Here is a 144,179-nt window from a genome sequence, read left to right on the forward strand (position 1 = left end):
GTTGTCATAGCTAGGTTACACACGTAAACAGGTTAGTTTTGAAACTGAACCTCTTCACTGGCAATATAAGACCTGTGAGACAACGATTCCTGAAAAAGAAATCCCATAAGCTAATTACCAATCAATCAATCAATCATCAAAAATCTATATTACATTTCATAGTTAATTACACTTCTTCTGTGGTCTCTCATACCTATAGTGCTACCACAGATCAGATATTTTGAATTAGGCTTTTGATATTAAGCAAAGAGAACAAATGGCAAAACCCTCCAAAAAACAAAACAAAAACCTCACCAAAACAAACAACAAAAGAATTCTTCACTTATGAATTTGTTTTTCTAGAAATATTTGCCAAGGCATTAAGGACATCTTCAAATATCATGCTCGTATATAGAGAAATTTGGACACCCAATGGCTTTCCTTCATGAAAGGATGAACTGCACAGGTCTGCAATCACACACATAACCTATTAGAGTCACAAAAGCTCGTCTCTCACAGTCTCACAGCACGTGTTCAGATGGAGCAGGTGCTCTACAAAGTAGTGGTGGCAGGCTTGAAGAAAAAACTGGAGAGTCACAGATCTGTTTTAATCTGAAGAGTGAGAGAGCACCATCTCTCACTCAATAGTAAGGCTGTTCTGTGCTTCTCTTTGGAGTGAGGTAGACACCGACCAAAGCATTTAAATCAACTAGATGCATGGTAACATTTTACAAGGACTAAGCTGCAGCATCTTAAAGATATTTTTTCCTAGAACAGGTCACAATCTTACAATCTCTACAAATAATGAGCTGAAACTGTGCAGGAGAGAGAGCAAAAAAGGGAAATGTGTACAAACAAAACTTTTAGAGTAAGCTAAGAAACAATTTCTCACAGAGATATCCTTATAGAAATCAGATTCCTGAAGAAGGAGGCTATCAGCTTGAGCTTTTTTCACTGTTATTTAGGAGAAACATTGTTTTTAAGGAAACAGGGTTCTACAAGAGACTATACCCAGTTGTCTCAAGAGTTTCTTTCTAAAGAAAACCAAAACCATCAGGACCCTAAATGCTGGCTATATGCTGCACCCCAAAGAAGAATCATGCTCAGGGAGTAAAACAGCTGAACTGTTTTATAGTTTTCTGCTTATTGACAGTATTCCTTGCATGGTGGATCCCCATCTTAGTTATGTTAGTGAGAATTTGGAGCAAGTTCATTCAGGCAATTTTCATAAAATCTGTAATAATTATAAGAAAAAAAATTGCCAAGAGTTGGTGCTATTGTATATTTTGATCCAGCTGAAAATATTATCGAGTGATACATCTTCATCCTGCATAAGCATGAGAAAGAGCAGTAAGAGTTAAATGAGCAACTAGTTCTGGTATTTCTCAGTTTAAACACCTAACCCTGAAGCCGAAGCAAATCACACTTTCTCAGTAAAAAGTGAAGTAGCGATGCACTAAGCCTCTCTGTTATCCATCTGCCCAGTGCAAAAGTCTGGGAAGATCACAGCTCTGTCAGCACTCTGCCTGGATAGGATGATGCTGATTCCACCTCACAGCATGGTTACCCAAACAACTTTAGACGCAAACCCTTTCCTGTTCAGTTCTGTGCATGGTCTTCCCCTTCCTTTCAGCTGTCAAGTTCGTGCCATGGAAATAGGCATCAATAATAATTTCTTGCATCTTCTCTTTCACAGTCTCTCCAAGGGGTAGCAGGGATGCCACAATCTGAGCTTTAAGACCTCAACAAAACAAAATGAAAGTAAAATCACATGCACAAATAACTAAGCTGTGCTCGACAGTTCTCATTCACTTACATGACTCTACCCCTAGCCCTCTCCAAACAAAAAATTCTGATCCTTTCTAATTGCTCCTGATCAGCTAGCACAGACAGGCATACACATTATTATCTTTTCCTTCATGAGGAAGAGGGCAGTGTTAAACAGAAAATTTTACTCAAAGCATTACTTGTCGCATCTCTCTTTCCTTTAACCTTTACAAACAAATCTTGCATTCTCGCAGGAAGCACCTGAGCCACCACCACACATCAGCAAGACAACGCATGACTTCCCATTGTGATTAAAGCCCTCCTTCTAAAGAAGGACACACACATTGCTATCACAACAGTTCACAATACACATTCCTGATCTCTTTCATCCTTCCCAACTCATGTCTGTGGTAGCATAACCACAGCAACAGCAAACTCAGAGCAAGTAACTAGAGGGCTGAGTAACTCCTAACTTTCTTGAGGGCTGAGTAAACACTTTTCGGACTGCTGAGCTCGACAAAGCTGAGCTGTACCTAGTTGGCACCATGGTCACAGTGGAGGAAAGAGGAGAGGAACTAACCCCATGAACTTATCACACAATTGTTTGGGCTGTTATTGAGCTGTTATTGCCTCCTTTTGGGGACTTTACTGGCCTGGCTTTATTACTGCCCCACAGAAAAAAATGCTGCACACCTCTTTGCAGGCCAACATAGATGCATTTTCTTTGCCATACTATCCTTGAGTTTCCAGGCAGTTATGAGAGTGTCTTTTAAGCAGATAGTACTAACAAGCAGCACTACTGCTGATACAGATGTGACATGCTTACAGAGGTGAGCTAAGTAATCTTATTTTTTTACAAATAAAGGAATAATACAATAAAGGAATTCCTTTATTACTACTCACCATAAATGTCACCTGCAACAGTTCAGAACAATGCATTTTCACAGATAAAGATGTCTTCTTTATGTGTTTAAAGGAGGGCAGCAGAGCTATCAGTGAGGCTCCAGGCAAGGCTTAAAGATATTAATAGTAACATGACGAAAAAAACATTTTATCTTGGAGAATCTACAGTGAAGCCTAAAATGGTCTGTGAAGGACTCTAAGGCCAGCCTGGAAGGAAGGTGGGGAAAAACCCACCAAACTGGTGAAACTTTTAGCCTCAATTCAATGAAGCAGATGGTTTCTTCCAAAAAAGATCACTATCTTCCTATTCTAGCTGAGAAATCAGACTCATCAAACTGAGAAATCAGTGTCAGTGAGACACTTTAAATGCTACAGGGTATGTCATTGCTACAGGGTATGTCCTGGGCTGATATTCCCACTGAGGGCACTCTCCCAGGCAGAGTCCTGTCATCTTCAACAGCTGCATCTGGGGACATGTTAGACAACTGCATGAAACAACATTATGTCTTACAATGCACTTCATAGTAGGTGCTGTCATTCCTTCTCTAGTCCTGCTATTTCTTTACTGTGGGGATGAGAATTTAAATAGGTCAGGAGTAAAACATGGAAGTGGGAATGTGGCTTCATATCAGACAGCAGAGCATTATTTGACGTTTAGGTGTAGGTGGGAGCTGAGAAAAAATCCTTTTAAGTGTACTTGTTTTCATACCTCCACCCATTTTTACATGCCTTTACACTCACTCTAGAGTAGCCACTGGCAAAGTAATGAGTTACAAGAACAGCTCAAACAGAGGTTGGCTGAGATTAATGCAACTCTTGACAGCATGTTGAGTCTCATTTAAAAATCCCAACGTTTCAGAAAAGCACTTACACTTCCTTAGTTGTTACCATTCAATGAATTGTTACTTACATACTAGTCTACAGCATATTACTATGAAATAATACACAGTCTGATGTTCTCGAGCTGAAGAAATTTTTGTGGCTAAATCTTCAGTGAAGTTTGCAAGACCTACATTCATAGAACAGTTTTTCATCTGAAGTTTTGTCTGTGCATGTGACAGTCACAAACACATAAAACCATGATTTTTAGACAGAGCGTAGGAAGAACTCTGTATTCTCAGAAGACAACAGTCTCTCTTCAAAGCTTAATCACTGGATAGTAGAAAACTGTTAACTGATGCTACTGGTCTTTTTCTGTGATTCTAATATGGCTTCTCAAGTGTTTCTAAAGAATACTCTGAAGCTTTCTTTCCACTCTTTTTCCTCCCTGACAACTACTGTCTTATACAGAGACTTCATGTCTTAGGTTCACCTTTTCTACTGAGAGATGGAGTAAGAGGACAGAATGGAACTTTTAAACTTATGTCAAGGTTTCCAGATATTTCAGTCTTTTGTCTTCCAGGCTGCTTTTGGCTTGATCTTGGTCTTTATAGTTTATAATGAGTTCTGTGTACACAAAAAAATCTCAAAGGCTACACAAGCTTATACATACGAATGCAGCTGAAATCTCTCTTGGCAGATATAATGTCATTGTGTAAAAATGAAGGATTAAATTACTTACTATCAGTTACTATTTTCTCCTACCATTTTTAAGGCAGCTTGTCTCTTTGTCATGAACTGAAGATGAGGAAATAGAAATTAACTCCAAATATCTTTGTTTTGTGGCAGTGTTTTCATATATGAAATCATACAAGAATTAGTGTTATTTGTCAGGACATGCCCCCTAATATTTCTGGTCTAAGATTCTGCAAATTGCAGAATATACTGAAGTAAATCATCCTACATATTACCAGTTAATGTAATAATAGCAACAACAAAAACACAACTAAAAATAAATAATTGGGAGAAGTCAACATCATTCCCTTTCTCCCACTCTATTTTTTTTTTGTTGTCAGTTGGGTTAGTTCTTGTCCTAGGATTTTTGGTCTTTGATTCTGCTAGAGGATCTAGATGCTTCCAAATCACAAATTAATTTATAATAGAACTAATTACTTCTATTTTTAAGGCAGAAATTGAAAAACCATTTGAAATTTCACTGAAGTTTCTAAACCAAAGAAATTTCACAATCTGGTCTGCCTGCCTGTGATTTTATGGTGAGGTAGAAACAAATATTTCAATATCCCTAAAAAGGGACCAAGCAAAATGCTGTGTAGGAAATCTCTCACTGACACTGGAAATGGCTTTTGATCACCTTGTGTAAAGGAAAGGTCAAAATACCTATTAATCTAATAGGGAAATCCAGGTAAAGTTGTCAAGTTTTGAGCATTTAGACCATGTTTGTCCCCCAAATTCAACATTAATGTAGATACCTTTTAGAAAACTCCTACACATGCCATAGCATTCAGTTTTTCTTATCTGAAGCATATTGTGTGCTCTGAAATAGTAATTTCAGAACTTTGCTTTTTCCAGCTGCATGTGCACATCATCTTCTTTAAAAAGCCCCCCCCCTTTTTTTTTTTTTAATGTCCCCCACTTGGGCCTGATTTGCTGCATTCATTCTTTTTCCCCTGTCTACAGGCATGTGTGCAACCCTCCTCTCTCCCTCTCAAAATACCCAAGCCACTGTCATAAAACTTGCTAGAAAGCTTCATCAGAATCAAAATCTCCAACAAACTGTGCCGCTGAAAGACAGATTCTTACACCTGCTTGCTCACAGTTAGAGACATTTGTGGTTCCCCACCCAGGCATATGATACTAGCTTTCATTTGTGTATTTTCTATGTATGATCTGAGCTTGCCTTCCTATCAACCTGTTAAGCATAAAGAAGCTATTGAAGCATTACTAATAGCTGAGTTTTAGTATGCAGCAGGCTGGAGTCAAGTGTCAGGGAAATGTATGCTTTCCCACAGATGCTTTAATAGTTAATCTTTAACAGTTAAAAGGCTTTTAAGTTAGAGTTCCTAAAAGTTCCTAACAAAAGGCCTTATTTTTCCGAACAGGCTACAGAGAAATGTGGGGAGGCCAAGAATGGTCCAAGTAATATAAAAGGGAAATGGATGAGACAGAAAAATAGGAGAGAAATAACCCAAGTAAACAAAGCAGTGGAGTGAGTTTCCCTACAGTCCCTTCCATTATGCTGGATTTGTTTTTGAGACTCTGCCAAGACATAGCAGTATTTTCCTGCATGGAAAGTAAGAAGCAATCCAGTTCTGCACTAGAGCTTTCATTCTTGCCACCTGAGAGGTGAGGCAAAGTTAATTTTAACCATTTTGAACTCTCTCACCCAATTGCCAAGGGCGTTGCTGTGCCTGTTTGGCCTGTCTTTAACTTAACAGCCCTGAGGGGCTCACATGCTGCAGACTGGTGGCTGCTGTGCTGCAGGCCAGGCAGGCAGAGATGGCGAAGACATAAAGAGGGCTGTTTCTGCTGACCGTCCCTGATTTTGTCATCTCTGGACACGCCTTTGTCTTCTTAATAACGTGATAGCTCTGAGTGAGATAACATTGAGTGGATTTGGTATAATGCAGAATATCTACTTACTTGCAGATTTCTGAAGAGTCCAGTCACAGAAATAGGCTCTGCTTTGTGCAGCATGAGCTCAGATTTTATAAGATTCAGAGAACTATTAATTTCCTCAAAGCTGTTTTGACAACAGCCTTTAACAGAGTTAAGCATCTCTGTCAAGGCACTGTAATTTAATGTACCTTAGATATCCGCTCTATTTCTTGGTTAATTATCCTGTAATAAATTAGAATACACCTGTGGATGTAACAAAACACTGTTTTGTTTTTCTGCTACTGTTAGATGGTTTACCTCCTATATTAAATAATTCATACATTTAATATACCTGTGTTACAGGATTGAGTGATGTGAGTCCTGGTACAATGAAGGGGTTAAAGCTTTAGGACAGCAGAAAGGAAGAAGAGTGGATGATGTGATAATCCTGCAAAAGAAGCAAGATCTAATGCTTGTCACCTATGGTCAGTTGTCAGTTTTCTGGGTTAATGATGTCCTGGGACACCCACGATACTGGGACACCATGAGATACAGCTGAAAGCAGAATGCAGAAACATCTCATGAATATTTAAGAGGTAACCATAAATAAATGTCTAACTCATTTTCTGAAAATAGTGACAGGAGTGAATCTTGACACATGGTAAGAGTGAAAAGTTACAGCCTAGGTAAACCAGCTCAGAGTAAGGTAGTAAAAAGAGTGTAGGTAGTTGCGGAAAGAGTAAATGAATAAAGTTTATGTAGGCAGGCTAGGTAAGAATTATGAAATGTACTGGAGAGAAAGAAAAGTGATTTAAAGTAGAGGTGATATGTTCGGAGAATAAAAGTAAAGGTAAAAATAAGCCAAAAAAGGGAAGGTAAAAATGAAATAGCTGCATCTTAGCACACGAGCCATCTTAAAATTTGTGGCACCTTTCATTAAATAGGTGGCAGACTGGCAATGTGGGAGTAGGTGATGAGGAAGCCAGTAAGATGGGAGGTGAGGGAATGAAAGTTAGTGGACTTTGTACACAAAAAAAAAAAAAAAAAAAAAAAAGAAGAAGTTAGGCCAGACTTTCTGAATAGTTATACACGAAAAAGTGATAAAATCTCAACACTGGGTGGAGCGCAGTTTGCAGCTCTGTATCATGGAAGCTGCTGGTCTTAATTATGGTGACAGGAGACAAGGCAGTGAGAATACTTTGGGATGAATTAAGTAATTCAGTTTGGACTATTGAAATGGCATTTAAGAAATTATGGAGAGAAAGGCAGAAATGGGAACTTGGGTAAAAAAATTTAATGGAGAAGCAGCATCCACTAATGAGGATAAGCAACAAAGCTGGCAGCAGTTCTGTATTGCACAAAGTTATAAAATGGAGAAATATTTTAATATGGCAGTTAGTGCTACTGATTTTGCAATATTTCACCTAAATTTTTATTTAACTGTCTCTTTTTAGATAAACCAGACCTTGAACATTTATATGGTCACTTTTGTTAATCACTGTAAGATTTTAGGAAGCTGCAGATGACAGAGGAAAATAATGATGAACATAGGTCAATTATAAAATGAAAATAATATTGAAATGCCAGGTTTTCAAGGCAGCTCTTTTCTACTGACTTTAATGAACAAATGCTGCAACGCTGAGATCTTATAAGCTGCTTCTTCATAGAAAAAAATTGCATTGGTTCCAAATGAGTTAACAAGCAGCTAATGTTCTTCCAGAAACTGCATGTATGTGTTAACATAGAACTCTGAAAAAGTTAATAAAACCTTCTTTCCATTTTTCTTATTCTGTGAGTACAGTTCTGCTCTAACATAACCAAATGGCTTTCAGATCAAAGGTCTCATATTCTTCTACTCAAAACTCTATTTGAACTGACAAACCACTGTAAGCATGTAGCCATGCCAGCCAAATGGAAACAGAGAAAAAAAGGAGGACAAGCCTAAGGATTGTCCAGAGAGGCTGGGTGATATTTCAAAAGCGCACAGAACTACCAGTTTTAAGCAGAATAACTTGTTGAATAATACTTGATGACTAAAAGGATGAGACTTCAGTGTAGAGACAGGGCAGGGTTAAGTTCTGGCTTGGAGAGCTGTTGTGTGGGCATGGCTCTGTGCAGCAGAGCAAGGGGATGCAAATTAACAGCAACTATTATGAACAGCCTGCTGTGGAGAGAAGGAGAGGAGGCAGGAGTTGGGGACCATGAAAGATCTGTATTCAATTGACCCTAGGTAAAACAGTAGAGAGAGAGGGAAGACAGAGCAGTGTGAAAGCCATTGATTTCACAGCTCCTGTGTACTGACCCAGGTGGAGCAGGACCCTCACCTCAGGCTGCGGGAGGTCAGGGTGCCACACAAGTGAGCACTGGCCTTGCTGATACACCACTGCAGCATGGAGGATTGTCAAACATGCATACCCTATGTGTCTTGGGGCACAAGCAGGGCTCTCTTATAAACTAGAATGGCTCCTTCATTTCTCTATGTGCTGGTTTTGGCTGGGGTAGAATGAATTTTCTTCACAGTAACTAGAATGGGGCTGTGTTTTGGATTCGTGCTGGAAGCAGTGTTGGTAACGAAGGTATGTTTTCATTATTGCTGAGCAGTAGCTACACAGAACCAAGACCTTTTCTGCTCCTCACACCACACCACCAGCGAGTAGGCTAGGGGTGCACAAGAAGTTGTGAGGGGACACAGCCAGGACAGCTGACCCCAACTGACCACAGGGATATTCCATACCATATGGCCTTGTGCTCAGCAATAAAACTAGGGGGAAGGTTGGTGGTGGGCTGCTGCTCAGGGATTGGCTGGGCATTTGTTTGGCTGGTAGTGAGAAATTATTTCCATTTGCATCACTTGTCCTTCTTGGGTTTTATTTCTCTAACTTTGTTATTTTCCTTTTCATTAAATTTATTACTATTTTTAAAATTTTTATTTGGATTTTTAAAAAATTTCAATTATTAAACTGTTCTTATCTCAACCTCTGAGTTTTCTCACTTTTACCCTTCCAATTCTCTTCCCCTCATCCCACCGCAGGGGTGTATGAACTAGCAAGCGGCTCTGTGGTGCTTGGTTGGCAGCTGCAGTTGAACCAAGACATTCTATCTTCATTTTTGTTGTGCCTGTCAAGCTTAATTGTTGAGCAATCTTGGGAACTATTGGACCCCTTTCCACTCTTGGACTTGCATCTCTTTTCTTCTCTCTGGTGGGGAAAAAGCTCTGCTGGCACAGTTTTCAAGGTCACTGGAATATATAACAAGACTTCCTACTGATACGAGGTGTAACAGTGAGATGTGTTCAGGGCACACAGAGCCAGCCTCCTGAAGCACTAAAACCTATAATGCAACACAGGGGAATTCTGCTAAGCAGTGATATAATCATTATATCCCAGAGTTCTGCATGTCTCACAGGTATCTACATTTAATATAGTAGCCTATCACTAAGTGTTACTTAAATTACTTTGATATACCTCATTAGTCAACCTAAACTTTATTAGTTATCCATAGTGGTAGAACAGGATGAAGGAGCTGTTTCAAACATTCATTTAGGCCCTCAGGTACATTAGCTGTCTGCAAAACAATTAAATGTTCTCGAAACTTTCTTTATAAACAACAATGAATAGCATTCAGATGGCAATGTTCCATGCAACTCTAGAGATGTATTTTTTTTCCTTGGGAAACAATTTATGCACTACGCTGAGAATGTGCAATACAGTCCAAGTAAGTGCCAAATGTGATTGTTTCCCACAGAAGATGTGCAGAAGAACTGCTCAGCACAAGGCTCCTGTTGCACTAGTGGCAGTGCAAAACCATAGAACTGCATCAGACCCTTTGGATATATAAGATGGTTAGCTTCAACTCACATATGCCCTAATGCATGCTTCAGGTACAAAAATATGTTCTCTGGACTATATATTCCACCTGGAAGTACTAGTGATGAGCAAAAGAGCTTCATTCCTACTATTTTATAAAGTCCTAAAACATTTTTTTTTGTTGTTTGCTAGCATGAGAATCACAAGCAGCTGATTTCCTGAGGTGTTCCAGAGTGTAGGAGGTGATAGTAATAGTAATTAACTGTTGAGCAACATGAGACACTCCCTACTGACTGCCACAAAACATGAGAACTTGATATTCTCACCATACACCTCCTATATGGTATATCTTTTATCACAGCAACTATGGGCTCCCCGAACTGCTGCATTCATTGTGCCATGCTGACACAGCATATATACAGAAGATAGGAAAGAAACATATTATCACAGTAACAAAGTAGTCTAGCCGTGTCGGTATTAAGCTCCATATAGGTGAATTGATGCAGCATTCAGCACAGTACATTAGCTTGTAGTGGGGTTGATCATGTAAGCCAGACATCTCTGTGTTATGTTGCTGCCTGAAGAACAGACATACCCTAAGTTAGAGGTAAAGATTCTCTTTTTTATCTTTTTTCCAGGCTACACCCCTTTCTTAAAATTTCACTAACAGATTAAACATCCACCATACAGACCAGGATATATTTGTGGGGATCAAAGTAAAATATTGCAGGTAGGCATTAATAGCTATGGTTCCTTCAGAGACCATCCTGAATCACTAAAGAGAGGATTAAGAAAATTTTAAATACAAACGGAACTGGCTGGATACCAAATATAAGTTTATTCTTGCAATGATCTCCAGCAAGAGTGTAATATATTTTCTCATTTATTGTGAATATATTTTTTGAGCTAACTTTCCTAAAAATATGATTCCAAATTTTCTTAGAACGTTTTAATAATTCTGTTGAAGGCTAAGACCTGTAACTAATATAAAGCATGTTAAAAAAATACTTTTCAGTCAATAGAGAAGAAAAATGCTTGGTATCTTTCAAATGTGGCTGTTGAGAAGAGTGAAAAAAGATTTTAATAACTCCCCTTTTCTCTGTTCACATCCCCCCCCCCCGTTAATCTATTTTGTATTAAATGAAGGCATATTATTTTTGTTGCTGAATAAATTACCCCATTCTTGCTTAGACACGTTACTTTAGATTACAAACATATGGCTGCAAAAATAACTGGTTGGACTGATTTAAACTGCTGATTTTAATCTCTGATTTGGCATGAGGAAATTTACTGTAAAACCTGTTCAGGATTGCAGATGCATCTCTGTCCCACATCTGCAAGAAAATGGTGGATTTGTAATCTCCCAAGCGAACAGACATCTGTGACTGAAAGTCTCCTTCTTAGCCCAAAGCTAAAATGCATAACTAAAAATATCCTGTTTTTTTCTGCCTTAATTTGAAAGCAAATGGTGACAAAATTAAAATTAAGAACAAAGCTGCATGCCTATGCAATTAAAACATTCTTTCATATGTAAATAGAAAACTACATTAATAGCCCCAAATACTTTTTTCCAGTCTCTTGGGCTTGGTGGAATTTGGCAGGACTGGGCGTGGTTAAGGGTTGCCAATGTGGTGGATGACGTCAGTTAGCTGTCATCTGGGCAGGACGTGTGGGCTGGTGGGTAAAGCTGACTACACAGCACACAGATACGATTAGAAAGGATGAAGCTGTGGGGAGTAGTTATGCACCTGCCTGAATTCCTGGCTGCTCAGTCATCTCCTTTTATCCTTCATTCCCACTGTTTTTATAAAAAAGACAAAAAGAAAACAAAAGGGGAGGATGGAAGAAGGCACGTCCATTTCATAACTCAGCTTTAACCACACAAAAGAACTTTATTGATACATTTTACATACTTTTGTTAAGTTGGGTATTGTAAGCATTAACTGCTGTCCACTGAAACCAATATACTGCCTCCAAGAACATCTCTCAGGTGTCAAAAGATCAGCACGCACCTTGGTGGCTAAACACATGGCCATACTCAAGTTCTCGTTCTTCACAGTCTTTAAGCACGTTAGTTCCCATGTTCTACATGCCAAAATATGTATCTGGACAGTTCCCATGGTTTAATTAATATGCCCATAACTTGACCATGTATTGTATCACGAACTTTAGTTGTACTAAGGTAACAGTAGGTTTACCCGTTCATTGTGGCAGATCCTGGGCCAATGTTCACTGAAGAGCTTACAATTCTCAACTGTATGCACTAGACCTTTACCTGCATTAAAAAATGAGGGAAGAAGAAAACTGAGAACTATCCTCCAATGGTGCCAGAACAGTGGTAAATATATTGTGTACATATATATGTGTGTGTGCATACACATATATGTCTATGTCTCCATTCAAGGTACGATAAAGACTAAAACACAAGTGTAAAAAAGAAAAAAGTAACAGTCAGTTCTATTGATGTTCTCAAATCTAAGAACTTTTCAGCTTTTCAATGACAGCAGTCTTAAATTCTGAGCCCTAAGCTGACTGAGCATATGAGGAACTCATTCTTGATTAGATAACCCAGATGTCTTGTGTAGTGAGAAGCCTGGCTGGACTACAAATCCAAACAATGCAAAAAAAAGGTGGCAAACAAATCCCCACATTTTTAGTCTTGTCAGCTTGTGTGTAAGAGTGAGCATACTGGGGACAAAGAAAAGGGCAAAGGGAGGTAAGCACATTGGGTTAACTTGTTCTCCCTAATACTTGGGAGTTAACCACATTTAAATTCTCATGTGCTAATGTTTTTTTCCAGGTCTGTGTACAGGAAGAAAAAAAGAACCAGGTTTTTGCTTGGATGTCTCTGTACCAGATTCTTTCTGAGCATCATAATCTAGACATAAATAATCAGAGTCCTATCTTACTGTCTCTACAGAACTCAACTTTCACTTAAGCTGACAGAGGTTTGTCTTAGGCTCTCCGGACTTCTTTAGCTTGGCTGGCTCAGACTGACTCTGATCTCCATTGTTTCCTTAGGCTAGAAGGGAAAGGATTTTTTGTTAGAACAAATAAATTCTTTTTCCTCTTTTTGTACGTGCTGCATCAATCTCAAATAAAAATCTCTGCCTTGGCAGGCAAAGCCTAAGCAACAGTCAATTCCCAGAACAGCCTGGAAAGATGAAAGCACTTCTCTACATATTCTGATACAGAGTATGACTACTAAATCCCAGTACCACTGCTGCAATAAGAGTACAGTCCATTCCAGTTTAAGCTCTCTCTTTAAACTCTTAACTTTCTGTTTTTAACATGAATTTAGAATCTAGCTATCAGCTAGTTGCCTCTCAAGTGAATAACTTTATTTCAACATGAATACAGCACCTCTTTTGACACCTGACTGGATTTTCAAATATGTTCTTTTTTTTCTGACTGACATAAAGATGGGAAGAGCAATTAAGCCTGTATTACTCCCCCTGTTGCATTTCTGGTTCTGAAAGAGCTCTGATACTATAAAAATACATGCTGTAAGCTTAGAAGCAGAATAGGCATAAATGAAGGGGAAGACTCTGGTTTAATTATCACATTTAACTTACAGCAAGACATGCACAGTTGCAACTGACACCATTGGCTTAGTACTTGCTTCTTTTTGGTGAAAAATAATATACAGCATACCTTCACTGTCCTTGATTTTTTTTCATTTTGAAGATACCAACACTTGGCAATTTAGTACAGCCACCATAAGAATTCAGCAGAAATATTTTTTTCTAGAAATCATTTTTTTCCTCTAGAAAAAAGTTTACCACAACTGCAGAAAGAGGGAAAAAATTATAATATATATGCCATTATTCAAAGTAGGATTTTCACAAAAATTGGTGTTTGAGATGTTGGCTAGTACCAAGAGGTTTCAAACCTTGCAAACTACACATCACCTATCAGCTACTGCCATTATATGGAAGGTTTGCAGGTGCTGGATTGTAGAACATGCCTGGATTCTTGCCTAGAGGAGACACAAATGTTTTCAATTTCCCTCACCAGAAATGCCTCTCCTTCCAGCAGAGGACAACAGGAAAGAGGGAGAATAATGACATCATCAACTGATACCAGAAGATAAATCGGAAAGGTTCCTGTGTAGCAGATACTAGCTGTTAGTAGGAGCAATAAGCCCCCAAGGCAACTAATTTGTATATTCAAGTGTTTGAGATAGCTTCAGATACTAAACCAAAAGCTGACTGGATGGATAGATACTTGGGCAAATTCTTCCTGAGCTGAATCCCACACTGAATTCATGGTGCAACTTACACAAAACTAATATGCAAAAAGTTATTCAGAAACAGTATGAAAATGAGCCCCATAAAATTATAGGGGAAAGTTTCCACATTTCCAGATAAATACCTATTCAGGGTTCTCTCTAGAAGAATTCCATGGGATATAGCCCTGATGAGAAGGATGGTCCAGGAAAGCTGGTTGATTTTTGAGGATGGTCCATTCCCACATGCAGGAAAGCAAAGCACAGGTGGAAAGATATCTGCATGCATGAAGAGGGAGCTCCTGACAAACTCAAGGTGCATAAAGGAAGCATACAAGAGGTGGGGGCAGGGAAGAATATAGAGAAAATGTCTAACATGCACAGATAGGGCTAGGAAAGCCAAAACCCACATGGAGTTAAATAAAGAATATGAAAAGCAAAACTAAAGCCTACAGCACAGAAGGAAGACTAGGGAAAATGTGGGCCCACTGCCAAACAGGACAGGGGAACTGAAGACAAAGAACACATAAAAGGCTGAGGTACTCCATGCTTCTTCACCATGGTCTTTAGTGGCAAGACTGGACTTTAGCAACCCCAGGTCCCTGAGACCACTAGACAGTCTGGAGCAAGGAAGGCATACCCTTGGTGGAAGGGGATCAGTTAGGGCAACACTTACACAAACTGGACATATTCAAGTCCACAGTGCATGACTGGATGTACCCACAACTGGCTGATATCATTGTAAGACCACTTTCAGTTACTTTGGAAAGGTCCTGCTGAGCAAGAGAGGATTCTGAGGATTGTAAGAAAGCCAAGGTCACCCACGATTTTAAGAAGGAAGATGCAGAAAACACAGGTCAATCCCTTACCCATATCCCTGTGAAGGTAATAGAGCAGATAATCACAGAAACCACTCCCAGACATATAAAGAACAAGAAATTAGCAGTCAGCATAGATTTATGAAAGGAAGATCATGCCTGACCAATCTGATAGCCTTCTACAACATGGTGGCTAGCTTGGTGGATGAGTGGAGAACAGTGGATGATGCCTACCTTGACATTAGCAAGGCTTCTGGCAGTTTCCTAAAACACCCTTATGGATAAACTGACCAAGTAGAGACCAGGTAAGTGAACAGTGAGGCTGAAAAACAGATGAAAGGCCAGAGGGTTGGGATCACTGACAAAGGCCAGTTGGAAGCCAGTCACTAGTGGCGCAGCCCAGGGGTCAATACTTGATCCCATCCTATTTAACACCTTCACTGATGACAGAACAGAACATACCTTCAACAAGTCTGTAGATGATACAGTACCGGGAAGAGTGCTTGATAGACCAGATAGTTGTGCTGCCACCATTCTGAGGTACCTCAACAGATGGGAGAAACAGGCAAACAGGAATCTCATGATGTTCAGTAAAGGCAAATGCCAAATTCTGCACGGAGTGAGGAAAAAGCCCAGGGACCAATCTGCTGGAGAGCAGCTTTGTGAAAAAGGACCCAGCACTCCTCGTGGACACTAAAGTGACCACAAGCCAGTAATGTGTGCTAGCAAAGAAGGCCAACAGCATCCTGGGTTGCATTAGGAAGAGTGCTGTCAGTAGGCTGAGGAAGGTGATTCTTCCTGTGGGTTGATGCTGAAAGAGCTGGGACTATTCTGCCTGGAGAAAAGGCTCAGGGGGATCTCACTGTTGTATAAAAATACCTGATGGAGCCAGGGAAAGGGACAGCAAAAAGGACTAAGTCAGATTCTTCTCAGTGGTATCCAACAATGGGTCAAGATGTAATGGTTACAAACTGAAGTACAGAAAACTCCATTTAAATCTAAGAAGAAACTTTTACTCTAAGAATGCTCAAACAGTAGAACAAGCTTGCAGGTTGTAGAGATACTCAGCCCAACCAGACACAAGCCTGAGCAACCCTATTTAGGTGACCATGTTTAAATCAGGAAAGTTGGACTAGATTGTCTTCAGTGATCCCTTCTAATCTCAATAATTGTGTACTCAAAGCACAGGAACAGGAACTCATTGGAGAAGGGCCATTCCAAAAAAACCCAGGAGAATTAATGCAACATTCTTATATATGGATTTAATTTATGATTTTTCATAATTTTTAAATGTATTTTTTCCTACCACTTCCATTTTATATACCATTCCCAGTCTACCATAGAGCTGGTATTTGACAGATTTTTGTTTGTTTTAAAATCAAAACCATTTGTAGTCACATTACAGATAACTGAAAATTGACTGAAAAATGCATTTATTCTTCAATAACTGACATACTGAGCACATTTTTAGAAATTCAAATACAAAATACATGCACTGCAGTTGCCATATACAAATGATATGCACAATTATAACATGCAAAAAACCCATTACAGATAACTGAAAGCTGATTAGAAAAGCATTTATTCTTTGATAACTCTACGGCATACTGAGCACATTTTAAAAAATTAATATATAAACTGTAATTGGCATATACAAATGATATGCACAGTTTCAACACACAAAAAAGTTATCCTCTTCAAGACAAAAATCAAAATGTGTAATACCTTTCCTCAGATTTGTTCCTCAGTTTTTCCAGCTTTAGAGGGAACAGTCACCATTGGTAATGAAAACTATCATTTTAAAAAAAAAATTTCTCTACTCCTGTAAAGTGACAGTGTCAGGCTGGTTCTTAAGTTCAGCTGAAACTTCTGTAAGTCTTCTACCCTGCAGCTATCCACTTCACAGTGTATCTCTCCCAGCAGATACACAGTACATATGAAGCTTGTTTAATTACAACATTCCCTTGATATGCCTACTCTTCACTTCACATCATTTTACAATGATAGACTAGATTGATACAGAAACTGGCAGCCTATATCTTTTATAGATATTAAAATAGAGAACCACAGTGAATTAATCCTACAATGCATACAAATCATAGAACTCATACAGACTATACAAAGATTATTTTCTTTGATTTATACAAGATTTTTTTCCTGTTGTCTGAATGTGTGGTCCTAATATCTGCTCTGAAAGGAATTTTTTATCTATAGAGCTGTATCTATATCTGATGGGATCCTCTAACTCAGCTCTCAGCTTAGTGACTACACTATGTCTGAAGCACAAACTAGTGATTGAGATTAGACAATAACCCCATAAAGCTCCTCCCTTGCAAAACACAGCAGGCATTAAGACCACAAATTCATATGAAAACAGTTTTGAAAGACTACATTGGATATTTCTAACTTGAAATGTGATCCACTCTGCCTTGCACTGTACCTCAACTCAGTTTCTGTCCAGGAATTCTTCATCTGGCTAAGGAAGTGAGAGATTCATACATAGAAGACTGATCTTAAAAACCTGCTAACAGGAACAACACTATTTGAACTAGTTCCTATTCTTAACTTTCTGGGACAGATTCAGACACTGGTTGATGGGGTAACCATATGAATACATGAATAGATGAACCCAGCTATATTTCTTTCTGAACTGAATACTGGATTTAATGGAAAAACACAGAACTGAAAACACAAAATAGGCACAAAATCATGTGGGGTCCCACAACACACAAACAATTGAAAATAGACACAGACTGCTCCATCTAGACATCAATAAAAATAAACTGGAGTTATCCCTGAACTAGTCCACCTTCAGGTGAAATCCTCTGTATCATGTCTCTTGGAAATAAAGCGATTACCTCTTTAGGCATTAGTGATACCAGAAAAAAATGCAGTATTAAAGGAAAAATGAAAGCCCTTGGGACCAGTTATCAGCTGTTCAATGCTGAATGAAGTACACCAATGCATAAGGGTAAGTACAAAAATAAATAAGTATGCAAAAGTAATCCTTTAGATTTAGTGAAGAAAGAACAGAGAACAGTGGAAACTTGTTTCTGAAAGACCTTGCTGTAATAGAACTGTAATAAAAATCCAGTTGTAGCAAATCCAACAATATTGAATTCTGTAGATAAAGTCTGTGAATGCAGTTCCTGAACATCAATTTTATATCAGCACATAACTGAAAATCAGTCTTCACTATCACTGCTGCTCCATGCCTCTTCATAAGCTGTACTGGAATTCTGATGACCTAGAGACTAAAGAAAATAAAAATTCTCTCAGTGGTTTACTCAATTAACAATACTAGAATCCAGTAAGGGCAATGCTAAAGGCATTTCCTAATTACTGTATGTAGACAAACTATTGTGTCTCTTATGGGTACAGGATGTTTTTAACCACTTTTGGCCACTCCACTGACTAGAGACAGCATAAATTATGAAATAGTACTCTTATTATAATTTCAACAAAAAAACATCTGAAGCCCTAACTGGAAGTTTCACAAATGTCTGGTATAAAATATAACAGATAGATTGTCTGGTTGTTTTCTGTCATTGGCTTTAAGTAGTAACTTCTTTGGCCCAGTGTAACAGCACTACTGTCTCAAGAAGTAGTCCTGGCCTCTTACCCACATCCAACAACTATTTATCACCTCAGCCCTGTAGGGTCAAGCTAAAGGGTTTGTGCAGCTATGCAGTGTGCTGAATCACAGTGACTTGGGGTAAAGTTTTTCTTGTTTATTTCTGTCCTGGGTTCAGTTTCTGATCATACAGGTGCTCAAACAGCTGCTCTAGCACATGAGAGGGTGCAGGAACTAGTGGTCTGTAGGTAGAAGAACTGCTTCTTTCTGAGGCAGTGATCATGGACAATATTTGCAAAAGCATCTGTAGCTTAACAGATTTCAGAACAATGGCACATATTACATACATCCATCATGCCAAATTTAAAGGGACAATTCTAATCAGAGCTGGGTAAATGATCTTGTTGATGTGGGTTTGTTTTTCAGACTAAGAAAAAGCAATTCACACATGTCAAAATTTCAGTTACAGCAAAAGTGTTTATTTCAGCTGAACACATTTTGGGCTTAAGCTATTCTAACCTTTGAAACTACTATTTCCTTCTTTGCTTAAGTGTAGGATAGTTCTGAAATGTTGTCTTATAAAGCAAAGCAACTGTTACAGAAAATTTATGCTTATTTCCCAGTCCAAAACGGAACATTTCAGAAATTTAAAAGTGCAATTTTTGTATGCTATGAGCCAAAACACTAATATAACTTGTCTATTTAACACTAGTACAGTTTTCCAGACTGATACTGTGAATGGATTCAGCTTCTTGAAGTCTACAAGTTTTCACCTCAGACTACTCACTGAAATTTTTATTGCCCAGCTCTAATACTAAGAGAGGGAAAGTACCCCCTCGGAAAACAGTGTTACATCTGATCTTCCCTGCAACACCTGGAAATGTCTCGCCTCAGGCACTAAAGTAAGCTCTCCTAAAATCTTCTTTATTACATTTCTACATCAAAAATATTTAGGTATTAAGTGTGGCATCTCTAATCTTCCTGTTTAATACACAGTATATACTTAAAGCAATTTAAAATAGAATCTTTGGAATCTTTCCAATTCCAAAATTGCACAAGTTACAGAAAACAGTTTGAAAATTAAAGAAACTAAAGAAGTTGAAAAACTGATAGCCAAATGACAAGTACTACCGTTAAATACATAAGCTAGAAGTCTGCAAAATATTTAACTATCATATTAAAGAAAATGTCTTCTCAGAACCCCACAACAATCAAAAAAATTAACAAACAATAGGTGACTCTCCCCTTAATTAGGAATTTTTACAAATTTTGATGTTAAAACACTGACTCAATACTCCAAGTGTAACAGCCATAAAATTACAGTTCAAACTCACAAACTCGTTACCTTTGCAGAAATGTCATCAAGAGGTGACTCTTGAGAAGCTGGTATCCATGCAAGGATATTGCAATCTTTACTACCACTATAAATTTCCTTTAAGAAAGAAAGCAAAAGTTACTTTTACACAAATTTACTGAACAGTGACATAGATACAATGCTGGGAAAAAAGTCCCTGAAATATTTAAAAATAAAGTATACAATTTCTAATTTGTACTGTATTAAAGACTTAAATAATATGCCAAAACAAAAGAAGTTTATATTTTTCACAGATCGTTCACCAAAACACTGGTGGCACCAAGCACTGCCCACATTTAAATGAGCATTATTGCTTAAACGCACTTTTCTTTTTTGTTTCCTCATGTCTTCTGAAAAGACACTTATTTTAACAGTTAAGAAACTTAAGAGATGATTTATGATTGGTGGAGAACTAAGAAAAAAGGATTATATTTTTTACTGTAATTAAAAAATACAAACCAACTCAAAAGCATCTAGTAATACATGTTACTTTAAACTGAGAAAATTTTGCTAGTGAGCAATACTGCACCATCTTTGCAATAAATTTTGGAAAATAGAAGCATTATTAGTGCAAAGTGCTATTTAAATGAACATGCATGAGGATATGCTCATATGCTTTCAATCTTGATTTGCAATCCTGCATATTATATGCAATGTCTGACAATTGAGTATTGCCATGTGTTCAAACTGCCCAAGTGAAATATCAAGTATTTTTTCTGGTTCAGGTTGACAGCATGAAAGCCTAGCAACTACGTGCATACATGCACATTATTACAACACTGATTCAACATAAGTTCAAGAAATAATTACAGGACTGTCTCCAGTATTATACTTAATTCTAAATTAATTACTTTATTTACTTAATTTTAAAACTGCATGAATTACACTGTGCAGGAACTTGATGTCTAATTCCTATAAAAACTCATTTATGTAGGTAATCTTGCTCAAGAGAGCCAACATACTCGTTTCTGTAAAACTGGTCCCATGCATGAAGTTGTTCATGCATAAAAGACCATACAAGATTAGAGTTTATAACTTTTGAGAGAAACATCCTACTTATTCTGTTTAGAGGGAGGCAGGTTGAAGTCACACCAAGGTATAGTCCAAATCCCACTTTATCCTGTCAGCAGTACTCTACTTGGGTCTCGTGTCTTTGACAATATACAGAATACCACTAGAGCTTTAAAACCTCTTCCCACACCAAAATCTCTCCTTGTAAGCAAAGTCATGGTGACATCAGCATAATTCCATTTATACCATATTTCCACTTGTTGCACTTCCTGATCCTGGCATTGCAAGATCTTCGGTTAATATCCACTGCGTTCAGTAAGAGTTACAATTAATTATTACAACCTGAAATGGTGAACTCTACGCATGTTTATGGTACAATATATGGAAATACTATGCTTTAAGACTAATGAAAGACTGCAAATAAAACACAATTTAATTTTCAGTTATCTTTACTTATTAGACTAGCACTAGATTTGCCAGATACCTTTGCAGATGCCTAATATTTTAAGTGTTATTTGTGCATGATGCTTTACTCCATTTCCCTTTCAGAAAAGGAAACATATGTCTCGTTTAAATTATTTTAAGACACCAATGTAGTACAATGGTACCTAGCATGTTAGATCCACCAGTAAAAATCATGTAATAGTCCACACGAAGATATCTTCAACACAACCCTTGAAATTACCAGCCTCCTATTAATTAATGGCTCTTATTTAATGGCCAAATTCTGTAGCTCTTACTACTCAGGCAGACTAACATCTTATTAACTTTATAGAGATATTTATGTAAGGACAATTTTGGCCAACAATAATATAGCAGATTTTATGGCTCTATTCCCAGGATCTCAAAAGGCATTATACACACATTAACTAAATCTCGCACCACTCTGGAGGCAGCTCCACACAATATCTCAAACACAAAAGGTATTCCACACAAACCCGCTAATTTGGCCTCATAAGAACAGATAAAGAATAATATCACTGGACTGCAAATAGCTAGTTGCTTGAGTATCAGTGATCATACAGTTCTGATTAAACAGAAGTCACTTCTCACCTCAAATACATAACTGGTGAAAAGTTAAAGTTCCTTTTAGAACCCATTTCAGTTATGAAGTGAAACAAAGAGTGATTAAAATACAGTTAGTGAACAGAAAGAGTGTGAGGGACTGGTAGCAACCAATATCAATCAGAAGTTTTGAACACAAAAAAATAGTAAGAAAATCTAAAGGACCATATTTGAGGGCAGGCAGGACCAAAAAAATCAGCAGGGTTAAAGACAGGAGAAAAAGTTTAGAAGACTGTTAATATGAAGAAAACTCTTAACAGAGACTCACTACTAGATGGAAATGGTAGAAACTATGCAGAAAAGATGTTTTGTATGAAGATAGTGTACTAATTTTGAAAGTACTAGTAAGAAAAATGTTAGAAAGCCATCTGCTACACATTTCACCAGTAGATGCATAACTTACAGAGAGGCTTAGAGTTGTCTAAGAAAGCTTGCTTCCTGGAGTTAATTACATTTTAATACTTATTGAAATACTACAAAGCTGAAAGTGAGCTAATATGCCATTCAGGAAAAAAAAGTGGAATGATACAGATACAAGTGAACTAACTCACATTTTTTTAATCCTAATTAAGACAAAAGGAAATGTGATTAAACAACTGTTACTATAGAGTTAAGATATAGGAATATAAACAGTTGTGTTGGTTTAAGCCCTGCCAGGACCAGAGACCACATTGCCATTGCCCCTCCTCCACCCTCAGCCGGTCAGGCTGGAGGTGAGGCACAAACCCCAGGTTAAAAGAAGAAGTTTAATGTAATAGTGTAATAAACAATCTGAACAACAACAGTAGCAATGATAACAATAAACAGTAATAACAGTGAACAAGACAAAAGCTATACAGAGAAATACCGCAGTGAACACAGCCAGCCCACTGTGCATGCTCCCCATGACCAAAGCCACAAAGGAAAGCTTCCCGCACTGCACCAGACCCGACATCAGCATGGTATGAATAACCCGGCTGGATAGCCCTTCCCCCTGCTGGGGAAACTTAACCCTATCCTAGCTGAACCAGGACAACAATCACAGTTTGCAAAGCAGCAGATTCTGTCAAGTGAAATTGATTTTATTTACAACTAGTAACTGAAAATAGAAGTGTACATCTGTGAATAACATTGACTTAATATTGCTTGAAAGAGTGAATTAGAACAGGTAACTACAACTTTTACAAGCAACTGCATTTTCAGAAAAAGAGTTTTAACTGGGAAATCATAATTTCTATTAGAATCATATGAAATCTGATGAATGTAATTGTCTCAAGACAGAATGAACTATTTGGAAGTATAGGTGTGAACACAGTCAAAGTAACACTACCACTAGCTTTGGGTGTTGACACACTGACTATAGTAATGTTATTCCATCAGAGTAACAATTTAATACAACTAGAAGAGCATTTAAAGAAAAAGAAAATCCAGTTCCAGTCACACTTCTAGAATACAAAACTGAACTCTAGAAAAGAGTGATTCTGAAAGAGAATCAGAAATCACAACAGATAAATGAATTTGTTACCAACATAAACCTATAGCTATAGTGACTGATGCAGTTCTTGTGTGCAATGACATGAGTATCCATTTCTAAGGATCTCAGAAGACAAGACAGAGACACTATAAAAGAGATTTGCATTTCCAGGGCTGGAAAACATGATTTACAGTGAGATTCGATGAGCCTCATCTCTTCAGCTTACCAAAAAGAAATCCAAAGATGATTTAATATAAACACATTAGCACTTTTTTTGGAAACTATTTTTAAGAACAAAGGGCTTAAGCTCATCAAGAACAGTCCAGAAAATATGTGCTTTAGCTATAAATATGAGATCCACTAAAAGGTGGACTATTCACATGTCACTGCCCATTCAGGCCAAAACTGCTTTCCAGGTCTTATCAGGGCTTATTCGCTTGGGCTCTACTGCCACATTCGTAGTGCGTCCAAAACTTGCAGTGAAGTCCATCTCAGTGATATAAGATTGTTTCAAAGTTACTGACTCAAAGCAAGAGCTACCAAATTCACTTCTATGATGTACTGTATGAGAGGTCATGAGAAGATATCCACATGCCCCTTCTGCCTCAAGTATTTCTGCCTGATATTTCAGAAACAAGAGAGGACCAAGTACTCCAGGAGGACCTGGAACATGGAGTACAATCCTCAACACCCGAGGGCAACTATGTAACAGCCTTAAAATCCTTACTTACATCTAACTCTGCTCTTGTCACACCACAAGCCATAAGAACAGTCTGTTGTAAAATATCTCATAACAAATTAAGCCTTGCTAACAAGCCTTTTATTACAAGAGGAAAATATACTATAAGGGAGAGGAAAAAAAAGAAGGCTGTCAGCACCATGAGTCCCTGTAATGCTATGGTGTTTCTTAGGTGAAATGTTCTCAGATTCATTAAGGAAGCTCATCATGTTCTCAACACTTCATCCAAACTGCTCATACACCCAGTGATTGGTATAACTGCAGGCATTTGAGCAAGATTACCTTAGTAAAGTACTTAGAGGTTCTCAGTACTGATAGCAATACTAATGCACTTCACCTAAATGCACTTCACATTCTTTCTTACTGTGATTAGTCTTACATCTCAGAGAAAGTCAAATGCCTCCTCTTCAGTCTTACAGAAAACAGGCAAAAGTCTTCATGCATATGATTCACTAATAACCTAATTCAAAAAAATTACAAATGTCAAAAATTGAAAAGTTACCTGTGTAAGACAAAATGAACAATGGAAAGAACCTGACAAACTTTTGCTTGACACAAAGGTTGCAGAACTCCCTCTGTCAAGATCTTTGATTAAAGCACATCCTTGAGAAATTAACACTTTTTGTGCAAACGGTTTGGGTAACGCACATAAATATTGCGGGTTGTCTGGAATATTGTTTCTACTTTACTTACCTGAAAATTACATTGATATGCACAGCAGCTGACAGTACTATAATGCCCTCTAAGCACAGTTATCAATTCTCCTGTGAAGACTGCATAAACAGCAATGGTACTAGCACATGGCACAAAGGCAAACTCCGGATTACAGCCATTAGAGATGGTGCATTTGACTGCTTTTCTACTCTCATTACGGATTTTCCCATAATTCACCTGTAAAATGAAGGATTATGCAGTTAGCTATTAACTAAAACTACAGGAACTTACATGAAAAGGTCAATTCCATTTCTTCTTTAATACACAATTAAATTTAAGCTCCAACATTTGCTTGACATTTCTAATTACAGATGTCTACCCAGAAAATTTTCTTGTTCAAAGTTCTCCTTAATACGAGCTTTAAGAAAGGGAAAGAAAGATATGCCCAAAAATCAGCAGTTCCACACCTGGAAATAGAATTTGCACAGGCTGTTGTGTGGCAGATCTACACCAAGCACTCAAACTACCACTGATATTAGAACTGGTTCAGGAATTGCTGCCTTAAACATTTTCCTAGGTGACCAACATAATTTTCTCTCAGGTATTGAAACTATACAACAACTCTTTAGGCACAACAGTATATAGTTATAAAAGATATAATAGAGCAGTTTGAGTAGGAAGGAACCTTTAAAGGTCATCTAGTCCAACCCTCACTGCAATAAGCAGGGATATCCTCAGCTAGACCAGGTTGCTCAGAGCCCCATCCAACCTGATCTAGAATGTTTCCAGGGATGGGGCTTCTACCACCCCCCTGGGAAACACATTCCAGTGCTACACCACCCCATCATTTTAAAATTTCTTCCTTATATCTAGTCTAAATCTATTCTCTTGTTTAAAGTCATTACCTCTTGTCCGATCACAATGGGCCCTACTCAAAAGTCTGACACCATCTTTCTTATAAGCTCCCTTTAAATACTGAAAGGCTGCAAAAACATCTCCCCAGAGCCTTCCATTCTCCATGCTGAACAACCCCAACTCTTTCAGCCTGTCCTCATAGAAGAGATGCTCATCTTTCTGACCCTCCTCTGGACTTGCTCCAACAGGCCCATGTCTTTCCTGTACTGAAGATTGCAGAGCTGGACACAGTACTCCTGGTGGGGTCTCACTGGAGCAGAGGGGCATAATCACCTCACTCGACCTGCTGGCCACACTTCTTTTGATGTGGCCTAGCATACTGTTGGCCTTCTGGACTGCAAGTGCACATGCTAGCTCATGTTCAGTTTTCCATCCACTAATGCCCCCAAGTCCTTCTCCATAGGCCTGCTCTAATCCACTCATCACCCAGCCTGTATTTGTGCTGGGGATTGCCCCAACCCATGTGCAGGACCTTGCACTTGGCCTTGTTGAATCACCTGATGTTCACATGGGCTCACTTCTCAAACTTGTCCAGGTCCCTCTGGATGGCATCCCATCCCTCAGGTGTGTCAACTGCACCACTCAGCTTGGTGTTGTCTGCAAACTTGCTGAGGCTGCACTTGATCCCACTGTATGTCACTGATGATGTTACACATCCCAATACTGTCCCAATACTGCAAGAGTTTAGTTCACAGATTGAACAAAAATTGATCTACAATACCTTCTATCCTGTAAGTGCCTTTTGTTTATCAGAGTTGACTAGTGTTGCAAAAAATAACATTTCTGAAGTGTATATGCCAGCAGAATGGCAAAGAACAGAAGCATCAGTCTAGATAACACGAGAACTAACCCTAAGGAATTCTCACAGCAAGTCATCCCTCGCTCAGACAAGCAGGAGAAGAGGAAAAACATCTGCAATATAGAGAAAGATTCTGCATCTTTCCCTCATGAGTAACAAAGAAACAGTAGGAATTGAATAGGCATTATGAAAAGAACTGAAGGGCAAGCAGAAGGATGGCATAAGTAAAGGGTGAAGTAAAGAGGTAAGAAGAAAGAGAAACAGATAAAGAATAACTTGCTAAGTTATTAGAGAATAGTTAGGGTGACAAAAAAGCCCATCTTCTGACTAAAGGTAAATCACCACTGAGATATTCAATACTGTTCCCTATAAGGGCAGCTGGGACAGGAGCAGATGCTACATTTCTAAGGCCTGCCTTCTGAGGTGTGTGAGAAGCCTTGCAAATAAAAGTGGTATAGGTAGTATAGCTTATCAATGCCTCTGTTTCAAGCTCTTGACAAGTCCTATGTAGACGAAAGTATCACCAAGGGTTGAAAGTGGAAAGTTTCCAAACATGCTAGGAAATATTCCAGCTGGATGCATCAGTCTAATTAGACTGATTAGACATCAAGTTCATTAATGAGAAAATTCAGAAATACATTAATGAGAACAGTATAGCTTACAGTTAAACAAATGTAATCAAAACAATGCATTAGAACGTTGACAAATAAAATATACTTTTCCATGAACAGAAGCCCACTACTAACACCTGAAATTCACACATTTTACAATTTAAAAGAGTTCTCCAATAAAAATAACAGTATTTAAAAATTAGTTTCCTTAAAACCACATAGCATTCTATATAAAATATTTTGTTTTCAGATAGGGTTGTCCTACAAGTTATGCTCTTAATTTGTGATGAAACAGCTTCATTTTTACACACAGTATTAGTGTGTATATAATAAATGTACTAATACCACAGTATTCCCTGGTTTAATTTTAAAGCTCCCTACCTAAACCTCATGGCCTATAGTTAAAAAAAAAATATTCCAGTACAAGTGTCCTGCTTTGTCAGGTACTTGATCCATGCTACTTCAATTGCCCGAGTCCAAAGTTTGAGGCAAACTTAAGCATCAGTCAGCATAAGCCAGGCAAGGAAGATGACTACTTGTTGCTATTTTTAAAGTCTGCTTTTTTTATAGCGAAGAGCACACATAACAAAAGCATAATAAAAAGGAGTCCTGAGAAAATATCACGATCATCATAAAATTGTATACAAAAAGTTTGATTAGCTTACAAAGTAGGTTTATATTTCTTCATATTGAGAGGATACTTTTAGGCTATGTGGAGCTTACATCATGTCCTTTGTGGATAACACTGCTCATTTTGTAAAAACAGTGTTTGCAAATATTGACTGTGTTAAGTCTTGTTAATGCTAGTCATTTTAAGAGGCATATTACTCTGCTGATAAAGAGCAATCAAGCTCCTTTACACAGCATGTGAGCTGTAAGAGCAACAATTCCCAAACCACAACACTGCTTATAACAAAGGTATGTACAATGGAAGGGAAGGGTGAAAGCTGGGGAAAGTAAATTAAATTGATATATTCAGTGTAACTGTTCCTGCTTGACAGAGGAGCAATAGCAAGGGAAGGATGCTGACAAAACAAGAACTGAAGATCTTAAAAACTGGTTCTGTCTTTTGAGCACACAAACAGAAAGCCTGCTTCCTTCTGTTTGACTCTTCCTATACACAGGAAATCAGAACTTCCTATTCCTTCTCATGATAAAGGATGTACACAAGATGTGCATAACTTCACTCATTTCTCTTACTAACCAAAACAATCCACTAGGCCCCAAATTTGGCTAATTGCTCAAAAAAAATCACATACATGGCTTAACTTCTTTACCTTGCAAAAGGTATAGAAAAAAGTTATGGAGATCAAAATGACTGGCTAGTAGAGGAAAGAGACTATGGTATGAACCCATATTACCTGTTCATGCATTTATTTGTCAGTTGGTACCTTAAAATTATTTTAAGCAATACCTCTGGTCAGTGTGTGAAATACAGTAGTCTGGACAATATAATTCTGGACTTGAAAAAGCAAGACAGGATCAAGCTATTCCACACCAAATAAGAAAACTGTAAGATAGCTGATGAAACAAGCGAATGAACAGGCACAAAACCTCCCCGAAAAACAGTTCTCCAGCTGGTGATATGAGAGTGGACAAACTGTATAATCTACTTTGGTGATGGTGATTTAAAGACAAAGATGTCTATATATGAAGTGCTGAGAACAAGCTGGCAAATATGGGGTGCATGGAGATAGAAAGTCCTTTCATTTGTATGTCTAGAAGGAATTCTTTCTGCTGTCTTCTGAAACTAAGCATCAGAATTAAAAGATTTCCAAGGTAGAGTAAAATTTCTTCCTTTCCTCATAGCAATGACAGACAATAATCACAACTGGATAAATAAACACAGGAAAAAAATTAAAACAGGAACGTTCAACAAAAACAAGCCATAGAAAGGACTGGAGCAGCAGCAGAGATTTCATCACTCTCTGCTCACCCCCCTTTTGTTTGTAACACAAGTGTAGAGGGATAGATATTTTTAACACTGCTATACAACTCCACAAAAGAGATTCCACAAAACTACAAAGGAAATGGCAAGAAAGCCAGGCAGTCAATCAGTGAAACTCAGGTATGGACAACTGCCCTGTGGATAGCATGCTGACAGCTAATAGTTAAATATTCTACCAACAGTCACTACATATTAAGGTTTTCATTACTGTCTGAAGCGTTTTCAGATATGCTCACAAATTAATGGATTTAAAGTTAACATATTCAACATTTAAGGAGATCCAGGCTTCCTCATATTATTTTAGTAACTAGAAATAAGAAATCTAGAAGATCTTGTGAGCACTTTTTTCCAATGATGATATTAAGTATATCTTTTATGAAAATGAATAAATATCTAAAGTTGTAATGACAACTGCACAATTATAAGTCTTCTAAAACCAAGTGCAAGTAAAAGCATAACCAAACATCCTTGAACACTTACTAATGTGTTTTCTCCAGTGGAGCTGTTCCAGAGTCGCATCCGATGATCTGTACCAATGGTCAACAGATAAAGTCCATCACTTGTATAGCATAAACCATTAACTCTCCCATCATGAGCAGTGTTTGCTGTCAGGAAAAAAAGTAATTCTTTTGTAGAAATCTGAACCAGCTATTTTCTATACACATTTTATTTCAATGTATAGTACTGAAAAATGCTGTTTAAATGATAATGTATCAGTAAATTAATAATTTAACTTTTTGTTTATAAAAGCATCTGGCTGGTGACAGGTGACCAGTGGTGTTCCTCAGGGCTCAATCCTAGGGCCAGTCCTCTTCAATATATTTATCAACGATCTGGATGCAGGAGCTGAATGCACCATGAGCAAGTTGCTGATGATACGGAACTGGGAGGTGCTGTTGACTCTCTTGAGGGACAAGAGGCCTCGCAGAGGGATCTAGATAGATTGCAGGATTGGGCATTGATTAGTGGGATGACATTTAACAAGAAAACATGTCCGATGTTGCACCTAAGATGGAGTAGTGGCAGGCACAAGTATGAACTGGGAGAGGAGTTGCTGGAGAGAGCAGCCCTGCAGAAAGGGATCTGGGGGTGCTGGTGTGACACTAAGCTCAGTGTGAGTCAGCAGTGTGCCCTGGCAGCCAAGAGGGCAAACGGCATCTTGGGGTGCATCCAACCCAGCGGAACCAGCCGGTCAAAAGAGGGGATTATCCCGCTGTATTCAGTGATGGTGCAGCCTCACCCTGAGTGGGCAGTGTGGGCAGTGCTGGGCCCCAGGATTTAAGAAGGATGTGAAGGTCCTTGGGTGTGTCCAGAGGAGGGCAACAAATGTGGTGAAAGGCTGGAAGGCATGTCCTGTGAGGAGTGGCTGAGGACAGGGAAGTGCTGATCTCTTCTCCTGGGTATCCACTGATAGGATGTGAGAGGTTTAGACTGGATATTAGGAAGCATTTCTTTGCCAAAAGGTGATCAAATCTTGGAAAAGACTTCCTAGAGAGGTGGTTAATGCCCAAGCCTGTCACTGTTGAAGAATTTGGACAAGGCCCTTAACATGCCTTAACTTTTGGTCAGCCCTCAAGTTGTCAGTCTGTTGGACTAGATGATCACTGTAGGTCTCTTCCAACCGAGTATTCTATTCTATATGGCTTATAGAGTAACTATAAATGAATTCCACTGAGTTCACCCTGCAATACTGCACATTATGTTAAAGTAGTTAAAATCCCATTCATGCTACCACAGAAAACCTGATTATGGTATCCATAAATTAACTCACTGAAAAATGGACAAGGTATTTCTGCATTATACAGCAGCACATGACTTCAACATACCTCTTATGTAAAAAGTGTTATCTTATTTTACAAAGATTTTATAAAATATCGTTAGCTGCATTTGGTTTAGTTCAGCTATATTTCAATATATTTAATATCCCACTCTATATGATTGCCATTAATTATCAAAAAATCATCCTGAATCTGTCAGAAATAAAGTTAAAAAGAAGTTGTGTTTGAACAGGACATGTCATTCAAAGGAATGTATAAAATGACACTAATTATCTTGGGAGTTATAAAGAATTCCTTTTTTATAAAAGAAAGATTTGGATAAATTGTTTTGTATAAGTCTTAGATTTACCTAGAGCATCTTCATGTGAGTAATTTATTGAATTTCATTGAAATTTAAAATTGTCAAAACCAAACATCTATATTACCACACTATAATTTACATAGTAGAGAGCATGGTTATTGAAACAGATACTTACTGTTATTTCATATCCTCTAACTATACATTTTGGGAAATTAGTTTGCCTTCAGAAATTTGCATCTGTTTTTCTATGTGCAATTTAAGTTGCACATAGCAAGTCAGAGTGACTTCTAGCTTTAACCACTGTGATTTATGCTATGCAAATCCCTTTGTTCATAGCCATGATACACAGTTTCTATTTTATGAATCAGTTCCAAATACTATATATTTCTACCTCAGAGGAGTAACTGTTACTTTTTTTGTAACAGTACTTTTTTTGGCCTGCCAAAATTAAATATCTTTTGTCCAGAACTGACCAAAATTCATTCACTGTAATTCAACACTCAGAAGCTTCCGTTTAATTTAGATATTTTGTGTTTTAGTATGGAAATGTAAAGATAAATAAAAATGTTAGTGTTGTAGCTAATAACTGATACAAGGCACCATTAATGCTTTTGACTGTCCTGGAATGAGTGTAATTGTGCTTCCTGTAAAATTAATAATAAATTTTTACTGTGTTGTATACCTAATGCAGTATAAAAGGAATAATTTATTTTACAGCACCACATATGAGAAAGATATTCTAGAAGCTTGCACTGGAAGCAAGACTAATTTAAACAGGAAAAGCAATGCACTTTTGTGGATTTTGTTCATGTTGTCTTTATTTTTAAAGGAGGGTAATTAACTACTAGAACAGCGTATGAAGTATGAAGTGATTGCTGTTTACATGAAACCTATTCTACAGCAGGAATTAATTCTTCCACCCATAAAACAGGTGTCAAAATTTCCATTTTAGGAGGAAAAGCATTTAGAACAGATACAACACTGCTGCCAAGGAGATGTCTCTAGACAAGATCTCCAACCACAAACACTGTCTCTACAAAAGTATCAGAATAAAATTCTATGTCCTGTGTTACACAGTAGATATCAACTTGATTAGCACTACTTTGCTTGCTGGTCTTGGTATTGGACACATTTGTGAAATATAAGAATACTTTGAGTTATATATGGATTACCACCAGTCATATTACCTGCCTCAGAAGATGCTTGGGACTTTTCTCCATTGTGCTGATCAAGTGTACTCAGACATCCAGATGCTCTCCTCACATCCCATAATTTTACTCTACTGTCAGCACTAAGAAAAACAGATTTGCCTACATTAGGGAAATTGTGTGCACCCTGTTTCAATAACTGTCTTCAGTCAACCCACCTGGCTCACACCCTGGTCCAGCAATTACACCAAACTGCTTGTCATGCAGTCACATTCAAGCCAATAGAATTTCATGAAAAGATTTTAAAGACAGACTTCAGACATTCATTTACATGTATTAATAGATACAGCTTGTACACTACAGGCACTAAAGTTAAGAGTGAGTCTTCATCTACAATACACCTGCCTTTGTCTTCAACATAACACCCTTGCATACATGCACAGACTAGTAAGACCTTCCAGTTCTTATGCTGATTAAACTGTAGCTACAGATTTCAGCATTGTTTGTAATGGCTGTCTGGGAACTCAGACTCGTGCTATCTCAGATCTGTAGTATGATTGCTGGCTACATACTTTAGGCTGGATAGGTCTATATGCTCTGTTGTCACACAGTGCTATGGCAGAGAAAAAAACCTGTGAGCTTGCTTCTGTAGGAACTCACTGGCTTTGTCTACATTACCAGCGTGGCACAAGAGAAAAAAGACCAAGATTCAGGCTGCTGTGATTCATTCTGGTTCCCAGGCTGCATGCTCATGCTTTGCTCACACTCTCTTTTGCCAGCAAGAAAAGCTGTGATAATTGTTGGTACTAGGTGCATGCTTAGACAGCAAAATTACAGGCAGTGCACTTGGTAAGACACCTTGATGTGCAGTTTGATTTGAGCATTACAGTATGCCAGCAGTATACTTCTGTGCACACCACAGGTGTAGGTAGGAGGCAAATTCATGGATAAGACCACTTCCCATGCACTGAGTCACCAATGTAGATCTATTCACCGAAACTTTTTGGACAGTTCCCAGCAACCTAATTGTCCTTTTGTAAAAAAACCCACCACATAAATCAGTTTTCACACCAGCTAAACACCAACTGCATCTCTGATCTGCAGCTGGAAAACATACCAAGTCAAACTGCTTCTTAGATAAGCAGTCTTCTAAGTGAATTACTACATGCTTTTTCCTATGTGTTCTCAAGTTATATCACTGCATTAATATCAGGAATATATGTAGTATACATATACCAACCAATAAGGAATAACAGTTGGGTTTGCTTTATCTGTGCTTCATCTGACAAAGCTAATGACTAATCTGTTCTTTTGTGCTCTTCTCCACTACAGATTGATTCTATTGACTTCCAAGTGTTATTACAACTGAACATTACATTGCTGCAAACCAATGCTCCAAGAGATACAATAGACATATTGCTGATGTTTAAGATAATGGTAAAGTGAGCAATAAACTACAGGTAGTTCATTGAAATATTCTTAACAGAGTCAAAAACAGCTTCCTTATTACGAAAACCTACAGTTGTCCATTTTTGGTGATAACAGATTCTACTGGCTAATCTCTTCAAGCCAGTTCTAATGAGCAAGAAAGAGTATATAATCTTCCCTAGTGCCTGGAACTGAAGTGTGTGAAAGACACCCAGAAAACAATTCTCTCCTCCGATGATTCCTATCTCCTGCCAAAACTATAGAAGAGCTGCATATCACAGAAATCTCAACATGTTTCATATGCAAGCCACAAGCTCCTAAAATATGTTTTCCTTCCCTGACATGATCACAAGCAAACATACAACTGTCTTGGAAAACTGTCACATCTCCTGATACTCAAGATTATCCAGATCCTCTTTTTAGCAATACCAGTCACTTTCTCCTCACTACCTCTTCATTATCTCAGTGTTGCCACCTCTTGCCCATATCTGTCTTAGCAGGTGGCAAAACAAGAGTTATGTTATTAGGAACTAATAGTCCAACTACAGTACTGAATTGAGTAATAGAGCCATAAGAAACATGTTTAACATGCAGTTATTATAAAGCAACATGATCACATAGTTGCAGTTTACAGTTCTATGACTTTGAAGCAAAATGTTTTGGGAGACATCAGTAAGTCAATATTTAATGAACAAAATTTACTGCTGTGATGGAAGAACAAGGAAACAATTTTTCATTTACTAAAGCAAACAAACAAGTTACACTGTTAGAAAATTCACCCACTACGTTGAGCCTTTCAGAAGCTTAGAATCAGAAGCCAAGGGTATGCAATTCTGATATCAAGTTATTAAAATTTCACTCTCAATGTATAAAGCTGCCATTCCTCTCTGCAATTCAGAAGAAAAAATATACCAACCACAAAACTGAGAAATGTAATGTTAGAATGAAAAGTTAATATATGCAAAAGTTATAGGAAAGCCAAGAGGATTTTTTAGACTAAAAATGACTGGAATTAAAAAAAGCCCAGGAGTATCAGCATATAATCCATAGTTACCAGTTACTGCAGTTTAGAAAGTTACTACCTGTCAGCTACCTGAGTTATGCTCTTTGATATAGTTGAGCATGATTAATCACTATGGTACTTTGAGCTAAACATGTTTTATTTTGTTATAAACCAGATTAACAATGCACACACTAACAAACAGTGAGTAGTATCTCTATATTGCTCTATCATTTTCCTATACCTTAAAATGCAATTACTGTTTCAAAATTCTGTACAATCTTCCTACAAAATAAACATCACTTGGACAGCTCCTCAGGTTTAGTTTTTCCCAGGCAAGACCTACAAAACTGTGAATAGGTTCAAGCACATGATTAAGATTAACTTTAAAAGTGCATCTGAATTGTAACACATGCGTAACAAATACATAAAATTCTACCTTCATACATTTTTAGTGCATATAGCAGCCCAGCAACATCCCTACCTTGCTGTTGCCAATACATATTCATGACGTGGGGACCAAGACACTGCCAGTACTTCTTGCTTATGACCTAAAATTATATGAAAAAGTTTCTACACACTATTTTGTGTAATTAACTAAAAATAAAAGCAAATACTTAGTCCTATAGGATCCATCAATCCAGAACAATAATCTAAATTGTAATATGAATTTGGATTTTGTGAAAATATATTATCTTGCACTAGAGTTTATTTCTTTCTTCCTCTTGCTTGGGTGGGATTGCAGTGAGCTGAAAGTGATACATGGAGTATTATATGCATATAACTTGATAACAAAGATGGCTTTACCAATGCAACACACATAGCAGTCACAGCTACTGAGTTTATTTTAAATACCATTATTAAATTTTGTGTTAGCACAGGTGATCTCAGATACAGAAGGGACTTTCCATTTGTTTTACTCTAAATCCTTTCAAAATGTCCAATAAAAAGTATATTTACCATATGTACTTAAAATTAAAACTTTATTCAGCTTGTCCTCAAATACTCTTATCCTGAATTTGGGATTTCTTCCCTCTCAATGGGGTCTGAAATATTAAGATATTAAGATACATGTTGTCTTTGCAATGTCATACCCAGCACAACTTAGTGGCAAGTAATACATGTGCACATAATATATATGCACATACTTTAAGACTTGGAAAGTTTAAAAAAGTTCAATACAGACAACAGGAAGTGTAAGGTGTCCTAAATGGAAAGGCTGCCATCATACTTCATGTAATAATGGAAACACATGAAGTTATACAAATATATTTTTGCTAATGCAGTTTAGAGGTGTGTGGTGAACCACCTTGTTTCTGGTACATCTTCTAGTAGTTGGTTTTTCATTGCCTTTTCATTTGCCATTGAAGTAATCAATAGGCTGTGAGGCTCTGGATGATGGAAAAAAATCTCCATAATACACATGCTATGGGAGATAGAGCTAAATGCTTGGCTGTAGTTTATTTAATGGATCCAGCTAAATCTATTTCAGCTGCTGGAGTTTACTTATGTGAAACATTCAGACCTATATTCAAGACACTATTGAGTGGTTCAAGTTCTGTAAAGAATGATTAGACTATGTTTAGTGGAAGACATAATCTGCTTCCACTTGTTCCTCTGATACTGCACTTGAGCTAACTGTACCATGCTGTGTACAAAGATCCAACCAGCTTGTGCCTGGAAAGCACAAACTGTTGTGTCAAATTTATGAAGTCCTGCTGAAACCAAAACTGATTGTCTAGAGAACTATTTTGTGTCTGTGCTCTCAGTTTTAGAAACTGAACATTGAGATGCCCATTGTAGACAATTTCTGTTTAGAAGGACTTAATGGCTTAAGCTCTGCATCACACAACAGCACTTAAGCTGAAGCTGCTTTCAGACTTGAGTTGGCCAGTGAAGAAACTGAGCTGCATTTACACATTGCTGTGTCTGAGCTAACACTCCTCTACAGTTTCTAGACCAGATCTGGCTCTTGTTCTGATGGTTTGAAGCATGAAGATTTACCTTGTAAATGCTTTAACTTGAGCTTTTGTATATACTCATGCTCCAAAAAGTAAACATTAGGAAAGACATTAAGGGCAAATTCTCATTAAGTGTAAAATCTAATAGATTATGGAACAATAAACCCCTATGTTTACTGAATTAGGTAAATGCTAAGGATTAGATACTACTCTTCTACAGCAAGTAATATCTTGCCTGTTATACAGAAACTTGTGAACAAATACATGCAAGCACCTTCATAGGGTATTAAAAACAGTGAAGATTTTTTTGTTTTAGGTTTTTCTTTGGTTTGGCATTGGTCATTTTCTTTTTTTTTTAAAAAAAGAAACAGCACCCCACATTGAATTTCCATGAACACAAAACCAATGCCAACACTTGGCCATGTAATAAATATTAATCACTATTGATATATGAAAGTGCCCAAATATCTGTAATAACTGTTCATTCATTAACATTTATATTCTCCAATTCATTAGCGCTAGACTAACATCCAGAAGAACCTTCTGCCACTGTGTAACTTTCACAACTGGTAATAAATAAGTTAGTCATATTACTTAAAAGACTATATTGTATACAAAGTCTCTTTACAGGACTTGTTTTACTCAAAGTAGTTATTATTTAACATTTATGTTTCAGACTAAAAAGTACCCTGCAGAATGTGAGAACAGGATCCAGACTTCAAGTCACACAGCTGTACTTCGGGGTTTTTGGTACCAACTGTAAGAGAAACAAAGACAGCTAGAAAAAAAACCCAGCATTTGAGAAAACAAAACCTTAGCAATGACAAAGAACTAGAAGAAAAATGTTAGTTGGGTAACTGTTCATTTAGACAGAGCAATGGATTCTATTAATAGATTTACATTTTTGGTCTAAGTAAATTTATTATATAACAAACAAAATTTAAAAACTGAGGATAAACAGGACAGTACTCATGAAACCTGAAAAATTAAAATTTTTTTTTTTCTAAACATAGTTAAACTGTGTACAGGTAAGCAATACACACCTCTATTTACACAATTTATTATGTTTGGATCTAATAACAACAAATGCTAACTCATGTAGTGAAAAGTAATCTAATTACAGCTAGGAGTTTTTATCTAGGAGAATTAATTGATGCATTATTTCAGAATAAATGTGATATTGGCATGATCTGACTAACAAGTAATATTTTGTTTTACCAATGACAGTATGCCTTATGAGTTAATTATGAAAAAATACAACAGGGGAAGGAAAAAACCTACTGAGTATCACATGCTTTTTAACTATAAGCCTAAAATACACAAGGTATTTCTTAAAAATACATACATACCTGCTATTAAAGTATGCTTTGTAGCAACTGGAGACATGTGATGACTATAGACTGTTCCCTCAAAGTTGAATGTGTCTGCAGGCTGATAATAAAAAGATTAAATGAATCACAGTGCAAGTATGTTATCAGAATGTAAACGGTCATTAAGTATTTTTCAAGTAACAGCTACAAATGAGACTAACACAAATATTACTTTTAACATATGAACAATAGCTCTTCTTGTTAGAAACCAGATCACACAAACCACCAAGTAAGTAAGTCTGTTTCCAAGATTACAACAACTGTGCCAGAGATCAGAAAGACCAATAGAATTGTCTAACCAGAACCATGAATGGAAATCATTAAAAAAGCCCCCAAAATTAAAAAAGCTACCAAGAAAAAACAGGAAACAATAAGGTTATAATATGGAGATAGGAAAGAGATATGTAAGACTAAATTTAGAAGCCCCTTGTCATTCACAGACATCACGTATAACCTTCAAGTCCTTAAAAAAACCCTGAAACAACCCCATACAAAATTAGTCGTTCCCTTGTGTGACAAATTACTGAAATATAATATTTGCTTTAATAATCACTACAATTACTTTCAAGCACAATTGCTTTTGTTACCTCATTTTAAAACACTGTATATTTAAAGAACTCCTTAAAACTAGGTTGTCAGTGTCTTCCAATACACCATTTGGTGGCAAAACAGATCAATAGCCATCAGATGCATACTGTGTCTTAAGTGATGCTTACAGAACTATCTGCAAAGTGAACTGTACTTTGCATTTTTAAGATTTAGTAACTGCAAATACAGCTTTGCATCTCACAAAAAGTCAAAATTTATTCTTTGTGTCCCTAGGATGACAAACATTTAAAAACTCTTTCACTGCACAGAAAAACAACATTCAAATAGCATAAGTGTAAACCCATTAATACATTCATATTGGAAACAATAAGCTGCAGTCATGAATTCATAGTTCAACAATTAGATGTGAGGATTAGTGAGTCAAAGCAGCTTAATATCCTATAGTACCTGTTTATTTTAATAATGCCAGTTACCTTCATTAGCATTTTCTTGATGCCTTCTCATTCTCCATCAGTTTTTAGAAATCATGTCTATAACACAATAGCTGAATTTGGGACCTAATGAGCCTGAATGCCAAGACCACCAGTCCTTCAAAAGCAGTATTTAGATCTTGGTTACTAAAAATAATCATTGCACTCAATCCTCAGTTGACAAGTTTACATAGCATAAATTCAAATAGCTGTATTCCTGTTCATAGAAAAAGCAGAAGGGAATTGTTCCAAGAGTTCCAAGCTGTCATTCAGTTTAGACATTCAGGTCTTTAGAAACAGACCACAATATGCATGAATACCAGAACCACACCACCCTGCTGCTGCACCCACAGTCCTACCAGCTGGTTTTCATTCTCCTAGATGCTTCGTCCTGTTGAGCTCTAGGAGACCTGCAGATGAGGAATAATGTGTATACAAAGAAGCATGCAAACTGTAAGAGTCCTCTTACTTGTAAAACATTTGTATCCCATATTTTCAAGGTCTTATCAAATGAGCTGGATGTAAACATGCCAGTGTCATGAGGATACCACTGAACCGTCTCCACACTGAATCTATGTACATAAGGATGGCTCCTAAAATCAAGGAAAAGATTCCAATCTGTTAGTCTTGATAAACATCTTACAATTGTCTTGATATTCAATGACAAGTTGAGAACACAGTTTAAACTTTAATTTGTACTGAAATTTTCAAAAACTAGTTGTTTTAGTGCCTTGACTTTCAATCAACCAATGTTAATTACTCTGAAGAGCCTTCACTTCAAGAAACTACAGATTATTTACCTTTTCAAAATATTGTATCTGTAGCATTTATCAAGTTAAGACAGTCTGAGGCATAAAAGTCACTAATGTCTTGAAATTTTAAAATTCTAATGTTTAGAGTACCTAGCACTACAAAGCACTTATACTTGTGGAATCTCACTCTTAGAAATGTATCCACTAAAAATCCCAACCACATATGGTTCAAAAAAATTTCATGATTATTAGCTAATAATTCCAGTTACAAAACTATTGGAAATTCATGTATACTAACGTCACCAGATATCAGTGAACTGAGTTACTGATGAGTTTATTATTTTTACATTGAGAAATAAAACAACAAAATGAAACTTTCAGCTCAGCTATGCATAATAACAGAATGCAATATAATTAATGATACGTTAACAGTGGTGGGAAGAAGGGACTCTGAGCCTATCTTGACAGCTCCAGAATATGATTCAACTATCTGACCAGTCTCTGAACAATCCAGGTCATTCCACATACCTGTTAGGCCACTCATACCTGAGCTGGATCCACATGGATCCAGATTCAGTGCCCAGATCCATGCTCCCAGACTCAGAAGTACCATGCTGTTGTGGGTTAACCCTAGGCAGCTAAGCACCATCACAGCCACTTGCTCACTCCCCCCCCACAGTGCGATAAGGGACAGAATCCAAATGGCAAAGCTGAGAAAGCTCATGGATTGAAAGACATTTTAATAAGTAAAAGGGAAAGAAGCAACTCAAAAAAAACCCTGAACAAGTGACACAGGAGGAAACCCTCATCACAGGCTGACTGATGCCCATACAGACCCCAACAATGGCAAGCCCTGTAAAAGTCCCCCCCAGTTTTATTGCTGCACATGACCTTGTATGGTATGGATATCAACATCCCTTTGGTCAATCTGGGTCAGCTGTCCCACAGCTGTGTCATTCCCAGCCTGTTTTCCACCCTTAGTCTATTTGCTGAGGGAGCAGGATGAGGAACAGAGAATGCCTTGACACTAAACAAGCACTGTTCAGAAATAGCCAAAACACTGGTGTGTTATCAAGACTAGTCACAAATCCAAACCAGCACCACACAAGCTACTGTGAAGAAAATTAACTCCATCCCAGACAGATGCAGTACACATGCAAATAGTCCAACTGGCTCTATCTGCAGCTAGTGAAGGTCTCACAAGATTTCTTCACTTCAGCTCTTAAATTTGCATTGTTTTCAAGTGTCCTGGCCTCCAGTGAGACAACTACTGCAGGGGTATAACTGTGTAAATGCAGATACAGATCTTCTGTATAGATCTGTGTCATGGTTTAAACCCGTCTGGCAGTCAAACACCAGAGCCGCTTGCTCATCCTCCCCCACCCCAGGGGATAGGGTAGAGAATTGGAGGTGTAAAGGTGAGGAGACTTGTTGTTTGAGACAACAATTTATTAACTGAAATAAAATGGAAACAATAATGGTAATAACAGTAATAAAAATATACAAACAAGTAATGCACAGTACAATTGGTCACCACCCACTGACCGATGCACAGCCTGTTCTTGGCTAGCAATCCCAGAGGAGAGAAAATCCCAAAACCACAACCCTGGAAGAGGGACAGGGTAAGCTTTCCAGCCAACCTTCAATCTATATATTGATCATGACATTATATGACATGGAATACTCCATTGGTCAATTTGACTCTGTTGCTCTGGCTGTGCTCCCTTCTTAGCAAGAACTAAAACTATCAGTACATTACCAATATTGTCTCATACCAAATCCCATGCTGAATACAAAGCCCAGAAGTATTCTAGCTACGAAGAAGAAAAAATTAGCTCTATCCCAACCAAAATTAGAACAATCTGGCACTACACCTACGCTAATAGGTCTTCCTGTTTACCTGGGTTTCCAGAAAGCACAGAAGGCTATTTAATTAGAGTTAGCCTGAAGTCAGCACTGACAATACTCAGGAAGAGCCACTGAGCAACTGTCAAGCTTAGCTTAATAACTACTACACTGCTTATCTCTCAGGCATACTCTAGAATATCCTGTTACTTCATCACAGGCCTAAAATCAACATATTTTTTGCACTTACCCTACAAAGGGTCAAGCTAAACATCTCCAGTGCCTGCAATGCCAAGAAATCAAGCCCAATTCCACGTGAACTTACTCCTGCAGAGGCATCTGTGCAGAAAAATCTAAACTCATGGAACTAATTACCCATGTACATTAAATATAAATGCACAACACTGGACTGTGTTCAGCACTGCACCAAAGCAATCAATTTTCCCATAATCCAGAGAGTTGAGGAATGAACTAAAAGACTCTTGAGTAGCTCTGCAGGAACAACCTTTGATCTGGCTAGGCTTAGTAGTGGCCACCTGTCATTCAGTCTGGCATCATCTCTCAGTTGTATGTTATTCCCAGTTCATTCTATATGCAGTATTATCACCAACTACTCTGAATATCCCAACCTTTACTACCAAAGAAAAACACAGAACTAGTTATATGGATACTAAGGTCACTGCCATTCTTCCCAGACAGGTTTTGGGTACAAGAGACTAGCTTACACACAAGCATCAGCTATATATTATCTATAAGTTAGTACCGTTCAGTTACTCTCAAATGCCAGCTTTTGCCACAGGACAGCATGGATCATATGAAACCATGTAAAGCTGACTCCCAGTAGAACATTTTTTGCAATAGTGGTCCTACATTCTAGATGAGAACAGTGGGTAAATAAATCACAGCCAACCATCAGAAATTAACTCCCCTGATGTTCTAAACTACTAGACCCTCAGTAGGCCCAGTTCAGAGTCTGTTCAGAAACAGGTCCAAAGTGCCTCTAACAAGAGCTTAACCTTTAAGCAGCTTTGAGACCCAAGTTGTGTTGTGCCCTGCAAAGTTGGAACAGAGGCAAACTTTTCAACATGTCATTATCTACAAATATAGCCAGATAGTCAGATCAGAAGTCTTTCTTACTGATAATTATAAATTCATTTAAGATGTCATAAATATGACTCTGGATAAATAATATTCCCATATCTGAAACTTTCTGTAGCTAATTAGCTACAATAAGTATTTAAAACATGCTAGGAAGCTACAGGAATACTGGGAATAGTAATCAAGGCAAAAAACCCTACTATGGTTACTTTAAGCAATAATAAGCCTATCATTTAGAACACTGTCACACAAAATCAGATTCTACTAGTATGATTTATGCCTCTACTCAGCCGATAAGAAATAAAAGCTGCAACTACAGAAATTAACACTTAATGCCCACAATGGGCAAATTTATACTGCCTGCAGGGAAAGCCTGAAAAAAAAACAATAAAGGCTTTGAGTCATACACACAGTATGGTAGTACCCTGCTATTTAGAAAATATGTTCTGTTTTTGTCAGTAACACACCTGTCTTCATTCAAACATTCTTAAGTCCAGTATTAATTATTTCTGTACCTGATGAACACCTGGTGAACACCTGGTGAACTTAATAGCTATTAGTGAAGCTGGGAACAAGAGAGAGGGGAAATAAAACCAATACCTTCAAATTTGTATTATTTTTTCCAATCACATGAATAGGTTATGCAAAGATAACTTCTCTTTTGACTAAACACATAATTATTCAAAGAATCAATTACTATATACACAGGATACAAGAAATTTCTACAACTCCCAAAATTACTTTCTCATAGTTACTGGCTTAGATACAGCAAATTTCAACATGTAACAGTAAGAAGATTCACAGGTGAGGAACTGTGATCTGGAAGAGGGTTGGGTTTCTTAAACATTTTTGCTAGTGTTAAAACAGGAGATTGGAGTACTAACTCTAACTTTTTGTGTGTGTGGTCTACAGCAGCACAAGCCTGTCTAGTTTCCATATGAATACAATCAATAACCTCCCTTTTAACTTTCAATCTGCCAAAAATCCAGTCAAACAATGTCAGAGGATCACCTATGTAAATACACTGTAACTGTTAGGGTAGACAATCAAGAAAAAACAATTAGCTTCTGCTATTTAGTAAATCACGCAAATCCTCAGGAAAGTTTCTTGCTTTATTTTCAAATATCAAAAAACATAATGCATTGTGCTAGCCTTCAAAGATTCCTGACAATGTGTTCTACAGTCTTTTTATCCTAGAAAGAAAGAACACACATTAAACTTGTGAGTTTAATGCTAGTCACACACATCACTATGATCTTTTAATAGAATTTTTGAGTACCTACCTTCCCACAAAATGAATTGCTTTACATATGTAGTGTGGTTCTCTGCTCAAGTTTTCAAGGTCATGAATTACAATAACACCATCTGATCCACCGGATAACATGCTGAAAGTGTCAATGAAGCACACAAGTTACAACATTCATGATCTTAACATAATTGAGGTTCATCAAGAAAAGAAATCCATAGTACCAAAACACAGTTAAGTACTTTAGAAGGTAAAAGTGTGAGTATATACTTACTATCTTCCCTCAACAGTCTCAATATCAAGGCTGTTGATACCACTCTTATGTATTCTTTCCACATCTCTATCTTTATTTAATTCCAAACGTAGAACCCTTAAAAACAACAGCAAAGAAGAAAAATAGAGATATGAACAAGAATCACAGAATTGTAGAATGTTGTGTAACTCTGAACAGCTCAAACCATAGTTTCACACTTCCTCAATGCATTTAACACATCCCTGTTATTTTTTGCAAAACTAGACTTGCAGACACAGTACAGGGCTGGAAATAAGTCCTGTGAGACTGGCAGAAAAAAAAAATTTATGCTTTATGTTGTTTGGAAGCGAAGAGAGAAATAAATGTTTAAAATAGGCTCAAAGAAACAGCAAAACTGCATTTAGGGTCAACACACGAGACAAAAAACCGACTTTAATTTGAAAACACTGAGCAAAACAAACATTAAGAAGCAGTTGTAGTCACAACAACATTAGTTACTTTGAAGCTTTATCATGTAGCATCATTCCAAGTGGAATCCTACTTGAAAGTACAGACACCTAGTGGACAGATTCATTTACTTTAACATGTTACAGTATTTCTTTTAAGGAAACTGTGTTATGCTTTCTTTAACATTAACTAAAAACTACACTATCCACATGATGAAGTCTGCAAGAAAAACTTTTCTGAGCTGCAACTAGTATCTTTTACTATTTCGCAGTAGCCTCTTTATTTATTTATATGCCAACACTACAGTCATAGATTCTACTTCGTTCAAACCATAGTATCTGATATAAAATTAGCCTCACAAGATGATTAGAGCTTCCAATAGCACTATTTTGTAAAACCCGCTATCAATAAAAACATAAGCAGATAACTGAAAAGCTCTAAAGGCAGCGACCCTACTTAGCTTCGTCTTGATTGGCAAAAATCTTGATATAAAAAGCTTAGGCTCTTAGACGCAGACCCCCAACAGCAAGTCTAAAGAGCGGCAAGTCATTTAAGCCGTTTTAAAAGATGCGAAATACAACTATGTACAGCCGTATGCAAACCGAAACATCCGTGAGACGGATAAAATAGCAAGGTATGCCTATTCAACCTACTAAAACACCATTGCTCAGCCCATCCCAGGGCTGCTAATGAACATACTTAAAGGAAAAAAAAAAAACCAACAAAACCACCAAAAAACCGGAAACTCCGAGGCAAGGCACGACAGAGGCGCGGGAGCTTCCACCGGGGAGCCCAGGCCGACCCCTAAGGCTCCGGGCTCCTCCGCTCCAGCTCCCCGCGCCGGGGGCGCACAGCGGGGCACCGGCAGGGCAGAGATCCCCGCTCTCGGCCGGAGCGGCAGCGAGGGCGGCCCCGGGAGCCACCTCAGGTCAGCCCAGCCTGTGTCGGGCGAGAGTTCCCTGCGAGAGCTGCATCAGGCTCTGCCGCCCCGCCGGCCCGAAGCGGCCGCTCGGGAGCCTCCCCGCGCGGCGCGGCGCGGCCCCGCCCCAGGTCCCCACCGGTCCCCGCTACCTCCGGGTGGCCTCGGCCCGGCGCAGCCGCACTGGGTCGTCAAGCCCAGTCTGACGAGCCCAAAGGGACGCCAACATGGCGGAACGGCGGCGGCGGTCCCCGCGACTCGGCCATCTTGGCCCAGGGGTGGCCCAGATGAGCTCTGGGCAGGCCGGCCTCCGCCAATGGCGAGCGGCGTTGCTGGCATGCCCGCCGCCGATGGGCGGGGTCGGGCCGGCGCGGGGCCGCAGGGGAGCGTGGTCAGCTGGGCAGGGCGAGGCGCGGGGCGGGCGCGCGCACGTGACGCAGCCCGACGGGGGAGGGGCTCGAGCGGCGGCGGCGACCTTGGCGACGGGAGGCCGCGCTCGCGCGCCCGCCGGGATGGGCCGGGCCTGGGCGGCGCTGCGCGCCCTGCGCCTGCGGCTCTTCGGGCCCGCCAAGGAGCTGGTGGGCACCGACCAGTTCGGCAACAAGTACTACCGGTTGCCCAAGCACGAGACCCGCGCAGGTAGGCACGCGGGGCCTGGCGGGCCGGCGGCGGGGGCGGCTGCGGTCAGACGTGCGCGCCGAGCCGCCGTGCGCGCGCGTGCGAGTAGGTGTCCCGCCCCACGGCAGGCAGCGAGAGGACTGGGAGCGTGGCTGTCGCCCGGCGGCAGGCGGGCGGGCAGCAGGAGGCGGGCTGGCTCTCCGGAATGCTACCGGGCGCTTCGGCGTATGCTTTTAAATGCATCCTTGTGCGTGTGTGTTTGCTGCACTCCTGAGGGTGCCGTTACAGCCTGTCCTCATGCCATTCTCTGCAGATGCTGTGCTGACGCCGCGCAGGTATGTCTAACCTATTGAAGGCAGCTTCCCGGGAGGTGCCCTAACTGCACGCGCGTGGTCGACGAGCGTGCTGCTGCTGTCCAGCCACAGTCAGCAGGGCAGTATGGCTGCTGCTGGCCTGTTGCAAAAAAGAGCGGGTTCTGATCGAAGGAAAGGGTGCAGCTTTTCATATTTTACGGGCCTGTTTCCTCTCCCTTCACAGGCTTGGTTTTCTGCTTGCTGTACTCCATATGTTTTGCATGACTGCATCAACTAGAGCAACCCCAGGCTGTGGAGACTTTTTACTTGATATTCTTCAGAGTACAAGGAGAAGCAGAGAGTCACAGACTGTTCACCCACTTAAGTCAGTACCCTTCCTAAAAGGAAGGGAAAGAAGGGGTACACAGTTTCCCTTTGGAAACATGTCTTCTGGAGGTATTTTGCCTTCAGAGCAATTTCCTTAACCTGTTTTGCTGTGGAAATTCATAAACTGCTGGCAGTGACTTAAAGTAGGTGAGACAAAGAGCTTCACTCAACAGTCAGGATTGAGTATAACTCTTGAGCAGGTATTCTTTATTCACAGTGCTGGGCAGCACTGGCGTTGGCTCCACCACAACTGCCACATTTACTAATAAAGTACTCTGACTAATGTACACAAAAAACATACATATGCATCAGATGTCTTAGAAAAGGCAGTCTTATCCTAATGGATTCTCAGAATTCATTTACATAGTCTGAGCATGCGTAGTAAAAATAGAGTGAGGGTCTTCTCCCCTCCTTAGTAGTCCACACAGCCTTTCTCACACTGTCTGTTAGTTGAACTTTAGGTTTCTCATGTCCACATATGGTCATAGAGTTACCTCATCCATCCTTCAGCTCCTGTTTGTTCCAAGGAGGTTAGTTTAGATCAGCTTGCAGTCACTTAACCTTGACACTGGCATCTTCTTAGACACTTGGTTTTTAGGTTCCTGCTATTAGGGATGTACTTAGGGAGTTTTTCAGACTGTCCAAGGTCTGCCTTGTCTTTACTAGGCAAGGAGTTAAAAGTTTCAAAGCATCTTACAAGTGGGTAATGACTATAGAGGGTAGTTAGGAAAAAGTATAAATGAAATTACATACCTTGCAGTAAAATACGGGAAAAATAAAAGCTAGTAAAACACAAGTGATAGTTAACGTTAAAACTACATGTCCTACTACTCTACAGGACCCTGTACATTAGCAATTTCAAGTATACTTGTAGCAACTTCCCTTCACAGGTCTGCTCAAACAAGTGTCTGAGAAGAAGATGTGAGCACCCTTTTGTCAGCAGTGTGTTTTTCCTCTGGGTTAATATGATGGTCTAGCACTTCCAGGTTTTCTGCATCTTGCTTTCAGCTTTTGTTCTCCTCACTGTTGGGGTTCATGTTGACTTTTGGGGGTTGTGCAAAAGGCTGTGTCTTTTAGCATAATGGGAGCAATAAAAACTAGAATCAGATTTCTTGTGTGTGATTCCTGTAGTGTTAGTTCTTTTTTACCGCTAAAAATGACTTGTTTTATAAGAAATAGGAGCAGTCTTTTACTTGATACTTGAATTTATGCTGGCGTAACTTTCACAGTGAAAGCTTTCTGCTGAAACTTTAAGGCTCATCTCTGTATTCAGAACTTAATTATACAGTAGTTGTAGTGCTAGTAAGAGGGCAGGAGAGGTGAGATTTAGCCACTGAACTCAGCCCGAGCACAGTATAAGAGGCTTTTAAAGTTACTAATGGATTGAAATAGTTGTATCTAAGAACCTGTTGTGGTTGCCTTTGTTTTTCTCAGTTCTTCTTTGGATGCACTGTAGGAATACTGAGTATAACACTTTAGAGGTGAAGTTGTGTTGATTTTTCTTTGAGCAGGGAGGGCTGGCTGTTAAATGCTCTGTAGTGTCAACTCTGGCTGAAGTCACTGAGAACAGCACTTCTAAATCTTAAGGTTCTTGCACGTTAAGTCTATTTTAGTGATACAGATGACACAATGTAGGTCTACTGAATTATCAATACTCTTCCGTTACTGGATTTTTCTCTTTTATTCTTGTCTTACTTTTTTTGTCTTGATATGTTGAAAATTCTGCACCACCAGCTTGCACTGATGTAATGTTTCACTGCCACCAAAAGGAATAGATGTTACAGTCTCCCTGTTTTCTTTCTTACTGCTGCTAACTTTTCACTGTCATTTATTTGACCTTCGTGTAAAAAACTTTAATAGAAAGGTGGATTAAAATGACCTGACAAAGAATAAATTGCAAGCTAGAACTGACACAGGAGCGGGAATGAAGATGATAATCTATTAGATAGCATAAGGTTATACAAGACATCTTGAAACAAATTGAAGAGCTAGAACTTTTACAGAATCTCTAATACTTCCTAACCATATTCACCATTTTTCCTCTGCTTTCTACTAGTTTGCTATTAAGCTCTTAATTGCTCTGATCCAACCCAATCAAATGTGTATTATCTGGGAAAAGTCATGTATTTAAAAAAAAAAAATCATTAAAAAGCAGAATAAGAAAAAAAAGTATCTGGGAAAAAGCTGATGGTTTTTTTCAGTCTTCTCATGCTCTCTTCTATCTTTGGAATGAAAGTAAGGGAAATTTGAGATATTCAAAACTAATGCCACATCTTCCTTAAACGTGGTCATTCACAGTCAGTTAAGTCTCCCTTATTGTCCTTTTTTATGTAAATAGAGAACAGGAGAGTGCATATGAAAAATACTACCAGAATTCTGCATGAAAATACTACTTTTGAGAATTCTGTTTAATTTACTGACATATATTTGACATTGTGCACTAGCTGTGGCTCTAGATGATCTATAAAAACCTAACCCCTCATCATCACCAGAATGAAAGAACTCAAAGAAGCAAGCAAGACTTCCCCACACAAAGAAGAAATTGATGGTGAAACTTTTTCATGAAAGTCTTCAAATTGCGTTTTATTCTGTTGATTTGTTCTCTTTTATATTAATTGATGGAACTCACTGTTAGAATCAGACATACATGACCATGAGATGTGGAATGTAACAATCTTTAAGGAGGGAGAGAAATAAGTAAAATGAAAACAATTTACTTGAGGAAAATAGGCTTCAGTAACTTCAGAAAACAGGAGATCCTGTGAATGTCTGAGAAGAGTAAGTTAAAAGGTATGTAGGGTAAGTCATACCTGTACCTCCTACCACTGTTAAAGGCACAAGTACAAATTACCCTAGTGTGAATAAAGGCTAAGAAGTGTAGCAATAAATTGGCCTGGCTAAATCATGAGTGGTTAGTGACCTCAAAAGACAAAAGCCCTCCATGGATCAGGTTAACTGGCATGGGTGCTAGAAAAATAGGGAAGCAAGTAAGAACATAGAAGTATAGTCACAAGGTAATGAGTGAAAACTGATGTTAATTTGACAAGGTAGGTTCTTATGAAAATTGTTTTCTGAGTGGGCAATACTTCCATGGTTTTTAGACCTTTTTGTGTGCAAAGTTTAAGACTGGATTATGATTTTGCTGTATGGGTGCATAGCAGATTGGAAACTGTTCTTGGTATAGTCAGAAATGTTACCCTGTCAACTGGAGGGGAGCATTCAGAGGGATCCACCAGCTGTCTGTCAAAGTTCAGAACTACTCAGAGTTTTTATTAGTGATTTGGCTGAAGAACAAGAAAGTATTTTAGTTACATTTGCAGATCAAACTGTGTAGGAGGAAACTGGGAGTAGCTGTGAGCATCTTATGTCAGGTCAACTGTCATACGATTCAACTGGGATCAAGCCATGCTTATTTCTAAACAAAGAACATATAATTTAGTGGTTAAGGGGTTCTGAGAACATGGATCTACACAACTGACAGATTTTCTGTATTGCAGCATGTATTGTATTAGTTCTGTTATAAATTTCATTTCTGTGTTCTCTTAATTTGGATACCCATTTTCTTCCTCAATTTCCAACTTACAGACCATTATCCACTTTCCTTGCAAAACAGTCTTCCTCATGAGTGTTCATTATTATTATGTTAAAATATAGTCTTCCCTGAACCTAGCCAGCCTCTTGTGCCAGTCCCTTGGTTTTTTGACTGCTTAGGTGTAGGTGATTCTATATCCGTTAAATTGCCCCACCCGCTGGTGACTCACTTCCACTCTAATTTGTGCTTTTACTTATGTGGATGGCAATCCTTGTGGTGTCAGCAAAGATGCTGGTTTTGGTCTGTTCCAGAGCAGGAAAGTATGCCTGTCCTCCCTCAGGTTTGTATTGCTTTGTGGCTGAGGATGAGTCAATTCATTCTGTCACTAGGGAAGGGATTACAGGTGGTTACACCCACAGCCTTGGGTGGTGGTAACTAACTTGCTCTCACATTATAACATTTTTGAAGAGCATCCTGTGCTGGTCATACTTGTGTACAACAGGGTCACACCAGGACTTGCAGGCTTTTCAAACCTGTGAAGAAGTTTAAAGGTGTGGGATGAGGAAGGAAATGTATTTTAGTCTATAGAAACTAAAATGTACACATGCAGAAAATTTCTGAAGATCAGTTTGAAAAGAAATTAGGAATTTAAAAGTGTGGAGAAAGCAATGCTCTGTTCTTAAGTGTTGGAAAGTATTATTTATTATACCTTAGGAAAACCTGCAGCATATATAGTTCATATCTTACCCTGCGTCCTAGCCGTATGGAGATCAGTGCAGGATGGGAACAGCACTGGAAAGAAAATGTAGAGGAAGCCTTGTAGACACTCATCCATAGTGTATAGGTTCCACTGCAAGGTCACTACAGCTTGTGTGCATCATGCTTTGCTGTCCTCCATATTTGGGGAGGATGGCATAGCTCTAGGACAGTACTGGACCAGATGTGCTTTATCCCTTTTCTCTGTGTCTGAGCAAATAAGATCTTGAGAAAGAGAGTGCAGAACATGTCTTAGACAGGGTAGGTCTATCAGGACCAGCTGGGCTTTGTTTCAGACCAGCAGGGAGATCCCACCTTCAGCTAGAGGTGAGAATGGGTGGCGTAGGTAGTATCTATGCCTTTTTGTGCTTTAAGCAAAAGCTGGCTGACAACTTTCTTTTGGCCTGCCTTGGTCCTTGGGAGGGGTTCAGAATAGAAGTACTATGATGCAAAGAATTCATGTTTAGTTTCTTTCAGTTGTGAGTTGCTCTCTCTTACACTCAGTCCAGAGGCCGTGACACACTTGGACCCTGGGGCCTTGACTACATTAATAGGGAGTAGTAGAAACAGATCAGTGGATCCAAGTGGTTGATGTTGAATTCCCTAACACATCATTATGTGATCATCAACATGTGATTCAGAGAGTTTACTTCAAATTAAGTTTAGTCGGTTTCCCCAGACTGAACGTCTACAATATATGTAGTTTGAAGATCTCAAAAAGGTAAAAAAGTGTTAGGTAAGTGCTGCGGTTGTGTCTTTCACATTGCTTTGGCACCTAATATCCTGTTAATTTTTTGAATGTTTTATAGTTGAGGATTTCGTCTCAAAAAAAACAAGTTGTGCACACAGAAACTACTTTGAGATCCATCTGAGCATGTAGTAAATAGAGGCAGCATGGGATTCACTACAGAACTACACTTGCTTTGAATCAAGTCACAATGTTAGACATAGTCTCAGAAATATCCTAAACACTCGGACATCCAGATCAAACTCAAGATACAGCAACTGTACCCTCAGACCAACTTTACCTTTTTGTAGTCACAGATATATTATCTTGCATTCCTGATTTTGATGGTCTCTGGGTAATTAGGTTATTGGAAAAAGACCTAGCAACTTGAATGTATTTCATGATGATGTAGGATATTTAAGCAGTGATATCAGCTGTTAATGATGTGCAAAAGTGCTGATTTTGACAGGTGTTTTGCCTTAATTTAAAAAGGTCTAATGAGTAATGGCAAAAAGCTGGGAACTTGCAAAGGTATCATAGTTCTCCTGGGTCAATATAGAAAGGATTGACAGCTTGGGGAGGAAGGGAAGGAAAACGTAAAACTGAGCTGTTTTGAATCTGTGTTAATTCTCTTGAAAGAGAGAAAGTGAACATTAAAAGTCCCTAGACTGTAAGAATAAGAAGTTAGTAGATTCAGTAAGGAAAGTAATTGCTAGAGATAGAAAATGAGTTAAGAAAAATTTGAATGTCAATACAGAGGGGGAAAACCCTGAAAAAGGAACTGTTCTACCTACAGGAATACAGAAGAATTCAGAATTAGAGTAGTTAATTTTCTGAAAACATGGAACTTCGGGTGCAGTGGATTGAGAGCAGCCCTGTGGAGAAGGACTGTGGGGTATTAGTGAATGAAAAACTGAACATGAGCCAGCAATGTGTGCTTGCAACCCAGAAAGCCAACCATGTCCTGGGCTGCATCAAGTGTGTGGTCAGCAGGTCAAGAGAGGTAGTTCTCCCCCTCTACTCTGCTCTGGTGAGACCCCACCTGCAGTGCTGTGCCCCGCTCTGGGACCCCCAGTATAAGAAGGACATAGACCTGCTCAAGCAGGTCCAGAGGAGGCCACAAAGCTAACTGGGGGGCTGGAGCACCTCCCCTATGAGGAGAGGCTGAGAGAGTTGGGGTTGTTCAGCCTGGAGAAGAGAAGGCTCTGAGCAGACCTTATAGCGGCCTTCCAGTACCTAAAGGGGGGCTACAAAAAGCTGGATGGGGATTTTTTGCAAGGGCATGTAGTGATAGAATATGGGATGACGGTTTTAAACAGAAAGAGGCTAGATTTAGATTAGATATGAGGAAGAAATTCTTTCCTGTGAGTGCGGTGAGATGCTGGAACAGGCTGCCCAGAGAAGCTGTGGCTGCCCCCTCCCTGGCAGTGTCCAAGGCCAGGCTGGACGGGGCTTTGAGCAACCTGGGCTAGTGGAAGGTGCCTCTGCCCACGGCAGGGACATTCAGATCTAGATCCATAAGGTCCCTTCCAACTCAAGCCATTCTATGATTCTATGACTTTAATTTTTAAGTGGGAAGAAACTAAATATCATCTTCAAAGTCAAGTCAAACCTTCAACACTACGGCGTGGTAGGTTTATTTGGAAGAAAAGATGACTTTGTTTAATGACATTCTGCAAGTGGTATTGTTTTATGAGATTATCTTGTCAGCAATTAAACGGTACAACTACACCATGCTTGTAATGAGAGGAACATTCAGCATAAATCATTAACTCTGAGATGACTCTTCAGTTGCCAGTGCTGAAACTGAATGTGATAGAAGATAATAGACAGTTGGGCAGTGGTGACTGATGATTCATTTCAGTATCTCAGGCAAGTATTTCACTAAACAGACTAGTTTTATCAACGTAATGCATTTATTTTTCTTCTTATATAACACACTGTCAGGGCTTTGCTACATGATGAATATGTTCTTGCTGCAGGACATGGAGTGATACTTAAAATGTTCAATTTTTTTTAAATTACAAAACAAATTTCTCATACATTCTATGCATTTATTACAGTCAACTATATCTTACAGGAAATAGCTGATTCCATTTTCCATTGGAAATAACTTAAAATCTTTAATCAATTTATTTAAAAAATACAGGAATATGAGGCACTAAATATTTAAGATCTGATATATATTTTTCATCTTTTCTAAAGGCTGATTTATGAGCATCTTATATATAAACTTTTTCAGTATCATTTGTACTCTATTATAATGATTAAGAGTTAAAATGAGCACTCTCTGAAATATCAGCATATGCAAGTTTTTATAAAAACAGTAGATCAGCATCAAGATGGTAGTTTCTTTAAAAGAATACGTATCAGTGCTAAAAGCATGACTCAAGTTATCAGGTTCTCTTTGGGGAAGCAGCAGACTCAGGTTTGACTTGATTTGGAGCTGCAACTTATCAGGAGCAGCTGGAAAAAGCCCAGAGTTCTGTATTCCATAGGTTTTTGTTTGCACTAGGGGGCATATGTGGCCTGAGCCTGTGATGATATGGGCTTCAAGAAGGAAGCTGGCAAGTTAAACCTAGTTCTCAGTACTCTTAGAAATACTGTCCAAAACAAAAGCGGCATAAATTTTATTGCTAGTAATTGAGTGCAAGCACTGACTTCTGTGGGACACGTTTTGTTCATGTGACGTGTCTGCTCACATTCACATAAATGTCCTGTATCTTGTGAAACCTCAACAAACCAGAAATGTGCAAATAAGAAAGAATCTTTATAAGGAAAATATAATAAGTGCTGAACTGTGTGAAACTTGTGAGATGTCACGAGTCTTATCAAATCCAGACTTCAGTAGAAATAGATACATTTTAAAATGAACTTTAGAAAAATTTACTATTCTGTTGAAATGAAAGGAATCCTCTGTGATTATTTTGTAGCTGCTTGTTTCCTGGTTTAGATAGTGGCCTGTTGCCCTCCTGTGCATCAGAAGAGTAGAGTAGAATTTCTACTTTTCTTCAAGATTTACTATAAAATAAAATTTTATATTGATGACTAGACTGAAACATTCCTGTCATGCTTTATAGTGAATAGGATAAAGTGGAAGGAACAACATTTTCTCTGGGATGTATCTTCTGAAGTTAGAGCTATGATTTTCTTTTGACTTTGTTACCTTTCTCACTAATGGGAATGAAGTCTGAGGAAGAGGTAGAAACTGATTCTGATTGTATGAGCATGTGTGACCTAATTATCAAGTTTGCAGATAATTGTACAGAATTTTGCTCAACATAAAGTTTTTCGAGTGTTGGTGAAAAGCTGATAAACTCAGTTTTACATATCTAAAGATAGCAGTGAAATACAGAATTTGAATTTTGATCAAAGAATGCAAAACCAGATTTTTAAAGGCTTAATTATTTTGATATGAAAATAAGTGTATTGAGAAAGTGTTTTTTTTACCACGCGGTGATTTTTTAATCCCTGGCCATACGCTCGCACCCAGTAGTACCTGGCGGGTACAGGTTTGTCCACAGGGTGGCAACGTTGTTTCAGAAACGGTGCATGCTGGAGGCTCGCTGAATATTCCTGTCGGGTGAGACTACGTCACAGAGAAACCTAGCTCAGAAATAATTGTGTGTGTGTTTGTACAGAAATAAAACTTGCACTGCAGAATGCCAGCTTCTAGGACAGTAATTCTGGAATGACAAACTAGCTTGTCTGTCTGGGTGATACATTACGCAGCAAAACAGTTACACTGTGAAGAGCTCACTGCAGATTATAAAAGTGTTAATATTTGCAAAACAGTGTTTGGATGCAATGATATGTTTTTTCCTGCGGCTGCCAGAAGTGAACTGGCAACAGGCGTGGTATCTTAATCTCTCACTGACTTGAAAACCAGGAATAGCAGTAAGTACTCATACAGACAAGCAGTAACTTCCATGTTACCTGATGCTATGGTCTGGTTTGATCTTCATGTGTATATTGGTATCAAACTGAGATGCTGATCTTGTTGAACTTTTCCTCCTAGTATTAAGCTTTATATGCTGTATATTTGTTACTTTTAATTATTCTGGGTTTGGTTTGAGAACCTGTTTTGATTCTTTCGGTAGAGGCGTGGTGGAGAGGTGGTGGTTTTGAGGTCTGTTTGATGGCCAAAAAATCAGATAGTAAAAATAAAATTTAATTTCCTGTGTTAATAGCCTTCTTCTACTATTTATAGAAAAACAGTATAGAACTGAGCAGATATGGTTTTTTTAATAGGTGGAAAAATCTTAGCTGATTTTGTTAATCACACCAATTTAAACTGCTGCCATCCACAGGGTTCATAGTAACAGCCCTTTTAGTGGTTGTTACAAACAGGTTTCATTGGGCATATCCTTTCTAAGAGTTAAAATAACTATAGGATACCTGTGCTGTCTTGATGGAGTTGCTTGCCCTTTATTTTCCTACCTGTATATTAAAAAGTGATTCAACTCACCCCTACATCATTTCATTGTAAGGTAGCACAGGTGAGCTTGTTGTGGGTTCATAGTGGCAAAAGGAAGACAGGCTGTCCCAAATATAGAGCTTTGTTGTTCTCCTATGAAACTGTCAGTCGCACTGCCCATATTTCATCCTTGGAACATGATCACTAGAACTAGTGTGTTGCAAACATGATCATTAAATCAGTCAGGATTGTTGGCATATCATACCTGCTTTATTGCTAAATTCTATTGCTTTTAATTTCATTATTCTGAAATACAAGGAAAATTCAACTTATTTTTATGTTTCCAAAGAAGGAAAAAAATTCATCATTAATATGTGTAAGAAGAACAAATCACCTACTCTGTATAAAGCTTTAGGATCTGAAATTGTATTGGCAAACTGAACAACAGATTTAACATAGAAGAGACTAGAAATGTGTCTGTAGCTGGTGCAGGAAACATTTTTATAATATGTCTGTATAATTAATTTGAACTCATTATTTATAGGAATTTTGGTTAACAAGATTAGAAATACTGTCCAACTGCTTTGTTAATTATGATTGTCATGAAAATTTTCGATGTCCACTTTTCCTGGGACCTGTTTTGGTATATCTTTTTAGAAACTTCATTACTGTAAAATAAGACTAGAAAGAAAATTAAAGCATTTAAATAAAAGTGATGGGGCTACATTATTTTTAAAAAGAAGATGGAAGGATAAAGAGCTGAACAAAATAATGCAGTTGAGAAATCTCAGTAAAAGAGAGGTTAAATAAAAGGAGCTGGGGAAGGTTGGCATACTACCCTGTGGGCCACTGTAACCTTTTCAGTTTCTCCTGAAGAACAGAGAAGGTGGTAAGAAATTAGGTTTGAATTCTGCTTTGTGCAATAAGCTTTTTGTGTTCTTTATAGATCTTTAAAATACCAAATAAAGTTTCTGTCATAAGAGGCTTGATAGTTTTAAGGTCAGATTTGCAGAGATAAGAACTGTTTTGCTTTGAGGAGAGGGAAGAGTCGGTTTCATGCTCTGTCTCAGTGTACAGGAGTTGCACAGAAAGGAAGAAGACCTAAAAATGTGTGTGATAGATTGAGGGAATGGAAATGATGACACAGGGAGGTAAGTTCTTAATTTCTAGGTGTCCCTTGTTTATGGCCATGTGCATATGAAATGCAATGTGTTATCATTTCACCCTTCTCAAAGTGAAAGTCTAATTTGACTACCCTCCTCAGTCTAGATCATCTGGAGACACCGTCAAGGGGAACTGCAGTTAGTATGAGATTTGCTTCTGATGAGGAGAGATCAAAGAAAGGATGGATTCTGGCAGACTTCTGCAGGCAATGGTCAGTCCTGTCAGAATTGAAAATGTCACAAGCTTTGGAGCTCATGAAGACTTGGATTGGTTGATGTTTTGTACCTCTAAGAGGGATATCAAACTGAGGGATGAAGAAAAGTTGGTCCACAGACCTACAACCATCAAGGTAGAATGGAAAGATATATATCATTATGCAGCAGGATGTCTGCTGTAAAGCCGGAGGAGCCCCCTGAAGATACTAGCCACAGCAGACTTTAATCTGACAGAACTAATGTCCTTGAAAGGGGGTCGCATCAAGTCACTGATATCCAGAGAGAAAGTGAAAATGTGTGTCAGTGAGAGGGGCATCATCTCAGACATTTTTATGTTTAATAGAGAGAATGGGATGCTGCAGTTATATGAGGGTCCACTGTTTGCATGTCATCACTGCTTGTGCAGGGGTGTTGTTCTAAAGCATACTGGGAGAAAATGTCTGTTTGGCAAATAAGTGCTTCTACATTTAGTAGCCTGTCTACATTGTCTTGAGTTTTATTTCAGTCTTGCAGCAGAACTTCCTGTAATGCAGAATTTCCAACCACCATAGTTTTCTAAGCAAATAAGACTTCCCACACCCTAAATAGTAGTTATGTATTCCCATCAGTTATTTATTTGCTTCTCTGTCAGAAGAAGACAGAAAGATCCAGGATATAAATTGAGGCTTTTCTTCCAGTGCTATGGAATAATTGTTTCTTTTCTACTGAGAAATCTTAAACTAAGATGATCTAACGAGTCAGCTTAGAATAGCAGAAGACTACCAGTGTTTCCCGGCCTCACAGTCCTGCCCACTCCTTTTTCACTTTTATCCATAAATGATACTCGTTTTTTTTCTCCTTTTTGCTTAGTATATAGCAGTGACTCAGTAGTATGGGCAAGAATGCTCAAATTTGACTGCTGTAACAGTAAGATACACTATGTAATGAAGAAACTAAGATAAATTAATTGAGCTCAGTTGCCTCTTCATATTTTGGGGTGTAAGAAATTAAATGCACCTCCCACCTCCATTCGGTCAGAAATATTATTTATCATGTTTTGCTCTCTGGATCAGGATACACCACCCCAAAGGCTGATAGCAGCCAAGGTGAGGTTCTGCCTGAAGCAGGGGAGGAATTAATTCAGGAGCATAGTTTGTGTTTGATTAGTATAAAGGCTAATCATGTATGTTGATATAATTAAATTTACTACTGTACTGTTAAGTGAGCTCAACTGTTAGTACTGTTTCTCTGAATGTATGGGGCATAAGAGAGGAACTGAACATCATAATTCAGCATCATCACTACAATAAGCTGGCATTTAGAGAAGACTTACTTTTGTAGCCTGCTGGCTGCTTCTGCTCCTATAATGCAGATCGGGTGATTAGGAATTGAGCAAGGGGAAATAAAGTTCCCACTCACGCAGAGTGGCAAAATCTGTTGCTTCCAGTAGGATTGCAGGGAGTTATCTCAAGCAGATGCATCCAGTAATAGGGTACTAAAGGAACATGTGTTTTGCTCCCATGACTAAACTGATCACAAAAGATATTTTTTTTTTTTAATGAAATGGAAGGAAATTTGGAAGGCACAGTTTACAATAGCAATATATGTGGAAAAAACAGGGGCAATTTTTAAAAGAACTTGCAGTTTAAAAGAACTTCAGGGTAGTTGTTTAAGATAAACCACATGTTTGGTAGTTCTTGTGGGGATGTTGGGCCATGGTTATGTTTGCTTGGTCCCTGGATCACCGCTTCAGATAATCTTGCATCAGGTATTGTTGGTGGTCCTGTGCCCTTACTCAGGGTGGTCTTTGCTACTTCTTTTTTCAGACCAGCATGGGGCCATGGCACAGTGAGTTCAGTGTTAGCTTTAATTTGTTTGTATCTAGCAGCTTTTCTTGTACCTCTATCAATAAGCATTCGTTCTGTGTTGAAAGACATGAAAAAAAGATAAGTTTAGAGAAGAACTTCATGCTATACAAGAGTTGTGAAAGGTTCAGGGGTAGCAGGAGAGAAGCCTCAAAGCTGATTATTTCCAGGACACTCTACAAAGACTGTTTCTGTATTATGTCTGAAAAATATTACAGTTGTCTGTTCAGCTTTCAGGTCTTGCTTACTTGTACTTCAGAAGTCGTGACTTTTTCTGGTATACGAGCTAGAAATTGAAATCCTGAATGCTGGTTAGTATAGTCATCACAGTATTGAAACAACTAAAGGTTATTTTAAACTTCAGATGAACTGATCTTTTAGAAGCTTTAAAAAAGTATTTCCTGATGGCAACCACTTCTAATTGTGGAACTATGCATGTTTCAGTTATAGTGATGTGACTTTCATAAGCATATGTAATGTATCTTTTTCTATTTTTAGTCAGTCAAGAAACATTAGTTAATAAATGATGACTTGATTATGGCCAGACCCATCTGTTATGCTTACTTTTTTACTACATCAGATTATTAAAAAATAGACTTTGAATGTTTTTCCCTAAAAAATGAGAATAAACTGATTCAGTTGAAGACAATGACAGAACATGTCTTCTAGAATTTCATGTCTCTTTTTGCTATTTTTGTAAAATAACTACTGAGAGAGTTCTGTATGTAAATGTCTATTTAATTTAATGTATGTGGTATGCGTTGGTGTTTAAACTGATTTAAAACCACAGACTGTAAATACTTGATCTGAGCAATATGCTAGAAACACTGAACTCTTTAAGACTGCCGAAAATGAAACTGTTGATGGTTCAATTTCCTTCAAAACTACTTGGCTGTAGTAAATTAACATCCAGGTTTATTTACATAATAAATTGATCTGAGAGTTAGTAGAAGCCTAGTATTTCTAACGAAAAAAGGCAGAGTGGTTCTCTTCCTTCTTCTGGCTGCTCGTGTCTACCTTCCAACACTGGCCTCTCTCTCCTTCTCATTACAAGTGTTTGTGTATCCTTGTGCTGGGGTCTGTCATCTGTCTAACCTAGTGTGCTTCCTTTTTTCAACAAGAGTAGTTACCTAGTCTGGTTCATGACACAAGCTGTGTAAAAGAGCAAAAAACACCCAGGGATGACAAGAAGGCAGGTCTGCTACTTTCAGTGGCTCTTCTAGTTTGAAAGCTAGTTGAACTGCTAATCCAGGTTCACTGTGGAGTAATTCTAGTAATTCTAAAGAATCAAGGGCTGCGCTGTTCATTTTTACTTATCTGTAAGTAACCAGCGGAGATTTGCAAAGTACTGGTATTGTTTTTCTTAGTTTATATTTGTAATAGCGTTTATAACTTTGCCACTGTTATCTTGTCCTACAAAGCAAAATTCTGCATTAAACAGAATTAAAATAATGATTATAAAATAATCAAAGGAGTAGTTTTAGAAATAAGTTGTTATCTGTATGTTTGTTGGGGTTTTTTTTACTCAGTATAATAGTTTTATATTTTTGTTCAGATAAAATAGCATTTGGCCATGCTATTATAACATTCTTGATAATGATATATGGATATTTCCTCATCCAAAAAAAAAAAAGTTTTCTTAGTCCATTCCTGATTTGAGAACCAAGAATAATAAAGAACCCATAAGCAAATCATGGCGTTGCTTCAGTGTGATACACCAAAATTTCCTAGGTTATTCTTGAAATAATTAAGTGGGAAAATGACAGGTAGTTTATGAAATCGGCTGGTTTTGTGAAACTTCCGTCATCGTGGATTAAAAAGAGATGCCGTGTAAGCAGTTTCTGAGCCAGAGCTGGAAAATGGGCAGCTTCTGGATTTGGGTCTGACCCAGATATGCAATAGTATGGGATAAAGTCCAGAAAAATGGAGCCAAGATCTCTTGTGAACCTGAAGGCAAAGTGGGGTTTTCTCAGTTGATTCACATAAATTTGCACTTGTGGAAAGGGAGAGATCTTGTTCTTTCTTTACCTTCTCTTCCTCAAGCTGGCGGTAGTGCTCATGAGACCTGTTGTTGAAGACAGTTTAAATCAACACAGTAGAAAAGTTGAGCAAGTGATCTCTTGAGCTAAGAAGCTGGGACAAAAGGGGAAGGTGGGACCTTTGAGCTAAACATGACAGGGGAGGTTGGTGAGTCTGGGTGGGGAAACCTAAGAGACTTGCCTAGGGAACACATCCCTCCTTGTGTAGCTTAATTTTTATAGCGTTACCTATGAGATTCTGATTTTTGTTTTGTATTAGAAGAAAACATGGGTCTTTTATATGAGAAAGAAATGGTATTATTTGCTGACATGAGTTTAGTGTGATTTGTTGTTATGATCACAGGTTTTTGGCAGGTATATAAAACATTTTTCCAGTTCTGGAAGAAGCCATTTAACTCTGTCACCAGAAGAGAAGCTTGTCAAACTGAGGATTTTAACAGACTTCATAGAAAGTTTCTGTCAGTGGAATCTCTATTAATATTTGCCTTACCTTCAGCTGGAATGAAGGTCTGTATGGTCTGTGCAGATCCCATACAATGGTAAGGTAATGCTTCTGAGGAGCTCCTTGTCCATGCCAGGCCAGGATTTTCCTCTGAGAGGGGGAAGGAGATATGAAGGCCCAGTGTCTTTGGAGGTCATATTAATTTTTGGACTTTTGCAACAGCCACAGTATTCCTGAGTGTGATTAACTCTATCACTCTGTCCTCCGAAACAGGAATGTAGGCAGACTCTCAAAGAGGAGTAATTAGTTGTCTGGTTTCTGCTGTTCAGACGTGCAACAAGGCAGTTCAGTACAGTCCATAACTCTGACCTAGTCTTTTCCATGTCCTTTGGTTGTTCATATCTCCCCCTCAGTAAAAGAAAGGTGGCTATACCATATCAGGGTTAAGGCCATGGACACCTAACCACAACAGCCTACCAAAATAGTCTCAATGTACCAGAAAAACAGCAAGAAATGAGCTAGCGGTGTAAGTCACATAGTTGCAAGCTAGCTGTGTATTTGGTTTGTTCTAATAACGTTGAGGCAGCTGGTGAGCAGACAGTTCAAGGAACAAACATGGGTCACACAAGCACCTGGGAGCCAGTTACAGTCACACCTAGAAAAGAAAGAGGGCTTCAACCAGTAACACATCCTGACCTCTCTCCTGAGTGACAGCTGTGCACTGTCTGTCTATCAGGTTTTATGAATTGTGACTCTCTGTCTCTAAGCTTGTAGTAACCTCATGTACAGTAACTTTTTGTATAAAGTCATCAAAATATCTTCTAGTAATATCTTTGTAAAATATTAAAGTACATAAGACATAAGGTCTTTTAATATGAATTACTATCTCATGATCCCAAAAAGACTTTGCATTGAGTTTTAGTGCATGGTTTTACAGCTATAAATATTGTTAATTTGTCATAGGAGGGAGTCTCCTTATCACAACCAGTGTAATTCTAGGGGAGGGACAGAGAATGGGCAAACACCCATGTGGTACTACTCAAAGGAAGATGAAGATGTCCAAGAAACTACTGTGCTGGATGTCCACATCTAAAGGATGATCTAAGTTTACATCCTGGAGGCCTGCTGCTATGGAAATCTTGCTGCAATGGATCATGGACTTTACCATGAAGACCAGTAGGAAAACACAGTTGCACTTTCCTGAATATCCCACCTTGTCACCCTCTCAGATAACAAGAAGACTGAATCAAATGGTGGGTGAAAATGGAAACTGATCATCAAGGATTTGTGCTAATTTTTCCTTGCTAGAATTTATGAATCTGTTCTGATGATACAACTGCTGTGTTGAATGCTTTTTTATGGCTCAAAATTTTTCTAAAGTCTTCTGCAGCTTGAAAAAGTTGATTTGAATTGTTCTCACTTAAAAGTTTGGAATAGCAAGAAGTTTATATATTAACTGATTGTTTACCAACATCCATATACTTTTACTTACTATGCAAGTTGAATACATTCATTAATCTGGCTTGCAGCAAATTTCTACATCTTGGTTGCTACTCTTTACAAGAGGATGTAATAGAAATGCTGATACAAAGCTATATTACCTCTGGCAATCAAGACAAAAGAACTGGTGACTAAAATACATCAACTTCCAGACTCTGGTCTCTTGAGCAGAAAGGGATTGTGTTCTCTTCCTCCAGTGTTCTTGGATCCTTGTAGATGTGTTACTCTGGGTGCAGAGTTCATGTAGGATATCTTTCTGTAGTAGGAAAGCATGGCACAATGTGAAACAGAAATACAACTACCTAAATATGAATGGGGAATTAAGTGAAATTAAATTGTGTGAGCTAGAAGAGATGAAATTGATAATCGGTGATAGTTATACAGTGGAAGCCAAAGGCAAATTTGAGGTGGTGCTTTGTTCTGTTCAGATGTGTAGAGTGCAAATGCAGGCCCTCTTTATAGATGGGTGAGGGAAGGAAATAAATTTTACCTTAAAAATGTTTTTGTTTTTCTTCTGTAGGTAAGCATGTCCTGAGACCAAGTATGGCTTCAGTGGCTAGCTTCTTTGCTGTCTAGGCAGAATAGATGTATTAAACAGTCTGGACAAAATATTATTAGGCATTGCTTAATGCTAAAATTACAGCTACCAGGTCATATATTCTGCATATTGATCAGATAAAGATTTATAGGGGCTGCTAAGTGGGTTATAGGCATCTTTACTCTTATGCTGACATCTCCTAGTGGAATGCAGTAAGTCACTGTTTCTGGCAGCCCCCTTTACTGTATCTTTCTCTCTTCAAGTTTTTTTTAAAAAAGGTAGGAAATCTCAAGGGTTTAATTTCCTCCTTACTGTAGTTTCATTATCTGTAGAGACCTGTTTTCTTTCTCTCATATTCTACAAAACAAATCTTAAGAAGTGCCTCTTTCTGAAAGTGGAAGAATACAAAGAATCACGTGAGGAGAAAAATTAAGTTTAGTTACTCTGTGGTGAAACATGTTGCTTAATATACAGTTATTTCATGGAATCATAGGATTATAGATTGGTTCAGATTGGAAGGGACCTTAAAGATCATCTCTTTCCAAGACCCCTGCCGTGGGCAGGGGCACCTTCCACTAGCCCAGGTTGCTCAAAGCCCCGTCCAGCCTGGCCTTGGACACTGCCAGGGAGGGGGCAGCCACAGCTTCTCTGGGCAGCCTGTTCCAGCATCTCACCGCACTCACAGGAAAGAATTTCTTCCTCATATCTAATCTAAATCTAGCCTCTTTCTGTTTAAAACCGTCATCCCATATTCTATCACTACATGCCCTTGCAAAAAATCCCTATCCAGCTTTTTGTAGCCCCCCTTTAGGTACTGGAAGGCCGCTATAAGGTCTGCTTAGAGCCTTCTCTTCTCCAGGCTGAACAACCCCAACTCTCTCAGCCTCTCCTCATAGGGGAGGTGCTCCAGCCCCCCAGTTAGCTTTGTGGCCTCCTCTGGACCTGCTTGAGCAGGTCTATGTCCTTCTTATGTTGGGGGTCCCAGAGCTGGACAGAGCACTGCAGGTGGGGTCTCATGAGAGCAGAGTAGAGGGGGAGAATCCCCTCCCTCGACCTGCTGACCACACACTTTTGATGCAGCCCAGGACACTGTTGGCTTTCTGGGCTGTGAGTGCACATTGCTGTCTGATAGTCAGTTTTCCAGCCACAAATATCTCCAAGTACTTCTCCACAGGTCTGCTCTCAGTCTGCTCATCACCCAGCCTGTGTTTGTGCTTGGGACTGCCCAGGCCCATGTGCAGGACCTTGTACTTGGCCTTGTTGAACTTCATGAGGTTTGCACAGGCCCACCTCTCCAGCCTGTCCAGGTCCCTCTGGATGCCATCCCTTCCCTCCAGCATGTTGACTGCACCACACAGCTTGATGTCATCGGCAGACTTGCTGAGGGTGCACTTGATCCCACTGTCCACGTCGCCAACAAATACGATAAACAGCACTGGTGCCAACACTGACCCCTAAGGGGTACTTATATGGTTCTCCATATTCCTCCCGGGCTACCTGCCCTTGCTTCCACCCTCTGTAGGCTTCTTTTTTAATATTTGAGCTTGTCCGAGAGGTCCTTGTTCATCAACAGGCCTCCTGGAGTTTTTACCTGACCTCCTCTTTGTCAGGATGTATCACTCCTGAGCTTGGAGGAGGGGATTCTTGAATATTAACCAGCTTATCTGGGCCTCTCTTCCCTCCAGGGAATTATCCTGTGCTACTCTACCAAGGAGATCCCTGAAGAGAGTAGTGTCTGTTCTTCTGAAGTCCAGCATAGGGAGCTTGCTGCATGGCCTTCTCACCACCTTCACCATCTTGAACTCCAGTATTTCATGGTCACTGCAGCCAAGGCTGCCCTTGAGCTTTACACTCCCCCCAGCCCCTTCTTGTTGTGAGAATAAGGTCCAGCTTAGCACCTGTCCTCGTTGGCTCCTCTGTCACTTGGAGGAGGAAGTTATCATCAACACATTCCAGAAATGTCATGGATTGCTTATGCCCTGCTGTGTTGTCCCTCTAACAGCTATCATGGTGGCTGAAGTCCCCTGTGAGGACCAGGGTTTATGAACATTAAGCTGCTCCTGTCTGTCTATTGAGGGCCTCATTTGCTCAGTCTTCCTAACCAGGTGGCCTGTATCAGAGCCATGCTATAAATCTCAGCCCTGCCCTCCCTTTACTTGTGACCCATAAGCTCTCTGTTGGCTCCTGATCCATCCCTGGACAGAGCTCCATGTACTCCAGCTGGTCATTGACATGGAGACTGATCTCCACTCCTTGTCTACCCTGCCTGTCCTTCCTAAAGAGCCTCTATCCTTCCATTCCAACACTCCAGTCATAGGAGCCATACTGCCCTGTGTCCATGATGCCAAAAAGATCGTAGCTCTGCAGGTGTCTGCACATCTCTAGCTCCTCCTGTTTATTCCCCATGCTAGGTGCATTTGCATAGAGACATTTAAGTTGGGTCCCTGACGAAGTTGTCTCACTGGCTGGAGCAGCTGGAATTCCTTTGTGCTGCTCTTCAGGTGCTCTCCTGCTGACGTCTCCAGGCTCTGGGCATCTATTGCTTGCACTGGCACCAAACTGGTAGGAGTGGGATGGGCTGAGGTTCCTCTCTCCCATCAACTTCAGTTTTAAAGTCCTCTTCAAATTATTTCAAATTACTGACTTCATAGTAGCAAAACACCCTGCTGTGGAACTATTTCAAAATTTGCTGTACTACTGGGCAAAGAGCAAGAGACATCTGTGTAGTTTTCTCTTCCTGGCTATTGCAGCGCTGTTTCTCCTATCTGTGTAGTGTGAATTTATTTACAGGTATTACTCTTCTTATTTGTAAGTGTATTGTGCTTATTAGCCAGAAGCCATTGTCTTGCATCCCTGAGTACCTGCCTGATCATTGAGACAGAAGGATAGTCTTTATCCAAAGTGTTTAAAGTTGATGCATAAAAAAAAGGTACTCTAAATAATTATGAGTAATAATGGTCGTCCTCATTAGCAAAAATGTAATTCACCTGCAGCTTGACTAACTGAGGCTTTTGTTTTATACTTCATGGCGAAATAGAAAGTAGAGGAACATTTTGTAATTAGTTTGTGGACTTTCATGGAGTTCTCCTGTCTAGCCAAGGTGGTAGAAAATCAGTTTACGTTGACAGACACAACCTGTATGTGGTAGGAGTAGCCCTGTCTCAGGCTATAGAAAAACACAGAAGGGGACAGTTGAAGAGGGTTTGAAAACAAAGTGAAAGTGAACTTGTGGAGGGTCTAAAGACAGAATTGAAGTGCTCAGTTTCTGACTAGAAAAGCAGTCTTTGCAACAGTGTTATAAATTCATGAATAAGGTAGGATGCATATATGAAGTCAAGAGAAAATGATGTAAGAATTGAGCCTGAATGACAGATTTAGCAGGGTGTAATATCAGGATGTTTTTATTGTAAAAAATTTTATGCAGAAGGAACCTGTATGTTGAAGAGAAATCCTAGGTATAGAGACAAGATAGCTCCAATTCTGAAACAGTACGAGAAATAAAGGAGAAGACTGATGGCATTCTTCATCACAATTGTGTGGAAAGGAAAGAGAATAAGATCTGGTTTAGATATTTGATATTTGCTGATTTTGCTTTAAAGATAAGGCATCTATTTGGAGGTGTCAGAAAGCAAGAGATCTTAAGGCAGAAGGAGGCAAGCCTTGAAATTCTTCGAAGGATTTGTTTTTGTATATGAGATGGGTGAGCCCTGATAGTAAACTCAAAGCAACTATGGAGGGTGCTTAGCAGTAATTTGTATTGGAAGCAATTGGTGAAAGAAATTGACATTATGTTATGGCATTCTGTACTACAAATATTTATCTGAAGGGTGTTTGTGTTGAAAAGACTGCAATGTCTCCAGAGGTGAAATACGGAAAGAGAAGAAGGGATCAAGGACAGCCAGTGCCATGAGGAGTAGCCTTGTAAGTATTGCAACATAATTAATAGCTGTGTATTTCTGAGAGCAGCTGTTAGAACAACTACTGCAAGCCTTGTAGTGCACTGGAGCTTTCTAGCTCATCTTGCTGTTCAAAATGCTGATGCAACAGAAAAGCTGGAAGCCGATGAAGTAACATAAGAGAGAAAATGTAACTATAACAAGAAGGGGTATAGTGGAATCTTTTTGAACACTGTCATGGAAGGCCAAACAAGTATACATTGGAAAGAAGGTGAGAGGGGACAAAGACTTGGGTCAAATTAGAGATTTTCCTCGTAATGCATGTAGTTAGAAAGAAGTAGATTTAGAGAGACTGATGTCATGGCTTAACTCCAGAGGCAACTTAGCACCACACAGCCACTTGCTCAGCACCAGGATGAGGCAGAGAATCAGGGAAAAAAAAGGTAAAACTTGTGGGTTAAGATATGTAATGATGTTAGTAATGATGGTAATAAAGGAGTTAGAATATACAGAACAGGTGATGCCCAATGCAGTTCTCATCACTTGCTGACCGATGCCCAGCCAATTCCTGAGCAGCAGCCCCTGGCCAGCTTTCCCCCTAGTTTATATACTGAGCATGACATCATATGGTATGGAATATCCCTGTGGCCAGCTGGGGTCACCTCTCCCAGCTGTGTCCCAGCTTCTTGTGCACCCCAGCCTAGCCATTGGCAAAGCAGTATGAGAAGCTGAAAAGCTCTTGATTTAGTGTAAGCGCTGCTCAGCAACAACTGAAACATCAGTGCATTATCAACATTATTTTCCTGCTAACTCCAGAACACACCACAATACCGGCTACTAGGAAGAAACGTAATCTATCTCAGCTGAAACCAGGACACTGAAAATTTTAAAAAAGCTCTTTTCAATGAAAGCTTAAATGTGGGACGATGATTGGTATTTGGGGTTCAGTCCATTTATAACTCCTGTTTGAAGCAATAAAACAATTCAGAGGGGGGGAAAGAGAACAGCAGTGTATATGCATTTGAAATTTAAGAGTCTTACCCTGCTGAGTTTGGGTTTTTTCTTCACCAAATATGGAATGTGCATTTTTTTTCCTCACATTAACACACTGCATTAATGCCTATTCTTGCTTCAACATTTAGTTTGAAATATTGCATGAATATATAATGTGATAAAATACTGTCAGTTTAATCTTTGCAGCACTCAATTAATTGTTTTGGGGATGATGCACCTGTTTCTTAGAAGGGAGTAGCTTTCAGCTTAATTTGAATTTAAGTATTGGTCCAGTTACAAAACAAGAAATTCAATCTCTTCAGTTGTGTAGAAGAATGCTTTATCTCTGAAACACATTATTGTATCTAAAACTGACAGCATGATCTGTTGTTTGTTATTTTTTTATTTTGTGCCGCATCCCCAGGTGTCTCTTGGTACTGTTTTGATTAAAAATAAGTAATTCTTACTTAAAATTTACCTGTCTGAAATGATTTTTGTGTGTCATTTCTGTGATGCTGCCATGGCCATGCAAGTTATGATGTGTGCAGTATTCATGAGATTTTCCACTTAGTTGCCCTCATACCCTCAAGCTGTGAAGAGTGTATCAGTCACTGTGCTTAATTTTAGTAACAATTCACAAGTAGCAATAACATTTTACCCCTTTATAAATACCCTGCTCATCTGTAGGTGGCATACTGCTGCATAGCTGCATGCACTCCTTTTCTCAGGATAGTTTCCTAAGGTGTGTTCCCTGGCTTGCCTTCTGTTGTGCTGAAGGAGCTCACAGATGATGAAGCTGTTTTTTCTGTGAATTTAGAAAATTTTGCAATCTTGTATTAAAGTTTGTAATTTACTGAGTATTGCTTTATTGTAAGACTTTTCAAAAGGGGTCCAAATTTACTTCTGAAGAGTTATTGGCAGACTGAAACTTTTATTCTTCTGTAGTTAAAGTTCACACAGTAGGTTAAATCATAATATTAGTATTTAATATCTTTAAAGTGTTAGCACTCTAAAATGATGGTGTTATCTTGATATCTAACATAGTAGAAGACCTCGTAACTACTAGGTGAAACTGAAACAGTTTATAGGAGGTAATTTCTAGGCAACAGTTGATAGTCTGCATGAATAAGATGGCAAGCACTTGGACTGACACTGGCATAATGGGGTTCTGATGCATTTTGTAAGTGAGGGAGTGAGGATACAGAGATTCTGAATTGCTTCTGTAACATACTGAGCCATTTCAGCTGTTTTCTCTGAAGTTCTGTGGGTTGGGGTTCAGTACACTGACTCTGTATTTCAGCCTGTGGGGAGATATATAGTTGTAGTCCAACTAGATGAACTGAACTGGGGGGGAAGAGAGTACTAGAATGAAGAATGAGTTGAGTAAAAAATTATGACATTGCTAATTAGGAAAAGATACAGTGTAAGAAAGTTGGCCAAAATATAAAGAGGGACCTGGAGTTGGCTCAAAAATACAAGATGCTTTTGGGTACATCTGATGATATGCATAAGTGTGCATGAGTAATAAATTGCTGAAGATTAATGAGGACTTAAACACAGTATTTAATTCTGTGTAGAGAAAAAGAACCTGCAACTTGTTATAAAATGGGAGACAGAATACGAAATAAATTTAAAATACATAATAGAAGCTGCCTGTTAGAATATTTCAATTATTTTTTAAAGTATAAAACCCACGAAAGACCTAACAAATAGTATGTCTGCATCAGACACACAACAAAATAATGGACTAAAAGGAATCAGTAGTTTCCTTTGTATTAATATTGATAACTGTTTAGATAGTATACCTAAAAGATGTTTGATAGGTGCTAAAGAAAATAGAATGGACAAAAAATTATTAGAAGATACATGATCCAATGGTTGCATGGGTTATGACATTGAATTGGTCTGATAGTTAGGACTATCATACATGGGACAACCTGACGTGAAATGTTAGTGTAACTACCCTTTCCACTGCCAGTTTCCAAAAAAGAAGGTGGATCTCCTATCCTTCTAACTCTTTTGCTATTCCCAGCTTGTGGGACACCTTGGATGGAAGAATCCGTACAAGGAAGTCCACACTCCTGTTTTCCTTTTCAGAGCTCTCCTTTCCACACTTTTTCATCAGGGAGGTACTCTGAGCCTCCTATTTGCGATGCAGATGACAAGATGGATTAAATTTAGAGGCCTTTAGCATCTTGGTGTGCACTATTGACTGCCAAATGCCGAGACTTATGAACTCTAGGGAGTGTAGTTTGTGTGGAGGAAATGCTCTGTCATATGAAGTGACTGTGAAACAGTTTTTTGTTCATGGTGATTGGTTGGTTGGGTTTTTTCCCCCATTAAGGGAAAAAACGAGAATAACAGAAGGAAGGGTATTAGGGCTAATCTTTGAAGAAGTAAGTGGAAGACATTGAAAAATGCTACTTTTAGGAGGGACTAGGAATGCAGTTGTAAATATTCATGAGTACAGAAGGTGAGGATTGGATGGCAGATACCTAAAAATTAAGTTTAGTGCTTGTCTTCCTCCGGTTACATCAAAGCTGTGGAGAATTGCATATTGTGTGCATATTGTGCACACAGCCTAATTAGGATTTTTTTTATAAAATGTAAATGTTTTTGTTGTTACTGATGGAAAATATTTGAAAATGACACAGTAGAATCACAGAAAGACTATAGTATGTGCCTGATTATGCATTAACCAACATGGCCTCGCTCCAGATGAGATTTTCAAGGCTATCATAAATAATGATATTGGAGATCACTAAGCAACATGATTTTTCTTACAATTTTGTGAAGCGTGCAACAGCTCTGGAACACAGGCTTTTCCAGAAACATGCACACAAATTTGTATTATACTGGGAACTATTTCTGAGAGTCTGCAGACTGACCATGTTTTCATTTGGAAGATAAATCTTGTGTATGTTGGGGGTGGTGCAATGTTGTTACAGATACCATTATCCAAGCAATGCTTATAGATTTCTGGAATTGTTTCAGTTTTTGTCTGAGCGATATAATAAGCATTTCTATTCACTTTTTAATTTCACTAGAGCTTTACTTGGTTAATATGACAATTTTTCTCTATGGATCCAGCAGCTGATGGAAGCACTCAAATTCTGTTTCCTCCTCCCTCAGTGGCAACAGAAAAGGAGAGGCCATTGAAAGGAATAAAAGCAGAAGGGATATGAAAATGCAAGCATGTAGGAACAAAGATGTCTCCAAAAGGACCAATAGTTTTCAAGCTGTAATACTGTTTCTTTTCTCCATTCTTGCTAGTGTCCAAGTGCTTTTCTGCAAGCTTTTCCTGAGAGCATTCAGGTACAAGGATATCACACTGGACAACTTGCCACTGGTACAGTTTTAAGCTGTTCTCTGAGTATCATTCCTGGTTCCTTGTTAACATATAAAATGTGGGGACCCTGTAGAAAGTATGAAAGTTAATGTTCCCAGAGAGGGTATGTCTTTTATGCCATATGGTGAATTAACTGACAATCCTGCAAGTAATACAGTTTTAACCATTGCATATTTTCTGTTCTGGAAACTAGTTATTATTTGCATTATAAGGCTTGGTTAAACTTCATGCCAATTTTCAATAAGATATTTTTAGAGTATTACCTTACTTAGAGATTGTCGTGTTACAAAATACCTTTGATGAGAAAGTAGTTGACAGTTACTAAAACAAAGAGTGAAATCAAACCCTTTATTTTTATTATGCATTTCACTTTAGCCTGCTTTTGATATTGTCAATGATTATGCTGTATTTTAAAACAAAAATCAGTTTCGCAAGGTGGTAGTGCTACCAACACTTCTAAGCAAAAACTTGTTAGATGTCTTGCCATTTACAGACTTCTCCAATTGCCTTAGAAAGAAGGCGAGGAAAAGGAAATCCCCATGAACTTCTGTGCATGTGTGTGGGCGAGGTGTTATTAAATTAAAAGCAAAGCTAAATCAGCTGTTTAATATTATTGGCTATTGAGTGAAAGCCAAGGAAAATATTGTTGTGAAGTTTTAGCTGTGGTCATTAAAAGAGATGAGCAAGTCAAGGTTTAGAGATGGAAGGCAATATTTTTATTAAAACAACCAATATATTTTCTGAAAAAATAAACAGAATTACTTTTGATCCCAGAAACATATCTTTAGTTCTCAGTCAGAAGTCAAGTATTTCAATGATAAATATGTGAGTTTGGGGGCATCTGGAAGGAGACAAATACAGTCTGCAGGTGGTGAACCTTAATGCCATAAAAATTACCATTTTTGTTTGTAATACTTCTGAAATGTAATTTATAATACCTTGCTGAAATGTAAGTTTAGTACCATCCTAGGTTTATCTGACTCAAGACATTACTACTTGATGCATTTTTTATATCAGCAGATGACTGAGTTCCTCCTCTAGTGCAACTTTTTATATAACATAATATTCTAAAACTGTTTTGCTCAAGGTAAGGGCTTTTTCTGAGTGCTGTTCTTGTTAATCTGCATATGTAATTGATATAGTAATGACTTTCAAGGTTATATTGGAAGGAAAAAGGAAATCACACTTGTTCACCAGCTATGGTGCCAGAAGATGGCACTGAAGAAGTATGTATCACATCTTAGATTTTGCAGGATCATTTATTCAGTTTGCACTACAGTGAGTTTTCTTTTGTGCCTCTCTGTGTTGCTTATTAACAGTGTTTTCAATTTTAATTTTCTTCCCTAAATTTTAAAGTACTTTGGTGTTTTCAGTTTTGGTAGGATGCCTGGAATTTGGCATGTCTGAGTCCACACAGAAATTGGAAAATTCTGCACTTTAGTGTGTTAGATGGAAGTTTAATCAGCTGCATTTGGAAGTGCTTAAAAACTCTGTGCTTGTGTCATGGCCTAAAACTTGGAAGATACGGATAAAATGGAAGTAATTGGTTTTGAGAAATAGAGGTGAGGTTTTGAAATAATGTGAGACAAAGCTAAACCCTAAAACTGAACAGCAACAAGTGCCCAATAATTGCGGATTATTATGATTGGGGTGAATTCTTGGTTCCTGTCCTCTGTATATATATATTACAGCAAGCTCTATCAGTAGGGCTCTGGATATTTTGAGAAATAGAACCAGATTTTCTTGTTATGCCTCCCTTCCTTTCTGGCAGGCTCCACAGATAAATGTAACCAAATAACACAATATTGAAGAAGCTGTTGTAATGAAAGCTATTATAGTACATTCAGTAATTACCATACTTGCTACCTACCCTGCTGGAATCTGTAGCTATACTTGGGTGCTAAAACTTGTGACTGGAAACTATGTGTGTTACAGAACATCTGCTTCACTATATAAAATTACTGGCATTAGAGCAGAGAATGGTGTGTGGTTTTGTTTTGTTGATAAAGCTAATAAATATATGACCATGCGAAACTGCAATGAAGTCCCAGTAGTGTTTCATTTGGGATGTTGTGGCTCAAGGAAGAAAAAAGAGATCTGTTGAAATAAGGCTTTGAGCAAAGTTGAGGGCTTTTGTGTCATGCTGAGCAGGGAACTTGCATTCTAATAATAGAAAGTTTATAAGGATCAGTTTAATAAGCACAGTTTAAAAGGAAGCCCAGTAATTTTCTCTGAGCAGCTTGCCCCTCTGACCTTCCTATTTGCCAGAGCATAAGATTTCACCTAACTAGTGCAAGTCCCTCCCCAGCTGCATACCAGCATTCTTTCCTTGGGCCTTTTTTTGAGACAAACCTGATTTTTGTCATAGGCTAGTTCTTTCACATATTTTTTTTTTGTTTTAATCAGTAAGTCATACTTACGGTTAAGAAACCAGTCGGGAAAATTGTATAGATCAGATAGTTTTGAGGGTTTGGAAATATGATCAACTCTCTGGTCATTCCAGCCACATAAACCAGAATGCAGTTCAGGTAACCGAAGGAGGCCAGGGGGGTGCTTAACCAAAGAAATGCTGTAGTGACATATTAAGAGTGATGAAAACGTCACTACAGTGAAAGTCTTCTACAAGATTCTGTAGCTGCTCATTTTTAGGTTTCTTTCCTCATTGTGATAACTAAGTGAAAGTTTGTTGTATACAAAAAGAAGATGTTTCATTGAATTTTCTGTAAACCAAAAGACAGTTTTGTGTTATGGAATATGGCATCTGTACTGAAACATACAAAACAGAATCATTCTTTTCAAAAGTGTTAATAAAGTACAGTTCAGTAAGTCCCCCACCCACCCCACCACGATATTTATCCCTGGAGAGAAGACGACAAATAGAAAGGCAGTCAATTATTAACTGCATAAATAGATAAATCATCTTTATCAGTGAATTCCTCTGTGAATGCTATTTTTATATCTGGAAGGGAGAACAGAAGAACATGTAACGAACAGACATATTTAGCTTGCTTGCAAGTTGGAAAAGTAGTATTGTTTTACATATTTCATGTCCGTGTCTACGGAAGAGAAAAACAAATATTCCTCTGAAGCAAAATAATCGAGCTTCTCTAGTATACCTGGTAGGCTATGTATGCTTTCTAAGTTACTGTAAGAAACAATAATTGAAGGAAAAATTGTAATTTGCTTTACTGTATTCAGAGAACACCAAACTGTTCAAAACTGTACTGATTTGATTTTAGTCATTTATGTATCTAATTTTGGTTTTCCATCACCATTTAATATAAATCGAGATTTAGAAGAAACAAACTGTCTCTGTGAACTGAACTTGCTCTCCTTGAATATTGCATCATTTTGACACTATAGGAAATTCTTTAAGTTTTATAGCAGCTAATTTCTGGGGCTTTATCACTGCAAATACTATAAAAAGAATAGTGGGTTCAAATAACTAATTTGAGAGCATTTGGAATGTATTGAAGTTGTTTCTTTTTTCTTCTACTACTAAAAAAGAACAGAAAATGTAATTTAATTTCAAATGTAAAAGAAAAAAAAACAGTCGTTTTTCATTGGTTATTATTTAACCCTTTCAACAGTGGAGCAAGATAATGAAGAGAAAAATAACTTGTCTCAAGCTGGTAGGCACTATATCTAGGCTAGCTCTATTTTAGTGCAGCTCGAATTCTAACATGAGAAAATTGCAGAAATTTACAATTCAAAGTGTATTTCATCAGGGAGAAATCCACAGATTGTTTTGACACTCAGTTAGAAATTAAACATGAAGATGGACGTCTCATGAAATTTGCAGCTGCTGATTGAATTTATATTTCCATAAAGGCCATCAACAGTAGAAGCCTGCAGGGGAAGTGGGGGACAAATGGCAAAAATTGTAAGGCTAGCATTTTTTCCTCAGCCTTATAGTAGCAAATTACTTGTAATAAGGTCCTACACTGACCAGGATTAAAGAGAAATATAGGCAGCCAGAAGGGAATGATTTCTCAGTTTAATAGATTTTAACAAAAAAATGTCTGGATTTGATATTTAAGTATATGTTTAGTCATCTGTACAGTATGTAAAATGCGACTTCAAATCAAAAGTGTCCTTAAACTGAAAAATAATAGTTTTACTGGTAATTGCAGAAGGTTTATCATACAGGTAATTTGATTTTGTAATAAATTCCCAGGATAGAAAATGAATGATATCAAAATGTGCAAAAGTAGGTTGTCTTTATCAGGGGTGAAAAATCTTATCTCTGGTGTGCTCCCTCTCATTCATACACACACAGAGATAGGAGAGGATGTGTAAGATCTCTTTATTTTTATGAGTAACAACTCTCATTACACTGATCATTTAAAAAGCAGACAAACAGGCATTCACAAGAACAAGTCCATGATGTCAAAACAATTAGTAAGAAATGCTATTGAGACATGCTATAATAAAATTGAGCAGATTTATCTTTTGTTTAGAAAGTTTTATATGTTACTGTCTGTTTCTGTTTTTATGGAGGGAACAGGCAAAAGGTTAAATTTTTCTGACTTACCTTCTTTTTTTGGTAGAAGCAGTTTCATTGTTATCATCTTTGAGAGATTTTAACTCCCTTAGCACCTTTGTTTCAAAATACCTGTGCATCTTAAGACTGTGGGAAAGTTTAATGTTTAGGTGTTTTCTTTTATCTTGGTGTTAAAGATTTCTGCATGCAACTCCCAGTGCATAGCAAGGCAGCTATACTTGCCAAGTTGTATTTAGAAGCCTCTTCCTCATAGTGAGTAGTCTCCAACTGTGCCATCCTATGATACAGTTCCATCATGTCTTGTAAACTAAGGAAGGTCAACAGAAGTAAATTTTGAGATCAGTAGACACCTAAATGTTCCAGAGACTGATAAGGGAGTTCTTCATAGATGAACAACACAGAGTTGTGGTTTAGTTTGGTGAGACATAAATCATATGTAGTCTTGATATCAGTATGGTTTCTTAGGTATGGAGATATTTAAGAATGAAAGTTCTTGTGTGATATCTTAATATAAAAATACGGGGATCACATATCTTAGGTGCTCAAACCAGAGAGGGATGAATTAGAATTCTCATAAGATTAATTTAATAACTTTGCAATAATGAGAATCTCTATGAATGTCATTATTTCTGAGAGTTTACATTTTAGGGATTAAATTGTTGAAGTGTAGTAAAGTATCTTTAACTTCTAAAAATTAAAATACAGTTTAAGAACCTACAAGTCTTTGATATACAAGGAAATGAAATTATTTTATTATAGAGTTCAGAGTATCACAGCTTGTTCTCTTAGTGGTCATAAACTGTGTATCAAATACTTGTATTATGGTTATTACAAGCTATGCAAGTCTGAAGGTTGCTGTCCAAAGGCAGTCTTTCTTCTTTTCTTTCACTGCCATCAGCGTAAATGCTTTCACATTTTTATACTTATTGGCTACAATAGTTGTACTATTGTAGAAGAATAATAGAAGCTTTAACTTCTAGTAACAGTAAAATACTTCAAAATCAAGGGACACAGAATTCATAATTTAAATACCTGATGATGAGGTACTCACATACTGTGAAAGTACATAGACCTTAATACTGGCTGTTTAGTCTAAAATTTGTTTAGTTAAGCTGGAACTGTGGAAGTAGACAGCAGGAAGAACTGTTACGTGGGGACTGTGTGTTGCTTTTTGTGTGTGCATTTGTTTTTCTAACTTGCAAAGTGATCACAGAAATTCTGTGAGATTTGTCGAAAAATAAATTCATGGGCTGACTTGGATCTAAAAAGCTTTGACTTTCAGGTAGTCCTTGGTCCCTGCTGTTCTACTTGAACTGCTCAGAATAGCTTTGAAAATGGATCAGGGATTGCTGCCGTTCCTTGGCTATGTGATTTTTTTTTTTACTTCTTCACCACCTACACCACTCTGAGCTCACCAAAATCAGCTAAAATTATTTTTCCCAGAATCAGTGTTACTGGAAAATACCTTAATAAAAGGGTACACACAGGGCAGCTTAAAGAAACAAACTTTTGAAGCAGAGCTTTCGGAGTAATCTAGCAATGTAGAGTATCAGTTAAATCAGACAAAAATTTTCAGCTTATTGAAAGGTAAATGATTCCACATTACTAATATTAATCCACTGAATTTTTGTACTTTTTGGTAAGTATTGTTTTATTTCATTTTTTAAAAGTAGAAGTTACCTTTGATGTACTTGTTTGTCTTAGGACTCTAACAAAATAAACACTTTTTAATTTCTATATATAATGAAAGATGATATTTTGTAAACTTCAGTTATCGAAAACTATAGAAGTACATACTAACCTGTAGAAGTACACACTAACCTGAACAATGATACTTAAGCTCCTATAAGCATTAGTATAGCATTCAAATTCTTTTAAAAAGCATACTAATTATAATTGCAATTTATTTCCTGTTTTTATTTCAATGCCTTTTAAATATTATTAAATATTAAATAGTATATTTATGTAACATTTATATAATAAAGATATGTGAAAAAGCATACTATAAATTTATTGTAAATATAAACTTGAAAGTAAAGCAAGATACATTGATTGATGAACATCAGTATTATTTCATATAAAAGATGAATAAAATATCTGGATGCAAAAGACGATTGCAAGATCCCACTCTTCAGCTGTCAGGACTGTTGTGACATTCTCAGGCAGCAGTGCCCCTATGTGCACACTCAGATGCGGATATGCCATCACAGACCTTTAGGTTGCGTTTTATGAGAGCTAAGGGGAAGGAGTCCCTGCTGCCACTTCACCTGGTTGTGTTGATCCTGACTGCCTCATCTCACAAGACATATCTCTGCCATGAGGTTGTTTATAAAAGTACAAAACTTCCTGTTAGACCTATCTGCATGATGAAATGGAAAATGTTTTCTCTTTTGGCAGCCCTGGCAGGCTATACCATTATCTCTATTTATCTGTTAGGTATTGAAGTGTACAGTGATTCTCTTGATTCTAGTAGGCTACTTAGCACATATCCTTGCAAACCATTTTGTGTGTTCAAGGTAGTTCATACTGTAGTCATTTGTCCTGTTGTATTAAAATTGCTTCCTCTTATCTCAGGGAGGAGTTCTTGCTATTTCCTGAGATCCCTATCAGACCTTGTCTTGCCTATCAGGCTGTCTCTCTGAATCCACCCACGCCACCCTGTTCTCTTTATCAGCCTTCCTTTGAAAATGGCACTTTGGTGGTCATCACCCCAGCTAAAAATGTCAGTGAAATGCAAGACAGACTGCCAGGGTCCTACAGGTGGTGTTCCGTGAAGTCCACATCATGTTTAGGCCATATTTCCTGATATTCTGTCACCTCCATCTTCCCCCACTTTTTCCCTTGAGCCTTGAGCTTTCACAACCTATTTCTTGTTTTCTTCCCACAGCTGTATTTTAACACATGAAGAGTAGCATTCTACCAGCTGGGTGAACTGAGAGGCTTTTTTGAACAGAATATACACATTCAGAATGTCTCTTGAGTTGACTGTGACACTTGCAGAGGAGCTCAGTCTTGTTCTACTCAGATTTTCAGAATCATGTTGGCACATTTAGAGGGGGACCACTTCCACCCTCTGTGTCTGAAATATTAGGACCTCTGTTCACATTTTGCTTGTATGTGAACTTTGCAAGTTTTTGTGTAATTGTTTTATAGGTGAGAACAAGCAACTTAAGTACAGTAGGAGTTTATTTGTTGTGTTACATTGATGTATCTGCATCCCACTTTTTCATCTGAGTCTGCATTTTTGAGACCTCTGTTAGTGAAAGGACTAGGTGGGGTTTATATATATACATCTTTGCCTGTGTTCTTAAAACTTCCTGTCTTGTAGTATACCAATAGTGCAAGTGCAGCTTCAAAGGGTAATTTTGTAATTTATGTGATAAAATGAGTAGCATATAAAATGCTATAAAGAATAGTTTTTAATACTGCTTAAAAGAAATGTCTATAGGATATTCATATATGTGAAATGGATAATATGTCTCAAAGGACAAGTTACTTTAGCTAACCTTCCTTTTCTTCAGAAGTTTCACTCTTGTGTTGACTGTGGCTGAAACATATGAACATTCTCTCCTATACTCTGCACTGAAAAGTAAACATAATAAAATATATAGCAGTACTAGTATTCTTTAGTCCTTCAAGTGCTATGTACAATATTAGCTGTAATTGTATTCAGACCTTGTATAAGACAGAATTTTCTTTGCAAATCTCAAACCCGTAATCCTGTTATAAAATCTATTAAAATGTACTAAAAAACAGAAATAGCATTAACTCCTTGAGAGTGTATGTGCAGCTAGCTGTAGTAATGCCATTTATTCCGAGAAAAAATGGAGATAGTAAATGAGTATTTGCAAAAGATTTATAATTGAAATATAATTAATCATCCAAACCAGACTCTAACACTGCTCTGTTGGGTCACAGTGTTTAATTGATGTTCTCCACAGCTGCAACTTTCTTTTCATTTAATTTACAATTCATACTTTTGCTGTCATTTGCCCATTTCTCTTCCCTGCATGACTGCCTTTTTGTTTATCTGCCTGCATTATGTTTTTATTTACAGAGTACAAGTTATTGTACACTTTTCTATCTACTTGCTGAATTCCCTTTATATATGCTAAATCCCCATTTTAAGCTGTTTTTCATACATTTACAGAAAATATTCAGTACTTTATTCCTGGATTTATTCACATTTTGACAGTAATTGGTAGAAAACTGTTTCTTGAATTTGATAGACCAAAACAAACCAGAAGAACAGTTGGGAGAAAGCTTCTTCATGCCAGAGCACCAAGCATCATCCATCGGCTCTCCAGGGAGGTGTTATTTGTACTAGTATCATTTACACTTTTGTTGCAAATATAATGTAACGTTGCATATTTCTAAAAAGCTTATTGTAGATTCATTTACAAAACAGTGGTTCCTTGTAAAGGTGTAGTATCTGTTGGGCTTCATGCTGCTCTGATAAGGTAGAAGGCGCAAGGCTTTCCAGTGAGCAGGGAATGGGAACTGGTGGGGGTGCATCCTGCTGCCAGATGAAGAAAGTTTGGGGACTAGAATGACATTGGGCATTTAGTAGAGGTTTTAAAATCTTTGTTCACTGAGGGAACATGCCTCTTGGACAAACTGCAATGAAAAGTATTTTTGCTTGAGTTAACTGCCACAATCTCATATACAGCAGGCTTTCAAAACATAAGGTTTGTATGAACATATGTAAAAGTCATGGTTTCAGGAAATCACAGGTTCATTATTTTCAAGTTATTAATTTTGGCACCCCTAGAAAGAAAATATAGAACACAGGATGCCTTTTTTCATATATTTATGACACAGATGTAAGTGAATACATGTTGACTGCTCAGGAGCTCATAAATCTATGGCATTCTAATTTTATTAGAAGAAACTATTTAGTGTTAGAGAAACACAGTTCTAATACTCTTTCTGATTAGCTCAAATGTCCTACAATGACAAAAGATTTAAAAAAAATAAAAGTGAGATGACAATTTGCATACAGAAAATATTGAGAAACTGACCCCTAGAAATGCAAATGAGTACGTTTACATTAGTTTTATGCCTACATGTAGAAAACATGAATTTGTGCAGTTCAAGTAGAGGAAAGTTTTCACATACTTATCATATAATGGATAGCTTTTGACACTGTCTCACATGACTTACTTGTCTCTAAAGGGACCTTGGGAGGGACCTGGGGGTGCTGATTGACAGCCGGCTGAACAGGAGCCAGCAGTGTGCCCAGGGGGCCAAGAAGGCCAATGGCATCCTGGCTTGTGTCAGCAATACCGTGGCCAGCAGGGACAGGGAAGGGATCTGACCCCCGTACTCGGCACTGGGGAGGCCGCCCCTCGATTCCTGTGTTCAGTTTTGGGCCCCTCACTACAAAAAGGACATTGAATGACTCGAGCGTGTCCAGAGAAGGGCAACGGAGCTGGTGCAGGGTCTGGAGCACAGGTCGTACGGGGAGCGGCTGAGGGAACTGGGGGTGTTTAGTCTGGAGAAGAGGAGGCTGAGGGGAGACCTCATCGCCCTCTACAGCTCCCTGAAAGGAGGGTGCAGAGAGCTGGGGATGAGTCTCTTTAACCAAGTAACAAGGGATAGAACAAGAGGTAATGGTGTCAAGTTGCACCAGGGAAGGTTTAGACTGGATATTAGGAAGCATTTCTTTCCAGAAGGGGTTGTTAGGTGTTGGAATGGGCTGCCCAGGGCAGTGGTGGAGTCCCCATCCCTGGAGGTGTTTAAGAGTCAGGCTGACATAGCGCTGAGGGATCTGGTGTAGTTGGGAACTGTCAGTGTTAGGTTCATGGTTGGACTGGGTGATCTTCAAGGTTTTTTCCAACCTAGATGATTCTATGATTCTGTTGGGACAGCTATGCAAAAATGTGATTAGTGTGGACTAATGACCGACATAAGCGTAGGCCTTTTCATTTAAAAGAGGAAAAAAGTCTGCCTTTTATGTCAAACTGGAAAATTATAATATGCATAACTGTTTTTAACTGTGAAACAGAATCAAGTTTCAGCCTGTGAACTCTAGATGTCTTGACAGCTGTTATAAAAGTGGATTACATTTTCAGAGGGCTGAGGGATAAGCTTGTTCTGTAATAAGCACAATGCACAATATGTCTGTCCAAAGAAATAAAGAAACTAACAATGTCAAAATCATTCTGGTTAGTAGACAAAAGATACAAATTGGTATATGAAATCAGAATAAATCCAGATGATTACCCTGCATTGTTACTTGGGTTGGGTTAAATAGGGCAGGATTGAGTTGTTGCCTGTTTGTAAGGTTCTAAGTTTTTCTTGTTTACATTATGGAAAATGGGCAAAATTTATTGAACTAACAAGATACAGTGTTTCATTTCCTTATAGTCATACATGACTACAGCAAAAATTATATTGAGCCGTTTCTCCTGTTATGTATGCATATAAATAATTTTTCTGCAGTAAGGAAATAAAAATATTCTTAGAAATAAAGACTGTGGCTCTTGTTTCAAGGAATAATGTATGGTATTCCTTCTGGACATAGATTTATTTGGGGTTTGTTTGCTTGCGAAGTACGTATGCATAGTGACAGATCAATTACTAGTTAGTAAATAGTGGGATGCAAAAACTTCATTGTTTAGCATATGCTTGTAAGGACAGAATCTAGGCGGCATCGAGAGTCAGATTCGTTAAGCTGACAACCTGATTAAAATCTGGGACAAAATCAGGCTTACCATACCTTATGTGTGTCTGGGTGATGTTTATAAGAGTGAGAACTTTTCCAAAGGACTGACACTCCATCCTAGAGAAGCTTTTGAAGATGATTTTTATATATATCCCCTTTCCTGGGAAACAGACAATGGATCCTATCAAGATGGGAAAAGTCCTTGTTTGTGGAAATTTCAGAGGAGAAGCAAAGTCTTTTGGGACAGCATCAGGTGTGCTACTATTATGTTAATACCCATTTCTGACAAAAGATGTGGGGACATGTCTCTGGCAAAGCTAGAACTCTCTCATCTAAACTTCACGTTAAAATGTGAATCTTCTCTGGTGACTTCATGATGATTAAAACCAAAAATCTTACTTTCCTGTGAAAGACCCAGACCCTTAAGTCTGATCTTACCTGTAGACTATAGGGGGGTTTAAAGTACATTGACTAAAAGCTGCAGTAGATATATACGCTCTTAGGGCTAGTGTTATCTGCTGAGACCAAAGTCTGGAAGACTGTCAATCTCAGATATAAGGTGGGAGAAATTATCAAAAGTCTGAATTTGCTGTGACTCTACTTTCTGAGATGTAAGTAAACTTGCTCGAAACTAACATGCCTATCTTCAGCTTCTGTTACAGTGTGAGCCTACCCTTAATCTTTTTGTACCATGTCAAATCCTTTGTTTGTGGGATACAAATAACATTTAATAAATTGTATTGGTAAATTGTGGCAATTGAGGCATGGACTCTCCATTGAAGTGCAGAAAGAAAGACCCTTTATTATTACAATAGTACATACTTACACTATGGTTAAAGCTCTTACTTCATAATTAACAAATCAGCAATTAGACAGCTATCAACCTTTTCTCTTATCAGCATAAGACCACTTTAACACACGCTGTGCAGACCAATCAACTCTGTTCACGCAGCGGTAACTTTTCACAGCTCAGTGTTGCAGCTGTCTGTTGTTTTTCCCTGCCACCTTGGCACAACTCAGCAGTTTCTTATCTTTCTTCCAAGACCTGTTTTTCATCAAAGCCTTGCTGCTTCTCAGACGCTGTGCAAGGCTGACAGGCCAATGTCTCCCACAGTAAAATCTGCAAACAGTTAATCAAACATAGCAATTCGTTTCCACTTTATTGGACATTAGTTGTAAATGCTACAGCAAATCAGAGCAAGGTGGGAACAATTATTTTGGTATACAGCTTGGCATTGTAGGAACAGCAATTCATCCAAAATGACAAATAGTACTAAGATGTTCTGTCTATGATGCTGGCATTGTCATATGGCATTTTATTTGGGAAGTGGAAAGGGTCTGTGAGTCTTTTCCTTTGACAGTATATTTTCCCAAAAATGAAAGCAATTGTCCTGACTTCAAAACTTCAGTAGGAATCTGAAGAAACAGATCTTCCTTTGGAAAGAAAATAGTACTTGCAGACAACTCTGTAACGCCAAATGTATTGTTGATATGATGTAGATATAAATAGCAAAATCAAAGCATGATTTTTGACCTTGAGTGCCTGGTACTTACAGCTTTCTTGGACTTGCTCATTCATCACTTACTAAGTTTAATATTGCTTGATCCTGCATCACTGTAAAACTGGAAATCACTGATCCTGGTTCTTTTGAGTCTAATGGAAATCAGAACCATAGAACAAAGCAGCCTATGGCCTTACTCGTTGCTTTTAAAAGTTGAAATTATTTTCTAATATGATTTTATAAAGCATAAAGAGTTTTAGATTACTTCAACTCTATCAATTATTGGAGAAAATATTAACTATGTGTGTAAGTGATAAATGTTAGGTACAAATATTAAAATTTTTGTAATTTATTTTAGATTTGATTCATTGTATGAATACCTATTTAGAGCTATTAATTTCTTGCTCAGAAAAAAATAATGTCATAGAAATCTAAATTTTTGAAAAAAATACAATCAGTATTCTTTGGGAAATAAGGTATTGTCTTAAAATGTTGATGTGTTTCCTAAGGTGAAGATTATTATTGCAGATATACCAGAATTCTGACCATGAGGTAACAGGAAGATGGTTACCAATGAACAGGGTCCCTCAGCTAAAAATCCATGCAAAGGAGAGATCTAGGCTTACACAAATGAATATTCACCTTTAAAAGGGTGGCTTTTGCTTTCTTCATAACAGACTTTTTTTTCCTTCTCCTCCAATGGAGGTAAGAACATCATATCTTGCTCTGAAGGTGATGGGCCACTCCTCAGCCTACAGAGAAGTAATCTACTTTTTGTTGCCTCTAGAGTAGTTCTTTCTCTGCTTTGTGTGAAGAACTGCTGATAGTTCATTTGCTTTGCTGACTTAAGAACTGCTTCATATTTAGCAAAAACTAGACAGTTTGTTGAGATTTTACCAGACAAGAGGAAAGAAATAGGGGATCCATTCTGTGAGCTTTGTAAGATACTACTGAAAAAATTTTTAGAAACCTTGTTTCTGGTAGGTAATGTTTATGTTGTGTTACTGATGGTGAAATAACGTACGTTAGTAAATGAATTACAATATAATCTCTTTAAACCACATAGCACTTCAGTAAATAGGTAAGCTTTAAAAATGCTAATTTCATCATAAAGGTTACAGCAATGCTGTGCAACTGAAATGTAGTCCATTTGTCTCCAATTAAGAAAGACTGCATATTCAGTCTGTGCATTTAAAAAAAAAAAAAAAAAAAAAGGAATTTATGAAGTGTTTCTTCCATGGATTCTTACCACACAGACAGTGCAAATCAGCTAGCCAAAAGAGTCTTGGTCCTGAGTTCTCATGAACATCTGAGAATCATTCAATTTGAATGGGAATTGTGAACTGTTGCTTTAATGTGGTAGCTGCAAGCATGCATGTGTGTGAGAGGGTGATCCCATTTCCATCTGCTGACTGCAAAACATACTCATATTTTATAGCCGACAGGGGCTCTTGCTCAGTACAGGGACCAAAACCATCCAGTTGCCTGTTGATGATCTCTGTTGATGATGTTTTAAAAAGTTGGTATGGGAAGAATAATAATTTCATTATAGAGTAACAGAAGTTTGGGATTATTCATTATTTAACTCTGTTTTGATCTGGAAGATTCTTCAGTGGGTTTTTCTTAAGGCAAATATGGATATATCAGATTTAGTGACTGCAGTGGAAACAACTAGGATGTTTTGTGTGTAGAAGTGGGGCTCTTCCTTAGAAGAAGCCGAAAAATTAAAATACTTAAACCACCTGTACATATCTACAGTTAATCATGGTTTTGCTGTGGGAATATTACTTAATTTCTAGGCTTCATAGTTGGTAGATAGCGCTGTAGGAATTTAGAAAATAAGTCATTTACTACCCCTTCACATTTCATTTACTATTCCCCTTGCTGGCTTTAGCTGCTCCTTTCTCATGCTGGCAGGCTGCCTAACTTCTGTTAAATACTTTTGTTTTCAGGATTTTGTACAAATTCACGTCAGTCATCACACTTTGGCTTTCAGATAGGTTGGGACAGAAAGGCTTAGAGAAAATACATTGCAGTAAGGAAGTATATACATCTGAAATGTGTAAATACTGTATCACTTGCTGAAAGATCTGTCTATTACTTAGATTTCTTGGCCATTTTGCCAGCTTGTAACTCCTGCAGAGTTGCAAATCTTGGCTACTTCAGTCTTTTCTGTAAATAATGTTATATCTGAGTATTCTATGTGAGTATTCTGTACATCTGTTTAATTCTTTCTGAAGTAATCTGCTTTTTGGTTTATGAGTTATTGGCTGTTACTTTTTGGATATGTTGTGTTTTATATAATCCCACTTTGAAGTATTAATGTTTCTTCTATGTTTCTAAGATCTAGTGGTCACATGAAAATGAGGTTAATTTTTAAAGCTAAGACTGTAAATAGTGGTTCTTACATTGCTGTTTGTAATTGCGTCTTCATATGTATATGCTTACAAGTGAAATTTATTAAGTTGCAATAGCAAAGACCACATTATTTGTTTGCAAATGTGGGAATGGATTAATATAAAGCAAAATTGGTCAATATCTGTACTATGAAAAAAACACTTCTCTAAACTGTAAAAGATTTTAATCAAATCTAAAGAAGCTTCAGTGTGATCTTCAACAGAAAAAAGTTTATGCAAATTGTTTGTCAGTGTTGGTCCGCCAAAAGAAACCTAGGGGACAAAGCAAGTCAGACAGTTGAAGTTAATTAATGTCACGTGTGCATCGCAAACGCAGAGTCTTAAAAACCAGCACTTCTGCATGATGATTCTTCAAAGTAACATCTTTGGGAAATGATTTTCTGAGTTTGGCTCTGCAAATGTGATTTGACTGTGGGATCTGGAAAATGAATTTTTTACATGTGTCTTATGAAAGCTTGAAACAGAATAAAAAGTGGTATATTTCATTAAAAGTAGATTAGTTAAAAACATTTTATTTGAGAACCCGTAAAGATGTAACATGAATCACAAATTGTGGCAGCAGGTAAAAAAAATACACTTTGTTTCTTTTGCTTATGTCAGTTTACTCAGCCTGTTCCACCTGTGTAGGACTCGAATTATGGACAGTTTCTTAAAAGCTGCTGTGCTAACAGTAAAATCTAGTGACTTTCCAACAATGGAGGAGAGTATTAATTCTGAGATTTATACAGGATCAGACCTACATAGATAGGTCTTCAGCTTTTCTGGAAATCTTCTGCATGGGAAGAAAGTAATTCTGTATTTTGAGGTTTTTTTGTGGATAAAGAGGTTGAAAAATAGCATTATCCATGGTATCGTTGAAAGAAAATTATTTTAAAGCAAGTGTATGAAGTATAATATCTTCAGCATAGAGAAATTGTGTACTTATAAAACAAGTAAGTATAAATCATATATCTTTCAACACTAATTAAAATATCTAATCTTGGAGATGAAAGTGTGCTACACTATTTTCTTTGCCTGTTAGCATATCTGAAACAAAAAAATGTTGCATTGCTTAAAAATAAAAAGAAATATTATATGGCTAAAGAAGGTATTTTAAAAAGGAATTGCAGTTTCTATACAAGTTCTTATTTTACTTTATTAAATACTTAATAATGAATAATATTATGCAGTTTACCCACTAAACAGAGATGAATTTTAACTCCTGACTACCATCAGTTTTAAAGTAATTTCATTAGAAATGCTTGTTAAAAGCATATTGATGGAATGAACTGGATTAATCACATCATTATGGAAGAAAATATTTTATGCAGGTATTTCTCTGTGTTTCCTCCAAATGTTAAATTTTTCCGTATCAGCCTCCCAGGAAGGGAAGAAGCTGTGAGAAGAAGCCTGGGGAATGTTGTTAGGTTTTTTATCTTGTGAGGGATGGGGAACTTGCACATCTTTGCAGTATCTGCTAATTTTAAAAGAAAATTAAAATATTCTTTCTCTGCACAGTAGCATGATATCTGACAGTCAGTCTGCTGCATGCTACATCACTGGTTGAACCTTAATTCTTCCTCTTTGGTGGTAGTAGAATCTGTGGGTGGGATGTAGATCCAGATTCTCCACACTGGCTACTCTTTCAATATACTGAACGTTCCCTATCGGAGAGCTACCTACTAGATTATGTTTGCAAGCATATGTGTAAAGGCTCACATGCACACAGCAGTTGCCAGTGTTTGGAGATGATGTGGCCTGACCACTTTGCAAAGCTAACCAGTGAACTTTCAGTGCTGGTTTTTGACTCGAGAACAGCTCGATCCCTCACTTGGAATAGTGTGGAAGATATCAAGGTGATGGAAAAAACTGTTCTAAGAAAATTAATCGACAGTTCTTCAGAGAAGCATTCTCTAAGGGATACACTAAGGTGGATAACTTGGGTTGAAGTATTTCTGTCATTGATAATCCAAGTCAGTTGCAGGACATGCAAGCTTTTGTTAAAGTTACTGAAACACATAGCATTTCAAATTGACATCTCGATGGTAAGAATTTTCTCACTATTTTAATCCTTCATTTTTATCCTGTAGATATCATTGCACTTGTGTGAATAGGTACAGTTCTTTCAACACAATAACATAATCAGCAATTTAAATGTTATATAGAAATATATTTAACGGCCTTTTTTCTTTTCTTCTTTTTTTCTTTTTGTTTCTTGGCTATAGGGCAGATTATACCAGAAAGAAGATTTGTGGAAGCAATAAATCGTCAAGCATATCAGTATGAAATGGGTGACTTTCCAACAGAGTGGGAAGGTAAATCCTGAATATTACTGTTTTATTTCAAGATAGTTTTGCCATTGAATGTAGATTCAATATTTTTAATGTAAAGCCTGACTACATGAATAGGTTGTCCATTATCTTTCATTTTGAGTAATGCGGGCTTTTGTTTAACTGTGTAATTGCAATTAATTCTTAAAGTAACCCCTTTACAAATAGGATAAATTACGTTTAGAAAATCAGTGCTTAAAAAAAATGTAAATAAAGCCTGTATGATCATGACTTTCTCCTATTAAAGGTAAAAATATTTGTGCCTGAGGGGGACCTGACAGAATAACCAAAACTTAATGTGTTAAACTTCCTAATTACACCTTCACTGCAGTGTTAATTTGTAGGTTAGTTCAATTATTGGTGGCACAGTGACTTCTCTTTTTTTATTTTTTATGGTGGCATTTGGTTTCCTATGCTGTTCCTTGCACCATCTTGTAGGAAGTTTGCGAACCATTTTTTTCCACTGCTACTGATGAAAATTTTGTCTGAAAATTTGGGACATGGAAAGAAATTCAGGGAGGTTGAAGTTCCTTAGGATTAGCTAAGCAGCCCTTAGAGAAGACAGATAGGAAGTATATTTTGGTCCTTGAGGCTGTAGGAGCTCGAGCCAAATGTGGTGTTAAATGTGGCTTAAAATCCAGGACTCTATAGCATAAGCAAGGAACCCCTGAAATAGAAGAATAGTCTACCCATCATTCCACATTGTTTTTGGGTGAATAATATCTAGGCATCTACCAGAAGCTGGTAGGTTTAAACCAGACTTAAATTTTAAGCAGTATGCAGTTAAACTGTGGAATTCCTTGTCATTGCATAATCGGCTTGCTGGAAGTTTGCATAAATTCAAAAAATGATTGAAAGAATTTGTGGAAGAAAAATCCTTCTCATACACAGATATTACTGTGGTTTAATTTGTCAGTGAGCTACAAATTAATGGAGGCTACAGTGTGTTTTGAGAAAATATAATACACTTGTTTTACCTCATTCTCTTTCCTTTGCACTCACTGTTGGCCCCTGGGGGAGATAATACTGAGCCAAGAGAAGACTTTGGTCCCATTATATCCTGTCATGGAGTCAGTAGAGAAATATCAAATGTTCCCATCTTGCATTTTATCATTGTCATTACACTGATTCCTATGATTTTTTCTGGTAATCAACTCAGGCTAGAATTAACAGCTAAAAGCTTCTCCAAGGTGTTTCAACCTTATTAGCAGCATTTGCCAACTGTGGTGAAACCACAGTATAAACAGCTTCTGTCTTCTACTGCCACAGTACCCACAGCTGGCAAGTCTTATTCTAGTTGCTGCTGTTTATCAGTCCAAGATAGCCATCTTCTGAAGGAGAGCAGCAGCCTTGTAGGTTTATCCTTACTAAATCATCTGGTGCTTGAACGGGTATCTAATCCAACTTTCTGAAGCTCTGCTTCCTCATCCAAAAGTTCTCCAGCCACTCCTGGTCATCTGTGTGTGACTGTCATGCAGTCGCTCTGAACCACAAACACTGAGAAGCATGTATAAAGCCTCAGGTGACTCTGCTCTGCTGTGAATGAATTCTCATCTAAGACCTGCAGCTGAGTTGAAAAGTGCAATCTAACCTGTATTTTTTTGTCCAGTGACAATTTAAACATTAGAAACAGTTTTGTGGAAGTATAACATAATTTTAAAAAGCCAAAACTAGTACTTATGCTCTGAGTATAGAGACTGTTCAAAGAATTATTGTGTCTTTGCTATATATTGAGGTGTCAATTACGGATGTGGGATGCTTTGAAGTTCACTTCATCACTACTTCTTTTTTGCCTTTTGTAAAATGAAAAATTCTCAATGAGTAAGAAATGGAAAAGAATTGAAAGAGTAGTGAGTTCAAATATTACTGTAAAAGCCAGTTTTGTGAGTGGTAATACAAGCTTTTTAGACATGCTTTGTTGAAAAGCTTATTACCATTCTGTCCCTATTTTTACCTCTTTAAGATTGGTCTAGAAGTTTTCCAGGCCCACAAGACCTGTGCTGAACTTTCAGTCTGTATCTTCTGTCCAGACTCTTGAAAATTACCCAATTCATTCTTTTTGTGGGTGTTCACTTTATAATTCCTGCTGTTGTGGATGCTGATCATTGCAAGCTAACAGTCTGAGACTTTGCAGAAGGATTTCTAAAATACTTGCTGTTTGAACAGTAAAAGATGAATATTAGCTTAGAAGGCTGTATAATATTTCTTACTTCTGTTTTCTCATTACTCTTGGAAATTTTGTGGACTTTCAATGTTCTAAGTCCTCTCTGCTGGACATCTCCCAGGGCCTTCTCTCCATATCCTGTGTATGCACTTTGACATCTGCAGCCTCTGCTTCAGTTTTGACTGGTTCAGCAATAGCAGTCTCCTTGCCTAGCCTTCCCAGGCTTTTCACTTTAAGGACCATGCTAAAGTTTCTGTTGCCTTATTTCCTCTCCTTTTTCTTGGGATCTGCAGAGAGCTGCTTTCACTTGTGCTGTCTTTGTTCTGCCAGGGCTCAGTTTTTTCACTTGCAGGTAGTCCTTATTGGCTACCTCATCTAAAAGCAGTCATCCCAGCACCCTTTCCCTCTCCTTGTTTTCCTATATCACACTTCGACTAGAAAAGAAGCCTCTTGTGACTGAAATGAATACAAGTATTGTCCCTGGAAATAACTTATGGGCATGAGTTATCTGAGGAGAACTTGCACAAAAGGAGGGACAAGTGATTGTTTAAAGGAGTGGGAGGAGGCTGTAGTGAAATTTGAAGAGGGTCTAAACTAAATCTCATTGTATATCTAAGACATTCAGCCTGGACAGCTGTTAAACTAAGGCGCTGATTTTGGTGTGGTGTTTATCAAGTTATAAACCAGTAATAAGGTAACTGAGACCAAGTAGAAAGCTATAAAGCAAATAGATATATTATAGACTAACATTATATTAACAACTCTGCAAGTTGTTTCTGAGACTCTGGAGGGAATGTTTGTGTAGTAGTCCTGTGAGTTTACTGCAGATAGGACTGAGAGCTTACTCCTGAAGGGGTTGCCTGGAATTTTTCTCCTGAAGATGTTAGTTATGATTGCTACACAGGATTAAATTTCCTAAATTCTCAGACATGAATTTTACAAAAGTTCTGAATGTTCATTTTGTAAAACTTTAGTAAAACTGAAACATGCTCAATATTAAAAGAATCGTCATCCCTTGTGTTATCCTTAGTCATAGTGTTAAGCTGTACACAGAATATTTGTACACAGAAAATTAAGTTGATTTTAATTGTAAAAATCCAAAAGTGTGTTTCCTTTTGTACTGTAGTTTTGAATTTGGAATGTAATCCATATGACCGATACAATTGTTACCTGTTTTAGACTAGATGTCAGGAAGCATTTCTTTCCAGAAGGGGTTGTTAGGTGTTGGAATGGGCTGCCCAGGAGGTGGTGGAGTCCCCATCCCTGGAGGGGTTTAAGAGTTGTGTCGACACAGTGCTGAGGGATCTGGTGTAGTTGGGAACTGTCAGTGCTAGGTTAATGATTGGACTGGATGATCTTCAAAGTCCTTTCCAACATAGATGATTCTGTGATTCTGTTTTTGTTTAGGTGAAGCCTCTTACATTTTACTACGACGTGGAAGTGCATATTTTCTTTTCCCTAGGCAATATGGATCCTCACAACATATAACCTTTCTGTATTCTTAGTTCTGAATGTTCACCTACTGTAGAATGTGTAATTTACCTCTTTGGGAGATGTCGATAGTACTCCTTAGAGGAGATTGATAATTTTACATACCGATAGAGATTCACGAGATTGCATGCTTCATGCCGCATTTTATTGCCCATCTCCTCCTAGTCTTTTTTTTTTGTGTTTCCTGGTAACATTTAGTGATTAATGGGACTCTTCATTTGCATGCTCACTTTTACGCTCATTACAGTGTGTTATGTGCCAGTAGAAATCTTAAAGTTCAATGAAAAACTCATGCATACTAATAAGAATGCAAATGAGTGCTGATAAAAAAATGTGACAGTCTCAAGGTAGGAAATGTCCAGCTACCTTGCAAAATTCCTTATAAAAAGTAGCACTGCAATGAGTACAGAATGCAGGAAGTGTTATCCAAACAAAATTAGAAGCAGCAGCATAATTAGTTTGAAAATGAGGCAATGATTCATTTTGGCAGAGCTTTGGGGAGCAGGGAAGTGTGCTATGATTGCAGTCAGTACCTTCTATACTTTACCTGGTTTAAAGCGTCTTGGCTGACAATGGTGAGGGCATTTTGGTTTGTTAGTGTAGGGAATGAGAGTGTTCATGTGGAAGTGTTTTTCAGCTGTAACTGTCACTGGACACTTTTTAATTAAGTATATGCATGTGTGGATATGGTGTTCAAATAATACGTAATAAAGCGCCTGCCTGCCTTGTTTCCATCAACAAATATTTAACTGTGGTATAAATCTGTTCAATAATTTAAATCTGATTTGATTAAAAGTGTAATGGAGACCACAAAGAAAGGTGGAAGAGCTTTTCCTTTGTGAAATTGTATACACTGAGTATTTTTCAAAGACAATGCAAAATGTCTTAATTTCAAGATTTCATTTACTTGTTTTTTGTTAAAATTAGTGCTAACTCAGTAGTAAATCACTGGCTATATTTTTGTATACATTCATTCTTCCTTTAACTGTTACCATTAATTTCTCTTATGCCTGAGTTATGAGGTGGTCGTGGGGTTTTGAACCTTGTGTTGGATGCTCAAAATATTGTTGATAACATAAAAAAAATTGAAAGGCTTTTTAAATTTTCTGTCTGAAGGTGGGAATTAAATATATTAGAGTCCTCCTATTCTTCTTCCCAAAGACTGAGGAGTGGTCATGTGAATTATTAGAAAAATGTATTACTTCTGAAAGACTGATAAAACTATTAAATGCTAAATTGCAATATACTAAAATGTACTCAATTCAGATTATGTTTTCCTTGCTTTTAATCTTGTAATGTATCTTGAGTTGTGGTTTATATACAGTATTTCAGAAATAGATTTGCACAGAGGTAATGTTATATATTAAAGCTAACTAACTTCATTTTATGTCTATAAAGAGATTTTAGTAAATTTTGTTGTATTTCTCCTTCAGCTACATAGCAGTGAAGGTATGTTCTATTAAATAATGATTTTCCAGTGCAGCTCATCAGACATGTTAAAATTAATTTACCTGTAGGAATGTGGAAAATGGTATCCAGTCTTTGTGTCAGCAAGTTTTATTTCTGGTTAAACTGAAAAAGATTTGTAGTTCTGACATTTATTAGAAAAAAGGAAGTTTGGTAGCTGCTACACATTCAAATGTGTGTTAGATCTGGAAAGAAAAATAGCACAATGTTATAACAGTCCATTATTTCTGTATTTAAATAGATACAGTCTGATAATGGAATGTTTGAAAGGAGAAATCTTCCTAAATTAAGGATTGTTTTGTTGCTTTTCACTGTTGGTACTAATTGATATCTATTAATAAATGAAAATGTGATATGTAATGCTCCTTGCTTCACAGCTTCTGTTCGCAGGACACATGTCATTGTGTTACCATTCACTGTTCTGTCTGTGGTTTGTTAAACTGAGGCAGATAATTAAATGATAAAACTTCTAATAGAAGCATTTCATTCATCTGAAAATTACTGAACAAATAACTGCCTAAAAGTTCCATCTGCTATTGAAAGAAACCCTACTATAACAGTTATATTTCAGCAGTAGTTTCTAACTGCAGCTTAATTATTGTAAAATTTCAAATTTTAAGAATTTTTCTTTAAGAATCACTAATTGTAATCAGTTGAAGTTAAAATGCATCTGGTGTCAAGAAAATACTGGCAATTTCAAAAAAACGAAGCAGTTTTTAGGTGCTGAGAGTTGTGGAATTGGAACTAGTCATACTGTACTTCCATGTGACAGAAGCAAAACGGAAGATGATACTTTGTTAAAAGGAATCCGTTAAATTTTATCCACAACAACCCCCAGCAGCGCTACAGGCTTGGGGAGGAGTGGCTGGAGAGCTGCCAGTCAGAGAGGGACCTGGGGGTGCTGATTGACAGCCGGCTGAACAGGAGCCAGCAGTGTGCCCGGGTGGCCAAGAAGGCCAATGGCATCCTGGCTTGTGTCAGCAATAGCGTGGCCAGCAGGGACAGGGAAGGGATCTGACCCCTGTACTCGGCACTGGGGAGGCCGCCCCTCGATTCCTGTGTTCAGTTTTGGGCCCCTCACTACAAAAAGGACATTGAATGACTCGAGCGTGTCCAGAGAAGGGCAACGAAGCTGGTGCAGGGTCTGGAGCACAGGTCGTACGGGGAGCGGCTGAGGGAACTGGGGGTGTTTGGTCTGGAGAAGAGGAGGCTGAGGGGAGACCTCATCGCCCTCTACAGCTCCCTGAAAGGAGGGTGCAGAGACCTGGGGATGAGTCTCTTTAACCAAGTAACAAGGGATAAGACAAGAGGGAGTGGCCTCAAATTGCACCAGGGAAGGTTTAGACTGGATATTAGGAAGCATTTCTTTCCAGAAGGGGTTGTTAGGTGTTGGAATGGGCTGCCCAGGGAGGTGGTGGAGTCCCCATCCCTGGAGGTGTTTAAGAGTCAGGCTGACATAGTGCTGAGGGATATGGTGTAGTTGAGAACATTCAATATGAGGTTAATGGTTGGACTGGGTGATCTTCAAGGTCTTTTCCAACCTAGATTTCTGTGAAATTTTGAACATTTAAAGCTTAATTTTTATGCAACTTTTAAAACTGATACTTTTACTTTTTTCTCCAGCCGTATCTTTTATTGGTGAGTGTCTAATATACATACTTCACTATACCTGATATCTCTACCGCTTTATTGCTTTTCTGGATGATGTGGAACTGTTGCTAAGTAGAAAGATGACCTGTCAAGAGGAAAGGTTTATGTCTCTGATTTTCTCTAGTAGCATTGTTGATCCTTTTACAAAGAGCGTCTGCAAGGCTGCCAGCTGAGAAGTGCCAGTCTTGGTCATGCCAGTTTAGTCTCTGATCTTTCCAGATTTTTTTATTGGAAATCCTCATAAAATTTAAATGTTTGATTGTGCTACAGGTACATGCAAGATTTTCTAGTTCTGTAGATTTAATAGGAAGTCATTTAGTTGTATTTTGGATTATTTTAAGGGACTGTTTTTCCTTTCATTAACATAAAACTTTAGCAGAAGGAGTGATGTTGACTGTTCAGTGCTCAGTTGCTTCGCTACAATGACAAATTTGGGTCTAATCTTTGTTAGAACCAAAAGATCTCTGAGAAGAGCTGGCAGGGACTGCTTTTAAGAAAATGTTCAAGAACGGTATTTAAAAGAACACATCTTCAAAATGTGTCATCTGATAGACAAGAACCAAAAGTAATACCTTGCTTTGTATCATTACAGATATTTTACTGTTAACCTTCAGTTAAGGCCGTTGGCCTTGCCATCATGGCTAAATTACAAGATACATAATTCCATTTTGCCTCATTTAATTCCATTGTTAATGTTAATTAGAAGCTATTCCTCCTAAAATCCATTTCATAATTTTGCTGAAGCAGAGTGGTTTTAGTGTTTCACCCTATGTGTAACTGCATTTTCAGTAGTGAGGTGACATCATCACTGTACAGCTTCTAGTGTTTTGGACTTGCTGACTCATTTCCTAGTTCCCCTCAAAATACAACACAGATGGTCTTAGAAAATTTAAATTTGGAATAGTTCCTTCTTAAAGCATTTCTGAAACTTTACAGGCAGCTACAGGTCAGACCAGGAATTTGACTGTTTATAATGAAAATGTCATTTTTGGTTTAATTTTTCAAGCACAGTAATGAAAGTCTTAATTATCCAAACAAACATACAAAAGAAGATTTTGCCATATCTCAGCACTTGTAACTATTTTCTTTATGTTTGTTCTTCTGTTCATTACTGGCCATTTACATTCTGCTACTCATTCTTTTGAAAAATATGAGCAGAAAAGACAAATGTCTACAAAATATACAACCCAATACCTACCAATTGTGTGGATTGGAAAGGCATGAAAAAATGTTACAGCAATGATACTTTTGAAGAGTGATGGAGATTGTCTTGTCCACATTCAGGTGATTTGTTTGTCTAAAAAATGACTGTAATAGTTGGAGCCATCTCTAGTAATTCACTGGCTGAATGAAGCAGGACCTGACAGAGTGCCACTTCTGGCTCTTCATTGGGATCCTTTTGGATTGTTACCTCCGTCAGTCCCACACTAACCGTCAGCATTTGCAGTGGGAATGGGCATGTCTATTGATTTTGATTCAGGACAACTGTGGTTGTCATTGCTTTCATTCCTCTGGTGTCTTTTCCAGCATGAATTGAGTGAGATGGAGAGAGCCTTCCCTCAGTTACAGTACCTCCCACTTGATGCAGTGGGTAATCCCACACACCCATAGGACATGGTGCAGTCAGGGCTCTGCCTCTTCAGGCCCTCCATCAGGGTTGGGGCTGTATCTTGCATCTTTGCAAAGGAATTCCAGTTGGCACTAATGTAGATTGGTTTTCAGCTTTAACAATGCCTGAGACATATACACTTCTCTGGAGTGGCAGCAGTCATCTTCTAATTTTTTCAGGGTGAAGCTCAGCTCTGTGTAGCAAGCTCAGAAATAGGCTTGGGCCATGAGCCCTGTTTTTTAAGCCCTGTTTTGGCAGCCAGGGTGGTATGTAAACTGTGCTCAAGCTCTTCTTGCAGAGGTGATTTTTTTTTTCCCCCCTTTCTTCCTCTGGAGAGTATTGACATGGGAAATGACATCTTCAGTCTTTATGTTTTGGGAAATGATATGGCTTGCCAGGTTGTGGCAACTTCTATTGTAATGTTTTATATAAACATTTGTTTTCTGTTACAAATTCATCATAATTTTGAGTTTTAATGATCTTTGAAGTTTTGAGTTTTAGTGATATTTGAAATAATCAATTTGATTTTTATTTCTTTTGCAGCATGGATAAGGAAGAAAAGAAAGGATCCACCCACCACTGAGGTGAGAGAGATTAATTGTCTTTAAAATTCCAATTGTTGTAATTAAACTACAATAACTAATTTATAGTGGACTCATCTGTCCAGTAATTTGTCGCTTTTGGGGGAGAATTCAGCATGTTGCTTTCATAATTAATGACATTATACACAGACTAGATATCTAAGAAAAAGAAAAAGATATGGAAGTATGAACTCAAATGTTCTTTAGTTGTTACTTTCATCTGTGTGAGTTCTTTAAGATGATCTATGTGGATTCTTTAAGATGATCACGGCCATTCAAGAGTTTCTTTAACTAAATGAATTCTGAAATTACCACTATGAATTTTTAAAATATGTCTCCTATGTATTAATGCAGTGATTTTTTTTGTCAAAATTGACATTAAAATTCAGGTTTCAAATCCAGTTGCCAATGGATTCATCAGTACAGGAAGACAAATTGCACTAACATTTTACAATGCTAATGAGATGGGGGAGTTGCAGCCATGACTTTTTCCTTAAGTGGTTTGTAATGGAATGAAGCAGGGAAATATCCCACAGTCTTTCATGCTGAATGAGTTTGTAAAGAGTGGAAGGAGTTTGGCTGTTGATCTATGTATACAGATGCACACACATACACTATCTGCCCCGGATTTGTATTACAAGTTGCTAAGCACCAGCTTGGAATCAGTGAGTAGGTGAGGCATGTTTTACTACAGAAAATTTAAACTGACACCCACAGAGGCAGATACTTGACTTGGATCAGTAGGAGTAACTGTGTTGAATTCAGTGAAGCTATACTGGCATGCTCTAGCCAAAGATTTGGTCACTGAGGTCTTCTGGAATATGCTAGTTTGTGAAAAGTTGTCCTGCCTGCCTGTGTGTTAAGAAGATCTGAGGAAGGGCTATAATACACCCATGAATGGAAGAAGTTTAAATTAAATTTATCCTTGAAGCTTTTTAGGACTTAGAGCAAATTAACACGGTTTTCTTTGCATTAACATTCAGAGAAGCATTAAGTGTGATTTTTAAAAAAAATTTTCTTTTTTCCCCCTCTTTCCTCATCCTAGTTACTTGTGAGGAAGTGATACTTCAGCAGTTGTTTTGTCTAAGCTTGGAATGATCTCCTTTTAAGTAGCTCTGGTTTATACTAACTGTACACATACAACTTTTATTGTTGAAATTACCACCTCCTGTGATATTTGAAGATGGAGGGTGTTGCATGTCTTTTATCCTATCATTTCCATGAGAAAGACTGCCGTGGTAATTGTGCTAAGGTAAACCTACTCCAGAGAACGCAGGCAGCCTTGGGTTAGAATTGGTGTGGTAAAGCTCCTCCTGGTGCTGGAGGTGTTGGTTCTTCTTCAAAATATGGAGCAAAGTGAGAGGTGAGAGAACTGTGGGTCAATAGTGTTTACTATTAATTACTAAAATTACTATTAATTAATTAATTAATTACTAAAAAATATTTTACCTTCCAGAAAAAAACAGTTTATGGAGAATGAAAGATTATGGGAGTAATGGTGCATTGAGAGCTTCAGGACTGCTTATACCTTTAGTTTCATGAGGTAATAGACCTGAAAAATAGCTTAGCTTCTAGGTTCTTTACCTGCAGCGATGTGCATTGCCCTTATCAGAGCAGAAGTGATATACCAGGAATTTGAAAAGTAGTTATCTTTTCTTTCAGTTAATCTCTAAATTGATTTTTTCCTGTATAAGAAGAGGTAGTTCAAATAGATGTACGTTAAAAATTCTTGCTAACATTTTGAGAATAATGCTGCAGTCACATTTTAAATGTTTGATAGTGCAACTTAATTTTTTTTCTACATTAGTGTAGAGTGATATGTATTATCTACTTTTCTTCTGATTTGAAACTGTTATACCACAAACTCTTATACCACAATATTGTTATAAATATAATTATACTGGTGAAGTACATATAGAATACTGTTTGGTACCTATTTGTAAGACTGATTTGCTTTAGTGTTTCAGCTACATAAACTTTATTGGCTGCTATTCTGTATTCCCTTCTTGAAAGTAATGCTGATATGGTAAACTGCTGTTTGACAGCTATGGAACGAGGGAGTATTTGTGACCATATTTCATGTTGAAACACTGTATAACAAATCTCCTTGTTCTTTCACATAATTCTCATGAGATGACTATTTCTGAAAAAGGATGCAAAGCCCACAAATTTTGCATTTTTGCAATAATGACATTAGACTGTCAACATCATATTGTAACACCACGAAACAGCATTAGAGTTCCTAAAGCATAAGTTTCTGCAGCTGAGCCTATGTTCCTACCTTGATGGCCTGTAATATCACTTTTTTTGATGGTTTTCCTTTTTTTCCTTGTCCTTTGCCCATTGCTTTTTTCTTTCTAATATCAAATGACATACATTAAACTTTATTAAAATTTTTGTTCCCTTTCTCTGCTCTGTTTGCCTACCATCTCCATTTAGTATTTTATATCTGGGGTTTTTGTATTTGTCAAACTTGTCTTTTATTCAGCTCTCGGCTATGGATGATAGAGGTTGCCAAACTGCTCAGGCTATGAGGTCACATGATAAGCTCTATGATCAAACTTTAACTGAAAAGATTGCAGAGACGCGGCTTCACAAATCATCTGGAGCTTACTGATAGCACTGATGACCATATTTTGGGAACCAATGGTTTGGTGAATACTGTAGGCCAACAAAATGTCCTTCATAATCATCATGATGTGTCAGTCACTTAGGTGAGAAGGAACGTGAGTTGTCCTTCCTTACACTGGTCAAGGTAGCTGGGTCATGACACCAGCTAAGTCTGTTGATGATGTTCTTAAGACTTGATAATGTTTTAGGTTTAGCCTGTTCTTTCTTCCACAAACACCTAACTGATCTTTTTCTGTTTCTATTATAAAGCTTTCATTTTCTCCCACAAGAAATTGATTTCCATCTCTTTTTCTTTAGATTCTACTTTTTTTTTTTAAATGAAAGAATACTCCAGTGACTTCACAAGACAACTTGTTCAGTGTTAAGTGTTTTGCATATTTAACGTTTTCTTTCCTTCTTGTGCCCCCACTGGTTTTTCCCCATTTTTGGAGAAAGTCACTTATACGTACTGGGCTAGTCATAACCCAAGAATGCTGCTCATCGCTTTCGTTGTTTCTAATCTGACCAGTAATGTAAAGCATGTTAGTAGTTGGAAGCCTTGGGTTTGAAAAGCCAGCTTCTGGGATACTGGCAACATTTGGTTGCCTTTTGGTTTTATTACAGCTTGAAATATGCCAAGTCTCAACTCAGTTATGATGAGGGTGATAACTTTGCAAATGAATGCAGATCAAGTTGTTTCTTATCTTGTACTTAAAAATATTCTGTTCCTATGGTAATCAGGAAGTCCATCTCGATATAAAGTTTTGGATCACGTCTGTACCCAGTGTAAGCATGCATGTGTGTATAGACATACATATACACATACTGCTTTATAACAGGTGAAAATCTGAGCTTATATATATATATATATATATATTTGCATTTCTATAGCATTCTGTCATCTGTCCTTTTATATATATATTGGGTATGCTTATATATGGTTGGCTGAAGAAATATTGTCATTACCTTTATTCCTGTGCAGCTGTAAATTATATTTTAACCAATCTAACAAGTGATGAATAGTTAAGTAGACTATTGCCTTTCTTTGTTATGTATATAGGAAAATAGATGTATGTAGTATGGTTTTGGGCAAATAAAAAATGTGTCCTTGTCTAGAGAGCTTGTAGTTTTAAATTAATGAAAATGTTTTTAAAGCTACAAATATTAAAATATCTTTAATCAAATGCTATATTGTGGAAGCAGTTTTAATAATTTATCACTTCACCTGAAAATTAATTTACCTGCTAGGCATTAATATTGTCAGTATTTATTAACAAAAGTTGTCTGGGGATGTAGCAGTTGTTTTACAGGAGTGATGTTCCATCCATGCAAATTATTTAAGAGGTTATTCCCATCCATTCTTCAAGCCATAGTCCATTTTCATTATGGCTCATTAACTAGGTTGTAAGGTAAATAGAAATGTGCTGTCTTGCATACACTCCTACCTCCCAGTTTTTCTTCTGGCTACAGATTTCACTCTCAACTTAAAACATGGCATCTTTATGTTTTGGATTTTTCACATCTCATTTGCAAAGGAAAGGAAAAATGCTCTTGGGAGACAGGGGGAAAGTCCTGTTCTTCACGACTCTGGTTCTTGGGCTTATGTTGCTATTCCATCACCACATGTAGAAGGTGTTAGTGTAACACCTATGGGACCACTGTGGGTACATCTCATTCTTTCTATGCACCATCATGAATTTCAGGCAAAGTTCTGCTGGTAAGAACTTCTCAAGACATCTCAGCGCTTTGTTGATAGGGAACTTTGCATGACCTTCACAAGCTTTGCTGCATTCTACATCTGTTTTAATTTAAAAAAAAAAAAAAAAACAACAAACCACTTCATTTAAAGTTTCAGACAGCATTATGTAAATATACTAAAAATACTAATGAAAGAGATTGTTATTTTCTGTTGGTGCAGCTCCTGATTGAGATAGTGGTTGGATGCATAAAGTATGTGTAAGCTTTGGTTATGGTGCCTGTTTCAAAAGAGTATATCTACCTCTCTATCTGTGTCTCATCTTTATATGATCAGTGCGTATGTAACATACAGCCAGATTTTCCCACACACAGATAGTGGGAGTCATATCAAAATCGGTTTAGGTATCTTGTATCTAAGACACATTGAGTCTTAAGCTTCTAAACCTGGAAGAAACTAAGAGGCATATTTTTAAGGATGTAGCAAGCCTTATAAATATCAGATATATAGTGAGTTTTTCAACCTTTTTGTGCTTAACTTCTATTTGATTTCTTTAGTATTTCTGATGTCAGAAGGCATCAGATTTGTAGGGGGTTTTGAAGAACCCTTCTGTCTGTAACACAAGGTACATGAATGTATTTAGAAATCTAACCCTTATTTTTTCCTGTAACAGACCTTGTAACTACTCACTACTTCTGACAGTGTCCTGAGATTCAGGAGTCTTTGAGTACTTGGCATTGTTCATGGCCTTGCCTGTAGAATGGAGATAGAAATAAAGTTACAGACTATCTTGAGGGGCCAGAAAATCCATGAGGAAAAACCAATGCATAGAGAAACTGCTATGGAGAGAAAAGTGGTTTCTCTGAACCTGCCAATGCGATATCCTGCAGTTGCTAGAGGTGTACCTATAGTAAGGCTACTCCGTGAACACAGATCTTCAAGTCATCTCACTGTTAAGTTAGATGCTGCTTGTGCTGTAGTGCACACAGGGCTTCATAGCTACAAGTTCTCGGTTTGAATTGAAAACTCACTGTTGCTTTATATGCCCGTGTATATATGTTACTATTTCATGGGAAGTAAGTAGAATTGCATGTTCCTTTAATTAGTGTCCAGAGCCTGAAAATAGTTTGAAATAGAAAATCACAATAAATGACTGGTTTTGTCATGCATTATGTACTTGTTACACGGTAATAAAACTCAGTGACTTCTGAATTGCATGGTTGGATGGAAGGTGAAATGTTAAAAAAGGAAACTTTTTATGACAGCTCCTGTCCTCTTGCAGACTCTTTCTAGCATTTCCATAATTATCTGTTTTGACAACCTTCTTGTCAAGGGAGGAACAATATACTTCAGTGAGTTGTAATATGCATAAGGTTTCAATGATTGTTTTTTCCTCCCCCCACTTCGAATAATTACATTGAAATTACATTCTGTTTGGTTGCCGCAATGCATACCCACTTTTTCCATTTATTTGATCACAAGTACTATTTATGTGAGAGATTGTGTAATCAAAACTAGCTTCAGTCATGCAGATTAGTTTACACAGAATTCACAATCCTTTAACCGGAATGGGATGCAGTTTAAAGAAATTCTTTGTTTGACACTGTTGGGATTGCACGTTATAGTTTTACTTTGATCTTCTTTCAGATGCTTCAGTTGAGAAGTTTTAAAATGAGAACTCTGTCATGGGATTGTACATTCTTGCATAGAGAACAGGGTTTAGCAAATGAATATTTTACTCCTGAAGCCACAAAAAGCTGCAAAGTGTGATTTACAGTTTTAGGAAATGCTATTAAAAAAACACAGGGACAAACAGCTTTCTGAGTGAAATATTTTCCACCACTGTTGTCCAGGATCACAACCAGGAATGAAAATTTGGGACATATTCAAATTACTTGACTTGCCCTAAGTTATGCATGATTCCAGAGAGGATTATTACTCAGTGTGAAGGGTGCTAAAATTTGATAATATAAAGATCTAAACTACAAAGGTCTAAATATCTAAATAGAAGGCACTGGTTGGAGAAGGTCACTCAAAGATTTTTTTTTCAAAATTGAGAGCTTGAGAACTTTTAAAAATTGAGATCTTTTAGCTTTTTTCCCTCTTACTCCCTTCGACTTTCTCCTCGGGTTTGAAACACGGGTGCTTGTCAGCCTCCACAGAATAGTATCGAGGCACCAGTTTGTCCCATTACTTCCAGTTTGCCTATGCTGCAGATTCTAGGGCTGCAGGGGGGAGAGCTGCTGCCACTCTGCTACTCCTCTCCATGTGGGAGGGAGTGCATGAAGCGCTGGATCTGTCTCCTGATTCACTGTCAGCACAGCTGAACGGGGGTGGAGGGAGAAGTAACGTGTACCAGGAAATGGGCTGGTACAGATTACATCATATGTAGAGTGAGGGAAAAGCAAGGACCAAACTGGGATGAGTCACAGCTACAGTTCCTTGTTTGCTCTGTGGGCATCAAGGCATAAAGCATTGCCCTTTATTCAGGGCAGAGTGCAGTGGTGCCTGGCTAGTTTGTGATTTTTGCTGCTTCTACACACTTTCATCTCTGATCTTGAATGTATACGTAGTTCTGTACAAAAGTCTTTGCAGTATTATAAAAATAATTCAGGCATAGCCCCGTACTGACTCCCGTGTGTTGCCAACATGCTTTACATTCCAGTGTCTGCCCTTTTCCTCTTCCTTTTGTCTCTCATTACATGCTCTTGCCAAATACATATGTGCTACACTGCAGTGCCTTAGAGACTATGTCAGCTCATGCCAGAGATTCTGTAGCGCAGAAGTATCAATATAGTAATTTAGTATTAGTTTCTCTGTAGTAATTTAGTAGTAGTCTTCACTGTAGATTTGATTTAAATAAAAATTGCCGAGAGTTAGAATAGTATTTAACTGATTTAGTTTGGTAGTAAATATGGTTCTGGCACTGCATTTAAAACTAAGTATTGGGCTGTCATCAAAGCACATATTTGCACACAGATCTGTAATGAATATATTGGTTTAACACTTAACGCATTAATTGTGGAGTGCTTCAAACCTCAACTGAAATTTTTGTGCTGTTCCAGATTGATTCCAAAGAATTAGTGAACCTCTCATTTACAGGATTAGGAACGCAGAATGCAGAAACAACCTTCATGTAGATGATCCTCAGGAGTTACCTTTCCCTTACAATAGAATGGTAGTCAACGTTGCCCATTTCAAAAATCTGTAGTACTATTAGAGGTCCATTTCTGTATCTGCTTATGTTTAATGGGTGATTGCAGGTGGCAAGCAAAAATAACTTTTCTAAAACAGCAGCTATGTTAATTCAGTAATTTTTTTGGATAATTTATCAGATTTATGTTCAAGGGTCAAAAAAGTTGTTCTGCAAAGCCTAGAGAATGAGACGTGCCATAAACTGTGATGTATTCAACAAAGATCTTTCAGATCTGTTTATTTTTTAATTATGCAGGGTGCATCCTTCTTGTGCTCGTTTAGGCCATGCCAGGACCGGAGCTCATGTTGCCGTTGTTCTTCCCCCACTCTTGGGCTGAGTAGGGCACAAACCCCGGAGTTGAAATAAGGAGAAATTTAATAAAACAGTGTAATAAATAACGATCTGTACAACAATAATAGCAAGAACAACAACAATGAAAAGTAATAACAGTAAACAAGACAAAAGCTATACAGAAAAATACCGCAGTGAACACAGCCAGCCCGCCGCGTGCTCCCCATGACCAAAGCCACAAAGGAAAGCTTCCCGCACTGCCCCACCGGACCTGACATCAGCATGGTATGAATAACCCGGCTGGAGAGCCCTTCCCCCTGCCGGGGAAACTTAACCCTATCCTAGCTGAACCAGGACATAATCCACCCCTTTATTCTATACCAGCTGCGTCATGTCCAGCTGCCATTTAGCAGTTAACAAAATAACAATTAACAAAGGCACAGCATAATTCATGGCATGTTCTCACCCAGAATCAAGTCCCCCTGTGGTACACATCGGACCTCTCCATTGTCCTGCATCACCCACCAGGTGCACCCAGGTCCTTGAGCAAAAGCAATCCCGTGGATGGGTTTGCCTTTACCTTTGCCTGGCGCAGGACTAAACCAGACCATTTTTCCCAACATATTCCTCATGTGCACCACAGGGACTTTATCCCCATCTACAGCACATGGAGGTTTCAACTGAGCCGGGCCAGCTCGACTGGCAGATCCTCTTGTGTTGACTAGCCAGGTGGCCTTTGCTAGATGCATGTCCCAGTCTTTGAAGGTCCCACCTCCCAGTGCTTTCAATGTGGTGTTTAACAGTCCATTGTAGCGCTCGGTCTTCCCAGAGGCTGGTGCGTGGTAGGGGATATGGTAGACCCACTCGATGCCGTGTTCTTCTGCCCAGGCATTTATGAGGTTGTTTCAGAAGTGTGTCCCGTTGTCTGACTCAATTCTCTCTGGGGTGCCGTGTCGCCACAGGACTTGGGTTTCAAGGCCCAGGATGGTGTTCTGGGCAGTGGTGTGGGGTGCTGGGTACGTTTCCAGCCATCCAGTGGTCACTTCCACCATTGCAAGCACGTGGTGCTTCCTGTGGCGGGTCTGGGGCAGTGTGATGTAGTCGATCTGCCAGGCCTCTCCATATCTATATTTCAGCCATCGCTCTCCATTTCGCTGGGGCTTCACCCGCTTGGCATGTTTGATTGCAGCACATCTCACATCCGTGGATGATCTCTGCAATGGTGTCAATAGTAAGGTCCACCCCTCGATCTCGAGCCCACCTGTATGTTGCATCTCTACCTTGGTGGCCCGAGGTCTCGTGGGCCCACCGGGCTATGAACAGTTCACCTTTGCGCTGCCAGTCCAAGTCCACCTGAGCCACTCTAACCTGAGCAGCTTGGTCTGCCTGCTGGTTGTGTCGATGTTCATCAGTGGCCCGACTCTTGGGTACGTGGGCATCCACATGGCACACCTTCACAACGAGGTTTTCCACACGGGCTGCAATGTCCTGCCACACTTCAGCAGCCCAGACGTTTTTACCCTTACGTTGCCAGTTGTTCTGCTTCCATTGCTGCAACCATTTCCACAGGGTATTCGCCACTGCCCACGAGTCGGTGTAGAGGTAGAGCCTCGGCCACTTTTCCCGCTCAGCAATATCCAAAGCAAGCTGAACGGCTTTCACCTCTGCAGACTGGCTCGATTCACCCTGTCCCTCAGCAGCTTCAGTGACCCGTCGTGTGGGACTCCACACAGCAGCCTTCCACCGTCGATGTTTTCCCACAATGCGACAAGACCCATCAGTGAACAGGGCATATCGCTTCTCCTCATCCAGCAGCTTGTAACATGGTGGTGCCTGCTTAGCGCGTGTCACCTCCTGTTCTGGTGACATCCCGGAATCTTTGCTCTCTGGTCAGTTCATAATCACCTCTAGTATTCCTGGGCTGCTGGGGTTCCCTATTCGAGCCCGTTGTGTTATCAGCGCAACCCATTTACTCCACGTGGCATCGGCTGCATGATGTGTGGAGGAAGCCTTTCCTTTGAACATCCACCCCAGCACCGGCAGTCGGGGTGCCAGGAGGAGCTGTGTTTCAGTGCCGACCACTTCTGAGGCAGCCCGAACTCCTTCGTACGCTGCCAGTATCTCCTTCTCAGTTGGTGTGTAATTAGCTTCAGAGCCTTTGTATCCCCGGCTCCAAAAGCCCAGAGGTCGGCCTCGGGTTTCCCCAGGTGCTCTCTGCCAGAGGCTCCAGGTAGGGCCATTCTCCCCGGCTGCGGTGTAGAGCATGTTCTTAACCTCCTGCCCTTCCTGGACTGGCCCGAGGGCTACTGCTTGGGCAATCTCCTGCTTAATTTGTTCAAAGGATTGTTGTTGCTCAGGGCCCCATTCAAAATCGTTCTTCTTACGGGTTACGTGGTAGAGAGGGCTCACAATCAGGCTGTAGTTCAGGATGTGCATCCTCCAGAACCCCACAGCGCCCAGGAAAGACTGAGTCTCCTTTTGAGAGGTTGGTGGGGCCATGGCTGTGATCTTGTTTATCACCTCCATTGGGATGTGGCGACGCCCATCTTGCCATTTTATTCCTAGGAACTGAATTTCCCTTGCAGGCCCCTTAACTTTCTTTTGCTTAATGGCAAAGCCGGCCTTCAGGAGGATTTCAATTATCTTCTTTCCTTTTTCAAAGACTTCCTCAGCTGTGTTCCCCCATACAATGATGTCATCAATGTACTGCAGGTGTTCTGGAGCCCCACCTTTCTCCAGTGCAGTATGGACCAGTCCATGGCAAATGGTGGAGCTGTGGTTCCACCCCTGGGGCAATCGATTCCAGGTGTACTGGATGCCTCTCCAAGTGAACGCAAACTGTGGCCTGCACTCTGGCGCTATCGGAATGGAGAAGAACGCGTTAGCAATGTCAGGCATGGCGTACCACTTGGCTGCCTTCGACTCCAGTTCATACTGGAGCTCCAGCATGTCCGGCACTGCAGCACTCATTGCTGGCGTAACTTCATTCAGGCCACGGGAGTCCACAGTTAGCCTCCACTCGCCATTAGGCTTTCTCACTGGCCATATAGGACTGTTGAGGGGTGAGTGAGTTTTGCTGATCACCTTCTGGCTTTCTAGTTGACGGATCAGCCGATGGATGGCGACCAGGGAATCTCGGTTGGTGCGGTACTGCCGCCGGTGCACCGTCCTGGTAGCAATCGGCACTCGCTGCTCCTCAACCTTAAGCCGCCCCACCACTGAGGGATCCTCTGAGAGGCCGGGTAAGGTGGACAACTGTTCAACCTCCTCCAGGGCAGCTACACCAAAAGCCCACCGGTACCCTTTTGGGTCTCTGAAGTGCCCTCTCCTGAGATAGTCTATGCCCAGGATGCACGGGGCATCTGGGCCAGTCACGATGGGGTGCTTATGCCAGTCCTTCCCAGTCAGGCTCACTTCAGCTTCCAGTAGGGTCAGCTGTTGGGATCCCCCTGTCACTCCGGAGATGCAGATGGATTCAACCCCACTGTAGCTCGATGGCATCAGGGTGCACTGTGCACCAGTGTCCACCAAAGCCTTATATTCTTGTGGGTCCGATGTGCCAGGCCATCGGATCCACACTGTCCAGTAAACCCGATTATCCCTTTCCTCCACCTGGCTGGAGGCAGGACCCCTCTAATCCTGCTCATCATCACTCACTTCTTGTGAGAATGATTTACTGGTCCTCTCAAGAGGGTCAGACATAACGTTCACCATTCTATTCTGTTTGGGGGATTTTTGACTGGACACTGGAGCTGCGCTCTTCTTGGAGGACTCCCCTTTTGTGATGGTCTTCCCTTTCAGCTGCTCTACTCGTGCAGCTAGGGCGGCAGTGGGCTGTCCATCCCACCTCCTCATGTTTTCTACATGGTTGCGGAGGAAAAACCACAGGGTTCCTCGTGGTGTGTGCCTTCCACTGCCTTTCTCTTGGGTGGGGAAACGTTTACTTCTAATGGCTGAGACATCAGCCCGTGCAGGTGGAATGTAGGACATGTCCTCTTCCATTTTCTGGACCCTCTGAGACAGTTCCTCCACAGCTGAGACCCGGGAATGTTGAGATGAAGGGAGATTTCCCTCCTATTGCCGGAGCTTCCCAACCACTCCATCCACTGTTAGAGTGTGGGTGTCTGTCCACCAGGACACTATTGCCAATGCTTTCGAGTGTGCTTCTGGTGCGCTCTTCAGGAACTTTCGCCACATCAGGTGTGTGCAAGCAGCCTGATCTGGGTCCATGGGTGACTGCTCATCATTCTGATCACCATAGATCATCTCAAACACAGCCAGTTCCCTGAGGTTCTGGATGCCTTTCTCAATGTTGGTCCATTTGCTTAGCTGACATAGGATGTCATCCTTGTAGGGGTGCCTCTCCCTTACACTGAGCAGGAGTCGCTTCCAAAGGCTGAGGGTTTGAGTCTGTTTCCCTATTTCCCTATCAATGCCAGCATCCTTGGCCAAAGATCCCAGCTGCTTGGCCTCTCTCCCCTCCATTTCAAAAGCACTGGCTCCATTGTCCCAGCATCGGAGCAGCCAGGTGCAAATCTGCTCGCCTCCCAGGCGGCCGAAATCTCTCCGCATATCTCGCAGCTCAGTCAGGGATAGAGATTGGACAATCACCACTGGCCCTTCCTCCTGTTCCCATGCTGGATCTGTCTCATCCCCATCCCCCACTCTGCGAGCTGACTTTCTGGTGTATTTGTTTTTTTGTATCGGGGCGACTGACACTGGCACTGGCTGGCTCTCTGGCTCAGTTGCTGTGCTGGTGGAGGTGACTGAGACTGACTCTGCCTGTCCCCCTGGCCCAGCTGCTGTACCAATAAGTTCACTCTCAGATCCTGTAGCCCTTTCTCCCCCTTGAGGGCAGTGCGTGGTATTAAAGAGGACACGGTGGGCATGGGCAAGTCCCCAACACATCACAGTGAGTTGTGTCTCCTGGGTTTTGCCAGCTTCGTAACACACCCTTTCCAAGCACTCCATCAGCTTATCAGGGCTCTGCATTTGCTCAGGAGTGAAATTCCAAAGCATTGGGGGTGCCCACTGACTCAGGCCTTTGCCCATCTTTTCCCACACCCCTTGCCACTCACTATTATCTGACCTCGGGGCAGGTTTCCGGGCACTGCTGTTGTTAGAGAAGTGCTGCATGGCCAAAACCGAAATCAGGCAGGCATTCAGAAGGCATTGTGCCACAATCACACTGGCCTGCAGGCTCCAGGGATAATTGAAACTCCCCAAAGCCGAGAGGATCTCTTCCCCTGGCTCACCCATAGAGGGGGTGAGACCCCTAACTAAAGCCCAGGCAGCAAACAGGTACCGGCCCACCCCCACACACAGCAATACAAAGGCAGCATAAGCAGTCAGTAGCCCGTATAACAAAACAATCCCCTCTATACATTTTCTACCGACAACAAACACCAGCACTGGGAACACACAGTGGATATAAGGAATAATCCAGCCCCACCACGCAAGCAAGTGGGCCAGCATTGCAAACATTTTCTTACCAAACAGTACAAATACAAACAGAAAAAATATTGCACCCAACAGATTGCTCCAACACACTCTGGTCAGGGTCTGTCCCTTTTTGATTCTTGTTTCAACCCTCTTGTGCCTCACGTTGGTGCTCCAGAAAGGCTGTGCTGGTTTAGGCCCTGCCGGGACCGGTGACCACGTTGCTGTTGTCTTTCTCCCAGTCTTAGACCGAGTAGGGCACAAACCCCAGGGTTGAAATAAGGAGAAATTTAATACAACAGTATAATAAACAATCTGAACAGCAACAATAGCGATAATAACAACAATAAACAGTAATAACAGTAAACAAGACAAAAGCTATACAGAGAAATACCGCAGTGAACACAGCCAGCCCGCCGTGTGCTCCCCACGATCAAAGCCACAAAGGAAAGCTTCCCGCACTGCCCCACCGGACCTGACTCAGCATGGTATGAATAACCCGGCTGGAGAGCCCTTCCTCCTGATGGGGAAACCTAACCCTATCCTAGCTGAACCAGGACACTTCTAAAAAATTACATCAAGTACATGGAACACAGTCCATATTTTAAAATTGAACTGATCAGAGATATGCTCAAAAACTACACCCTATACCTGAATAAAGCAAATCTTACATTGATTTGACTAATATTGACTGTTGATTGACCAAAGATATTTAGCACATATGAGCAGTCATTTGGCTTGGTGTTTGATTTAAATAAGTACTTTTGGCAAAGCCAGGTACACCTTTCTAATTCAAACTGCTCCTCTGTTTTTGCCTTGCGCTGACACAGCCCTTCATGTACCACATTATTTCTTACTCCCAACTTGACACTGCTGAGCTTATGCCCAGTTGCTGCGTTATCAAGACCTGCCCTGGATCAGAACATTCAGTGGTTCCCAGTGGTAAGGTCCTCTCGCTGCCTCCTACTGTTGAAATATGATGTAAAATCCAATTATTTTGTCTTGCCTTTTTAACTTGTCAAACTGGAAAATGGAGTTTAGTTATCCAGTTTGGCAATATTGTAAAAACAGGTGAATTGTCTTAATTTCTAGCACTTTGCTGGACTTTTAGTTAATTTGTCAATGAAGAAAATATTCTGGCATGTTAAATTGTCTTATAACGATCAACTTTTTTAATACTGTTCCAAAACATTTTTTTCTTTTCCTTTTGTAATTTTTTTAAAGGTTTGCTAACATGTATGTATGAATTTTTAACAGGCAGAGATCAAAGTTCAAGTTCATTCATGATTTAATATAAAATATTCAAACTATACACAAAAAAATGCAAGTATTCTATGAATACGTAGTGTCTGTACAGTTCAAACTAAGAACACTAATCTGCCCAGATATTTCTCAGTTCTGGCATCAGATAGCTAACCCTACTGAAATCAAGAGAAATCATGACTCTTTCAACATACATAATTAAGATAACTTAGGAAGTTGGAATAGTTTCTGAGGCAACATGAAGATATTTATTTTTAATTTATTTGAAATACAAACTCATCTGAAATGAAATGCATCATCTTGCTCAAAATTAATAATACATAAACCCTTTGTATTTATAGGTTTGGGTATAGTGTCTTTAGAAAATCATCTGGAAAGAACAAAACCAAAACAAGTAACCAGTCTGTTAAATAGCCTTTAAACAATCCCTCTTGGACATTGTTACATCAGTGCTGTAGTCTAGCCACCTGCATCCTTAGAGCTACTTGTTCACAAGTTTGGGTTGCCCTTTGCCCTCACGACAAATAAGGACTAAGAAAAAGGTGTTAGTTTTCATGATATCTCTAAAATAAGATTTTCTTTAAATGCTGCCTGTTTAAATATTCTTAAATGTCCGCATGCTTGCTATGTCAACTCTTGGCAATACCACGTGTATTCTAATGCAATTCCTGAAATAATGTCATGATCTTCTGTTCAGAGAGAAGAGTACTGGTTTCTCCTTAGCTCTTCCATATACTTGTAATGTGGAGAAAGTGTTCAGGCTTTTTCCTCCTGTATCCCAGCCTAAATGCAGCTTCCTTGTTACATGGTTACATCCTGGCTGAACAGAGAGCTTTGGCTGCAACTCAGGGAGAAAAGGAGAGTTTACAGCCTTTGGAAGAGGGGGTTAGCCACTCACAGTGATTACAAAGATGCTGTGAGGCTGTGTAGGGTGGAAATCAGGAGGTCTAAAGCCCAGTTGGAAATTAATCTGGCCTCAGCAATCAAGGACAACAAGAAATGTTTCTATAAGTATGTCAACAGCAAAAGACAGACCAGGGAGAGCCTCCATCCCCTGCTAGACACAGGAGGAAACATGGTAACAAGTGATGAGGAAAAGGCTGAGGTGCTTAATGCCTTCTTTGCCTCAGCCTTTAATAACAAGATGTTGTACTGAGGGAATCCAGCCTCCTCAGCCAGAAGACAGAGACTGGGAGAATAACACGCCCCAATCCATAGGAGGAGATAGTCAGTGACCTACTGCATCACACAGACACACACAGGTCTATGGGACCAGATGGGATACACCCGAGGATGCTGAAGGAGCTGGCTGGGTGCTTGCCAGGCCACTTTCCATCATTTACCAGCAGTCCTGGCTGACCGGGGAGGTCCTGACTGATTGGCCAGTGTGACACCCATATATAAGAAGGGTCAGAAGGATGATCTGGGAAATTACAGGCCTGTCAGATTGACTTTGGTGCCCGGGAAGCTGATGGAGCAGCTCATCTTAAGTACCATCACACAACACATGTGGGACAACCAGATGATCAGGCCCAGTCAGCGGGTTTATGAAAGGCAGGTCCTGCTCAACAAACCTGATCTCCTTCTATGACAGGGTGATCCACTTATGGGATGAGGGAAAGGCTGTGGATGTTGTCTACCTTGACTTCAGTAAGGCCTTTGACACCGTTTCCCACAGCATTCTCCTCGCAAAACTGGCTGCTCCTGGCTTGGATGGGCACACGCTTCGCTGGGTAAAAAACTGTCTGGATGGCCGGGCCCAGAGAGTTGTGGTGAACGGAGTTAAATCCAGTTGGCGGCCGGTCACGAGTGGTGTCCCCCAGGGCTCGGTTTTGGGGCCACTCCTGTTTAACATCTTCATTGATGATCTGGACGAGGGGATCGAGTGCACCCTCAGTCAGTTTGCAGATGACACCAGGTTGGGTGGGAGTGTTGATCTGCTCGAGGGTGGGGAGGCTCTGCAGAGAGACCTGGACAGGCTGGAGCCATGGGCTGAGGCCAACTGGAGGAGTTTCACTAAGGGCAAACGCCGGGGGCTGCCCTTGGGCCACAACAACCCCCAGCAGCGCTACAGGCTTGGGGAGGAGTGGCTGGAGAGCTGCCAGTCAGAGAGGGACCTGGGGGTGTTGATTGACAGCCGGCTGAACAGGAGCCAGCAGTGTGCCCAGGGGGCCAAGAAGGCCAATGGCATCCTGGCTTGTGTCAGCAATAGCGTGGCCAGCAGGGACAGGGAAGGGATCTTGCCCCTGTACTCGGCACTGGTGAGGCCGCCCCTCGATTCCTGTGTTCAGTTTTGGGCCCCTCACTACAAAAAGGACATTGAATGACTCGAGCGTGTCCAGAGAAGGGCAACGGAGCTGGTGCAGGGTCTGGAGCACAGGTCGTACGGGGAGCGGCTGAGGGAACTGGGGGTGTTTAGTCTGGAGAAGAGGAGGCTGAGGGGAGACCTCATCGCCCTCTACAGCTCCCTGAAAGGAGGGTGCAGAGAGCTGGGGATGAGTCTCTTTAACCAAGTAACAAGGGATAGAACAAGAGGTAATGGTGTCAAGTTGCACCAGGGAAGGTTTAGACTGGATATTAGGAAGCATTTCTTTCCAGAAGGGGTTGTTAGGTGTTGGAATGGGCTGCCCAGGGCAGTGGTGGAGTCCCCATCCCTGGAGGAGTTTAAGAATCGGGTTGACATAGTGCTGAGGGATCTGGTGTAGTTGGGAACTGTCAGTGTTAGGTTAATGGTTGGACTGGATGATCTTCAAGGTCTTTTCCAAGCTAGACAATTCTGTGATTCTGTGGTTCTATGGTATTGGTTACAGTTAAGTTCTATGTGGGTTCAAAGTGTTATAAAATTCCTATCACCTTTGTGTTTCTAATACTCTTCACTATCTGCCCTAACAAAAGCAGAGAGAAGTCTTTTTAGCAGAATTTGCAAATCATCCTTCTAACAGAAAACATATGCTAACAGACAAAAACCAATCCAGTGTCTTTCAGGGCTTTTTGTGTTTACTTTGGGAGTTCTTTGTGTTTTCCTCTGAACAAGATGGCATACCAACAGCTTTTTTTTCTGTTACACCTGTGGACAAGCCAGTAATTGCACTTGCTTCAACTAATAACCTCAGCATTTCTCAGTGAAAGCAGCCCGACCCCAGTTCAGGTCACCTTTATTAGTGAATTTCCAGCTTTAACCTGTATGCCCCACCATGTTTCAGTACAGAGCTTCATGAAGTTCAAACAGCAAGCTGTACGAGCCTCCTCTGAACACACATCCCAGCTGAGGTTTTTGGCCTTGCAGCAGGATCATGCATCAGATAGTTGCTTCAGTTTATCAGGGGTAGAGGTAAACTTCTATAACCGGGTCACTTTTATTTGTATTTTTAACCTGTGCAGAGGCAGTAGGTAAGATTTTACAATTGTTATGAATGCAGTACATCTAGTTTAGCTAACATACCTGCTAGACATCTAGGATTAACAGACAGCTCACCTAAGCAGTGTTGTGCTTAGTGTCCTCATCACAGTACCTAGTTGACTTTCACTGGCCAGGCAGTCATCAGCTGAGGATGTGTTGGCCTCCCTTGCTTCTTGGACCGTGCTGGTCCTTGGTCTTCCCGTCTGGGGCAGGCTCTCCTTCAGATTTTTACTTCCCCCCACCCCACCCCACCCCACCCTTCCCCCAGTGTTTTTTCTCCTGAATTGCTAGTACCATGTCAGTAGTTTCAGTTCTGCCCTACCTTTTTTTTTTTTTCCCCCCCAGTTACTATTTTATTATTTATTTATTATTCTTGCATGGCTTCAGCTTATGTACTAGCAAAGTCAAGGTTGCACATCTTGTTTCTCCTCAAACTGTACCCTGGGGCACAGATACCTAACGTCATAGGCATTATGAGTTACAGCAGGAGATGGAAGTGATAAACAGCTATATAGTAGCATGTCCTACATAAAAAGCAATGTAAAATGTAGCCTTGTTTTTAATGCATTTTCACGTTCCTTGATGACTGTATTTCTTTTCTTTTTTGATCCAACAGAATAGTGAAACTGAGACACCATGATGTAGTTTTGCTTCAACATGATCAAAACATTAAGAATGTTCTAAACTAGGGCTGAAACTGGAGTTGGAAAAACAATCTTGCTACATTTTGTTTTACCTATGTACCTGAAAATCTGGATTATAAAATTAAGAAAAAACAGTAACGTTTAAAATGTTTTATATCAACATTGCATATTGCATTTACTTACGATTTATGTAATTATCTTTCTTTTGTATTCTTAGGAGATTCTTAAGAATGAAAAATATAGAGAAGAAATGAAACAGAAAATCAAAGATGTATCTGAAAAGGATAAGCTGCTTCAGACCAAGGAATACAAGGAGGGACTTGTTGCTGAACCAACTCGTACTCACGTTAAAGGCCACGCATCTGCCCCTTACTATGGCAAGAAAGAGCCTTCGCAAGATCCAACGAGCACTGCAAATACCTTTCAGCCAGGCTCCTGGATGCCACCAGGCAGTGGTAGCAATGATAATAAACAACTGTAATGTGCAGCTATTGCTAATGGATAAATATTCTAAGAGACAACACAAACAGCTGTTATATATATGTGTGCAATAAAGCAATATTAAAGCAGTTTATTTTTGCAGAACTGTTCAAATAGGTGTAATCAGGACAAATGACTGTAAAATGTTTGGGTTTACTGAAAAACAGGACATGTTACTAAATGTTTGTTCTTGACAGTGGTTCATCGGTTACTCTTGAAATCATGCGTGGAAGGTTTTCTAGCTAACTTAATTTTCTTAAATAATTCTAAATTGTTTTTCACTTGAAAATTCGTTTATTTTTACATAGTGTTTGATGTAATAGATTTTAGTTAATCAGTACACTTAAATTTTCCCAAACCTAGGTGTCAGTTTAAGATAATTATTCAGAGTGCTTGTTAAGTCCCTTGGCAATGCCAGTGTGCTTTTCTCTGGCAAGTGGATGGAAAAATTGATTTCATTAACAGGACTCACTTTGACACTGCACTGTCTACACACTGTATTAACCTTGGAGACATTCTTCCTAGATTTAAGAAAACAATCAACATATTTGAATGTTTGATTTGCAGCCAGCAGTAGGCACAGGATAAAATCAGGCTGAGTTCAACTACAGATAACTACTATAATAGAGAGTTAGAAGCACTTGGTAAAGCTGCTGGAAAATAACACGGGGTTTGGGACAAGGGACTGTCAATAATAATAATAATAAAAAAATATTTCTAGTGCATGTGGGGACTTCCCTAAATCATTAGATATATTTAGCCGCAGATCTCATTTGCTTCAAGATGATGTTTGAGAACCTAAAGTCAAAATAAAGACCACACAACTTTTTGAAAAAAAGTATCAAATTTATTTATGCAGTGCATCTTTCATCAGTTCTCCTCCATGTGTTTTAAGCTATGTAGGTATCAAAGGTGGAACACATACACATGTGACAACACTTGATAACAAAAGGTGGAGACTTAAACCCATGTATTTATAAAATGCCAAAATGCCAAATGACCAACAAAATTGAAAGGGGATCAACAATACTTCATATTTACTGTAATTCATCCCCACTTGTAATCCCCCTTCGTGTCAGGCAGCTCCACAGTTCTCATTTGAACAATGGTATTATTTCAAGGTTTTATTTTTAAACACAATAAAGGACTAGTTGCTAGAAAGCACAACTCTGTGCTGCCATTTAGAAATATGCTAAGTCTAAGAACTTAACAACTGGCATGAGCTCTTTAGAATTAGGCTATTAATAAAAATTAGACTTTGAAAAAGTAATCACTTCTGTTAGAAAAATATGAACTGGAATTAAGGTTAAATAATTTTGGCATATTTGTAACACAAACACCACTTGGACTTTTTCCAGCATGACAGCATTTTGCAACCCGGAAGGCAGCAGAGTTTCAAGGGCCATAAACACAAAGATCCCACCTAAAGCCAGAAGGTCCTAAATCAAAGGTAGCCAGAAGGTTAGCAAGTAGGAAGAACTACTGTCACCAGGATGCACATCCTCCTGTGTGCTCCCACAGCCAGACCTGCTATAGGTCACCAGGACACAGAACACTAGGCCACCTGGGCCTTTGTTCTCACCCCATTTATGGCTATTCTTTGAGGCATAAAAAGTTTCTGAAGGTAGAAACAAATTAGTTATAGGTAGAGTGTTTGGGTGATCCTTAAGGAAAGCCAAAACACATGGTTTGGTTTGAGTGGTGCAAGACAAATGAAGTTAGTAAGAACAAGCAATTAAGTTTCCTACAGTTCGGGCTGAGTTTAAAGACTCTTGATGGCTGATAGTTCAAGAAACAAAAAGCTATGGTAGGTTCTTTGTGCAGACAAGCCCCACTGAAAGACACTACAGCAACCCCTATCAGCATACAGCTGAATGAACCCCAGGGCCCCATGCAGCATCTTTAACAGAAATCAGAAAGGTGTGCTACCCAACTCTGAAGCTAGCTTAACTACAGCTCTGCTGAAGGTATACCAGAACTTGCCTTTCTGTCATCTAGTTTACCATGCACATCTTCCCCATAATTTGACAATTTTAAGACACTTGTTAAGTTGTAGCTCAGCTAAGGAAAAAAAAAAAAATCTAACTCCAGAGCCACCCAACAGGTTAATTTTTTTTAATTTCACATGCAAATTCAGAAAAGCAACCTGCACTAGGACACAAGTAGTAGATTAAATGACTTGTAAGGAGCCACTTGGACAAACTTTAACACAAATCATCTCAGCAGAAAAAATACACTGAAGGGATTAAATTCCATACTTCAAGAAATAACAGGATCAAGTATCAAAGGACAGTTAAAACATAAAACGTACAAGTGTTTAATTTAAAAAGTGGATTCTTTGCACAAGGAAGGCCTTTTTTTTTCCCCATTTAATCCTTCTTTGTTCGTTTGGCTTTTGCAATATTCTCTTGGCGTTTCTGTTTCTTCTTTTGCTCTCGCTCCCTGGCCTCAATCATTTTTGCAAGCTTCCATGAAAGTGCTGCACTAATTATGAATAACGGTGTAAGGGCCAAGATGACTGTAGTAAGAAAGCCGTATGGGTCCTTTGCAGCCCACTCCAAGATGTATTCAGCCCAAGCCTTAATATCGAACATTTTTTCTGTTTTTCTATTGGGAAAACCCTATGGAATACACAAATAATTTCTGAGTATTCAGAAAAATAAAAGCAGACATACACAGCAATTACCATTTCAATATGAGTCATCAACTTTCGTTATTAAAGAGCAAGCTCATTTTTGCTAGAAGAGTAGCGTTCCGTGTGTGAAAGTGTAATACAAAGTGTTGACCCTCCCTTCAAGTACCACGTTTACAAAAGAATTAGGCACGTCATCCAACAGAGCTTCAGATACTACCTCGAAAAAAAAAGTGAATGGAAAAAACGTGAAGTCTGTGCTCCTTCGGAAGAGAAGGAAAGCGCGCCCGGCTGGTTCACCTTTCTGTAGGTTTTACTAGAGAGCTGAGGGAGACGGGGCAGCGCTTTAGCTAGTGGACGAGCAACAGTCGATAGGACAGAAACCGCGTAGAAACGGGGTCTGCGAGCGCCCAGGCGGGCTGGGGAGGCCCGGCGGAGCAGGGGGGAGGCCCGGCGGAGCAGGGGGGAGGCCCGGCGGAGCAGGGGGGAGCCCGCCCGCCCTGCCCGCCGCCGCGCAGCCATCGCGCTGTGCCCGTCACACCGCCGCCGCGCGCCCCCCACGCCCCGCCCCTCACACCGGCCGCGCTCCGGGGCCGCCGCCCCGCTCTCACCTGCGGCGGGGGGGCCCAGCGCCGCCTCGGGCACCCTCCGGGGCTGCCGAGCGACGGAAGGTGGCGCCGAGGTCCCTGCGGAGAGAGGACAGAGGCCGTGAGGGAAAGGCGCGCGGCGCGGCCCGGCCCCGGCAGCGCTCGCCTCCGCCCGGCACAGGTAGCGCTGCTCGGGCGGTGCCGGAGGACGGCGGCAGCGGCGAGAAGGCATCGCCGGGGCTCGGGGCGGGGGGCCGCGCCGTCCCGCCGCCCCTCCAGTCCCTCCCGCCGCCCCCCGCCGCCGCCGCCCCACGGTACCGCTGCGCTGGAGGGCGCCGGCCTGCCGAGCGGAAACCGGAAGGAGGCGCCCGCTCCGCCTATGCCGGCCGGGCGCAGAGGAAGCGGAGCCCGCGCGTGTCCCGCGTCCCGGCCCCCCCGCCCCGCCGCGCCGGGACGGCCCCGCCGGGCGCCCAACCCTCCGCGGCCGCCCGCCGGGCGTCACTCCGGGGCGGGGCGGCGCCTCCGGGCCGCGCCCCCAGGGCTGGGTCCCGCCGCGCGGCGGCGGCCGGAGGGCGGGCGCTGCGCGTCCCGTGGGAGAGGCCGCCGCCGGGGAAGCGTCCTTTCCCGGGTCTCCGAGTGAATTTTCCAGACGGCGCAGTGACCCCGTCGCGGCTGGCGGCAGAGCGCAGCTCGTGCGCGGACGGCCTGGCAGCCGCCGGTGCCCCACGCAGGCCGGTGCCGGTGCGGGCGGCGGTGCCCGGTGCCCCGCGCCCGGCGTGCGCCGGTGCTCCGCAGCGTCTCCGGTTTCTCTCCCGTTCCGGTGCTGCTCCAGTGCGCGGCACGGCCGGGAGGTCGGCCGGCCACCAGGGACTCCTGCCCGTGCCGTGGCGAGGCACCGGCCGCACGTCCTGCACCTCGCGGGCCTGCGGCGACCGGCTGCCGCGCTCCCTGCGCTCCCCCGGCTGAGGCTGTGGCACTGCTCCCTACCGAGCTGACCTCGGCAGCAATACTCGGCTGACCTCGGCATAACCTCGCTGACTCTTAAATATTCTTTAATATTCTCATACTGAAAATTCAAGGCTTCTGATTTTGCTTTATGTGTCTTGTGCAAAACCTTCCCTTCTGCTATTCTACACAAATGTGCACATACACACACCAACGTGAATGAAAACTTATGCTTCCAAAGCACAGTTAGGCATAGATTATGCTCTTAGCTTAATACACGAGAAGATCTTGCAATCACTTATATTGTATCGATCCTTTCAAATTTTATTGATTCCTTTCTCTGTAGCATAACAGGAAATGCCATAGGGGCATTCTACTTTTTTTTCTCTGAATATTTATAGTATTTCAAGGACAGCAAGCAGGCAGATAAATATATTCTGACAATGAGAGAGTCACTGACAAGAGAGCTGAGTGATCAAAAATGCTTTAGAGTATGTTGAAAGCAATTTGGTGCTATGTTCATTATTTATGCATTCTTATTCAAAACCCTGTCTGTAGCGTTCAGGCTCTTGTAATATCTTGAATAGAATAGGATAGAATAGAATAGAAGAATGGAATAAGAATAGAATAGGAGAAGAGAAGAGAAGAGAAGAGAAGAGAAGAGAAGAGAAGAGAAGAGAAGAGAAGAGAAGAGAGAGAAGAGAGAAGAGAGAAGAGAGAAGAGAAGAGAAGAGAAGAGAAGAGAAGAGAAGAGAAGAGAAGAGAAGAGAAGAGAAGAGAAGAGAGAGAAGAGAGAAGAGAGAAGAGAGAAGAGAGAAGAGAAGAGAAGAGAAGAGAAGAGAAGAGAAGAGAAGAGAAGAGAAGAGAAGAGAAGAGAAGAGAAGAGAAGAGAAGAGAAGAGAAGAGAAGAGAAGAGGAATAATGCGAGCATTGTCCAAATGCATCTTAAACACTGACAGGCTTGGGACATTGACCACCTCTCTAGGAAGCTGTTCCAGAGTTTGGCCACCGTCTTGCTGAAGAAATGCTTCCTAGTGTTCAGTCTAAACCTCTCCTGGCACAGCTTTGAACTGTTCCCATGCTTCTTATCTGTGGATACCCAGGAGAAGAGGTCAGCACCTCCCTCTCCCCTTCCCCTCCTCAGCAAGCTGTAGAGAGCAACGAGGTCACCACTCAGCCTCCTCTCTCCAAACCAGACAAGCCCAAAGTCCTCAGCCACTCCTCACAGGACATGCCTTCCAGCCTTTCACCACATTTGTTGCCCTCCTCTGGACACACCCAAGGACCTTCACATCCTTCTTAAATCCTGGGGCCCAGCACTGCCCACACTGCCCACTCAGGGTGAGGCTGCACCATCACTGAATACAGCGGGATAATCCCCTCTTTTGACCGGCTGGTTCCGCTGGGTTGGATGCACCCCAAGATGCCGTTTGCCCTCTTGGCTGCCAGGGCACACTGCTGACTCACACTGAGCTTAGTGTCACACCAGCACCCCCAGATCCCTTTCTGCAGGGCTGCTCTCTCCAGCAACTCCTCTCCCAGTTCATACTTGTGCCTGCCACTACTCCATCTTAGGTGCAACATCGGACATGTTTTCTTGTTAAATGTCATCCCGTTAATCAATGCCCAATCCTGCAATCTATCTAGATCCCTCTGCGAGGCCTCTTGTCCCTCAAGAGAGTCAACAGCACCTCCCAGTTCCGTATCATCAGCAACTTGCTCATGGTGCATTCAGCTCCTGCATCCAGATCGTTGATAAATATATTGAAGAGGACTGGCCCTAGGATTGAGCCCTGAGGAACACCACTGGTCACCTGTCACCAGCCAGACGTAGCCCCATTCACCACAACCCTTTGAGCGCTGCCTTTAGCTGGTTCTTCACCTAGTGCACGCCATGAACTCACTCATCCCACAGTTGGACAACTTGTCCAGGAGGATGCTGTGAGGGACAGTATCAAAAGCCTTACTAAAATCCAGAAAAACACACCCACCACCTTCCCTTCATGCACTGGGCAGGTAACCTTAGCATAGAAGGAGGTCAAATTAGTTAAACAGGACTTTCCTCCTGTGTACCCATGTCGACTGTGCCTGATGATTGTATTGTTCTTACTGTTCTTTAAATGCCATTTGGTAGCACCCAGTGTGATCTTCTCCATAATTTTTCCAGGTACAGAGGTTAGACTAATGGGTCTGTAGTTTCCTGGGTCTTCCCCCATGTGCTTCTTGTAAATTGGAATAACACTGCCTAGCGTCCAGGCAGTGCGGACCTCACCAGACCCCCAAGATCATGTTTATATCTGTACATTTATGTCTGTACATGGGTTACTTAGCCATTTACACGAACATTAAAACTCTTAGATATTTTATGGGTATGTGTTTCATTTGTGACTTGTAAATCTTAAGAAAATGTAACAATCTAAATTTATGGGAGCCTTCTACCAGGTTTGGTGGCCTTCTACGACAGGATTACAGCATTGGTGAATAAAGAACAACTGATATTATCTACTTGGACTTGTGCAAGCATTTGACACTGTCCCACACGACATCCTTGACTAAATTGGAGAGACATGGACTTGATGGTTCAACAACTCAGTGCATAAGGAATCAGCTGGATGGTCACACTCAAAGAGTTACAGTCAACACCTCGATGGCCAATGTGGAGAGCAGTGATGAGTGACGTTCCTCAGGGGTCGGTGTTGGGAGAGGGACTGTTTAACATCTGTTTTGCTGATTAAGGATACCAATTAAACTCGGACATAGAGTGAAAAGAGTAGGTGTATTTTACAGGTGATAACCAAATAATGTGACAGAGTAAAACATGCAGTATGAAAAGGCAGAATAATGCACCTAAAGCAACAAATAGTAAAATACAGGATAATGCATCAAATCATTACTACCTGAGAGAGAGAACAGTGATTAATAAAGATACATCATCACTTGCATATGTTACCATCATCCAGACCCGCAGTGGCTGGGCAACCCCGGCTGCAGGGAGGGTTTGCAGAGCCTGTCCCGGCCAGGGGGAAATCCCACGCGGTACGTCCATCCGTAGGTGAGGCTGCCAAAGCCCCTGTGAGCGGGTCCAGCCTTATATACCAGAGATTGGCAAGCCAGAAGAGCTGGCACCTTTGTTTTGAATGGAAAATTTCTGGTTTCATTCTCCTGTTGGATTCCACCCAAAGCCTGGCCAGGGCTCAGGGGGAGAGACCAGGGGAGTTTCTAACAAGGCCAGACACTTGGCTTCTCAGCCTTGAGCAAGGCTAAACAAGGGAAGTTGGATACATTCTCTCCTCACTACTGATGATATTTTGTCTAAGCTGCATCTTTCACCAGTGACCTTACATACTTGGTTAATGATTACAGACTAAGTTAGCAGCTTCGGCTTGGGGCCTGTTGTTCAGGCTTCAGTATTTCAATGCTTTAGCACTTTTTACATCAGCATAAGTGGGTTGTTATAACTTAGTACGATACCTACTGGTACAATGGTTTTCATTTATAAAATATACAGGATTCATCTACAAGTCAACTCTGATTTGGGCCTGTTGTCCAAGCCTTAGCACTTCATTCGGTCCTTTGACCTATAGGTGAATCATGGCTGTCAAAACATTTCTATGATTATTGACATTAGTCTTTGTTCATCAGTTGATGATGTCTCGTCAGGTATGTCCCGATCCAATATTGGGGAGGGTTCTTAAATGATCCTAGGAGTGAACTTAAGACACAAACGAGGTTAGATGCCATACAACCTTGTAAGCTCTATTTCCCATAACAAGCAATAATAGCAATATGACAGAGAGAAGAAGAAAAAGAATATCTAAGCAAGCAAATGGAAGAGATGCAGCAAGATCAGTTACCACCACCATGAATCCAGCGACATCCTGTTGTCTTGGTCTCGGTGCAGGTGAACATCTTTTTTGGCAACATGGACAGTGGGATCGAGCGCACCCTCAGCAGTTTGCTGATGGCGCCAAGCTGTGTGGTGCAGTCGACACGCTGGAGAGAAGGGATGGCATCCAGAGGGACCTGGACAGGCTGGAGAGGTGGGCCCATGAAAAACTCATGAAGTTCAACAAGGCCAAGTGCAAGGTCCTGCACGTGGGTTGGGGAAATCCCAAGCACAAATACAGGCTGGGTGATGAGTGGATTGAGAGCAGCTCTGTAAAGAAGAATGTGAAGAGTAGTAGTGGATGGAAAATTGACTATCAGACAGCAATGTGTTCTCGCAGCCCAGAAAGCCAACCGTGTCCTGGGCTGCATCAAGAGGAGTGTGGTCAGCAGGTCGAGGGAGGGGATTCTCCCCCTCTACTCTGCTCTCATGAGACCCTACCTGCAGTGCTGTGTCCAGCTCTGGGACCCCCAACATAAGAAGGACATGGACCTGCTCAAGCAGGTCCAGAGGAGGCCACAAAGCTAACTGGGGGGCTGGAGCACCTCCCCTATGAGGAGAGGCTGAGAGAGTTGGGGTTGTTCAGCCTGGAGAAGAGAAGGCTCCGAGCAGACCTTATAGCGGCCTTCCAGTACCTAAAGGGGGGCTACAGGAAAGATGGGGAGGGACTCTTTATCAGGGAGTGTAGTGATAGGATGAAGGGTAGTGGTTTTAAACTGAAAGAGGGTAGATTTAGATCAGATATAAGGAAGAAATTCTTTCCTGTGAGTGTGGTGAGACACTGGCACAGGCTGCCCAGAGAAGCTGTGGCTGCCCCCTCCCTGGCAGTGTCCAAGGCCAGGCCGGACAGGGCTTTGAGCAACCTGGGCTAGTGGAAGGTGTCCCTGCCCATGGCAGGGGGCTGGAACTAGATGGTCTTTAAGATCCCTTCCAACCCAAACCATTCTATGGTTCTATATTTCTATATTAGTTCTGAGGTGTATTTGTTGCTACCCTTATAAGATGTTTTGCATGCTGTGTAGCTAAGTTAAAAGTACATGGGCTGTTATGTAAGTATAGCCTGTTTCTGGTAAAATTGCCTATTGGACTAGAGGGGACAGAGTTATATTTCTATTCTTGGATGTCAAATTCGGGCACATATGCCAAAATAAGCCCTGAGCTAGTCATCAGCTATATACAAGCTGCTTAATATCACCACCTTTAGACCTCCTGCAAAATTGCCAGTTCCAGCCCTTCTGTGTCTTCCCTGCCTTATTGACTTAAAGAGGAAAGTGCCTGATTAATTGTGACAGGAAAGAAATAAAAAGTAAGGATTTTTAATTCGCTTTTCCAAGAAGACAGATCTTACGTAATTATCTTTTCTGGTGTCCTTGTACCCCTAATAGCTTCTGAAGTTGTTGACAGGTTATACAGGCGAAGAAATAGAGGTCTTGTACATAATAATTCTGCTCCTTTAATATCTGTGAAAATAGACAGCTACGTAGAGAAGAGAGGCCCAGGCTACAGCCTTGACTGAAAACTGCAGTGCATCTGTATTAGGAATGAAGAGATGTTATGGGATTACTGCCGAATGGGAAGGCTTCATCTGGGCCTCGCACTCTATCTAATTCAGAATAACACAACCACAAGGTTTAGGTGTTTAGGGTATTTTATTTGCTTTTCTGAGTTACTCAGGTGTTGCACTTTAAGTAGTCAAAGAGAGAACAGAAATTCCAGAATGCACTACACCTCAAACAAAGCAGCACAACCCTTAGTACATCATCAGAATACTTTCAAAGGCCACATTAAGCACATGTTTATGTTAACTATAATTTTGGCAGTTAACTGCTACTTTGTAAATTCTGCATTTTCTTTTAGGAATTCTTTTTTAGGATTCCTTTAGATGACCCTGTTCTGTTATTTATAGCTATGTATGTGCCTGTGTGTATCTTAAGACAGGCACTCTGATTTTGTATTTGTGTCCTGGTTTCATCTAGGGTAGAGTTTATTTTCTTCCCAGTAGCTGCTACAGCGCTGTGTTTTGGATTTAGTGTGACAATCATGTTGGTAACACAGTGGTGTTCTAGTTGTTGCTAAGTAGCACTTGTCGTAAGTTAAGGATTGTTTCCTGAAAACAAATAAGTGCTCAAGAAGATGGGAGGGAGCGTGGCCAGGACGGCTGACCCGAATTACCCAAGGGATATTTATTCCGTAACACAGAACATCATGGTCAGTATATGAACTGGGCGGAGTTGCCTGGGGGGTGGATTGCTGCTCGGGTGTCAGTCAGCAGGTGGTGAGCAATTGCACTGTGCATCGCTTGTTTTATCTTGGGTTTTATTTTCTCTCTGTTATATTAATTTTCATTACGCTTACTATTATTTTTATTATTAGATTTTATTTTTGCTATTAAACTGTTATTAGCCCATGAATTTTACTTTTTTTTCAATTATCCTCCCTGTCCCACTGGGAGGGGGAGATGAGTGAGTGAGTGTCTGTGTGGTGCTTAGTTACTGGCTGGGGTTAAACCACAACAATCTGTCAGGTAAATGTGAATGAGTGAGAGAATTGGAGGACTTAGGAAGCAGCATGAAAAGATCCACCAATGAAAGATCACATTGTTTAAACTGTGAAAGTCACAATTCATACTAAACATCCTAATGGTTTACCTAGATGTCATTCCTGATAACTAGGCTAGGAAGAAACTTAGGATGGAGTTTAGCTTTTTCAGCAACTGCATAACCTCAGGGGTAGCAACTACAGAAGTAGCATCAAACTATAATATAGTATGAATTTATGAACCATCAACTTTGATAAAATTAAATCATTAGTTAATTTATATATATATGAAAAACACATATATGAAGAGCATTAAATTTCTATTTAAATGGAATTTCATGAGAGCATGCCGGAGGGGACAAGCATTACCATCCATTGTCACGCTTTCAAAGAGGGGGTGGGCAGAAGAATGGAAATGGCACTCCAAAAATCCAGCAATAATAGAGTAAGATACAATACAGATAAACCTACTGAGAATATAATACAGGCATGGAAAATGGGAGAGTTACTTGCATGAAAGCAAAGCCTTTCTCATGCCAGCAGTGACTAAAGAGTTTTAAGTGTTTGCGTGTGTGTGGTAAAGACAAGCACTGAGTAAATGTATTCATTTCACTCAGATGTGTTGACATGTATCAGTAGTCCAGAATCATTCTGTTTAAGGAAGCTACTATATATTTCATGCAGTGTAATTTTCAACTACCCTTTTATCATTTGTAAATTCTGAGGATAAACTAGTTCCTTGAAGCTAATTTTTTTCTACATACAGCATGAATTCTCCAGTAATCTTTATGTATAGTTATTAACGTCCTGGGCATGTTGTACTCCACCTGCTGAATGTCTCTGTTTCTAGAAGAGCTAGATGGAACCTTGTGCCATTGCACAATGCTGGTTTTGAAGAGTTTTGAAAAGTAACGACTATTGCTTTTTTCTCCAGCCTGTAAAATTACACTGTGAAAGCTTTATTGGCAGTTTTTTGATCACATATGATATATCGACAGTATGTGCCAGCCAATAAACATTCTGGTTTTATAGCTTTACTTGAGCCAGCAAAACTCCTTTGTACCCCTGGGGATCAAGGATTCTTTTTCTGCTACAAACCTTTGTTTAAGAACATTTCTATTTGTCTAATTGCATTAACAACCCCATATATTTGTACTTCAGCTACCATTCAACACAGCTAGGTCCGAGTATCCAATGCAGAAGTAGTCAAAAACAGGAGTAATATTGTTGCCCTCCTTAATTAACTTTAAACCATCCTTATAAATTGTTCTGGTACTATGTATTTTCAAGGATAGAGGATGTGTTGGGACAGTGCACGACCATAGGCCAAGTAACATGGTGCACACTATCTTAAGAAAGTGATTGAACATAGATGTATATCTAAAGAATGATCAAATGCATCTATGTTCTAGGTGGACTCATTCATGTGATAGCATTGTTTGTACAGCCCTTATAATGAATGTTATAATTGAAGAACTGAAGTGTGTCAGGCCTTACTCTACCCTTCATTTGTTCCTATTTTAGATCTTATTACAGTTCAAAAAGAGAAAAGAATTATCAGAGATACAAATGGAAGTTATTCAAATAATAGAAACCTTTTCTTCTCCTAGATGATTGCTGCATCCTGATATGGTCATGGCTGATATGAGTATTAAATGGCTTCTAGAAAGGGAAAGACAGAAAAAGTCATTATTGATACAGCTTTATAAATCCTCAGAGCTTTTCCCAGAGGTAGCTTAGTAAAAAAATGAGAACCACGAGATCATATACCAACTGACACTAGGCCTGGGCTCATTCTGAAAATTTTAGGCACCTCCGCAGAAGTCTGATAGCCCGGGAACTATGGAGAAAGGCAGTGGAGAAAGATTGGTGCCTGTGAGCAGTGGTTCAGTCCCGGCACCATGCAAATCACGCTCTGAAGCTGCCTGTTTCTTCTACGGACCATAGAGGGCACTAAGGATTGAGGATAGCGTTCCCTACTTAAAACACCTCAGTTAAATGGCAAGCTGAAGTGCACGGAACCCAAACCAAACAGCATATCCTTCGGTGAATCAACTTCATGTTTTTATGTATATGTAGGTGATAATACTTATCCACCTTCTTAAAATATTTTGAGGTTGTTGAATAAAAGAAGCAATGCCAGTATGAACTTTTAGGATTCAGATTTCTCTTGATTTTGTAGAAGCTTTAGTTTAACGAGTAATTTATTATAAAGCCATATGCAAGTAATAGATCTAAACACAGTGTTTTGAATTTCAGGGAGTATGAGTGCGGTTCTAATACTTCTTCTATTTGTGGTCTTACCCTATTTTCTATTACAAAAACTTACTGGAAGTTGATATTTCTAGTGCATAACTAGGTGACTCCCCAAAACTGTGTACAAACAGGTTCATTCTGTGTCTTCTTCAACAGAGAAGCCAAAGCTGAGGAGACTGACAATGAAGTCTTAAATTATGTTATTTTTAGAACTTAACTGATGTACACTCTAAGGTAAGAAACTTAGCCTGCTCTGTATGTACTCTGTGTGTTCTGAGAGCTAGAGAACCAGAACCATACTTCTGTCTAATCCATCACATTTCATAGAAGAGATGAGCATAGTTATTGTTTTTATAGTTTCTTTTCAAAAGCAGTAGAAAGTAATAATACTGCTTCACTAAGTGGTGTTGTAGCTGCTTCACCAGGTTGCACTGTCCCTAAGTGCAAATGTCCCCGGGCAGTGCCTGCAAGAACCTCTTTACCTGAACCATTGTGCTCTGCATATGGTGTAAGAATAAGGTTCTGATACTTGCAGTAGTAATGATTGTACTGTATAGTGTTTCAGTGCTCTAAAGTGTTCATTGTATAGCCAGGGATTATCTCTTACAGCTGTTCCAGTGTTCTTGTTAAATTCTAGTTCAAGTAACACATTTTCCTAAACAAAAATTCATTTTCACAACTCCAGTGATTTTGATTTACATTTTACAGGGTACCACAAGGATTCCTGGTGATCCACGGTAAAAGTGAAGTTTGAGACTCTCGTATGCTATCATAGCAAAGGACCCTAATTCTAATTCCTTATTCCTTTTTGGGCAACTAGACCTCTATGCTATGGTATGTTTTTCTCATGTGTTATATGGCTGCCACTTTCCATCTGAACATGACAGTATCTTTTTTTGCTTATGTGTGTTCAGAAACACTTTATAAAGTATTGTGAGCTCTCTGCTGATGAAAGACACTGTATAAATCTTCAGTACCTATAATGAGTGCCCATTTCAGTATTAGATTAACTTACAAGAGTAGTATATGTATGAGTTGCTGAGGTCTGAAAGACAGCCAGCATTTTTGGCTGCTTCCTGCACTGTCTTATATAGAAAGAAACTGTTGTCAGTGGAAGTGGGAGTCTGTACCTCATTTGAATTCTTAGTCCTACGGAGTAGAATGCTATAGCAGTCTGTAGCATTATGTGTACATCCCTTCTGCCTTTTGCTCAGCAGCAAAGTAGTGTTTAGCAAAAAGGAAAATTTTAATATGTTCCCTTAGTTGTCATGCTAAAGTTAAAACACCTAAAGTTAAAAGTTTTTGGTTCATTCTTAGCAAAGCAGAATGATCAAACATAAAGAAACATTGCCATGACTAGAATATCTAAATATCAGCCAGTCTTGACACTGATTTTGAAGTCTGAAAAACCTCAGCTTCAGGATCACATGTTTAAACGTACTGAATGTTCAAAAGACAATCAAAAAAAGATACATGATTCACTGCTATGGGACTCGTATTTATATCCTTCTTCCTCAAATTATGGAAAATAATGTTCTTAGAAAATGCTCTCACAACTGTGATATCTCTCTGACATAAGTTTACCTTTATTTGTAACACCGGTGGTCAATTTTGAGAAACATATAAAAGTATGTTCCTGAAATCAAATTGTTAATGACATGCTTATCTGTTTGGATAACTGTCAGCTTGCCTATCCTTGCCAATGCTAGGTCCACTCCTAATTTTCAAACATATGGAGTATATGCTTAGAACAGGCATCACTTAGCAAAAACTAAGCAACAAACTAAAATTGTGTAGTTTAGATTGTCATGGAATACAGTAGTATACATCTGATTTGTTTAGAAGCAGCTTGGTAGCCTAGCTTGCAAAGCTCAGACAGTTGAGGTCAAGCAACTAAAAATTGCCATCAGGATGTTTCATCCCTGCAAGAAAATCAGGTGCTGTTTCCTTAACGTTTTCTCCATTCTGAGGCATACAAGGGCAGTAGATTCAAACGAATGCTCATCTGACTTTCCTTCCTCTCAGTAGCAGAAAGGCTTTTTAGAAGAGATCAGATATGTTTTCAGAGGTGGAATTATTCCTTCCTGTATGCATGCATTTTAAGAGTATGAATTAGCATAGGAATTTATTCTGTACCCTCCAAGGTTCATACTTGGCAGGAAGCAGCAAGGTCAGGCCACTCTATAAGGGAAGGTGAGCCAGTGGCCAAGGCAGACAGGATGGTGGCCTCCCTGACAAGGGTGCCGTCCCACAGTACCTGAATCCAAGGAGCAGAGCAGGCCTAATGATGATAGCAAGGATCAGCCAGCACTTCAGATCACTAAGTCTCTAGTGATGAGACAGGTCCAAGATCAAGCTAGGAAGCCAAGTGAGGAGGTCAAGATCAGAGTCAAGAGTCAAGCAGGTAGAAGACCAAGCACAGGCATTTTTGCAACAAAATTCAGCGGAGAACAAAGGCCTGAGCTTAAAAGCAGCTCTGAAGTGAAGGTGGACAAGACTCCACTTTCCAATGTTTTTTCTCACATCACTCTTTTTTCACAGCTGTCTGACTCAAGGTCACAGAGCTGCGTGAAGCTGGTGCAGTGCTTGAGCTATAGACAGCTAAATCATATAGTATCGAGCTGGAAGGGACCCATATGGATCATTGAGTCCATGTCCCTGCTCCTTGCAGGACTACCTAAAGCTACACCATGTGACTAAGAATGTCATCCTTGAACTCTGACAGTCTTGATGCCGTGACCACTTCACTGAGGAGCCTGTTCTGACTACCTCCTCAGTGAAGACTGGTTTCCTAATGTCCAATATGAACTTCCCCTGACAGTTTGATTCAATTTCCTTGTGCCCTGTCGCTGGTTACCAGAGCGAGGAGATCAGCACCTCCGCCTCCACTGCCCCCTTGAGTAAGTTGCAGACTGTGATGAGGTCACCCCTAGGCCTTCTCTTCTCCAAGCTGAACAAGCTAAGTGACCTCAGCAGTTCCTCCTAAGTCTTGCCCTTGAGGCCTTTCACCATCTTGGTTGCCCTTGTCTGGATACACTCTAATAGTCTGATATCCTTCTTACATTGAGGCACCCAAAACTGCACACAGTACTCGAGGTGGGGCCACAATCCCTGGTGAACAGGTTCGGTTGGGGCCCTAACAAAGCTTGATACCCTAACTGCATATTTATTTAGTCTGAATTATCTTGCTTTAATGTCTAGAAAAAAATTAAGTTCCACACCTGTAATTTTGGACATGCTAAGGTGACTGTTCTGCCTATAGCTGATAAGAAGTTAAGAAGTTGGGCTCCAGCGTTACCTGCCAAAGCTTTTATGTGAGGGACCACCATCCAACAGAACCTGTGTTTGTAATTTCTATCTGACACTTCTGTCAAAATTACCTAGTTTAAAAATATCTGCTAAAAACATGTTTAAGATAAACAATGTTTAAGATAAACTGAATCACATAACAGAGCTGGGTTAGGGAGCAATTACATATACACTCATTCTGCTAGGCTTTTAGGGGAAGCAACCTCTTAATTCAAATTGACTGTGGATAGATCAAATGTCTACAATATCCTTACAGACTTCATGGTGTAAAAGCCCTAGGTTTGGAAATTAAGACTGGAAGGAATCTTCTGAGTAGTCTTAGTACAAGCTATTGCAGGAAACTGTGTCTTCTAATTCTTTTCATAAACTCATCAATGCAACCATTAAACTGTTTTTTCCTGTTGGAGGGTTTGTGCAGAATTTATTCATTCTGAATGTTTATAACATTTACATTTCTGATGTAAGTGTATTTATGGCCAGCTTATAAACATTTTTTTGTTTTTTTTATGCCAGCATTGTCCTCTAGTTTCATAGAATCATGGAATGGTTGAGGATGGAAGGGACCTTAAGATCATCTAGTCCGACTTGAACAAGGGGGGGGCCTAAAGCAAGGTGCTGAAGATCATGTCCAGTAAGATTTTGAGTATTTCCAAGGGTGGAGACTCCACAACCTGTTCCAATATTTGGCTACCCTTCCAGTAAGAAAGTCTTTTCTTACACTGAAATGGAATTTCCTGGTTCATGCTCATTGCCTCTGGTCCTTTCTTTGGGCTCCAATGGGAAGAGTTTGGCTCCGCCTTCTTTGTGCTCCCTCTCCTCCCCCAATCAGGCATTTGTACAGATTGATAAGCTCTGAGCCTTCTCTCCTCCAGACTGAACAGTCCCAGCTCTTTCACCCTTTCTTCATATGACAGACACTCCAAGCCCTGAATAATCTTCATTGACATCTGCTGGACTTGCTCTAGTCTCCTTGTCTCTCTTATATAGAGGAGCCTAGAACTGGACACAACATTCTAAATATCCAATTTTGTCATTGACATATTATGTTTTATGACAGGCTTATTAATAAAGACTAAACTAAACAGATTCTCAAGATGAATCAATTCTACTTGGAAACTTTTCACTTTATTTTTCAACAATAACTGTTGTAATCTACCTTTACCTGCAGTAACCCCGTTTTTTACACACTTCTTTTTCTTACAGTATTTCTTTTGTTTAAAAAGAGTCTTTTTTATCAAAACTGTGTTGGGTAATATGTATCTTTCCTAAATTTGTGCTTCATATTTTCCTGCTTTATTAAATAAAGCTGTAAAATAATTAAAAGATAAATAACATTAAAAAGAAGTGTGAATGATTATCGGAAGCTTTTAAAGAAGATTTTACTATATGTTCCAGAATGAAAAAGTAGATGAAACAGTCTAAAAACCCCATTTAGTGAGAAAATTAAAGAAGCGATTTCAGAAATAATAGATATTAAGGAAAGGAAAACTATCGTATTCTAAAGCAGAAGGTAGGAATTGCAGAAAGGTGGTAAGCAAAGTAAGTACAGGATGACAAGCTTATAGCCAGCAGAGTTAACAATAACTAGGAGTTTGGATTACCTTCTAATAAGAAGCTGGTCCAGCAACAGTTGAAATGTTCAGTAAATATTTATGATCTACATCTGGAGAAGAGTTTTGTTTATGGCCTAGTATGTGTGTGCACTGGCTTATAAAAGGACAGGTCAGGTTTACATATCTCAGAAAGACCCTTTTCCAGGGAAAGAACGGTTCTATAGAGAAGCTGGTTTGAAGAAATCTCATAGCCAGAACCAAACAGAAGGTAGAATAGGTGGTCACAGGGGATTTCTTATATTACATATTTAGTGAATAGTCTATCGAATTGAAACTAGTGCTTCTAGCAACAATGATGCCAGTTGATGGTGGCACCTTGAAGAAAATTTTTGCCTCATATACTTAGTTTTTATATCCAATTAGAAAGTGTATTTTTATCACTGTTGCTTTTGAAACTTAGTCAATAGTATTTTACACTGCATAACAATTTTCCAAATTAAGGGACAGGATGTTTTTGCTATTCTGTTTCTTTTTATTTCCCAACAATATTATCTTTCATCTATCTTGGATAATGAGGTAGGTGTTCATGCTCTCTGTCACACTTAACCAAGTTGTTTGGTCTGTTGTTTTACACATTACATAGTGTTTGCTGGAGAAAGCAAATGGCTTTGGTGTCCTTTTTGAATGGAAGTGCTTCATGATGTTTTTGAAGACTATGATTCAGCTTAACCTTTATATCACATGGGTACTGAATTACCTACTCCCACATTTCAAGACTCTCTCAGCCTAACACAACACAGTGTTCTTGATTCTGAGACTTGCCAGTGAATTGTAATTAACAAAGAAACACCTGCATAACTAGGACTATTTTTTTCCATTCACAGTTTTCCTTCATTTCTCTCCTTGAATTTTGTGCTTTTTCCTCCAATTTGCTTCTGAAAAGGGAAGCCTTTTCCTCCCTGCTTCCATCAGGCATACTTTATAGGAGGCAATGTATTTTTTGCAGGGAAAGCTTTCACTTCATCAAAAATACCAAGGAAGTATTCCAAAAAACAGAGGGCACACTTTTTCCTGCTCTGATTCAAAACTATTTTCACATTATTCACAGTTCTTTTCAAGGCAAGGAGAGAAGGAACCCCTCGTTTTCATTCTTAACACATTTTGAACCAAACAACTATATTTATACTCAGCCCTGAAGTTTAACTACTCCGTGCTTGTTGTGTTTATTTAATTGCTCAAACATTTCCACTGGAAATTTTGTTCTCTTCATTTTGGAATGGAGAACATGTTACTTCTGGTGGTTCCCACAAACTGTCCCAATAATTGCATTGCCCACTCCAATGATGGAAAGAACAGCCCTCAGACTCCTTTGTTAGATGAAGGATATTCATGACTCCTAGACCGGTTCTGCCTTGCTGATGTTGGTATTGAATTTCCCATTGACTTGACTGGAAGAAGAATGAACCTCAAAGAAATTACAGTGAGAAGCATGATTCAGATTTTATGCCCACAAAACCATTGCTTGCATCAGCATAGGAGAGACAGGTGAATTGCTTGGCTTTTTTGGAAGCTGCTGCTCTATTTTACACCACTGGAGAATCTGCAGAAAAAAAAAAAGTTGAAGGGAGAGGAGAGGGCTATTTGAATTATTTAGAGATGATTACCTATGCTGAACTGGCATGTTGGACAAGTACTTTACAAAATGCCTCTGCCTCAGGGAGCTAATAAATTAAAACAGATGCACATAATGAAGACAGGTATAACACACAGGAGGACTCCTTTCTTGCACTGCACTCTCCTCAAAAAGCACAAAATAGTTGTGCCTCAATCCCCTGCATCATCAGCTATTCAAATTAGATCCCTTAATGCTATTGGTGACTGCGTGGGGAGGAGACATTCTCAGATATTCTTTTCTCTCTTTAACATCCCAGTAGTTTCAGAGAAGTGTAAAACAGCTTCAGTGTAACTGAGGTTTGGGCTGCCACAACAGTAGGTTGCTTCTGTCATAGGAATTGCCTATATTAATTTTCAAACACTCCTATCAATCACAGCAGGGAAAAAAGTGCTGCCATGTGGTAGAAGTTGGGGCTTTACTGGCTATTAGCCCTTTGAAGAGAAATCAGTAATGTGATGTTTGGATATCCTGGAAGTACTGCTTCTGCAGTTACACTATATCCTTCATTAGAGGTGCTGATAAGCCACACTCAAACAATTCCTTTTTCTCAGAAGTCTTAGGTCTGATTCTGGTCAGCTCCTGGAAACAACTTTTAACAAGACTATGACTTCCTTCGAATTCTAGGCTGTGCAAAGTCTCCCCACAAAGAATCTGCATTATAAATAAAACCTATATGATCCATTGTGCAACATACTTGTCTCTCATGCTGTGTTTAGCGTCTTTCACCTTAAATTAAGAATGCTTTAAAACATGCATTGAACACAATATAGTAAATTCAAATGTAATAATGTAGTGATTTAATGAAATGGTATCAGTTTGATGCTCCCTTAAAAGTAATTTTTTATTATGTATGTCAGCTCTTTAAAATATTGGCCAGTTCACTAATGTGGCCAGTAAATATGGAAAAGAACGTGAGATTCTGACATTTACCTTCTATGTTAGAGTGCATCACTTTGTTCACCACCTCTGAAATGTTTTCTTGTAGGCAGGGTGCACTTTGGTCATGGTTGCACTTCTCATCTGTTTGATATTCAATATAGAAACTTCTTTGACTGTAACTTAGCCAGGAGTCCTCTCATGGCCACACCTCTCTGCTAACTGGGGAAGTCTGTAGTGAAAATGATACATAATGATGTGTACTAATGTTAAAGCTGTAATTTTATTAATGCACAAGATTGGAAATGGCAAACTTATCTTCAGAGATATTTCTTCTGTAATTTTTCACTTTTACATCCTGATGGGCATTGAATAGCATAATCCCAAAACATCAGATGCCAAGATGTAATATGATGCAGTCAAAACTGCACTGCACTGTTGTCTGTAATGAGCCATGCAGATGTATAAATATATGCATACAAATATATGCAGATGTACATATATAATTGAACACATACATATATATAAAACCACACACAGAGACTAGTGTTCTATCATACTGTATCTGGGGATATGTATTGTACAATCATGCAATATAAAGGAACACTTAACAGTATTGTCTGTCACTGCTATCTTTAAAGACATTTGGGATTATGCTGTTTGAACACCAGAGGGATTAGATTTAATGTCTGTGCAGAATTCTACAAACGCAGTTCTCAGTGACACCAAAGCTTCTTTTAGATGGGCCTAATTGTGTCTACATTTATGCCTGTTTTAATGAGTGATATAAAGGGGCCATAATGTGGACATGTCTGTCTTTGTAGTTAGTATTATTGCACTTATGTTAAAGGTTTTTATTATTTTGATTTGGAGGGAGATTTACATATAATTATTTATCACTCATTTGGTTAACAATTATAGCATAAATACAGTGCATTAAATATCCTTACAGGCTGCTGAAACTAGATATTGCTCAGACCACTTCAGTTTTCAGACCACTTCAGTATTATTTTAGCATCATTGTATGAATCTTTCTCAGTTATGATTTGTGGTGTTCAAGAATGTTACTCTTACTGACCAAAATTACTTCAACCATTGCATTTTACTATTTCTCATAAAAAAATAAAGAACAACATAGTGGAATGCTTTCTTTTTACAGTCTGCATTTCTTTTTATTTATTGATTTGATTTCTGCAGCACCAATTTGATTTCTTAGTGTATAAGGGTAGGTTAGTGTCTCTTTAAATCAGTTGTGAACCTTTTAATAGCACCCTCTGTGTTTATAGAAGCTGCCAGAAACCAGTCAGAGCAGCAGCGTGCCCCCAGCTATATCTTGCATGTTTGTGTATTATTTAGTAAGTGCGGTTATTTGGGACTCAATTATACTGCATAGTTTCTTCATACTGTTTTTGTTGTGGAACAAGCAAAAGACATACATAATAACCCACAGCTCTAAGTACCTTTCAGCATTTAACATGTTGAAAGCCTGAAAGTTTTAAGTACATACTTCAGTTCGTCAAAATTTCCCAACTGTGAATGCTTCTATTTACATATTCTCCCACAAAAAATAAAGACACTCTAGGGACCAATGATATGAAACCCCACCTACATTGTTCTTCATATTTCCAGCCCTTCCATCTCTCAAGCCTCATCCTCTTTGAAAGCCCGCAAGATAAGAGGGACTATGTAGCATGTCTGGAATGTTTCTAAATCCAGGAACTAGCACACCAAAGCAAGAATCAGATTCCAGAGCCTAGGGCCTCACATGGGGAGTACTGTGTTATTCCTGGACTCCCAAATACTTTGCAAAGCATCAGATTTGGGGCTCCGCTTTTGGGCCACAGCTATTTAACACATACGTAGTGATAACGTACAAGAAATGTAAAGAAGAAAATACAGAGTATGTAGTTCCTTTGCCTAAGTATTTGAGAGCAGCACTAATTCTGAAATCTGGAAGATTTTTTGGTTCAAACATAACTACATCTTCATAGAGAATGCATATTTAATACAACAACATTTTCTGCTTATTAAATACAGCTAATTAAACTCAGCATTTAGCTATTTAAAGAGGAGAATTCTAAATGGAATAGAATATGAGTGAGTGTGAAAATGTGAAGTGTCCATCTCAGAGCGACTGTGGCATTTTCTATTATTTCCCTGAGATTTACTCTTTCTAGAACATATAGTGCAATGGGAAGAGCCAGATGTTTGCCCTGCACTTTGGTCCATTACTGCAGATGTGTGCAGAGACTGTGGAAGATAGAGGTTTCTTTGTGAACTTGATTGTAGAATCATACTTCTTATACCTGTTCTCCCTTTCCTAAGAGATATTGTTAGAGCCCAGAATTTCCAGTTTTTCATAAAAGTTTCACAAAACAAACAATTACATAGGTTCAGGGAAAATACACCTTGCAGAAAGCAGGAATTGAGAGAAATATGGTTTGGGGCAGCTTTTATTTAGGTCAGTTTTAATAAAGTATACTGAATTTTAGTTTTTATCTTTTTATTAGCTGAGCATTCTTCCATATGAAAGACCATGTACCACTACTACCAGTGAGTTAAAGTATTTTTATTTGTAAAATCCTTAGTGCAAGCTAAAAGATCTCCTTTCCTAGATTAGATTACTACCAGATTTTTACCAACAAAACATCTGAACACCTGGAACTCATCTGTTTGTGATTGTTAGTGTAAAATAGAGTGGGATAAGCATTACAGAATAAGTCTGTGGACACTCCTATTGTGTAAACAGTTTTTTCTATTTACGTTATCTACTTCCAAAGTGAATTAAAGACAACAAAGCTCCATTTTGCCTTCATGCTAAATTTGGAGCTGCTGTGGCTACTGAGTCCATTAACAAAGGGTTGTCAGATGAACTAATTTTTATGCCAGGCTAGCTCTCTAGCCCATTTTGCTGCTATGTAGATAAATGCCAGTCCAGGTGAAGGGACAGGACCTATGTGCTAGCATTTCCCCTGCCCACACCACTGCTTCTCTTCCCTTGAGTCAGAGAAGTTACTCGAACATTTCCACCTGCCAGGGCATGAAGAAAGAGTAGTGGGGATAAGAAGTGCCAGTGTTTGTAGCAGCTGGTTTGGCTGTAATGTTAAACTACATCATCAGTAACCCAGTCATGGCATTTGCCTGGCATAACAGAATTACATCAGGTCTTTTGTCTCTAGGTTCTTTCAGGGATGAGATAGGATTGGATTCTCTTAGATAGCAGGAATAATACAGAGCCATTGTTCTGCAAAGCAGGATTTTCAAATGGTGGTCCATGGGCCATCTCTAGACTTTAGGGCGCATCAGAAATATCTAACTCCAATAGTTGCTATTCCCTAGGATAGATCTAGATTGTAGTGTCACCCACCCAGTCTTTCAGAGTGAAAAGCTTCTAGAAGCTCCCATTTGAATTGACTCTGCTAGGCATCACAATATCTACCACCTGCATTTTTCAGCACTTCCAATCTGATGGATAGTGCTGTCAGCAATATTGTGGAGGTCAGAGAATTCTGCTCAAGCAGGAGTCCACAACATCTTTTCCTTCTTCTATATGGCATACAGAGTGAGGAATAATCACTTGCATTTTGGTGCTATGCCAAGAAAGAGCTGTGACCTGGGAGATCAATTCCATTCATTCATTTACACTGTGCACAGCATTAAGTATTTTGTCTGCATGGACTTCTTGCAAGCTGCTGGCACCGTTTCTCTCTGGCTAAGGATGGGCCAGAAACAGAGAACTGTTCTGTCCCTAATGCTCTCTCACCTCATTCCCATCCTGAATTTCTAGATGGTTCCCTTTCCTGGATGGTTTTATACATGCCTCTTCCCCTACTTCATGCACTGGCTTTTTTTCTTCTCTGCTTCTAATTCAGCTGTGTCTCTAACAAGTGTTGGTGAAATGATTCATTTTTCCTGCCCATTTTTCACAGCTGTGCCCTAATACCTCATTACAGCTGCTAGAAAGAAGTGTCAATTTAAAGGTGAAATCTATCTGATTCAACTCAGACATTCTGTCTGGGATCAGATGAACTGTAACCGTGGAAATGCCTAGTTGTTTCTGCAGTAGTGTTAAAGGGACTTCATATGAGAAGTTCATCCATAAACATCCTTACAGTTCAGTTAATCCCAAATGCATGTGCTGCTCCTCTTCTTCTTCTCATGCTGTACCATAACAGCCCTCCCACTCAAAATTGTGTGACTCCCCCTCATTACTCCAGAAGCATATGTATGCTTCAGGCACACATACTCTTCAAACTGGACACCTTAAAAATCTAGTATAGCAGTCCTCACAGCAAAGAGAATGGCATTCAGAAGCTAATGTAAAATTAATTTTTGTCCAATGTAAAATGAATTTGCACTGTATAGTTTTCATGTCTAGACTGGGCTTTTCATACTACATAAACATTTAGTAAAAAAGATTCTCTCCTCGCCTTCAGAAATAAACACAGTTTTATGTTTCTATGTTTTGGTTTCAGTATAGATTTTTATATTTTCTTTGCCTGCCACTTTCCGGAATGACACTGTGCTTATTGGATTGTATCATGAACTACTGGGTATGCCTAAACAGCTTTGAAAGCAATTTATAAACCAGAAAGTTTCATCTAAGAGAGCCTTTATAAATACACAAGAGGATCTTTTCGTTACATCTGGAAATTAAAAGTGTTTGTATTGAGATCATATGTCAGAAACTAGAGAAGCAATTTTTAACATGTATACTTCGTTAACCTGTTTGTCTATAGAAAAAAATACCAATAATGAAAGAAAAATTTATTATATAAAAATAAACATCTTATTTATCTATACAAAAAAAGTTTTATTAATGGAAACATTTATATATAATGTATATATAATGTAGTATATATAATATATATATGTATATATTGTATATATAGTATATATTATATATAGTATATTATTATATATATTGTTATAATAGTGCATATTATATATAATATGTATGTATATATTATATACTATCTAATGTAGTATTTTTATATATTATATTTAATGTATATATAAGGTAGTGTGTATAAATGTCTATATGAATTTGACTAATTGCATATCACATAAAGGAGAATAGTCTGGTCTCTCAAGTCAGCGCTGCCCCACATAACAACAAAAGAAGGTAGAAAGTGCTGCAGCATCCTGGCAACAGAATCTCCTTGGAGTCTTGTGATGAGGAGGTGGGATTTTTGTGCTCTCATGCATATCTATGAAGCAAAGCACATGAAAAGACCTTTACCAGCTAAGGGAACATCAGGGTGCCTGTCAAATTGCTTTTCTTATTTTTCTGTTTCTAGCAGTACAACTCCTTCCTCACAGGCCTCTCTGCACAGTCAGGGTATGTGTGCGTTGTGATCTGTGGAAGACAATTGCAAAAGTGCTGAATGACCCATAGCTGCAAACTGGGATGAACAGAACAGTCTTGCTCTGTCTTGCTCTCACTCTTCCCATATTTATTTAACAGAAAATATGTGTCCATATTTTGTGAAATTCTTTGTGTTAACTAAGCACCGTAGAAGTCAAAAGACACAAATTGATAAGCTGGAAATATTTTTGAGAATCTCTCTGTTTCATATCTTGTACCTTCTCGTTCAGTCTCTTCTCCAAAACCAAGGAAACACATAGGTCCGGAGCCTGTGCATAGCAGCTGCTGTGCCCCACATGAAGGAAGTATTTCTGTACAAAGTGTAATGCTTTTCAAGTATTTCTGCAGGTGCTTAAGTCATCTTCTTTTTGGGAGTCAGCAGCTTGCTTCAGAATATCCTTGAGGTAGCCCAGGGAAATGTTGCCAGAAGTAATTATTTTTCCTGCTGTATATAATTCTTATATAACAGAATCACATATTTTCTTTAGGCTTTGAAAATAGCTGGTTTCATTTTACCTTGTTTGGTACTTGCATGGGAAAATATCTGAAATGCTGTGGACATCCCCTGGGGATGGATACACTTCGATTTTATGGGATAGCTCCAACCTTTGGTAGTAAACTGTGATTAATTTTTGTTCTGTATTTGCCATGTATTTACTTATTCATAAGGGAAAAAAAAATAACCTTAATTTTTTTCTGTTGTCCTATTAAAACTAGCTCTTAACTGTATTAAAAGTAGCTGTTTGTGGTATCCATTAAACTTGACCGCAGTCCTCTTACCTAAAATAGAAGTTAAAAATTAAGAGGTAAGCATATGAGAATCTGACAAAACTCCTGATT

General features: G+C 39.4%; 3 protein-coding genes across 4 annotated transcripts; 1 reads left to right on the forward strand and 2 right to left on the reverse strand.

Moving 5' to 3' along the window:
- Positions 1-15,595: 15,595 nt before the first annotated feature.
- Positions 15,596-45,902, reverse strand: ERCC8 (ERCC excision repair 8, CSA ubiquitin ligase complex subunit). 2 transcript variants are annotated; one of them, XR_012635639.1, is made up of 13 exons: positions 45,777-45,902; positions 44,280-44,375; positions 44,043-44,144; positions 39,534-39,657; positions 38,025-38,106; positions 37,364-37,432; positions 35,199-35,265; positions 32,326-32,429; positions 29,540-29,664; positions 24,826-25,023; positions 24,512-24,592; positions 19,856-19,942; positions 18,144-18,190 (listed from the first exon to the last, which is right to left on the reverse strand). XR_012635639.1 is itself a non-coding variant. In XM_074933083.1 (12 exons), exons 1-12 carry the CDS (start codon positions 45,851-45,853, stop codon positions 18,122-18,124), a joined length of 1,200 nt encoding a protein of 399 aa, XP_074789184.1. In that variant the 5' UTR covers positions 45,854-45,902; the 3' UTR covers positions 15,596-18,121. The 2 variants fall into 2 exon arrangements, 1 of the variants encoding a protein (XP_074789184.1); XM_074933083.1 differs by lacking the exon at positions 24,512-24,592 and having other exon boundaries at positions 15,596-18,190.
- Positions 45,903-46,044: 142 nt separating this feature from the next.
- Positions 46,045-117,803, forward strand: NDUFAF2 (NADH:ubiquinone oxidoreductase complex assembly factor 2). The gene is made up of 4 exons (XM_074933084.1): positions 46,045-46,263; positions 89,629-89,718; positions 98,658-98,698; positions 117,452-117,803. The coding sequence occupies exons 1-4, from the start codon at positions 46,137-46,139 to the stop codon at positions 117,713-117,715; spliced, it is 522 nt and encodes a 173-aa protein (XP_074789185.1). The 5' UTR covers positions 46,045-46,136; the 3' UTR covers positions 117,716-117,803.
- Positions 117,804-120,007: 2,204 nt separating this feature from the next.
- On the reverse strand, positions 120,008-121,370 carry SMIM15 (small integral membrane protein 15). The gene is made up of 3 exons (XM_074933085.1): positions 121,252-121,370; positions 120,958-121,032; positions 120,008-120,335 (listed from the first exon to the last, which is right to left on the reverse strand). Exon 3 carries the CDS (start codon positions 120,306-120,308, stop codon positions 120,084-120,086), a length of 225 nt encoding a protein of 74 aa, XP_074789186.1. The 5' UTR covers positions 120,309-120,335; positions 120,958-121,032; positions 121,252-121,370; the 3' UTR covers positions 120,008-120,083.
- Positions 121,371-144,179: the final 22,809 nt, after the last annotated feature.

Source organism: Athene noctua, chromosome Z (genome assembly GCF_965140245.1).
Source record: "Athene noctua chromosome Z, bAthNoc1.hap1.1, whole genome shotgun sequence".
In the NCBI taxonomy this organism is placed as follows: domain Eukaryota; kingdom Metazoa; phylum Chordata; class Aves; order Strigiformes; family Strigidae; genus Athene; species Athene noctua.

What these genes read in the sequence shown, in the direction of transcription:
- ERCC8 (XM_074933083.1), bottom strand. Translation starts at nt 45,853, where the DNA reads ATGTTGGCGTCCCTTTGGGCTCGTCAGACTGGGCTTGACGACCCAGTG. An exon ending in GGGATACAAATGTTTTACAA is followed by an intron (nt 38,107 to 39,533) that starts GTAAGAGGACTC and finishes TTTTATTATCAG; the next exon opens with CCTGCAGACACATTCAACTT. An exon ending in AAAGCATACTTTAATAGCAG is followed by an intron (nt 37,433 to 38,024) that starts GTATGTATGTAT and finishes TTTCTCTTACAG; the next exon opens with TTGGTACCAAAAACCCCGAA.
- NDUFAF2 (XM_074933084.1), top strand. Translation starts at nt 46,137, where the DNA reads ATGGGCCGGGCCTGGGCGGCGCTGCGCGCCCTGCGCCTGCGGCTCTTC. An exon ending in CAAGCACGAGACCCGCGCAG is followed by an intron (nt 46,264 to 89,628) that starts GTAGGCACGCGG and finishes TCTTGGCTATAG; the next exon opens with GGCAGATTATACCAGAAAGA. An exon ending in CTTTCCAACAGAGTGGGAAG is followed by an intron (nt 89,719 to 98,657) that starts GTAAATCCTGAA and finishes TTTCTTTTGCAG; the next exon opens with CATGGATAAGGAAGAAAAGA.
- SMIM15 (XM_074933085.1), bottom strand. Translation starts at nt 120,308, where the DNA reads ATGTTCGATATTAAGGCTTGGGCTGAATACATCTTGGAGTGGGCTGCA.